We start from the raw sequence: 144,179 nt of genomic DNA, 5'->3' as shown, positions 1-144,179 counted from the left end.
CACTGAAGTATCACGCATTCTTTAATCAGCTCGGTTGAAACGAACGCATTTTGAAAGGTATTTTTTTTATGATCAGAACAATTAGAACTTATCTAATATCAAAAAGGGGATTCGTGCATTTATTTTTGACCTATGCTTTTCTTTTTTTTTAGATTTATAGTAGTGATACAATTAAAATGCAATGAAAAAATAAAAATAAATGTTAAAAAACTTTAAATGATGTTTTGGTTACTAGGGGAGGCCTGCCCAATGAGTTTTCATACTACATAAGCAGTGAAAAGGCTTTGTAGCTCTGACATCAGCCATGTACTGCATCAATCAATCACATTTTATTTGTTAGAGCACATTTTCACAACTGAGCTGTGACACTGAGCATAGAGGCAACATGGTGCGTTTTCCAGAGGGAATCAAAAAACAGAAAACCAGAGCTAATTTGGGAAAACTGGAAATTATTCCCTGGAAGGGTGATGGAGACACTCCTGAAAAAAGCTAGAATGTTAACAAAAATTGGAATAGCACTGCAACAGCATGACCATTGCATCTGTCCAGAGACAGGTAAGTGTTAGGTGTCTGTAGGGGTGACATGGTGGACTTTGAATGCCAGCGCAGGGACAACATGGGTTTTCCAGTGCAGTTATGGCCCAATTGTCCCGTCCATTGAGGCACACTAAATGCTAATCAGCAGGGGGTGGGGGCAAAAGGAGCACTTGCTGCTCAAATGGTGTGAGAGAAAAAGCAGTAGTTAGCTTGGGATGGCCAGGCAGTATTGATGCAGTGTGAAATGTGGCAGTGTGATACCTTGTGGCCTCAGCAGAGGCAAATTGTCAGGGCAGCAGAGCAGTAAGAAGCAAGGCTTGTAACTGAAAAGCCTCTGGTTAGATTCTCAGCTGGGGCACTGCTACTGTATCCCTGGGCCAGGCACTTAACCTACAACTGCCTCAGCAAATATCCAGCTGTATAAATGATGACATGTAAAAATCATCTCCATTTTCTGGCATGTTTGTGCTGAAAATGTTTACAATCGCTTGGTTGTGAGCTGACATCACATACAGTAACACTTAGGGCTATTTTATACCCATTAGGTATAATTACTTGCATCTTCTGTTAGCACACCAGGGGTGGATGAGTTATGAACCCTGGGACACTGAGACAGAGAGGCAGCAGGTGGGGCTTGGATGGACAGTTTGATTTTGGCGAAAATTTGCATGGTAGGTTCGCTCAGCAAAGTCTTTACTGTTACTTCGGGCTCAAAAATTGATCAAATCTGGATTCAGTACAGGGCACCATGGCAGCAACAGAGGTCCACTTCCAGAGTAAAAGCCAGTTCCCACCAGGCAGCGCTGAAGCACTCCACATAGGCACTGTCTTTGGGAAGAGTCTCGCCGGATAGGCACTATGGTACTAGCGAGTGTCTTCTCCCTTTGCTCTAGTGCTGCTGTCAGTACTTCAGCCCACTAGCTGTTTTGTGTTCTCCCTGTCTGTCTATGTGGTCCATGTGCTTTTGTTTGTGTTCTAGCCCTGCCCCACTCTCCGCCCTGTCCCCGCCCACCTGATTTCCTGATCGCCTCCAGCTGCCTGCCTGCTCACCTGCATCCCATCGCCTCATCAGCCCAGCCCTATATCTTCCCTGCTTGTCTGTCTTGTTGCTAATTCGTTGCAGTATTTTTTTTTTTTGTTTTTTGGGTTTTTTTTGCCTGCGTTGTTCCCACCGGTATATTCTGCTTTGGAGTTTCCTGTGCTGACCTTGCCTGTTCCTCGACTGTCTCTGCCTGCCATTTTGCCCTGTTTGCCTGATCTGCCTACCTGCCTGATCCTGACCCTCGCCTGCCTTGTTTACGGCCCCGGCCCCTCGTCTGCCCCACTTCGGACTGCTTCCTTGGTTTTGACCCTGCCTGTTCTGACATTCTGTACCTGCCCTGCAACTTCAAATAAACCACTTACAACCCAGGTACATCTGGTCTGCATTTGAGTCAGTTCCTGTGCCCTGACAGCTGCAGTCTTTAAATGCAGCAGCTCGTTATGTGATTAGAAACACCTGCACATATAGGGAATCAGTGGCAGGTGTTTCTGTAGTTCAGCATTGGACAACTCCCGTCTGGTGAAACGAGGCGGCATGGGTCTGCATATGACATAGCTTGGGGGAGGGGGCTGTCCTCCCTGCCACACCTTCATTTAACACCTATTCAGCTTTTACCTCGTTAGTCGTTGAAGACAATCACACTGAGTCGCACTGTCTGGTGTGGTTTCTCTTTCTGTTGTATCAAATGCTCTGGATCACACTTGAATGTCATTTTGTATGCTTTAGGGAAAGGAGTAAATTCTATTACTTTCTAATGACCTCTCCTCTGTTCTCTCCATCAACAATTGTGTGACAGTCCCATTTGATCATCAGCAAGATCACAATTTACTCTTTTATTCCAAAAGCTAAGTTCTGTGCACACTTGTGTTGTTGTGTGAAACTGACCAACAGAAGCCTCCATTCTGGGTAATGCGAGGGTCGAGAGCGATCTGTTCTGAAACAGCAGCTGGGTTTCAGACGTAGTACTGAGGCAAGAGTTTAGTTTTAAAACACAATCTGTGCTTTCGATGCATTACAGCCCACAAGTGAGCGTTTTCTTTTAAAATAGCAACTGTCTTTCAGGCCTGTTATGGTAGGATGTAAAATCTACCACCCGCAATTCAGAGAAACGTTTCCATGAGAGAGGCCTGGCAATATGAACCGTTCTGTGTGTGGTTGAGGTCAGATATTTGCATTGAACCTATGTGTAGAAGAGGGGAAATGACATTCCAGCACTGGGTTACCGATACCCTGCTCTCGATCGCATATGTTTAGTTTCCCAGTTGTGATACAGCATGCAATTCAACAGAACAGCTCTTCCTTCGTCCTTTCCTTGATGAACAGCCCCAACATAGGAGAGTATTATAATTAACCAGGCCACTGCGGTAGAGTATCACTAAAGAGTATTATCATTCGTTTTCATCAAAAGCCTAATTCTTTTCATAAAATAATGCCGCGAGGGAACTGAGTGGTCAGGAGAACGAAAAAGTGATGAATGAATTCGTCCTGTAACCTGAAGCCATAGCACATATAGGTCTGTCATTAATGCAGGGTCAGGTTTTAATGGAGAATAGCTGGATACCTTAATTTTAAAAAGGACAGTGTTTTCAGAATATATATATATATATATATATATATATATATATATATATATATACATACTCTGAAAACACTGTCCTTTTTAAAATATATATAATGATGTCATTAATATGAACTTTACCCCTCCTAAATATTTCACTTCATAGATATTGTGCACCTACCATATATCCTTCTGGAGCACATTAATTAGTCAACTCCCTGTGATAATTTAATAATTTAGTTTTTAGTCTTTGTCCACCACACTCAGACAGGATGAATTACTGTGGCATGAGGTGAAGGTAGTGTTTAATGAGACAAACTGTCCGCTGATGACACCATTTTGCAATCAAATGGGGACTACATGGTCACGTCGGCCTCCTAATTATTTTCTCTCAGGTTTCAAAGCTCATTCTCCCATTGGGTAGTCAGTTTGAACCGAAACTTTGAATGCTTAAAATCTGTACAAGATCCATTGTTTTGCTAGTAGCTTCCATCTAAAAGCTTCCAAACGGCATTTGTCTTCAGGTTAACAGAGAGACTAGATACAGGGCATCTGAATAATTTAAACTCCCACAACACATGCTCTTCTGCTTTTCAAGCATGACTTATAATTTAATTAGAAACTTCTGCTGCATAGCTGCTGTTAAAATATTAAAATCTTCCGCTGATCACTTTCGATTAGCCACCCCTGTGAAATTCCTTAGGATGTCAGTGTTCTTTTTTTTCATTACTTGTTCCCAAACTCACGCTCAGAACTGTTTGTGGATGCAGCGGGGGCCCCGGTAATTACGCTCATCCATTAGAATCAACAGAGGACAGGGACATGAGGGAGGCTTAATGGGACATCTCTGTGACAGCCAGCGGAGGGCGGCCGGTACGATTAGTGCCTGGATCGGAGGCAGGGTGGGAACGCTCCCTCGTTAAGGAGAGAGGCTGTGAGCGGGACTGAGAACGCGGGAGTGTAGGACTGCAGTTTTCCGCAGCCTCCAGGGGCAATCACTGCGGGCCACTCTGCTGTCTAGCCCAGTTTGTCACGCCCTGCTGGCCTCTTCAATGTGACCTGTTGGCATGTCTGTCCCAACATGCACTTAATCAGACTCTCTCTCTCTCTCTCTCTCTCTCTCTGTCTCTTTATCTCTATGTCTTTATGGACCTCTCTCTCCTTCTTGCCTATCTGTTCCTGCGTACACGAGTATGTGTGTGATCATGTGCACATGCGTGTGTGTGTGTGTGTGTGTGTGTGTGTGTGTGAATAATCTGCCCCTATCTGGGGTGGCAGGTTGCTCAGCCCTTCCTGGTCACTCGCTTGACATCTCTAGTTCATCACCAGTGGCATAGATTTAATAGTGATTCCTCGCTAAAGGCGTTATGCTAATTATATACCAGGATCACTTTAATCTTGTCCAGAATGATATTTATTCCTTTGCATATAAAGTAGTGGGTTAGTTTTAAGATACTGCCTTAATTCCCTGGCATTTAAAGGATTTTGTATCAGGCAAATCAAGAGAGGATCACAAGCAGATACCTCCCTTAGCAGGCTGTGTTTCGTACCCCACATCCTTCCAAGCCCCAGACAGTTAGAGCTTTGAGCACAAGTAACAATTATGTATTCCCAATTTTCCATTAAGGCACTGACACAGAGATGGAGCACAAGCCAGGTGAGAGATCAACATGACTAAAATACCGCTTCCCTTCAGAGGAGTTTCAAATGAACTAATATTTGGCTTTCTTATTTGTGACTTTTAATGTTGAGTAAGATAATCCAACACTTTATACCTCCAGTAGAACATACCTGTGACATAAATTTTACTGTTCATGGGACCATAATCCACAAATCCTACGAGATGCAACAAAGACTTTAATGTTAAGGTGATCTCAACCCTGTCTGTCAGTTTTACATAAGATTTTCTGGATGAAATCTTTCTTTTGAAGACCCTCAGTCTGTAGATAAGTGAACTATTATTATTAATTTATTGTGAGTATGTGTGTATGTACAATAGCTGTTGTTTTTATGGAACATGTGTCTTTGAGTTTGTGTGTGTATGTGCGTATATGTGCTTGTGTGCGTGCATGTATGTCTGTGAAGTAACTGTTTTTCTGGAGCATGTATATTTACATATTAGTGTGTGCGCATGTTTGCATGCATGTGTGCAGGTATGTGTATATATGTGTGTGTGATTGTGTAAGAGCTGTTTAGCTGTAGTGTATTTTCATGTGTTTAAATGTAAATCAGCCTCAGAGACCCTTCTTCTTGGCAGTACAGGCATTATCCCTCCCATACAGCCCGCATACACATAAATACACATACATGCAAACTGTAAACACCTGTAAACATGCAAACTGCAAACATGTAATAAGCTGGAGACTTAAAACAAGTGAGCAAGAATGACTGAGCAACTTGCTACCCTCGGTAGGTGCAGATTATTCGCACACACATACACGCAGACACACACAGACACACAGACACACACGCACACAATTAGGAGCTCCATAAGCAGGATGCACCTACCGGAACGCTCGGCCTGGAAAGTGTGGTGAAGAGGATGATGTAGAAGGTCATAAACACACACACTCACACAGAGTCTGTTTCATCACTCTTGCTCTCTGTTACTTCCTCTCTGACTCTGTCTCCCTCTCCTTCCTCACTCACTCTCCTTCCTTTGCTCTCTCCCTGTTTCTGCGTCTCTCCCCATCTCTCTGCCTCTCTGCTCAGCAGCGCTTGATTTTCACTCTCCACATTTTACACAGTGAAGACCTAAGTGTATGAAAGAAGGGAGACTTTGTCAATTAATTCAACCTTTTAAAAAATACCTACGTTTTAGTGTGCAGCACAGTATGCACAACCAAAACTGCTCTGATTTCTCTCAGATTGCACAGCTGTTTTATTTCACTATTTATTGCCCGATATTTAAAATATTTCACAAATGTAACATGAGAAAACTGTTCTGATAATATATCAACAAACACTCATGGTCCCTCTTTGTGTAATCTTGCTGACACATAGGCAAATAGAGGTCAGGATGGGTCCCAGGGTATTGACACTGTTCACCAGCAGGCCCATGATGGCAGTACCCAGAGAGCAGACCCTGAATTCACTCAGTGACTCAGGTGCTGGTGAAGGACAGGATAGGACAACCGTCTCAGGAAATGTATTCTCTGAACAGAACGGCCCAAAGAAACAGCCCAATTTGCCTTTGAAACTTGGCTCTTCAGTAGCGGCATTCACACAAATTTCAGGCTGTCTTGACAGAGTTTTTTTTTCTTCAGGAGCACAAGAAAACTTTCTTCTGAGCTGGTCTGTCTCTCTGTTACTGTGGCCTTCCCAAGACAGACTGTTCTGGTGCATGTGTGCATTGTGCGTGTGTGTGTGTGTGTGTGTGCGCGTGTGTTCGTGTGTGTGTGTGTGTGTGCGTGTGTGTTCGTGTCTGTCACATTGTTCTCCATCCAGCTAAGCCTCCTCCTTTTAACACTGCTTTCCTCCACTGGGTAAGTACTGCTGTTAGCTGTGAGCATATTGTATTCTGCCACACTGTGCTGAAACCAGGCTCGCACAGAACTGTCATGTTGTTCACTCAGAGGGCCAGATTTAAATTCCTCTCTCTGTATCGATGGCTTGTTTTCTCACTTGCAGAAAGAAGCCAGGATCTTCACCTGCTATTTTCTGCACTATACATTAGCTCCTTACTGCTGCTATGTGAAACATTTCCTATTCTTAGGCCATTTCAGACATCGCTAATTATGGACCGCTAATGGTCTTTAAATAAATCGAATTCTCATTCGCAGCTCCGTCTGATGTCCAATATGAACTGACTCAAACATTTATTCATGGTCGAGCATGGCGGTGGTTCTGAGCGCTGCGTTTTTTTTGTCCAAATCACGTGTCTTCGCTGATGTAGCTCTCCACTTTAGATGAAACGTGAACCATGGGTCCAACCCAGAGCGGTCAATCATATATAAGGGCCAAATGTTGGCAGGAGCACTTCTTTTTACATGACCCTCAGACTGGCTGATGACGAATATGGTGGTCAGAGAGCCTGTAAATTATTAAATGCATGTTACATTTGAAGAATGCCCCCCCTCAGATTTAAAGAAGATAATGTGTCACCACGCGGCCATTTCATTTGGTTCCATAACATATGCACAGAGTGGAATTAGCCTCGCAGTTTGAGATGAAAATGGGATTTCTGCCGCTGTCAGTGGGAGCCATGGCAGATCCTCTGACCGCCCATTGGATTTAAGTGGCTGCTGCATTTTACATGTGATCATTGTACACAAGTACGCTGGTGTGGTGTGAAGTGTGTTGAAGTGTGCGCTGAAATATTGATGTGTACGGCAACACACCATGCTGAGGGTAATTAAGGGGGTGTGTGCAACAAGGAATGAAGAGGTGTTTCCAACAGCCCACCACTAAATGTGTCAGAGGAGAAAGTAGTGTGTCATGTTTAGCTTGGGTAGGAAACCAAAGGTCATTTTTCAAAGGATTTTAGATTTTGTACAGCTATGTATACATGCATAATTTTCCCTCATCAAAATAAAAAAATCATCATATTGATACCAAACTAGCGGAAATACTCTCTGTATTTTGAGTAGAAGTTCAAATTGTCCTCGTAGTTCGGAGTTGGATGGATAACAGGTACCTGATATATATGTAGGTCTCTCCTATTTATATGCCAAACTCAGCACGTGATTTAATTTCAGCCATTTCCATGACATTGTTCCATACACGCAAAGAGCAGTCCCGTTATGCACTAGCCCTTATCTAATGCTGATTAACCTTCTTGTTAAAATATCTGGAGCATAAAGACTTAATTAAATATTTACATATGCACTAAGTAGTGTAAAAAATTGAGAAACCCAAATTTTTCTGAACCCATAGGCTTATACCATTTTATCTTTGACAAGGAAAAATTTTCAGCACATTAAAGCATTACACATTGCATACTATTGCATTAATTTATCTCCATTTTTTAAAATATAGGCTTAGTTAAGGTGAGATACAATATAGACAGTAAAATAAAATTTACTCAAGAAATAACATTAGTATAATATGAGTACAATACATAGACACATATTGTTTGGTGATACAAAAGGGGTGTAATGTACATCCATATACAGTATTTCATATTATACATGAAGATACCCATAAATTAGTTCAAAGTAGAATTATTATGACATTCAAAATTCTGAGCATAGAGCATATGCAAACTTATAGTAGAATGTACTATTTAAAACTGTTCTGTTGATTCTGTTTGCAGCCCATAGCTGTGACAGGATATGATTAATAATGCCTAAATCATTAAAACTTGATTTCCTCTATGTTTTTTTAAGACGCTCGTTTGAATGAGCCGAAGCACTTAGATAGTATTTATGTGCTTCCCTACAGTACCATCTGTGAGCCTTGATCAGATTTAGTATGTATATGCCACATGCTTTAAACTGCCCAGGAGTTTAAAACAATAGACGGCACTGAAATTCACCCCTCTGGCATTGTGGCTGATGGACTGCCTTATATCATTCCAACAATATAAAAATCAAAATCATACATACAAAGTAACTGTATATTGTTATATGTGTATTTTTATTTACATGTATGTTTTGTTATGTCTGTTTGTTGCATATTTCATGTTACATTCCACCACACATCACCACAGTCTGAACCCAAATCCTGGTCCTTGTCCAAATAATACCTAACTAGGATATAGAGTACTTTAATGTAATATGAAGCGTGCTTATTAGGTGATGATGCACAGAAAATGAAACGAAGACGAGGCAATGTTTGGGGACAGCCCCATCCATCACAGGGAGCGAAAGCAGGAATCGCTAAACAGGACTGCTCTCTAGATTTATGCATATGCTGCCAGTGAACACATGACTCCCACCGATTCTTCCTCTTTCTCTTCAGGGCGACTGCAGTGCAGTTGAGTGCATGCTGCTACCAAAACACCTTGTCAGCATCATCTGTGGCAGTGTTGGCCAATGCACTACACATAAAATGCAAGTATGAGCAAATATTTAAAAAAAAAAGACAGTTCAAGATCCTTAAAAACAAATGTTTAGCAGTTATACACATTTAACAACTTACAATACAATAAATGAGCAAATCAAATGCTTGTTTGGGTAAAGGCTGTCTTTCACGCACTCACTCAGATCAGCATGGGTCCCACCTGTGGGGAAGCTGCTGTGTGTGCGCTAACATGGGCCCTCTCGGTCCTAACACATGCCATAGTGCTTCAATAGATATGGCCTGTAACTTCATACAGTCTCTCAAACTAGCATTTATTCCTGTAACTTCCTCTTGGCCATTTCCCCCTGGGTCAGTTTACAGCTGACCTCTTTGAGGTGTTTCTACCAAATTTTATTGCTGATTCCATCACTCAAACAGGAATTGCTAATTTGGTAGAATATATCTGCATGTGTGTTGTTCTGCTCCATGTAAATGTTTAGTTACGTTTATATTCCTTGCACTTTCAGAAATTACTGCATGTTTCAGGCAAAAGACAAAAGGTTCTTTACAATGAACAATTATGATCGTCTACGCATTTCTGGAAAAATGTTTTGCCACTGTTGATTTTGAAGTTCATTGAATTGCTCCATTTTGGAAAGACTACATTAACCTGAGGGAAACCTCAGGTTAAAACAAAGCAGCCTTATTTTCTCAGATCATGCCCTAACATAATCATATAAAAATCCAAAAGCACACAGAGCAACATCCAGACCTTGATAATGAGTCTTTCCTCATGAGGAACAAAAAAAAAAATCCTGCCCTCTGTACAGAGCTAATGATGGCGCTAATATGTTCTTAAGATAAGTGTGATTCATAGCTTTCATTAGAATGACTGCCAGGGTGTCCTTCTCCTGGCCCCCATATTTTAATGACGGCCTAGAGAGGAGGTGTCACCGGTGACCCCTAATCACAAGGTGGGCCGCGGGTGTCGACGCTGAGCTGCTGAATGGGGCAGGGGCGCGGAGAGGGGGAGGGCGGCACGGTCCAGCTGCTAACTGGTCATAATCCCGCTCCCAGGAGTTTGGTAAGGAAGAGAGCCTTCGCCCCAGGGAGAGGGGGTCTGCATGGGGGCTAATTTAATAAAACCCCTCCGGCCTCTCCACGCCCCCCTCCCTCATTAATATCCCCTCTTCACAACAATAGCAGTTGAACTGAAGCAGCTGGGGAGGGGGGGGGGCTCCCTCTAACCTTCTGAGATCATCTCATCTGTGTAATGGCTTCATGTTTGCAGATAAATAAATTACAGGCTCCTTTCAAGGGGGGGAAGGTGTTCCCGGCGAGTGAAAGGGCACCGGATCATGAACAGGGTCAAGGCTGCAGGTGGAATGAGGTGCTACGTCTCCGGCTTGTCTTAGGATGGGATAATTTGAATAATTCACATCGGGCAGTCTGATTGTGGGAGACGCCGGTGGCGTCCCTGTTTAAAAATGCAGCGGCGCGCTCGCCACGGCCTCGCGGTGCTCCGCGCCGGTTTACAAGCCCGGCGATAAGCGGCAGATGTTTGCCCGTCCGGAGGGCTGGCCTGGCGCTGTCGTGCTTGGGCCCCTGTCCAAACCTCAGGCCTCCGAGTCGAGACGGATTTGGCGGTAATCCCCGGCAATTTTCAGCGGCAGCCTCTCTCCCGCGCAGGCTGTGGCCAGACGGCTCCCGCGCCGGGGCTTCCATTTGTCAGAGATCAAAAGGTTAGGCTAACGCCGTGATTGGACAGATCGGGCCGGGGGATTGTTGTGGAAAATAATGACATGTCCTTCAATATACACTGAGTCAGACAGAGTTGCCACATTTAGCGGTCTGTCACTCAGCACCCAGGGAAACTTTTTTTGCTAAGCAGGCTCACTGCAGCCCCCCACTAGACAAGCCCCCATGTCAGCACTCTCCTGGATCGGCCTTAAGTCACCTGCATCCCACAGTTCCCAGTATAGAGCATGTCTCATGCCCCCAATGTACAGAAAGTCTCACACTGCCTGTACAACTGACCTCAGTACAGATGGTGTCTTACATTGTCAGTGCATAGAAGTTCTAACACTGCCTATACCACAGATCCCAGTACAGAAGAAGTCTGTTAGGGTCAACAAATCCCATGTACACAAACAAGGCACTAATAGATCACATTGGTGTGAACGCAGTATTAATGAACCACCTCTGCACATAGAGAAGCTTATGTAAATGCAACTCCAGATGTTGCTGTTGAAAGATGCACCTCTCATAGCCTAAGCAGTCCTGTTTAAATTGCTGTTTAAGTAAACATTTTGTACCTTTTTATCCAACAGGGGCATCAGCCTGTAAAAAACAGGTAGTATAGAACCCAACATAGGACACAGCATCTCTAATCCTTATGTGCTTTAGTTCAGCTTCCTATCAAACTTCAGTGAAACTTTCCAGGACTTACAGGTTTTGAAATAGAATAGGAGCAGAGGAAAGCAATGTTTATCAGCATGATAGCTGTGGTCCATATTGCAGCTGCGGGGTGATGATTGAATATACATAGAATGTAGTTTCCTTGTTTATCTGTTTTTCTTTTCTTTTCTTTTTTTTTGTTAACAGTAAAACAGGTCGACTAGCTCTTGTGAAAACACGATTTAGGTAAATGATACCTGTTTTAGCACAGGCTTTGATCTCTTCCCGTGTAATTGTCTTGCAGGGGAATTTTCCAGGTAGAGAATGGGAGGCTTAGTTTTGAGCAAACACGTTTGATTTACTGTGGGTTTTTTTTTTTTCCTGTGTTATGTTTTCTGCACTTTTTGCTTTTTGCGCTTACCTCTGGGAAGATGTATTAATTTATTATTATTATTTCTTTTTTTTTTTTTGTAAAATAAAATGTTATTACAGACATTCCCTGTAGGCCTATGTCAGATCGTAAACCGCGATGTAACAGACAAGCACTCTAAAGAGTTTAGGGCCACTCAACAACTCGTGTGACGTCAGTTGGTTGGCTGGCTATGAGCGTTTTATATAAGATCATAGTATGATATAATTATTATAATTTATATGTAATAATTTATAATTAACATATATAAATTTAGCCCATAGTTACACATATCGTCACACACAATGCAGCACAATAAACACGCTTTAAAAAAGGCATTTGATTTGACCCTTCAAGGTACTACGCTAAGGCTATTAAAATATAAACTACAATTTCTCCATGTGATTACAAGTGAGTGTGTGTGTATTAGTGTATTTGTGTGTGTGTAGGATGGGAATACGGAGCGATCAGCGCAGGAATTCCCGGTCCCTCGCTCACAATGGCAGCTGCAGGAGGACGGCCGCCTCGCCTCCAGCAATGCTAAAGTGCGCATCTGAGAAAAACAGTTGTTTACTTTGTTTGAACTACAGAATCTCGCCCTAGGGGAGACGGCTTACTTGAAGTTTTGCATCTTTCGTTCTTCGCTCATGACAGAGAAACGGGTGAATTACAATGTCGTTTTCTTTTCTTTTTTTCCTCCTTCTCCTCGGAAATTATTTATTTGGTCCGTTTGTGTCAGCTAGCAGTAAATTGGACGCGACACACAAGCTGCATTATGTTTTTATCAGCCGCCAGCACATGCCTTTAATTGCGGAGCAATCCGGGACGGGGCACACTGGAGGAGTGCATTGTGTAACCAGGTTAAAATAAGGAAACGGTGATCTGAATTTCTCTGTCGGGGTGAAGTGTCCTTTCTCTTCCATGCTCCTCTGTGTGTGTGTGTACCTCAGATTATTCTCCAGACACCTGACATTGGATTGACGCCCATTTGCTTACTCTAGATCACTGATTCTCAATCCTGCTCCTGGGGCCCCCCTGCTCTGCATGTTTTCCATCTTTCCCTGCTCTACCTACCTGACTGAACTCATCAGTGGCACTTTTGATGAGCTGGGCACACCTGATTTAATCAAGAGCTCACATTAATTTCGATCAGGTGTGTTTGGAGCAAGAATAGATAGAAGATATGCAGGACAGGTGGGCTCCAGGAGTAGGATTGAGAAACACTGCTCTAGATAAAGGCCATTTGTATAGTAGCAGAAAAAAATTCTTCATTTGTCACAGGAAAGATCAGATTCATTTACTCATTCATGAACTAATTTTCATGTCACAAAGTATCGTGTAAAAATGTATATCCTTCAGCAGAACACATATACTTTATTAAGTAGAGGCATAAGCAACAAAGTAAAAACAATTTTGAGGAAAGAAGTCTTTCCACTCCATTTTAGTTTATTGGGTTGTCTGTCTCATAGTTTGTAGCTTTCATTCAGTGAATAGTCTGAGTGCTGTATTTCATATGTGTAAGTATATTTAAATATTAACATTTATGCAGCTTTAATATTTTAGCTGTATTTGACTTATCTCTGTATTTATCTCAGCTGTTTCAGAAAGATTACATTTCCAACCCATTTTGTGGGACCTAAACCCTGATTATAATATTTAGCAGTACATTGTGCTGGAAGCGGGGACTTCCTGTGCTGTGTCCACTTCAGGCCTACCACAGACTATAAAGGATGTAGAGGCTCTAGACGAAAGTGTAAAGAAGGCCAACAAGGTTGGTCTCAAATAGCAAACGTTTAAAATATGAAGACAGGTAAATCCCTAATTTCTAGTCTTAGCAAAAGGAGAGCAAGGGGGCATTTGATTGTGATAGTTTGAATGACTTCAAATATGAAAAACTGCACATACACTAGTCTGTACAGTGTTAGGTTTGAAAGTGTGAATGTAAATATAAATATGAGATGCTATATAGAGGTATACAAGCTGTTTTTGACATATTGGGAATTATGTTCCACAGAGACTACTTACAGAGGCTATGTCTTCTCTCCCGCTTAACTCTGTCAACTGGAGGAGAGAGCGGTGTGGTCATGTGACCTGTCAGGTGACGTCTCGATTTAATCACCAAGAATCAGTCAGCAGCCCTGTGGGCCTGGTGTGAAAACATGTGAAGGTACAGACCAAACACCCCCGAGAAAGCGCTAACCGTGTCCACTAAGCACATCTGTGCATTGACACTGTGTGCCACGTGATGCTTCGTGGTAAGAGGGAGAGGGAGCACGTGGGGAAGCCGGAGATCTCCAAAGTGAACCGTCTTCCTCTCCTTTCATGAGGAGCTGGATGAAACATGTCAGAGTCAATCACTGCAAGCGAGAGTGACTTGTTTACTCCTCTCTCTCCCCAAACTCCCCGATTTCCTGTGATAAAAACAAAATTGTAAAAGCTTATGACTGAAAGACAAACAGCCGCGAGATCAAAGGGAAACAAAAAGTCTGAACGTGATGGGATAGGCCCCTCTCACCTTCCTGTCACTTCCAGTGCTTTCATCACCGGGGCATTCGCTAAAGAAAATGAATAAGTAATAATAATACCATTAGATAAAATAAAATGTCTAAAGTGCTTGAGGTGCAGATGAAGTGCGGTGTTGCAGTTCGGCGGGGTTCCCTCTCCGAGGGCGCGCTGCCGGAACTGAAACAGACAGAGCAGCCGCGAAAGGCCCCCCCTGAACCCCACATCCCGGCCAGAGCAACCCCTCCTGACTCTTATGCCTGTGTAAGAAGTAGAAGCCGCTGCTGACCTTGGAGAGCAAAATGTGAGCGGCCCTCGTCCTCAGCCCTGTACCCCTCCCGCCCGCGGAGGAGGGGAGGCTGGGACTTGGACATCTCCGACGGTCGCCGCTTGAAAGCATTCCGCCGCACAGAGATGTCAGGTTCTGTTGGGTAATTTCTGACAGCCGTGTCCTGCCCGAGAGGGGAAAATGTGGCCGGCCGTACATTAGGGATGTCCCCAGTGCTCGGAGCGGGGGTCGTAATGGACCCGGAGAGTGCGCCTCATCTGCTCACACCATTTACGCGCGCGGTGTCGGAGGGAGAGGGATGGCTCACCCAAATGACTTCGGTCAGAGGAATCCATTTGCGGCGGGGTGGGGGGTGGGGGTGGGGTGGTGTTCGTCACTCCATGCAGACAATGCGCCGCAGATTAGAGCCGTTTCTGATTAATCTTTCATGGCCGCGCTGAGTGCCGCGGCGTGGAAGTCGGACCCAGTGCATGCGCCCGCGCCTGTTCGAGATGTCACATCTGAGCAGCCGAGAGCACCGCACTGAGAGCGGGACATGGAGACGGCGGAGTGGAGCATTAAAATTGATCTGCCAGTCACAACGCTGCCATGATAGCTCCATGAAACTTCCCTTTGAAATGAGCGTCACTTGTCCTGGGTTATTTCTGTCTCTTGTGGAGGATCTCTCTTCGATCCTCGTGGAGTCCTCGTTGAAATTTGACACGCCTTTGATTCATTTGCATAACCCCTTCTTTTTCTGAGCTGGCAGTGTAGTTTTCCTTCCTTTTAAAATGCTGTTTAAAATTAATGGGAGCAATAAATATATGAGCACATCCAAAGCTGGTATGATGTTGTTGCATGTCATTCCCTTTGAAATATGATTCTGTTCCTCCCTCAGAACATCAGATATCAGGGCACAGCCACTTGGGCAGGTTAGCATGCATAGGCAGGTTAACAAACACACACTGTCATCTATTGCATTGCTAGATGGGCTGGCCCCAGTCACTCTGCGCTTTGGTAAAGCCATTTCCAACATGGCACACACCAAATTCTGTCCATCCTTCCATTGAGGTGATTGTAGCAGGAGCTGTGAAAAAATAAGTAACATACAGGAATGCATAACAAAGTGGTACAGTACAGAAGCAGTTTGTCTTCCATTTGCTCAAAGTAAGAAGACTCCATGCTAAATGAAATCAATGCTTTTTTAAATTTCTTGAAGTCTAGTTTTAAAAGCAGCTGCTAACTACCTGTATCCTGTTTGACTCAAAACTTTTTTTTATTGAGTCGAATCAACAATCAAATGTCTTGTTGTATAGAAATCTCCTGGAGCCAAAAATGTTATTGTATAATTGCATCTGTGCTTTTCAGTACAAACTCGTTAAAGAGAGACTGTTGTGATTTATTCATATGCACCCCAGTTTCCCTGTGTTTACGAAACTGGCTGAATTTGGTTCTCCGGATTTCTGATTGTCCATTTTAAGAGAAAAGAATCTGAAGGGAGTGAATGCAAATGAAGCATAAAAAATTAAAAATTGATCCTGTTCCATTTAAATTCAAGGTACGCATCACTTTCCATAAGCTCTGCTGTCTCTTCAGATGATAAGAACTGTCAGTTTTGTGGCTGCATATTTACAAAATATGTCTCTGCAAATGAGACCTGGTCCCAGCGGAGACCCCTTGTATAAATATAAATAATAAATAAATAAATAATAAATGAATTATTTCGCTCCGTAAATTATTCACTCGCTTTAGAATTTGCTTGTACTAAGACAGAAAATGTAATCCGAGGCAGGAGGCTTTTACAGGTTTGCTGCTTGTGAGAGGGATTCTGTGGACAGGGGCGGTATTGAGGCCTGGCCTGACTGGAGAGTATCGCGACTTCCGTTTGACAGCAGGGAGGCCCAGCAGAAGGGGGTGGCGACGGGAGGGGCAGTCGCTTTATCCAAAGCCCTCTGTGCATGGGGTTCAGGCTTTAAAAAGGCCCGGGCTCAACAGGGGACAAATGCAGTCTGAATAGAGGAGATGTGGAGGAAGGTAGACCGCAGGAAGCGCTGTCAGAGGCAAAAGCTACATGCGCTGCTGAGGGACATTAAATACACTGATCATCAGGGAGACAACACCGACGCTAAAGTCTCAGTTCGGTTATTCAGAGAGTGTTATCCCACTGGAATGACACCGTGGTGAAGTGTTTGCCACTGAGTGTATTTATTTCAGTCATGTAGGCCACTCTCCAGCTGAGTGGATCAATACAGTCTTGGAATAATGGGCTGCCGTATTGAACTGTAGGTGTGTTCCAAGTGCACTGTACATTACAGCTGATCAGTTAAAATCATAAAATAATGATGTTGTAGGGAGTTGCCTAAACAATCCCATAGCCTCTCTCACCCCTCCACTGCAGGCCAGTAATGTCTGACTCCTCACCCAGAGGGCAGGGCCCTCTCTGGCCCCTCCCCAAAGGGCAGGACCCTCTCTGGCTCCTCCCCTATGTGATGATGGACTCTCTGATCCCCCACCTACAAGCTGATGGTCTCTCTGAGTCAGAGGTGAAAAAACCCTGGCTTCAGAAAGTAAAAGTCCTACTATGTATTTGTTCTAGCCATTCACTAAACAAGGTGATTTCACTAATTAGCTCCTCTACCTGGATGAAGAGTTGTGCTAATTAAATTCAGCTGGTGTAGTGCATGGGTGGAACGAATACGTGGCAGGACTTTTACTTTCTGAAGCCAGGGTTTTCCACCTCTGCTCTGAGTCCTTCTCAACAGGGCAGTGGTTTGTGTGTGTGTCTCTCTCTCTCTCTCTCCACACTGGGTGGTGATGTCTTTGCTCATCAGCTGTGGTCTTTCTGACTCCCCCACCTCCTGACATATCATTACCTGTAACAGATGATAACTGTGAATAAGTGTAATGTTTTTGTTATTAATGATGGTTTGTGATGGAGAGCCTTATCCCGTTCACCAAAAGCTGTTTAAATGATTGTTTGCGGGTGTGTGAAAGGATTCCTGTCTTTCTAATTGCTGCTTTGTCATTGACTGAGCTCCTTTCATTCAGTTGCATCAAAACTGGCTAATTTTTCATTGTTAATTGTCTAACTGTAGTCTGTGTGTCTAAGCCAGCCATTGGTTAACAAGCAACACCTGTCTAATGAGAGGCTTACAACTACAGGTGTGTAGCTGTTGCTGGGGAGCTCTTTTTTTCCGGTTTGGCTGTGTGCTTTGTGTTCAAGGCTGGTGCCTTTGTTTGCGGGGTTTTAAATAAATTATTATTTTGTAGTTTTGTTCCTTCCGCTTCAGCTCCCTCTGCTTTAGCTAGCCATTGCAGTAGGTGCTGGTTACAGACAGATTTCCTGAGACCCTGGCAGTAGCTTTTGTACAATTTTTGAATAGACAGAAAAATGTTTTATTATTTCCCTTAGATTAGGATTATGACGGCTCTCTTGGATGCATCAGTAGAGACATTGCATCAGCCGTAGATTGACAATCAAAAATATGAGACGGGTACCTGCAAATCAAATTGGACTAATTGCTGAAAGTTAAAACAATAGAAAACAGTGGTTTGTGGACTGCTATTTTTCTTGATCAACATCACATAGATGGAGAATGAGAATGCAAATAAATAAATAAAAAGATCAAGCTGTCAGTGACTCCAATTTTAATTAGTCATAGTGTTTTTTGGTATAGAGAGCACAGTCTTTCATAGGTTAAAGCAGTGTTTCCCAAACCTCTCCTGGAGGACCACTTGTCCTGCAAGTTTTAGAGTGCTCCCTGCTCCAACACAGCTGATTCAAATGATCAACTTGTTATGAACTCCTGAAGCTGCCTAATAACAAACTGATCATTTAAATCAGAATGTTGTGGAAAGCCTTCCCAGAAGAGTAGAGGCTGTTTATAGCTGCAAAAAAGGGGAGGGGGTTGGGACTCCATATTAATGCCCATATTAATATATACACACATACGTAGACTCTGTGTATGTGTGCGTGTGTGTCTGTCCCTATATATGTGTGACTTCTTGGCTGGTTAAAAATGTTTTTCCAGCACAGCTAATTTACTGTACATCACTCCGTCTCAGATCTGCCGAATTTTACCAGTGAAACTGAAACAATTTACCCCCCGGGCCTCTCTCCTGTTCTAATACGACATAACAGTTTATGAGACGTTTCCATAGCAGGGAAAAGGAAATGTGGCTAGACTGTCTCTAATAACGTCATTTACAATTCACTGCATCAGAATAGGTTAATGTGTTCTCGCCTAGAGGCTTCCAAACACCATAACAGGAAACTTATTTTAGCGGAGGTTCCATTAAGCAAGAGCACCGCGGAGTATTAGTGGGTAATGCAATGATGCATTCTGGGGAATGGAGCCGGCAATGGGAGACCGGGCCAGGGTTTGTCCTGTTACCTGGAATGACTTTACTCTTGTTTTTGTATTTGTACACTCCAGAGATGTGATGTCATTGTTCTGACAAGCTGGTGAGAAGGCCATGCGCTGTTGCTGACCATAGTTCTCTCTAACGACATGGTTGTGTGAACCAGCAGGTCACAGTGCTCTCCCCTGATGTTGTTATGTATCTACCAGGTCACACTTCCCTTGTCTTTGGTGATCATGTAGCCATCAGATCACACTTATTTCTCCTGATATGATCATTTATGTATCAGTATGTGTACTGAAGTGATGTGAAAAGTGACGTGATTCTGTCAAAGGGTAGCATCAGCACCTTATGGGTGTCTCTCTCACACATGCCCACACACACACATTCACTCCCTCAATATCACTGAGGTTTGAACAATGTCGGCAGGAAGAGGGAATTTTAAACTTTCATTAATCAGACTTCCTGTGCCCCTCCCACCGCTGCTGTCATTTTGGGTTTGCAGTTTGATGACAGACAATCATCTCAGCTGCTTGGAACTCAGCAACTGTTGTTTTATAAGTTCAGTTTAGTTTAGCATGATTATTTTGTATATAAATTCTCACATCAGACTGAATAAGATGTATTTTCATCCATGATGGAGGTAAGTACCGACCATGCAGAGGTGTGAGTGCTTGTACTGCAAAAACAATATTTCATTGTTCATTTAATAAAACTGAGTGCAGAGTGTTAGTACTTTGGTGAAAGTTCTTACTGTGAGAAGCCAGTCAGTTCTTTCTTTGAAATTCCAATCTTATGTAAACTTCCCTTTTGCGTGTGCATGTTTGTCCTGCATTTCATCATTTCTCATTCCAGCTTTACGCCATTAATGATAAAATGATAGTTTAAAGCTCTAAATGGATCTTACCGATAAACGTGTCAATTAGTATTGATTACACATTGATTTATATTTTATGTTGGAGAATATACCATCCAAGGTAAAACACTCCAGTTTATTTTGTTTGCCATGTGAGCAGTAGACACTGTTATTTTTTATTATTTAATTTATGTGTCCAGTGTGTGTGTTCATGTGAGTGTGCCTGTGATGGTTTTCTATAATGGGTCACAAAGCAGGGTCAATTTAGGCAGATATAGCCCTTTGCCAAGAAACAAAAGAATGGCAGAGAACTGATAGTTTCTTACAGAGAAAAAAACTCTACTGTAAGAATTAGTGTGTGAATTATAACAAAAATGGATTTTCTTGATTTTGTTTTATCATATTTGATACATTGATAGTGAGAAGAATGAAATAAACTTGTTTTTTATTTGGTGTATGTGTTCAATATAATGTTAACATCCTGGTTGTTTTGATATCTGGAGTGTCAAATCCCCCTTTTTTCCTTTTCATTTATAACGTGCTTCATTTGGTCTTAACATTTATAATTCACTTCTCTACAAGGAGAGGCTTCACAGGGCTGAAACCCTCATTTTTCATTCTGGAACTCATAAACCAAAAATATATTTTAAGAAAAATTTGGATGATAGATTTTGACAGTGTAGTGCAAATTAAGACTGTTCATAGCACAAGATATATAGAAAGTAGCCTTGAGGTTTTTTGCATTTGAGATATAAGGAAGGTTGCCTTGACTGTACTGTGCTGTGTAAGCCTGACCCCTAGTGGTCAGAAGTAGGAACTGCGAGAGTGTGCGTTTTCTCATCCTTTCCTTAGGAAGATCTTTAAAAAAGAGCTTTTAAAAATATATCATTAATTAGTCTATCAGTAATAATATAATTTTTGACTGTATATATTGGCTTCCATTTTATTGGATATAAATTATTTTAAGTGTTTCCTCATAATATTTTGGCTTTCAAATTTAACTAAAACAGCACAATATCTGCAGGGGTTATTTATCTGTGTAAACTCCTGAATACAGTAGAGGGAAAATGCTTCTTAGGTATTTTATTTTTATTTACAACATTGACTCTGGAATGAATCCTGGTAATAATGAAAGTAGTCATATACTTATGCTTTGTTCCCTATAGAGGAAGTTCAATAACCATCATACACCCCTGCAACTCTGATGGCATTTTTTCAGAATAAAAATTAAACTGGCTTCAACCATTGTTTCTTCCACTGGCAAGCATTGCTCACCCAACAAATGAGCTTTACTTTTGGACAGCCACAGGAGTTCCTGTCTGACAGAAGAAGCCACATTTTCAAGTGTAGAATATATTTGACTCAAAGGAGAGAGCAGTGCTGCCAAATGGATAAAGCTATATAGGCTCTTCGTTTATGTAAATTAATACCAGAGCCCTAATGGTCCTTCCATATAAAATATAGATTCTTTCCATCTAGAATATAGAGATTCAGGGCCCTCACAACCACCACCACCCACACATTTGGAACATCATCATTGGCCTCTTTGTGTGCATGTGTGCAAGTGTAAGAGTGGGAGAACTGAGTGAGTGCTTGTGTGTGTCAGGGTGAGTATTTCTGAAAGAAGGAGAGATTGTTATTGCAAAAGAGTGTGCATTGGAATGTGTGCATAAGAGAGAAAAACAGAAAGAGAGTGTTATTGTGTGTGTGTGTGTGTGTGTGTGTGTGAGAGAGAGAGAGAGAGAGAGATGACCCTTTGTTCTTTCTTCTCGCAACATGGTCTGAGGATGGCCAAGAAAAAGTACAGGCTTTATCTGAAAATGACAGTTAAATCTTAACAGAAACAAAGCCACCAACTGTGGTAAAATTAAAATTTTCTGAAAGAAAAGAAACAGACAGACCACATGCTGCTGAGCCAATGTGCCAAACTGGTACAGCTCAGCTGAATGAACATGCAGTGCAACAGATGACCAGTAGACGGCGCCCTAGGAAACACATATATCTCAAAAGGAAATGGCACCGCTGCCAAATGGCCTAGCTTTGACTATGCACTGAGAGATTTATTTTTGGAGCCTGAACTACATGGCAGCTGGAATACAAACTTAAGCCAACTCCAGTGACACAAAAAGCATTGTCCTGATTTAATGGCTGCAAAGTTTCACTTTAAATTCAGAAAGTAAATTCTTTTTGGTGTGCTTCTTTGCAAACAGGGATGATTTGCATGCACAAAGCCAGAGATATGAATATTGAAGCTTGCTTCTTTCATTGTAAAATTGACATTCCATTGTGTTTTCTTCAGTTTATTGGCATTAAACCTGCCACATTAACACTACCAGGAGTCTAGAGGTTTCAGTGTGACAGTCTCACCCTGTGAGTTTCCTGACCACATGACCTTCAAGGCTTTTAACATGTACTTCAGTTGTTATTCCCTGTGCATCACTGTAGACACTCTAATCTCAGCTAACATTAGGTAATCAGTGCAGGAGCATGGCCAATTACACAATTAAGGACTAATTATGAGGAGCCTGTTGGTGCAAGTTAATAATATGATGCAGTTTAAAGGAAGTGTAAACAAATCAACACGTGGTGGGACAAACTGCATCAAGAAGAATAGCTCTAACTATAACTAAGAGTTTAGCGCCCCAGAGATTCTCCTTGTTGTGGCAGAAGATCTGTGTAAGGATGGTCACTGTCATGGTAAAGACTCAGTGCTGGGGTGATGGAAAGAGAGAGAGAGTCATGGTTGTGGTAGAGGCCCATTTCTGAGTTGGTCCCGGTCTCTGGAAGAGGTTCAGAGCTGGCATGGGCACACAGAAACAGACACACATGCTGTGGACAGGTATGCTGTATTGCTGTGGCTGTTGGGTCCATGTGCTGTGGCAGTCTAAGCACATGCTCTCCATGGTCCTGCTGTTTCAGTGTCATTTTTATCCTCCATGTTCTGCACAAGGTGAATAAACCAGTCCCAGAGAATAATCCACTGTGTTCACGCAATCAGAAGCTTAATGTACCAGAATACGCCTATACACAGATACATGGAAAAAATGTCTCTCCATTATCGCTTAAATTTGCATCAAATTCAATTTATATTCTGCTATTATCTTCCCTAACTGCATATTCTTAAAATAATGATTTATTTAGAAGCATCGGATCACCCAGGTCTTTTAAATTTTTAATTTCAATTCGGCTTCAAACACTCCATTGTGTACAGGACCCAGTTTTGGGTGTGGGAATTACTGTCGGGCTGAGCTGACAGGGCTCGGCGTCTCCAGACGGCTGGTGTTTTCCTCATTACAGTACAGAAGCTGAACAGATCCAGGTCAGTTACGCTGAATGCGGGAGGGGGCCAGGTGGAATCCCAGCAGTCTCTGCCAGCAATACCAGGTACAGCCAATAGAGGGCATGCTGGAGACTCACAGCTGTGACAGTATATTTGTCATCCCTACCTGCAAAAATGATGTTAAGTAGTACATTGCCAATCATTCGCCTTTTATTAAAAGTGGAAACAATAGCGAAAACATCTTTCCAGCACTGTATACTTCTTTCTGGTTATTTTGTAGCCAAAATACATGTGGTTACAAAAATAACCACTGAATAAGGAAGTGAAAATGTTGAAGATTATTAAAACAAAAAGATTTTCTATAGCCTAATCTTAAACATTAGTGAGAGGGTAGAAATTGATGCCTTTAGTATTTGGACTGGGTATTTTCTGGTAAGACTGCACACTGATGCTGTGACACTAAAATTTAAGATGAACATACAGTATTAACAGCATTAACACTAAGTATCACCCACACCTTTGTGGTGGCATTATACACACAGTGGATGGTCTGCTGTGAGTTTCCATGCGAATGTTTAAAAGCTTCTCCTTTCTTTGTATGTAGTGAAGAGCTTCAGCTGGTCTTGGTCTATGAATCATTTCATATGAAAATCATGTCCATGCCATATTCCCATAGACAGCATAGTTATCATGCTTTTGGCTGGGCTCAGAGCATTCTGTTATTGATTCATGTAACTGTGACAACTGTGTAACCTAATGTCATCCCCACAGAAAGAATGGCACAGCTGAAAGCAAGCACAACAACTTTAAACAGCTAGATAAATCACAGAAGCAATTCCATAATTAAACTGAAAAGTTCCCCCAGCAGTGGAGCATTCTGCTGCTCTGGCCACACTCTGAAAGAATTCAAAAATCTGGATACCTGAGGTGTTCTGTGACCCTTGGGTGTGCCTGTCTGGGCCCTGCTGTAACCTCCTTTAATCTCTGCAACACTATGCCGCATTGAGATTTAAGCAATTGCCGAGATGTCCGCTTGATAATGAGAGATTGGATAGGCCTGTGGCCTTTGGCAGGCCCAGACCTTACCAGTCTTGCCGGGAAACTGTCCCAGCCTTTATCCCAGTAGGTGTCAGGTCACTACATTCAACAGTTCTTCACAATGGAGTACTCAAAGCCAAACGTAATCATGTAATCTGAGTCAACAGTACAAATGTAATACTACCGTAGAGAAAAGGTCAGTTATCCCCCTCTAGTCGGAGATGGTCTGCCAGTCGACTGATAAGTTCCCAGTTCTGTCCACCACCAAAATATAACATTCAGTTAGATTGGTGGGCATATTCCCAGGAAACAAAGAGAAAAGACCCCGGGACTGACCCGGCAGCAGGTATGCCAATTCTTCATCAGCACAGAGGCTAAAATATTCTTTCAATTCTCTCCAAATGGAAAAAAGCACCTTTTATGCTGTATGCACTTCTTTCCTCACTAGCTCTTAACTCCATTCATTTTTGCCAGGGGTATCTGCACGTCCAATACCATTATGCATGTGTACTGACCTGCAGCAAGATGCCCCTTTGGAAAGGTGAGCACACGGTAACAGCATGCACAAGCACTCCCTGAACAGCAGGGAGACACCAAACGGCCAAAATAACGTGAAAAATACAAGTGCTTAGATTACGCAAACTGAAACATTTGGAACTGCAAATTTTTCAGCAGTCAATATGCAGTGAATTATGACAACATTTTTAAGTTTTGACTTTAAAACTGCCAAAAAGTTATGCACACATGTAATACCAAATTTCCATTAGCAGCGCTGTCATGGACAGACTGCAGTTCCACATTATGACAGCAGGGTGTGCAGTAAGACATTTTTTAGGGAGGGGGACACTGGTCTCTCACGCACAGCGGTCAATTCACCTCAACGCCTATATCTAAACCTGAAATATCCTAAATAAAACACATCAAAGCGCCTCAATGTGTCAGTGCTGTGGTGGTTATGAAGACACTGCAAGCAATCAGGGGAAAGGATTTTAGTTCTCCAACCTCCAGCATCTCCTTGATGGAATTAAAGGTCAACACGTAACGTTTCCACTTCCTGGTCTTAGAATACGAAAGGGCGGGAAATTACAGGGCACGCTGAGGTGGAATTAAAAGGTGCAGCATTCCGACAGAGAGATAATCTTTAATGGAGGTTTGCTGGCAGGTAATCGCTGTGAACGGAACTAATGTGCCTCCTGTACGGTCACAGAGCCACAATGCCAGCAGGGCTGGCTCTGATAACCCGGCCAGAGCCTCAATGGCAGCTCCACGTATTACACAGTGAGCAGAGAACGTGCCATGACAGTCCAGTGTTGTAAGTGATTAATACAGTGATACTCATGATGGCTCTGTGCGTGATACAGCTTACGCAATGGCTGCCAAGACGGCTCTTCAAGATAGATAGTAGAAAGGCTGACATCAGGGTCTGTGCTGTGGAGAATAGAGCAAGCCTTCAGCTCAGCTCTGGGGGATGATCAAATTACTCATTTCTCATCCACAGGTCCAGCCTCACTATACAGCCCCAGTCTGCTTTCTGTGCATTATATCATTATACACTTACACTTTACATATCACATACATCATATAAACATATACCACAAAAGGTTGATTATATTTTTGCATTATATTTAAAAGGGATGACACATTGCCTCTATACTGAACTCATTGTTTTACAAATATCTCCACACAAAAAGCTAATTCAGTACACATTTATGCCAAAATGAATACACTTCATGAAGTACAAATTCATGAGCTCCAAAATGAGAGTGCAACTTGGATGCCATTATACAGCTTCCTCTTCATCTGAAACAGCCTAGGTAAAACCTGTAAAGAGGTGGAGTATTTCCAGGACAAGGGCTACGGCACTTCTGCCAAACACAGGGATGCAATTCAGCAGATGACTGGCTGCTGAACATGACCACCTGGAAATGGTGATATTTACCACCACCTGAAGCTCTGGTCATTGGACAAGCCCCATCACCCAAGTACACAGGCTCCACCTACATCCATTTAGTGAAATTTATGCTCCTCAAGGGTTTTATGTCAGTGCCTAGTACCCCATTACCAACTAAGGAAGAGTTAACATTCTTGATGACGAAAACATTTTTCTGCCTATCGAGTTCTAAAGCTATAAATGTGTTCCTTACAAAACAGATGCTTCCATGTGGCCTTGTTATGTACAGTTCTGTTCCTTTGCTTTGAAAGTCACTTGAGACAAGTGTCTGCGAAGTACCTAACTGTAAACCGCAATCAGATAAGCCATTAACCTCGTGCTGTTCTGAAGTCATTGGAAAATTCCAAAATGAATTTCCACACCAGTTACAATTTCAGGGCTGGTGTATAGGTTCTTCCATGAGGCTACTCAGACTTCACTGGTGACATTCCTAGGCCATGCAACTGAAACTAAACCATGCTGGGGAAACTACAAAGCAAGGACGCATATGCATGCTGACTACATGAGTGGTCTGGAGAACACTACTGACATGGGTCTTTAACGCAGTGAAAATTACCCATTGATGTAGAAACACTTACATATCGCATGCCCAGTAAAAACAGATTTTTCCAGGGAATGAAACAAAAACACATTTATTCAAATCACTCCGCCCATACAAAAATGTCCTGTCCAGAAAAGATAACAGGCATTACAAACACAAACACATCTACTTAAACAAAGGTTCTTCAAAAAATAACAAAACTAAAAATGGGGTTTATTCATCACATCTTCCTCTTCTGGGTGCTGATGTATAACACTAGAAAGGGGAAAAAAAAAAGTCTGACATAAGTCAACAATATCAAAGCTCACCTCAACAGTCTAGGTAGTAAAGTGTGTATGCTGAACCAGTGACAAGCTGACAATATTAAAGTTTGGGACTTTACAGCATCTGAAATGTTTTCAGAAATGCTCAACGGGTGTATGTCTCATAAGAGAGCGCTCTGCAACAATGTTTACAAAGGGGCATTTTTCAGCTCTATAAAGAAACGTTACATGCAATACGCATAGAATGAAGCATTTGAATATTGTCACTTGGGTTCTGTACTGCAATTCCTTATATCAGCGTTTCCCAAACCTCTCTTGGAGGACCCCTTGTCCTGCATGGTTTAGATCTCTCCCTGCTCCAACACAGCTGATTTAAATGATCAGTTTGTTATTAAGCAGCCTCAGGAGTTCATAACAAGTTGATCATTTGAATCAGCCGTGTTGGAGCAGGGAGAGATTTAAAACATGCAGGACAAGGGGTCCTCCAGGAGAGGTTTGGGAAACACTGCCTTATATCATGATGTACTTGGCAACATGCCCTCTCCTGTTCTACTGTAGTTCTGACGCTCTCACCATTGTTTCCCCTCAGAAACGCATCCCCATATTTGTTCTTCAGTTGTCCATTGACATACTCCTCCGTCTGCTCCACAGCGATGTTCATGTAGCCATCCAGACATGCCAGAACACCTGGGGGAGGCAGACAAGAGCATCAATTCCATTTACCACTGCAGCCTCCATCGGGGCTGGACTTTCCATAATCATTCAATCCAGAGCACTAACTGCACATTTGCACTAGTTTGGTGGTGTAACCCAGTGAACAAAATGTGGTCAGAAGATGTCTTTGTACAACATTAAATTTAAGCTTCCTCTGACTTACCTATTGCCATTTATTCTTTTGGCACAATGACTACATTCAAACAGACTTCGGTCTACCATTACACCAACGATCACACGTCTTTCTTCTACTGTACATCCGCTAGTATTGAAAAGCCCCCATAGAATAACCCTGCCTAACTTTACGACCCACGTGTGAAATTCTATTTGCACACTATCTGCCAATTCTCAATGTCACTTAACACTTCTTGCATTGTTTTGATATCTTCCAAATTACATTCATTGATCAGGGACCCTTATCAACAGCGACTGCACCGGAGAGCGACATCAGAAAATGACTGAGGCCCTTGATACGACAGAAAGGGTGTTACCTCTGTAATCCACACCAGAGTTCAGTTTGACGACTACCGGTCTACCGATGATCTGCTTGAGGAAGTCACTGGGGGTCTGCTTTCGGAGACTCATCTTGTCTACAGGAGATGAAAGAATGCATAGTTACATTATCAAGTAATGTTTACATTTGTGCTTCAATCATTACTTGCCACCAACTAGCTACCAAGCTACACTAGCCGTCTACAGTTAAGGCGAACACATCGATCATGTGTGTCGCTCAGAAAATACCGACCCACGGTAATGCAATGATAGTGAAAAGTAGATCTAGCGATCTCGCAAATCCAGATGAAAACGATGTCACTAGATGGCTAGCTAGCTAACTTTAAGAACTGGGCAACTGATCTAGTGAGATAGTTAATGCGAACAAATGCATACACTTAGATTCTCTCATACTTTTGTACTGTTTTATTTTCTTCAGAAACTGTAACATTCTTTAACTTCCTCACTAGTTAATATTGCATTTACTTATACACTGTAATACATAGATCGCTAGCTCACGAGCTAAATTAGGCCTATCCATCCTTACTCGATCTGTTGAACCATTTGCATCTATGTCGACGTACAGAAATTCTTTTCAGTACATGGTTAGTCCCTTAATGTGTATGATTTTTTAAAAAAATAATATATCGGAGAGAGGTTCCCACATGTTTCAGATTTGCTTATCGAAAAAGACCAGCTGCAATGAATACTCACGTTTGCGTTCAGTAAACGATTGCTCTTGTTTCTAGTGTGAACGCAAGGAAAGTGGCCAATCACCAGCTTATACCCACATTTCCTACGGTTGCTATAGAGGGACAAAATAACTTCACGTTTTAAACAAGGCGAAGTTCACACTCTCATGAGAAACCATTTCGACCTGGAAAACCTCGTGAGAATTTAGAATGTACGTAGTACGAAGGGAATTAGCATTAAGGCTGAATTCGGTTTACTAGATCACGATAAGATTTTTTTTTCTAATATGCTTATCTAGTAATCATTTTAAGATTAGTATTTCCAGGTGTCGCAATTTTGGTGTGCATTTACATTACATTACATTCATTTAGGTGTGCATTTAACATAGAACCCTCTGTACAGAAGATCCTATAACAGCTACTGGTGAATGTTAAGACACGCCGTCGCTTGCGACGTTTTATTTAATCTATCTGGTCTCTTCATATAGATAATTTGTATGTGCCGTATTGTATATATACAAAATAATCAGTGCTTTTTATGTTTTTATGGGCATGTGTATTTAAAATGTAAATTCATTTTTAAGATTAATAATCTTAGTAAAAACAAAAATTGATACCAGTTTGGGAGCTCAATACTTACTTCAGTAATTGCTGTTTATATCTAATCTATTGTGAGTGATTGATTCTTGCTCTTAAAGGGCAACGATAAAGCCATTTAGTTCTCCTGTGTGAACATTGCTGCAGTTGTGAGAGTATTATTACAGACCATTACACACACACGATTGACTGCACAAACAGTCCTGTTTATGTTGTTGCTGATGCAAATATCATTGCTTTGCAAATGTTTATCATCATCCTTTGATTAGTGACCTACAGAAAACAACGTTGATGACTGGTTACGATGCTGCCCCCTAGTGTTCGACAAACAGTAATATCTTTGACAGGTAATTATGTCTTTTGCGGGCTTCCTCTGAGAATCTCACTGGCCTGATGGTGATGTAATGGGGTCTTAAATTCTCAGGGCTCTCTTTGATTGGTATCAAAGGACACTCTTTTTCACAAGCTGTCCACACAAAAACAAACCGCCGCACAACGTGACAGGACTGACATAATGGTTTGGAAAATGCAGAGCAAAAGTAATGTGACTTTATGAGTGTATAGATGATGTGATGTGATCACCAAAATGTGAATGTCTTTTTTAATTTATTTGCCCTCAGTGCTTAAAAAAATACAAATATAAAGTCTACTTCTGTTGTATACACGTACTCCACTTGTGTAGATAACTGAGTGTATTTTTAAGGCGACTTATACCGTTCAGTACATTTTTAACTGTATTTGACATTAAGGTGTCTATGCAGTAGTAGATGACTCGAGGGTGCTCTTACCTGGAATCTCATTTTCTGTAATATACCACGGCATCTGATGGTTGAACCGGTCCATCTTGCATGTTAAATTATGCTGCTTGAAAGATTAGACCCAAAAGTGGTTCTAGGTATGAATGTACAGTATGGCTAATGCTTTTACATTTGATTATATGGATAAACTGGCATTTACACTTTTAAATGGTAATATTTTTATGGACACTGTAAAAAATGCCTATGGCAAAAGCATACTAAGACTCATGGATTTTTGTTTTTGATCATTTTTAAAAATAATTCTTTCTTCATTATTGTCAAAGGTAATGAAAGACAAATGTAACAACATTAGTTCCTCATGACACAATAGAAATCTCCCTCAAGAAAGTATTCACACATCATGTGTCCATTATCTAGTCTGCTTTAGCTTCCAAGATTTCGCCTGAGGGGACAATAAAACTAAATTCCATATTCAGAATTCCATTTTAGGAGCAAAAAGGGCCTCTTGACAGGGCTACACCCATGTCACCATTTTTGCAAATTACAAACTGTTTTTTTTTTTTTTAAGTGTGAGTCTTAATGCAGTCAGCACAGTAGGCTACACAGTGTTCATGGCTTCATGGCTCTGAAGACACGTGATGCTTCCCCACAGACGGGGGCTGCAGACTGCCTCCTCAGTGCTGGGAGGCACAGACTTCTCCTCAGGGAACAACCTGGCCTTCACACAGTCACAGCAGAGTCCCTGTTTTTGAGAAAGGGACTCTGAGTCACACCTGCACTTCCTTGCAGTTTCCACAGAGCAACAACTCATCAGGGGATATGTGTTTACAACGGGTTTCATGCGCTGCATGTTCTTAATATTTTATAAGGAACGGTTTGTATCGACCAGGACCCACTGCTTCTGTGACTGGGGTAGGTCCACTGTGGGTTTCAAACTGCGGTCCTCACTGTCTACAAGGCACAACAAGAGACGTTATTAGCTCAATGAACTAAAGACCAGGGTCCCCAGTTAAGGGAACTAATTGCTTGTTCTGGCTCTAGGGGGTGTGATGTCACCTTCTGCAGTGGGCATTCACATGCACACCCATGCTCCACTTGGATATCTATAATCATAAGGTGTGAATGTAATATCATCGAAAAAGTCCTTCTATTCATTATTGATAAGGGTTACCCTTAAAAATTTATAAATTTGCAAATATGGTTAAAACATCTCTAATGTCTATGCAGACATTTACATTCACTTTGTAATGTATACAGAGAGTTCACATAGGTGTACAGAATTACTGTAAACTTCTGAGCTGCAGAACAAATATACAGTATATGAGCTGGATTTCTGGCTTGCCCTGAAAAAAAGTTTTAAATAACAATGCAGAATGAAGCAGCAAATCAGAAAGCAGCAGAGGGAGGGGAGGGCATTTAGCGAGCAGCTCAAAGAGGTTACGGCATTAACCCCCGAGATAGAATTATAAAGTACCTCTTGCCATCCAGACAGTCAGCTTGTTAGTAGGGCTCGGCCAGTGCAGCTGAGGGCACAGGTTAATTTGTTATCTGCAGCAGTGTTAAACTCAGGTCAGTGCTACATGTCCTTAAGTCATAAACAGGAGAGTTTGTGAGGCAGGAACACCCAGACTCTGATACATATTCATTGGGTGTTTTTTTTTGTGTTGTTGCTGTAGTTTGTGTTCCTGAAGTTCAGCTGGGAAAACAATAATAAAAAAAAACATTGATTCCAGATCATTTTCTCTACAGGGAGCATCAATCAAAGCAACACATGCACTTACTTTGACTATTTTAACACATTTTATCAGGTATTTACCATATCTAAAAAAATATATCAGCACTAATAATATTGTGAGTGATGTGTTTATCAAACACAAAGAAATACTTTGACCATTTAATATCACAGCAGTTACATTGTTAAAATGTTGCTAATGATTTTTAAATGGATTGTTTGTGCAATCACTGCAATTTTCAATGCTCAAATATTCCTTTGTGTTAGATATATTATGCACACAATTTTATGAAAGTTTATTCAGATGACCAAATGCACATACGCATGAAGTACTACAATGTTACACCAATTACTACTCCATGACCTAGTGATCTTGTATTAGCTGGGACTTCCTGATCTCAGTGTGCTGTGTTACAGACAGTGAGAAGCATAGGGCCTTGGCAAATGTAACAGAGATGAGCAGTTTCTCTGACTGTGGTCAATCAGACCAGTGGTGCTGGCCATCCGTCAGCACAACCCGAGTATAACCTCTGACCCCTGAGCTCGGGGGAGGGCTGGTGAAATGGAGAGAATGTGGCCGGGGTGACACAGGTGCAAGGGCAGCTTCGGAGCCACCAGGATGACTCTTTTGTGCGCAGGCCTGGCTACAGCAAGTGGAAAAACGAGGATTGTCTAGACGGGGCTGACCTTGAGAGGCAAGGCTTTCTCTCGAGGGTCAGACTCGATATGGAGGGAATAATGGAAATCCTCCAGGGAGAGTTAAAATGAAAAACAGATTGCTTGCTGGTCTGCACCTTCTTTCAAATCCCCGACTGTATAGAGGTAATAGCTTGGAAATGATAGTGCCTATTGCCCTGATCAAAACACCACAGAACCTTAGGTCCTTCCTCTCTACCAGGTCTATGTTTTGTGGGCCTACACCTCAAACTCACCCTTCTGAACAAATCAAGAACTAGGTTTTGGGCCCAAACTAATCAGTACCTCCAGGCCTTGATCAAATCCTTTCTCCCAGCCCTAAATCTGATTTTTACCATGGATAATTGTCAGCCCTAGAACAAATTTGTGGATTGCTCATCTTCCTTGAGAAGTTTTTCCATCTTGTCTAAACTCAGGGTATGTACTAACTAACTGTAAGAGTTTTCTATTTGTAACTGTATGGCTACTCTGATATTGTGATCACCTATTATTAAGGCACAAAGCTTGTGCTGTCTCACTGGAGCCAATAGCCTTGCAGGCCCATTGGGGTTCACTCTGACTCTCTGTTGTCTCAATGGAGCTCAGATTGTGTCTCTGTTGTTTTCAGTGGCATAACATTAGAGCCTTCCCCAAAAAAAAGCAGCAAGTTGGCACTCCCTACAGCAAGTGAGTTACATTTAAGATTATCCGCTAAGTGCGTTGGAAAAAAAAAGACACAGGCGCTTGAGAAACACATATTCAGAGTTTCACTTTATCTGACCATTTCCACCTGCAAAGTGTTGTGTCCAAAACAATATAGAAAAATAAGCATTTTATGCTATTCTATGATCAATAAAAATACTACGGAATCTGTAATCACCCACGGCTACAGTTCCCAAATGTTTAGCATTTTGTTGCGTTTTGTAGCATTATGCGTTTGTAGCACAACCTAGTAGCATCACCCTGGCCCACACACATGAAAACGAGCATACGCAAGGGATGAGTTGGCTACAATTCCTGTTTTTTGGCACCCTTATTAAAAAAGAATTCTGGCTTCAATGGGCTAATCATTGTGGGAAAAACACAGTTCTGAGTAGTGTTTGATACAGAAACTACAGCATCCATGCTGAAGGCAGCAACAGATAGCCTTTAAACAATGTAAAACATTTTTTTACATCTGTTGCATCTCTTTTCACACCCAAGCATAACATCAGAGAGATGAAATGTAAGAATGCTGTCTACTTTTCTTATTATCATAATTATTAGTAGTAGTAGTAGCAGTAGTAGGAGAAGGAGGAGGAGGAGGAGGCAGAAGAGGAGTAATTTTAGTCAAAGAGGTACCACTAACATTATTGATATTATTTGATTTAATATTATTTGTTATAATCTGAGGCTTTCTGCATTTGGTATTTTACAGACTGTACTTTCAAAAGGATTCTAATTTAAAATGACCTGCCTGCAGTAAAAGGTTGTATCATGTTTTTCAGGTTCATCCTATTTGGTATGCAAGCACTTGTACCACCAGAAGTATGGAGAGACAGGCTGGGCTTTGTTAGATGAATGGTGCTTATACTGGAAGAACTCTTCTCGACCCATAAATATGCATTGTGACATTTTGAACAAAGCCGGTCTTCTTGCTTTGATGAGTTCTACCAGGTTCCTATAACATATCGGCGTGCTGTCACACCTCGTGTTTCAAAGACAATGACGCTCTTCATCAGTTGCAGGTTTGCTGTGATGCAGGAGAGACAGAAGGCTGAATTCAGTCCTCCGTTTGCTGCGAGGGGACCGTCATCAGTGAAGGACCATGCTGGTACCATGACCTTCAGCCAGAACATTCACACTTGTTAGCAGTAGGCATACCAGCCCTGATTCCAATGTTCTGATGAGCATGTCTATGTGTGACATTTCTACACATACATTAGAAGCAACAAGACCGTCTTCTGTGCTGGTGAACACATTATGGAAACTGCCATGCTGTATGTTCTACAGCCAGAAGCACAGAGACCAGATTTGTCAAACTGGTATTTTCCTGCATTGTAGCATTCATTACCGCTCCAAAAAAGCTGATGAGCATTTGGAAATGGCCTTTATTTTAAGCACTGTCCTCAGTGCACCACTTTAGGCCATAATCCCTCACAATGCGGCTGAGATAAAAATATTTTTGGAATTTCATAGTGAATCTGAAAATAACCTGTCATATTTACTCTACCTTCATTGATTAAATATCATCAATCATCTTGATAAACAATATGAATTATTGTTAATATGAATAAGTAATTAATATGAATGCTTTAAATTCAGGAATGATCATTGATAGCAATGCCTTTTTTTGTTAATGCCATGTTTCCCTGAATTTTACTACATGACAGCAAATGTATTTAAAATGTCATAAAACTGTGTTTCAAAAATGTTGCCATAGCAAATGTATGAATAATTCACATTCACAAATAGTCATTCAGTCATTCACAAATAAATGTTTTCCATCTTTTTTTTGTAAATTTTTTATATGATTTGATTTTCTGAGCACATATATGTCTTGATGTAAACATGTCATAGACCTGTACAGGGGGGCGATCCTACTTAAAACACATAACGTGGAAGAGAATTAACATTTGTGTGAAGATAATAAACTATTTAAAGCGATCACCACCATCCTCCTGGCTTGTCCTATTTAAAGGTCTTAAGTAATCAGAAACATTTGTCTCTGAATGAGTCATAAATGAGTCACGTATATGTGCTGTATTTGAGACACACATTCATCCTGTTCTGGGAGGTTGGGATCATTGCATTCCATGCTACCAGTGAGGCAAAAATTACATGAATGACGATTCATTTATGTGGATAACACTGCACTTCAAGACAACCACACACTGAAAGCTGTTACTGGAAAGAGCCTCCCTGCAATGGATAGAGAGCTGTTTGACGCATTTCAATGGATGATGCTGTGAACAAACTACTTGTTTATTTGAAACAGATGGTTCCGATTAGACAGACAGCTGAACCTCTGAACCTCTGGGCATGGTGTTTATACATGACAGTTGGCATAATTATAAAATGATCTTGGGTTGGCAGGTGTAATGTTTTAATGTGTTTCAATTTATCCGGACTATACAGTGACTGTTTCTGACATCCGACGAATTATCTACAGTTAAATGAGATTGCACAGGAGAGAATCCCTGGGTAACAGAATGACTAGTGAAGGTGACAGTTTTCTTATAGTGCGTTTGTAGCTGACAGAGGTCTTACCTGGCATTGGCCATCACCTGAAGCGCAGAGTTCAAACACAAAAACACTCAGGACCCCCAGCTCAGTCCTCCCTGATTGCTCCCCCTCACACTGCTGTCCTTCATTTGGCAGACACTTTTATCCAAAGCTTCTTACAAGTGAGGCAGAGTACAGCACAAGCAAATAGCCACATAAGGAGTCAACAATATCAGAAGGGCTGTATGACCAAGTTTCAATAGTTGGCCAGACAAGGTACAAGCTAGCTAGCAGAGATACAAGTGCATGAAACCATAGATTTGAATTTTTTTTCAAGGAAAACAAAGATTAAGACATAGGAAAGTGCTTTCGGTGGTGGTGATTCAGGGGATTGTGGAAGAGCTGTGTCTTCAGATGTGTCTTGATGATAAACATGTCCTCCGTAATCCACTCCTTCCACTGTGTTCCTCTTTCAGCCCCTCTCACCCCACTGCACCACGACCCCACTCCTCACCTCTGTCCCCCTCATACATTTTAGTAAATGATGTTGAAGTGCCAACTGATACCCCTGTTACCACAGCTTACTGATGGGCAGAAAGCAGCGCTGTTACCTTAAAAAAAAATGTGAAAAGGAAGGGACAAAGAAGTGTTCAATATTTTAAAGTAATCAAATAATTAAAGCAATTAAAGCACTTGATGACCGAATGCTTGAAGAGGTGGAACAAATGACCATGAACAAAACCTCCCACAGTGAATTGAGTCTGACCCTCTTGATTTAAATGGTGAATCAGGCTGGCAAGGACAACAAGTGAGACATCAGGGGGAAAGAAATCTAAAGGAAAAATGTCAACAACCTTTTACAAATGTCTGCGTGCTTATTAATTTTTTGACAGATGGCATTGGACGCATAGTGTCCGTGTGTGTGAATACACACACACATACATACGTACACAGCGAGACACATTGCTGGAATTTTAATTTAATTAAGTTGCCTAGCGGATTTAATTCATTTCCTTATGGCCTCATACACAACTCTGCTTCATGTTACAATGTAAATCTCATGTCAACGTTTAATTCAAAGGATGATCAGGATTCAGGGCATGCGTCTCTCCTCTTTTTCAGACAGCACTTTCCTGATAGCCACTTTAATGATGTACACAGTTGTTGGCTCTTGGTGAATTGATGTTCTCGCAAGCTAACTAATAAACTGTTACACAAAGAACTTCAGTCTGGAGCGTGGTCGAAGATGAGGTAGAAACAGGTTTTATTGATGGTCTTCAATACAGCAAGACTTCATACATGAAGGTCGGCTTCAGGTACTACACGCACTAAGTCTCACTTAGAGTCTTAAGCCTTGCACACTCGTCCTCACGCTTCAGTCTGTCTCTAGTGCGGCTAGGTAATTCTCGCACCCACACCTAGATATATGTACACGACTCTGGTCCGTGCCACGTTGTTGTTGCGTTGCTTCTGTACTAAACAAAGAACAAAGAACATCTTATACCATCCCTGAGCTGTCCAGAGTGGTTAATTATAACTGTCCTTGCATCGCCTAGAGTCTGGCGCCTAATTGGAAAAACATTGCTTCTGAAGGTATCTCTAGATTGATAAGGAGTACACTCTGACCCAACTCCTCTTTGTCACAGACACTGACAAGGGAGGCAGAGTGGGAGAAAGTTCAGCCGGGTAGAGAACCCCTATATCACCTAAGAACAAAACCTTTATTATAAAAGAAGCTTCTAGGAACTGAGGTACCTTGGTTGTGCTGATCATCCCAAATGGTTAAACATGTCATGACTAACCTAATACTGAACTACAGCTACATGAGTGATTTCTACAGCTATATGAGTGCTCGAAATCATAGGCCTCACCGTTGGGACGGCCTTGTGCCACGTACACACTTTCAGTGTGCCTTGTGTGCATGATTAGTTCAACATAGCAGCATCTCTTGGAAAGTAGGCCACAGGTCACAACTCCGTGAGCGGCCTAAAAACTACACAGTCACATTATACACTGTGCATACTAATTCTACCAAACTAATCAGTCTACCAATATAATGAGCACTAAATAATCACCACTATTCTTCAGTCCCCCGTCTGATCATTCCCAAACTCATCAATGATCACAAAAAAGGAAAGTGATTATATGTGATAGATAAAGTGATTATATATATATAAGCGAAGCGAATCTTATACTCTCAAGAGCATAGGCATCTTGCGTTTCTAGCATTAATAAAAGGAAAGGAAAGCTAATAGAAAAACGAAGTCTCAGTCAAGTTCAACGTCGTTGTCATCTGGGCCACACGTGCAGGTGTCATAGCTCTGCTGACCAAGCAGGTTACACCCTTAAAAAACAAACATATGCCCAAAATCAAAACAATAAAAGGTGTCACAATCTGAATGATCTGGGGTAACAATTCTCCCGCCCAAGATCCTAACCATGTCTCCCAGCTCCACTTCTGAGATGCTTTTAAGTGGGCCACTTGCTCGTAAATGTCTTGTACATATGTGGTGACATTAACAAACGCATCTGGTACATACGTGCAACATTCTTGTTTCAAAACTGCACATGTTCCGCCTTTATCTGCCAGAATAATGTCTAAGGCTATGCGGTTTTGCAACGTCATTTGACGCACTGAATGTAGCTCCTGATTTATCAGTGTCAATGCTCCTGCTGTATCATTAGCAATTTTGTCTAAGGCAAAAGCCATCTGCCTAATCTCATCTAATGCGACAGTAATACCATAAGTTGGAACTAATGAAGCAAAGAAACGTTGAGTTGGGGTAGCAACAGTTTCTGTGCTGTGGAACACGTCCCTCTTACCTCTATGCTTGATGTTAACCATACGCATAGCTGGTACTACATATGCCGTATAGCACGATCCTGACCATTCAGCAGGCAAATATGAATAAGCATGCTTCCCACAAACATACATTGTCCCATTTGGAGCGGCTTTGTCTTCAGCTCCTAAATTTGGCATTAAAACGAACAAGGATATTACAGCAAAATGTCCATGCCAATGCATCGCTTCCCATGGTCTTAAAGTAGAAAGACTATAGTTACATGAACTTCGTCCCAAAAACATACCCGTACCATTGTTTTCCCAACATAACATACCCTCAGGCGCATAACTCAATTTCACTCGCTCTGGGGGGCTTGATGGAATTGGTCGTGTATAGAAGGTCACGTTTCCCTCAAAGAAGGGGCTTTGTGTGTCATTATATGCTGTAGCATAGTCGGCTAATGTGAATGGAACTGATACGTATGGATATGTGTTAGAAGATGTTGGCAATAACCCACACACCCAACATGAATCTTGTCCCTTTGCCCTAGCATAGCTGTGTGCCATGGCTAGAAATGTGTTATCCCTGTGCGTATCATGATGACTGTCATAATGTGCTTGAACTTTCAAAAACAACACAAACACCACAACAAACCACATATTCATCATAGATGTTATCACACAGAATGTCAATATATCAGTTCATAGATGATCTTGAACGATGTTCCCAAAGATTCTGTCGTCGTCCCTCAGGCACTCTCGATGACAAACGAGGCGATGTCGCAGCTCAGGAGGAGGGTCACTCGATCCACAGGTTGATCCAGGCCAGCTCCTGTAACCTCTGACTGCCCAGGACTCAGAACCCTGAAAGATACACAAACACACAAACACACAGGAAAACGACCAACACATCATAGCCGTAATGACATTTTAAGCGTCCTAACTAACTGTCAATTCCAGTAATTCCACTACTTTCCCCCGTCTGGCCCTCCAGCAGGGTCGTAACACAATGAGAAGTATTAACATGAAACAGCATGAAACATGTCATTTCATGTTTTCTTCGTCTTTAGGTAACCCCTGGAACATACTGCCTCCAGTTCTACCCTCCGACTCTTCCCATAGCGCTGCTGTTGTACTCTCCCTATTCTTTTGGGGGCTCAGCTAATTTACAATGACTTGCATGAATCCATTTCTGCTTCCCCTGCACCTTGACTGCAGCGTCTGTCACCAATAACACCTGATAGGGTCCCTCCCATTTCGCTTCCAATGGTAACCTTTGGGGCTTGTGAACCATGACCCATTGACCAGGTACTAAAGAATGTCCCCCGTCAGGTGGCTGTTTCCACGCCTCCACCACCTGCTGGGCAGCTGTTCGAACTGCTTCAGTCAATTCAGTGCAATAAGAAATCAAGGCATCTGATGTCAAGTGTATGTCAGCCTTGCGCATGTCAATTGTTCCTGGTAAAGACATAGGCCTTCCAGTGATGATCTCAAAGGGGCTCAGTCCCGTTTCCTTGTTGTGTGTCGCTCTCATGCTACACAGAACCGCAGGTAGGGCCTCGAGCCATGAAATTCCATCCTGATGTTTTTTCGCCAGCCTCTCTTTCAGCGTCCTGTTCATTCGCTCCACTTGTCCAGAGGATTGTGGATGATGCGGACAATGAAGAGACCACTGGATCTCCAGCATTCGACAAACCTCCGCACAAACAGCTCCTGTAAAGTGCGTTCCTTGGTCTGAATCGATCTGATCCGGCAATCCCCATCGAGGGATTATGTCTTTCACCAATGTTTTCGCCGTGTGTGTTGCAGTGCCTCTCCTAGTGGGGTACGCTTCCACCCACCTGGAAAATTTATCCACAATCACCAGTACATCTCGATAGCCCTTGCAAGGTGGTAGTGAAATATAATCCACCTGTAGATGTCGAAACGGTCCCGGTGGTGCCAATGTCCTTTTGGCAGGCACTTTGATTCTCCTGTCGTCGTTGTTCTTCTGACAGGTGACACACCCTAGCACCGTTTGTCTCGCAACACTTGCAAAGTTTGAATTCCACCATGTTTGTGAAAATCGATATCTCATCTTATCTACTCCCACATGTCCTAGGGAGTGAATCTGAGTCGCCAGATATGGTAAGAGACTGGATGGAGCCACTATCTTCGTGCCATGTCGCCACAGGCAGTCATCATGGAGTTTCGCTCCGTGCTCAATCCATCCCCATTTTTCTTCCCTACTGGCATTCTGTTGCATTTCCTTGACATCCGTCAATCGTTCACTGTTCTGACACACTGCCAGGTGTGATCTAGGAGTGTCAGCTTCAGTGTCTTCATCTTGGTCTTCACTTTGTTCTCCCCCCTCCATCCATGCAGCCCTTTTCGCAGCTTCGTCAGCTAAGGCATTGCCTTTCGCTTCCATGGTACTCTGTCTCGTGTGCGCTTTGACCTTCAACACTGCCACTTCTTTTGGCAGCTGGATTGCATCCATGAGCTCCTTAACCAATTGACCATTTTTGACAGGTGTTCCTTTAGCTGTCATGTATCCTCTTTGTCTCCACAACAGGCCAAAGTCATGTGCAATCCCAAAAGCATATCTTGAATCAGTGTATATGTTTGCTGTTTTGTCCTTTGCTATTTTGCACGCTTCTATCAAGGCCTTCAATTCTGCTTGTTGTGCTGACGTTCCAGGTGCCATTGAGCCTCTCTTCAGAATGTCATGCTCAGTCGTCACTGCCCATCCTGCATGCCTTACTCCATCCTCCACTGTCGAAGATCCATCAGTGAACAGCACCAACTCCGGATTGTGGAGAGGTGTCTCCCTGAGGTGTTGATCTTGCTCCAAGGTGACGACAATGTCTTCACAGACGTGGTCATCTTCCTCAATTTCAACAGCGCTCATCATTGTAGATGGGTTGGAGACTGTTGCCTTCTGAATGACAATGTTCGGGGCTTCCAATACTGCTTGCCAATTGCCCCACCGGCTCGCTGAGACCTGTGTCGCACGTCTCATTGTCAGCAGAGTGTGAACAGCGTGGGGGCACTTCACAAACAGCTTCTGATCTAGGACCAGACTGGCCACTGATTGAATTGCCAGGAAGACTGCTTGAACAGCCCTCAAGCATGGTCCAAAACCCAGAGCCACGTTGTCCAGCTTCGCAGAGTAGTACCCTACTGGCCTTTGCAGTCCGCCATGCTCTTGCGTCAAAACAGCAGACATATATCCATCCCTCTCATTCACATGTAGAGTGAATGGCATTTCCGTATTCGGGATGCCCAGCGCAGGTGATTCGCATAATGCTTTCTTCAAAGTTTCAAATGCTTCCTTTTGGTTCTCATCCAATTGTATGAGCTCTTTTGATTCCCGTCGACCTTTCAGCATTTCAGTCAACGGTTGGGCAATTTCAGTGTAGGACTCCACCCAGGCCCTGTTGAAATTGCAGAGGCCCAGGAAGGACCGAAGTTCCTTCACTGTTGTTGGTTCAGGAGTGTTCCGAATTGCGACTGTTCGATCTTGTGTGATTTCCCTCTTCCCTTGTGAGATCTTTTGTCCAAGATACACCACTGCTTGCTGTGCAATCTGTGCTTTTTCCAAACTTGCTTTGTGTCCTTTCCCATACAGGTAATCCAAGAGGGCCGCCACATCTTTGTCGTGTTCTTCTTCCGTCACTGACGCAATCAAGATGTCGTCCACATACTGAATCACTTCAGACGTGATTGACGGCACGTCCTCTGAGGTCAAATGTCTTCGTAGAGCTTGGTGGTACAAAGTGGGGCTGTTGTGCAGGCCCTGAGGCAGCCGTTCCCACTTGTATTGTTGCCCATCTACTGTGAAGGCCAGCCAGTCTTGCGATTCAGGAGACAATTTCACTGTCCAATACGCATTCACCATGTCAATCACAGTGAACCATTGATGTTCCGGCTTCAGCGTATTGAAGATCATGGACGGATCTGCCACAAGCGGTGTCAGCTTGTCAATGGTCTCATTCGCCTTCCGATAATCGACAGTCAGTCTCCACGTGCCGTTGGCTTTCTTCACAGGCCATACAGGGCTGTTGGATGCACTTTGAGTCTTCTTCAAGATGCCCTGTTTTTCAAGCTCATTGACGATTGGCCTTATCCCTGCTATTGCTTCTCTGCTGATGGGGTATTGTCGTGTGCATGGAGGCGGTTTCCCAGTAAGTGTGACAGGTTCCATATCCAGGAGGCCACAGTCGTTCTTGCCCTGTGCCCAGATTGGATGCTGTGCCAATTCTGGCTTCTGCAGTTTTCTCAAATTCCATGTCACTTTTCCTTCCGAGAAGGTCAGACTGGAGTTCAGTTGCAGCAATACATCCATTCCCAGTAATGGTTGCGTCACCTTTCCAACCCACAGACTGACGATGATCTCTGCCGGTCCCACTGTCACTGACAGGGGTTGTGTCTGTCTTAATAGGAACCTTTCTCCTCCAGCACCACAAGCTATTTGTGTCTTGTTTGTCACAGGTAATGCACATCCATTCAAATGTGAAGCGGGTATCACAGTCAATTCAGCTCCCGTGTCCAAAAGAAAATCAATTTCAATTATCCGATTAATTGTTGCACACACATGAAGTCCGTCGTTCCGTTGTTCAATTGCCGCTGCGAGGGGTTGCATGGAGGGGGCTACTCGTTTCCCGAAATCAGGTCCAGGAGTTCTTTCTTTTTGTCTCCACTCAAGTTCTTGAATCTCTGCATCAAGTTGTCTTCAGCATCCTTATGCTGTGGACCGTTGCCTTTTCGGTTTCCCGTGCGGCATTCTCTAGCCCAATGTCCGTACTTCCCACACTTCCTGCAGGCTCCTGTCTTGCCCTTCTGATTCTTCTGCTTCTGTGCAGCCACATTGCGGATCTTGCATTCAAGATCTGTTTCCACTCTTCTTGCTGCTGTCACCAGGTCTTCAAATGTTGTGCGGTTATCTTCCCATCCAGGCGTGCTCAACTTGACCGCCTTCCGCACTTCAGGTAACAGGCCTTGCATGAATGTTGCCTTCAGTGGGCCATTCGCATTCCCTCCGATGTTCCGTTCATTGAGGCCTTCTATTCCAGAATGTCTCAGGAACAGCTTGGAAAACCGGTCTGAGTAGTCATCAATTGCTTCTCCGGCTTTCTGGATGCAGGCAGCAATTTTTCCCCAATCTGTTGTTGCTCTTGTAGCTCGTTGGATCCACAGACGAATTGCTTCCCAGGCATTACCCAAATTCTGTCTATCATCTCCCAATGCTGTTTCAACTTCATGAGTCACTCTAGCGATTTCAGCAGTGTTAAGCACTGTACACAGTAACTGAAGGCCATCACTGGGATGCAGGCGATAGATGTGACGCAAACGCTCAATTGTTGTCCAAGTCTCCATCCCTGCCTTGCGTGGATGCTGCAGGCCTTTGGACCACTTATCAATTTCTTCTGGCTTGCATGCTTTGTGAGCGTAGATCATCTGATCCCCGTGCCTTTTCACCACTAGGGGCCTTAAGCGCCTTTCACTGTTGGGCTCAGAATCATCTGCAACAACCGTGCTTTCCTCGTCATCATCACTAGAGGCGCCCATTGCCATTGCTCTGAATGCATATCGTCTTTCAAACTGAACTGCTTCCTCCATTTCCGCATACGGGTAGACACTGTAGGGAGGAGCAGTGGGGCAGGCGTGAGCTCCCCTTTCAACTGTAGCTCCGCCCCTGCAGTAGGGCTCCTGCTCCTTCCCATTTTCTCTCAGTCTGCCTCTGAGCTCCGACAGCTCCTCTTCTAGCCTCTTGCATTTCACATTCTTTTCTCTTATCTCCTCAGCCAACGCCCTGACATTTTCTTTCTCGTGACTCAATTGCCTCTCAGACTCCGAAATTACTTGCTTTTCGTATCTTTTCCGCAATTGACCCAACACCACCAAAGTTAATGGCACTCTTTCTTTTTCAGGCACACGTTGCGACTTTCCCCAAGCTTTCTTAACATCATCAATTGGCCACACACCACCAGATTCAAGCTCAATCCCATACTTTTGCTCAATCTCTTTTTCAACTTGTTCCAATTTAAAAGTGGACCGCAAATACGCCGTACTCATTGCCACCATTGTCTCAAAATCAACATCGGGCGCAGCTCTCCCACCCTTCTCAGTAGTAGGAATCTGCTCCGTTTTGTCAGCACCAGGTTCAGAGTTTCCCTGAGCACCCGCCATTATCATTAATCTCAGGCTGTTGTCACACCAGTGCTAGTTCTCTCACTAGGAAAACTCAGATGTCTTTTACACACTACTCTCCTCCTCCCGGAGAGTTTCACTCCGTCGGTTGTTTGAATAGAGCTCTTTATCCAAACACCGTAAACCACAAGATATATACACACACACTCACTCGCTCACTGTCGACAGTACAAAAACACATAAAACAAATAAAACACATCAACGTCTAGACAGCTCTTCCGTTCCCTGACGGGCTTCTACAGATCTATTTCAAACTGTAGGAATATCGCGATCTTCCGTGACAAGGCACGTGCATCCACGAATTCAAGCGTACACATACAAATGCCAATTTTCCACCAGTGTACCCTTACTCGTAGGATATCCGCTATAGCGCTCTCCCAAAGGAGCTATGCATTTAACCGGTCACTACAGACTCTTTTTCTCTGCAGTCAAGGTGCACCACACACTTTGCAGTTTGCAAATTTTCTTTCACCCTCGTGTACACATCAAACATACAATGATTACAGCTCTCTCATTGTAGGCACGTATCTTCACAGTTCTTTGTCTAACTGTTAGCCTTTACTTATAGTGTTACATGTACTCTGTAAATGTCTCGGTTCTTTCTGGAACCCAGCAAGGTAAGGAAAGGGGCTCACCAATTGTTAGAGAAGATCAACAGATGTTGAAAGCGCGCAAGTGTCTTCTCTTCACTTTCTGGCAGGATCTCTCCTTTTCCTCGTGGATCCGGGTCACGGCACCAAGTTGTTGGCTCTTGGTGAATTGATGTTCTCGCAAGCTAACTAATAAACTGTTACACAAAGAACTTCAGTCTGGAGCGTGGTCGAAGATGAGGTAGAAACAGGTTTTATTGATGGTCTTCAATACAGCAAGACTTCATACATGAAGGTCGGCTTCAGGTACTACACGCACTAAGTCTCACTTAGAGTCTTAAGCCTTGCACACTCGTCCTCACGCTTCAGTCTGTCTCTAGTGCGGCTAGGTAATTCTCGCACCCACACCTAGATATATGTACACGACTCTGGTCCGTGCCACGTTGTTGTTGCGTTGCTTCTGTACTAAACAAAGAACAAAGAACATCTTATACCATCCCTGAGCTGTCCAGAGTGGTTAATTATAACTGTCCTTGCATCGCCTAGAGTCTGGCGCCTAATTGGAAAAACATTGCTTCTGAAGGTATCTCTAGATTGATAAGGAGTACACTCTGACCCAACTCCTCTTTGTCACAGACACTGACAAGGGAGGCAGAGTGGGAGAAAGTTCAGCCGGGTAGAGAACCCCTATATCACCTAAGAACAAAACCTTTATTATAAAAGAAGCTTCTAGGAACTGAGGTACCTTGGTTGTGCTGATCATCCCAAATGGTTAAACATGTCATGACTAACCTAATACTGAACTACAGCTACATGAGTGATTTCTACAGCTATATGAGTGCTCGAAATCATAGGCCTCACCGTTGGGACGGCCTTGTGCCACGTACACACTTTCAGTGTGCCTTGTGTGCATGATTAGTTCAACATAGCAGCATCTCTTGGAAAGTAGGCCACAGGTCACAACTCCGTGAGCGGCCTAAAAACTACACAGTCACATTATACACTGTGCATACTAATTCTACCAAACTAATCAGTCTACCAATATAATGAGCACTAAATAATCACCACTATTCTTCACAGTACTGCAGAGAGGATGGGGCTGCCAGGGTCTGTTCGGTTGTGCTATTAGACTAAGAGCTCTGTCTTAAGGTGACTCTGCTGGCAAGACATCAACAAACAAGGCCACAGATTTTTTTTTTTTTCATAATGATTTGTTCAAAAGACAGAGTGATGCAGAATTACAAGATAGAGAACAAATAAGATGTAAATATGTGAAATAATTAGGTACGATGGTATATGTAAAGCTAAATTAGAGTTTTCTAGTGAAATGGAGGCCTGATAGTAATAATATTATCATTCTTATGACCAAACTGGCATAGATGTAGATTATTCTTGAAAAATGTCATGTGTGTACTGAAATAGTACATTGGTGTAACAGTGGAGATCTTGCAGTATGTCACATGCTTACGAGCGAAGATGACTGCTCTTTCAAGTGCCTGCGTGCTGCCAGTCAATAGCTAACAAGTTAGAAATTTTTGCCAGCATCGCCTTGAGTGTTGGGTTTCATGAGCCGAGCTGACAAGAACGACTGCCAGCAGCCAATTGAACCAAATGGCATGTGTGCATTCCACAATGTAATATTCCAGCAGGGAGCAGCAAGAGAGTTGTGGAAGAAGGGAAAAAAACTGGCAACAAGATGCAAACACCACAGTACACACAACCTGGACAGAAGGAGAATATGTAGCAAGCTCTTTGAGCTCTAATGAGAATATGGGTGTTTATTTGACTAAGCCACAGTGACCTACCATGACAAACAATATAAGCATGATAAGTGCAAAGAAATAGCTATTGAGTGGCTTGGGACAATTGGTAACTAGGTAATCTTCATACGCCCCAGAGCTTTGTTCTTTGTTTTAAAATCTCTAAGCAAATTAACCAGAAATAGCAAGCTCACTCTACTTATAGTAATATAACAGCTGATAGTGTAAACAGGACCATGCTACTTAGCTGCGAATAAGCATTCTGGCCGGATCTGCATTCCAGAATTAGGTTTCTGGCTAAGGTAGCGTATTTTAAACAGGATAAATAAATCTACACCCACCTCTCATCTGGGCTACGCAAAGTCAGCCCAGGTCAATGTGCTGCGAACGTGTTCCAGCTCACCTCAGGTATCGCTGTGCTACAGCCAAGGCTGTGGAAGCAGGGTTATGGTGCCACTTTCACCTACAGACTAGTAGCAGCAAACTGGCATAAGCTGATGCAGGCCAGGAGGTTTTATTTTAATGAGTCTGAATGGACCTGAAGAGGTACCTGCTTCAGTCTTACTGACAGACACCCACCTCTGTAACACTGACAGGCACCTACTGTAGTCTTACTAACAGAGGCACCTGGCTCAGTCCCACTGCCATTGGGGGGGAGAGGGGGCTGGTGGCCGCTACACACTCACACAGTCGATCGCTGATCCACTGGCCAGGCACACAGAGAGAGGGACAGATGTTCTTGTTGACTCGAAAGCCATTGACTTTAAACCACAGAGCAATAATAACACCACTCAAGACCTGGAGGAGTCACACAGAGTAAAGGAGGATGGATAATCCTCTTTATCCGTCTGCTTTATCCTCTACTGAAACACCTCAGATCCTCAGATCCAGGCAAGCCATAGTTTCACTGCTGCAGACACACTGCCCAAAGGTAAAACCACAACTATCAACTGGCTGAGACAAAAGGGGAACTATCGATAAGATTAAGGTCACATTACATTATCAAGACATGGAATTTTAAGACTTTTGAGAGAGTGAAGTTGGCGTTACAAAAATTCACTTGAATTGTGTGTGCTGTTGAAACAAATTCCCACAGATGTATGGTAAGCTGATACTGCACAACATTCATTTTCTGAACACAAATACTTAATATGTAATACATAAAAAAGTACTGAGTAACAACTTTTTATTTTGAATGTCCTCATATTGCGATTTACTCCAATTCAGTCACTTCTGACAGCATTTAAGTATTAGTGATCACAATTCAAGCTGTACCCACGACCGGCTCAGATGGTTAATCAGTTAATGCAAGATGACAGTAATCATTCGGTGATTGGGCATGTAGATTCATGTATCTTGTGCTTGTTTTTGATAGCAGCAACATTCTTCCTAAGCTTTCTATGTACAACTTTGTGGAGGGCCTGCAATCTGACCAAATACCTGATTTCCTTAAATCTGAGCAAAAGCCACTACTGCATTTCTTTCACAATATTTTTCATGAATACTAGTGACTGCCAAGCTGGTGAGGATGATAATAAAAAAAAAAAGCACTCTAACACTTGCTCTTACAATTCTTACCTAAAGTTAAGGACAAATCGGCATAGAGGTTAGATTGAATGCCCCCCAGTGTGAGGTCATGCTCTCGTTGCCATGGCAACTATCAGTTAATTGTCCAGCTGTAAACATTACCTAGGCCGCCTGGCATGCAAGGGGCCACAGCAGAGAGCGTAGCCTTCTCACGGTGTCCGAAACACTGAACCATAACAACAACATCACACATCCCTGAGCCAACAGCACGCCTCCCCAAAGGTCAGCGCAGCCAACCTACCAGCCACACAAAACATACTTATTCATGTGATCAAAAGAAGTCTTTCCAGCTTTCTCACACGACCAGGAAAGGTCACCACCATGCTTATTGGGTTTTCCCTCATTTCACAGAACACGCTGCAGAGCACAGACTTCTGAAATACATTATGTAAAGGGAATACGAGAAGGCTGTGCAATGCAGTCTGTTTCAGTTTCCGTCGCATTTGTCTTGTGCAGGAGAAAGTGGTGCCACAGAGTCCCATGAGTTCCTGCTCTTTTCAAAAAGAGAGACTTCAAACCGAGACACGATCCATTTCACACTGCAGCCTTCTACTGCTGAGGGTGTGGAATTCTACTGTACAAACCTCAGTTATCAATTAGCTGCATACACAAATTAACAAACTAATTGGAAAAACTTCTACTCTTTCACAGGGTCTCTGCCAAATACCTCACAGAGTGGTGTCAAATCCAGATCAATATTCAGTTAAAGGCTCAACCAAGCCTAATTACTTGAGCTTGGTTTGAGAGACAACCAGCACATAAGGAGGTCCCCCAGGATGTCACAGAACATACTGTTCTTTTCATTAAATTGTTTTATATACTCCAGGGCAGGTAGCATATTCAATCATGTCTTTTATCACTTGAAAACATCCTTAAATTTGCATAGAACAGGATTATCCAGGTAAACTGGGAATAAGGGAACAGTATACATCACTCCACATGCACCAGTTTCCTAGTTAACTTGCAAGCCTGTTATGAATGTAGGTTTCTTTCTGGAGACCTTTTGCTTGACCATTAATGTGTCCAACCTCTCTTAGGACCTTATGAAATGGAAGGGATTCTAATCAGCTTGTGCTGTATTCTAATTAGGAAAATACAAAGTTTTGTGTCAGTCACCTGAGGTCAGTTGAGAGGAGTAATTAGGACATTCACTAATTGCCATCATAAAAGCCAGCATGGGTCTGAGCTAATGCGGCAACAGCACCCAGTCCACCAGACTCTAACAGCACCAGCAGCACCCAGCCCAATGAATGTCAATGGCTGCAACAGAATCAATAGCGCCCAGACCATCACTCCACTACAGCAGCAACATTGATCACTGGTGCTTACATGTGGGGGCAAGGAGAAATGAGGTGGCATTACACTGGAGGCTCAAATTAACATGAGGCACATCCTCATTACAAACATACAACAAAGTAAATATTTGCTTAGCACATTTCTAAGCCACTATGTAAATCCACTGAAAAGTTTCATCTTTCCAGGCACTGTTCAGACACCTCAGTGTTCCAGAACTGTCACCTTCCCATGACTGCACTGGTGTCACCTAAGCATGGTGACCACAAAGGGCACGACTGAGCCCGGACATTTTCACTGCTGTTTGCATTTATTATAACACAACAGAAAACGTACTAGTAGCTGCAGTGCCAACAGTACTAATAATTTCACATACAACGATAATCTAAATGTAATTTAATCATTTGTAATAGTCATCTAAATCAAACAAAAGTGGCCACAAAGTTAAAAATGATAAAAAAATTTTCATCCATTGATATTATGGAGAACTAATGTATATTGTCTGAGCAAATAATAACAATACATGCATATTTGCAAGTTTGTAACATAACATAAACTGTCACATGTAAATAAAGCAATATCACAGACATATAATAGCGACATCATCTAATAATATTAATGTCTTGCCAATAAAGCTAGATAATAGGAAAATAATTCATTATATAAATATGGATTCATATGCATCGAGCTGAAAATGGAACGTTTTCCAACCAATTAGCACAAATGTATTAAATATGAAAACATGGCATACAAAAGGTCCGTAAAGTCAATCGACGGGTTCTAAACTGAAAGCTTACGGGGGACCTCATCTATCTATCTGTGAGCTGTACCGTGGTTCTGCCGCTTTGAGGCGAGCTCCGGTGTGTGTGTGTGCGCGAGCGAGCGAGTGTGTGTGTGTGTGTGTCTGCTCCGCTGCTGGTGCCCTTTGATCCCTGCATTAGTGTTAGTTAGGGGCTCGGAGACACACACTTAGCTTCAGAGAGAGCAGCCATAGACAAGACACGGCAACAACAACACCCCCCTTCTCCCGTGCTCCCGTTCCCAACAATACACTCTAAACCGACGACAGCCAGGTGCACGACAAGTCCTTGCCATCCGCGGCTCCCTCACAATTTCAATGGAAAAAATCCTTTTTTATACTTATCCCTAAATACGGAGGAGAATGTGAAAAAGGGCGACAATGCCCCGCAGGAAGCAGGAGCAACCCAAGCGCCTGCCTTCACGTAAGTCCATTTCTGGGTTTGTGAGATTTTTTTATGGCTCTTCGTGTGTTTTGCGCAGTAGTTTAGGGTTAAAGAGGTGAAACAGACAAAGACACGGAGTAGGTTAATTCTCATTTTTTAGGTCTGTTCAAGGCAGCCATGTTGGCGATGAGCAGCTCGCCAGTGAGTATATAAGCGGTGTCTTTACTATTAAATGATCGCTAAAGGTCCCGTTCTCCCTAAAGGTTGTGGTCAGTTAGCTTGTGTGTCGGTCGTAAATGGCATTATGGCAGAGCGTTTTTCCTTTATCTATCCGCGGAACTGTGCCTCTCCTGGAAGCAAAGGGGGAGGATCTGAGAATCTGGCCGCAGTAAAATGAAGGGTCAGTCGGATCAGACAAGCCAGGCTAGACTCAGGCTTCCGTGCCCCAGCATTAGTACCGCAACTTATTTTCTCTCTTCGTGTAAAACATCTAGCTAACTTTCTTACGATCAGCCCCACGAAACGCTTTACTTGCCGTCGGATCCCTTTTTTATAAATCGGGGATGTTTAGGAGTCGGAAGATATTTTTTAAGCTGCGCTATTTTCTTCCTCCCCTCCCAGTTCAGAGGGGTTCATGTCTGCATGCTGCCGGAGTCAAAGCCATGGTCGGTCACCTGAAGTTCACGGTTTTCCTTCGCTTTGCAGCCATTCATTGCAGACAGGCTGCGATCAATAACACAGACGAGAACGCAAGATGGAGGTTTATTCGTGTTGCCTAGTTATCACGCGACCGTACTAATGAAATTAGCAGCGCGTTGAATTGACAACGAAGCTACTATCAGTCGGTATTTTTGTTCATTTGACCCGACGTAGCCAGGATGTTTAGATTGTGCTTTTATCGGGCAAATAATAAAGTGCAGTTGCGCAGTTCATCCGCTAGAGGATCCACGAGGTAGAATATTGAAACATTTATCGAAAGTGTCGCAATTTTTTCTGTGCAAAAAAGCAAATTGAAAAGGGATCAACGAGAACGTATAATTAGCCGCTAATTTCAGGGTGTTGTGGAAATGATTGAAATCTGATGCGGTGGGTAGCTGAATTGACCACAGCGCTGGCTAAACGTTGCGGTGGTCTGAAGTGCAGGGTTCAAAAGCTGCAGCTGTTGGGTTTACAGTGTCAGCTATTCAGCAGAAACACTGTGATATTTTACACAGCTCATAACAGTCTCTGAAGAGCATTAATAGGTGCTGGCTTCCATTATCCCCAGTGTATGGCTCTTTTCAGATCCCAGCATACTGATTTTGCATTCATATTCATATTTGACCAGTCATTTGATTGACCAGTCAGTCGATATACCACTCAGGCATTCTTGCCTTAGGATGAAATCCTAATTATGAAATTAGATCAAATTTGTAGTATGTTCTAAGAGTAGGCAACACATTAGAATGCATTATGATAAGATACAGTGTGCCTGTGTTACCAGTTATCACATCTTCAGAGCAGTAAGCTTTGATTCCCACGCCCCCCCCCCCCCCCCCCCACACACACACACACACACACACACACACACACACACACACACTCTTTAGTGTGTCACTTGCTTAGGTGTACGGTTTTCCACTTTGACATTTGAAATCCTCAGAAAGAGTGAGGATGAGATCTTACTGGGTGTCTCTGTGAAACAGTGAGTGCTACAGAATATCTTACTATAGCAGTACAAGGCACAGCATAACACGACACATCTAACAGCAAATGTGAATGTATGCTTCTCTGTAACAGCGAGTGTCACTGGCCATCTCAGTGTGTCAGTGTGTGTAATTGTGTCAGTGTAACTCGGTGTGAATTGTGTTCCTTTGTAACAAGTGCTACGGTGTCTCACTGTGATGGTCAGTGTGATCATGTCCCGGCTCCTCTGCGTATCAGTGAGTCACTGGTCCTTTACCCTGAGGGTAATTATAACAATCTTGGCTGGTCCAGGGCCTGGAAATATTGGATTGAGGATAAAGGGCAAACAGGGAGGTTTTTTGGCATTCCCCCGTTCGCTCGGACATTGTGCCAAGACCCGATTTGCCCTTCTCACTCAGTGCCTAGCAAATGGAGCCGGAGTGGCTAACGATAATCAAGCCTTTACTTAAAAATGAATCAAAGGGCAGCGGGAAGGCACCGGCCGTGGACACGGCCGTGCACATCTACTGAAGCACCGCGGGAACCGGCAGGCTGGAACATTCAGAGGGGAGAGCAGCATCCGCAGCCCTCAGCGCCAGGTGTAACAGCATGCAGACATGTTAAAGGTTGTGAAGTGTCACGCGATCAAATCAGAAAGCCAGCGGGTTCAATATCAGAACTCTGGTAAAGAGGCCAGGCGTGCTGTGTAATTCCATCCTCCATTGAAATGTATAGTTTAACATGCAACCAATCCTTCTGAGCAGTGCGCTGATCTGAGAGATATTCTCTTGCGATGCCATGAGTTATTTCCCCCGTCACTCCACAGTGACATTTGATGTGACTGTTATCCCCTGTCTGTGGACAATGTTTGACAGTGCTTGTATAAAAATAAAACATCTTAGACTTGATATTTCCCAGTGCTCTCTTATTTCCAGACATCTACTAGATCCTTGGAATATTTGATCTGTAATAAGTATCTATACATATGTAATCTGTAATTACTGTTTATCTAAATATCCAAGATGGTTTTTCAGTTTTCCAGAAGCTTGGACTGTCATGCCTTGTGTCCATTTTTGTTTGACAAAATTATTTCAGTTTATGAGAGACCATACTGTATATGGTGCAAAGCTTCTTCCTCCTTCCTTATATGACGTGATTCATAAACATGTGTGCAAGTCCTGGGTAGAGAACTGTAGCTGGAGCCACCCACTTACAGATATCCACAGAAACGGCATCAAAAGCCACATACGTGTGTGCCTGCACTGTCGCTCTCTCTGTTGTTGTGCCACAAATTAATGCAGTTGGGGTCTTAGTCTTCACATTGCGTGAGGACTGGAGCTTGGGATTCTGGGAAACAGGAGCCCTCTGGCTTCTAGCCAGTAGCCCTGAGTGGTTGTGTTTCTGTCTTAGAGAAGGGGGTGTAACTGCTAATTATTAAGAGACCCCAATAATTTTCAACAACTTAAACATTTGTGTATGTAAAAAAAAAAAAAAAAAAAACACATTACCACATTCACAATAAAACTATTCAAAAGGTTTTTGCTTTGGCGTGTGTCTGTGCATCACACAGTCAACTCAAGTCTTCTGTCCAACCAAAATATTAACCATGACTTTGAATGTAGGCTAATGGATTTGTTCGGCAGTTGTATAACATCTTCTGAATGGTGCAAGAGTGTTGTCACACACTGTGGCCAGACTGGCAGTTTGTCTGCGGGGTGCAGTAGTGATGCAGTCACCGCACTTCCTGGATAGAGGAGGTCAGCAGTCCTGCAGCCTGCCTGCCTCAGGCGTCTCCCATCTTGCCATGAGTGCAGGAAAGCGTCTGACTGCACCGGGCCGATGGCGAGGCCTGCTAATGCCTTTAACAGAAAGGGACTCCAGCGTCCGTGCGATCTGAGTGCAAAAACTCCTGGAATGAGGGCACGGCCTGTATCCAGGTGACAGCAGAGAGCTGTGTGCTGTAGCCGTCCTCAAAGTTTAAGTGGTCGTCGGTGGGCTCTAGGAGACAGACGAGACCATGACATTGTTCTAACATGTAAAACGTCCTGTGCTTTGCATAGGGGATGTCCTTTGTTTTGTTGAGAGAGTGAAACCTTGGAAGCATATTTCCTTTTTAAAATTGTGTGGTCCTTCGTGTTTAAATGTAGGCATGGCCTCCTTGGTTCGCATTTGATTGGCTCTCAAGGCCATAGACCGTAATGTAAAAAGACTCTTACTCTGAAAGCCTTATGGAGAAATGCTGTACGATACAGACATGTAGCATATTATTCCCATGAAAATCAAAGAAAGGCCATTGGATAAGGCCAGTGGCATTAGTGGTCTGAACACGCTGAGTGGCTGAGTGGCTGAGGGCGGAGTTGACCGAAATGATTCAGAGATGGTATTTTCAGATGACCGGGTACACTTAGGTTGCGGCATCATTAATCCCGCAGACGCTTTGGGGAAAGGACGGTAGCAGATGTGTTTACTGTTCCTTCAGAAGGTTCTCTAGATTAGCGCAAATCCTCCCTGAACCCCATTAAAAAGCTCGTTTGGCACGCTCAGCAGACCGGGTTGATCAGGCTGGTCCACCCCCCGCCGGCTATGGGTCACAGGTCGTTTTGCCACCTTGAGAGTGGCTTGCTTATGTGTTGCGCCTCCTAATGTGGTGGTCCTTGGTGGAGCAGGTGAAACTCAAGACAAAGGCCATCGAAACGCAGTGCCCGACAAGCAGACTTCCTCACAAACAGAGATGTACATGTGAGATAAACCACTCTGCCCTTACAGAACTGACAGTGTGGTGCGATGTTCAGCGGCCACTTTGAATCTGACACCTGATTATGATCTGGCTGTAACAGAGCTGACAGAAAAGGTGCAGGACAACCTGAATGTGACAGAACTGACAGACAGTTAGTCTGAGGTTATGCATTTCTCTTGTCTATTTTTGAGAAGATACAGAACTCAAATTGAACACGAGATAGCATAAGTTTGCTTGCCTGTCTTGCTCGCTTGTTCAAAACACTAAAAAGATGGGATGTCAAGGCAGCAGAGACTAATGTGGTAGCACAATGCTGCTGTTATGATTGCGCAGCCTTAGCTATCAATGTGTATAGTGATGTGGAACAAAATAAAGTTGCAGTTTTTCTAGACCTGTATTCCAAGGGTTGGGGTTAGGTTTTAGTGGCCACAGACTGTTTCCCAATTTTGGGCATGAATGCAGGTGCCTCAGTCCTGACTGGATTCTCAGTCACATTACATTACATTACATTGCATTATTGTCACTTAGAACTTTTTTTACATTGTAACATTTCTAAGTTGTTGTTACATATGAATATATATAAATTGTTATCCATTTATACAGCTGGATATTTACTGAGGCACTTGCGGGTTACGTACCTTGCCCAAGGGTATGGCAGCAGTGCCCCAGCAGGGAATCAAACCAGCAACCTTTTGGTTACAAGCCGTGCTCCTTACCACTGTGCTGCACTGCCGCCCCCAGCCAGGAGCAACAAGTGCCAGACAGGCTTTCTGCCATGTTTCTGCTATCGCAGTTCTGTATGAAGTCTTCTTTTTCAGGTGACTGGATCTTCAGCCAGGCATGGCTGTCATTTCTGTGGTGAAGCTAGGGTATTACAGTATTAGACAGGCCCCCTGCCTTGCGAGTGACACTTTCCTCCACTCTGTAGGGTATTCTGTGTCAAATTAGTCCCATTTTGTCATGGCCATTTCACACTTTGCTCAGCCACTGAGGAAGAAGTTTCAGATTTGTTTAACAAAAAATTGACTTTGGTTTTGTGTAAGTCAAATGTAATTCACTGAAGTGGTTATCTTTTCATAATTTTGCCACATCCTTGGCATATATACAGACATCTTAACACTTTGACTGCATAATAGCTGTTGAAATATGTTTTCAAAATGCTTCAAAGGAAAAATGAATATCTATTTATGATGATTTATTTATTTAACAGTTCAGCTTTCAAGTGGGGCCTCAACACGAATGTACCAAGACACTTATAGATGTGTTTTAGGAAATTCAGGACAGATAATGAATGCACTGATATGTTAAAAGGGCCATTTTTAAACCTGCCGCTGAGATGGTCACGACCTCACTCCCTGTCTCAAGTACTTATTCAATGCCTCTGAGTGAATGCAGGTTTACAGTCTGTAGTGACAAGTCCTTGGTCCCACTCATACTGTACCAATAGTATGTCTCATTGGCTTTTTAAACATTTGGCACATACACTTTTAAATGTAGATATACATTCATGTACATATTGAAATCTTATGTCAATTTATTGTTTAAAACTAATGTTTCCATTAATGAGACCAGTAAGTGTTAATTTAACTTAAGATAAAAGGTGCTCATGGACTACAGTTATGATACCTTGTATATTTTCATAAGACGGAATGTATTTTCGCTAGCAGTGCGAGGTTTATGCCAGCCCTAGGGAGGCTTTGGTGACATATCCGAGGTGAGGGCCATATTTTTATTTGAAAACGTTAGGTGAAATAAAAGAGAGGCACAAACGGCAGGGCATGTGTGAAGAGGAATGCGAGCGGCTCATTCTCCTCCAGAAACACTTCCTCCTGTTTCAGCCCTGGCTGTCTGCCTGAGGAGCCCACAAATGGCCCTGGCCAGGCTCAAAATACCCAGATGGTAACGTGTAATACATTTCAATACCACATAGCTCCCCATTATATATAGCACTGTCCTTACCGAGTGTGAGGTCTCACTTGTGTTTGTGTGTATGTGTGTGTGCGCACGCTCCCTCGTCGCGCACCAACCCCAGCAGGCGCACTTTGTCGGCCCACGTCGTCGGATTTGGAGGAGAAGGTGCGAAGCATTTCTCGGGAGAATGCTGCCGTGACAAAACTTCCTGAACCAGCCACAGAGAGAAGCAGCAGTTCTGGTACAGACGTGGCCAGGCTGCTGTTGTCATTGAGTCCACTGGCACTGCGATTCTGAGCGCTTCTGAGCTCTGATTTTACATGCACTTTCTCAGCTAGTAGTGTTACGGAGATGAAGTGGACATGAACCATGTTAGGCCGTGAGCCAACATCTATATAAAGGCCACCAACAGTCAACCATCAACCGTTTTGACAATTCCACCTTACAAAATTACGCTTGACATGTCTCACTTTTGCACCCTCTGATGTTACTTTCATCCAGAATCAAATTCATATAATAACTCACATAATTTAGATTAAGGGAAGGTGTGCAAGAGCAGTTAGATATGGTTGTTGAATAGAGGGAACTGCAGTATGCATGTTCAGAGTGATGGGTCAAATGGACAGTTATATTTGCAATACAAAGATGCAGTATTAGGAAAACTGTAGTCAAAACCATTTTCCTTTTTTTTTTCGAGCGCTTCTCTAATCCCAGTCCAGACAGCAACATGCAGTGCAGCAAAGCACATCTGTAGTTGATGGCAATTACACTGTGCCATAGCACCAGCAGGAAGAGAAACTATTACAAGTCACCTGTGGTTCCGAGTGTTCTGTGCCACAGTTACCTGTGGTTTCGAGTGTTGCAGCCTGAATGACAGCAGTTGTTTTGGTCTTTCAGTTCAGGCAACTTCTTACGTGATGTAGCCTCTCAACCTCTCTTCCCATAAATCAAAACATCATATCCACACGGGTCCTAAAGCCGACTTTGTTAATAAAACGGCCCCCAAGATGGTGCGAGGTAGATTGATGAAATCAAATTTTGGGGTTGTAGCACTGAAATAGATGTCAGTTTGAAAGCACTGCCTTCACGGCCTTTGATTGGATAAGGAGATGTGTTGGGAGACAAGAAGGAAACAATGTTTTGTCAAAGATTTTTGGAAAAAATCTGAACGTATCGAATCGGTTTAGATGTCACCAGTTTAGAACTGATAAACACTGATGTGAACAGCATATCTGACTGATTCATATTGTTTGGTGGGAGATGTCCAATCAGTGGGTAAGGGTCTGAAAAAGGGCCATCCGCGTCCTGTTCGGCTGCTGTTAAGAATTAATGGTGTGAAACCAGAACTCATACTGAAACTGCGGAAGAGTGTTGCTGAGAGATATGGCACTGACTGCTATTAGAAATAAGACCAAATATCCAGTGATTCAAATATTCAGCTGTGAAATCACCAATTGATTACTTGAGTCAGTGTTGGAAAGCTTGTTAATGAACACAAAATGAAGAAAAATCCACATTTTCATTATTGTGGATATTCAAAGAGGGTAGCCCCAGAACCCTCCATAAAAGGGCAGATAATTCATTCATATTAATTTTTCCTGCCTGAAAGTGTGAGCCATGCAGATCTCTTCACTGAGTCATTATTTACACTGAAATAACTGCAGTTTCATACAGTGCTTGGGGAAGAAAGACAGCATTTGATTATTCAAATATTTAATCTCGGAAGCCATAGAATATCCCAATATCAAATTAATCTAGCTGCACATCCCTGGGTATTATTAACAGCCTATGACTTTGGATTAATATTTTATTTGTAGGGTTAATGTGGGAGCCAGAGTAAGCGAAAGGCAGCAGAATGTGTTAGGGGGGAAAAAAAAAAACTGGAATAAAAGATGAAACTTGAATGAATTCCATACTGAGATGGCCACTGGCTTTATAGTGCGTTATGACTGCAGATCGCAGATGTATAACTATTGTCTTTGTGGTTATGCCGATTTACACAATAGAATAAGGTGAAGTGCAACAGCTTTACCATAGCGGAATGGCTGAAATGGCTGGATTTTCTGTTTGGAGGTGTGAAAGTGAGAATGCACTGCAAGGGTTACTCTTAGCGGCAGTAGTAACGCTTCTCTTTGATGGGGCGCTCTGGGACGTGTTGTCCTGTTCTCTGTGCGCCGCAGACTGCAAAAGACTTCAAAATATAATTACCTGCAAAGATTCTGTACTGAATTTCCAAAAAAAAAAAAAAAAAAAAATGACAAAGACCATCCTGATGTCATTAAGCCCTGTACACATCAGCCTGCAGGCCCTAGACCAGCCAGGACCAGCTGTTTTCCATAGTGCAGAGGGCATTGGGGCAGACTGGATGGGCAGTTCTTCCCTGAATCTGCTCTGCATCTGCAGAGGGAGAAGCAGAGAAACGCTTGTGCAGGCAGCGAGGCAGTTTTTATTTGCCCTCATTGTCGTAACCCAAGCTAAATAAAAAAAGATAAGGTCAGACGTCGTCTGTGCTTCGCTCTCAAGCAAGCAACAGATGTAATTTAGATATTATGGGAAAGGAAAGTGGTGCTAGAGGTCTTTTTGATTTTAGCTGGAATCTGTTCAATGGTGCGATTTTTGTATAAAATAGTGTTATAATTTAAAATGGCAGCTTAACCGCCTGCTCCAGTTTGTATTTTACGATCTGTGTGTAAGCCCTGCTCATTTGCTCTGATTGATTTTATGATACTTCATGGATGGTTCTCTTAATTTCTGGAAAGTGACTGCTGAAAGCCCTGTGTATCTTTTCTGTTTGCTTCTTTGCTATTTACTTGACAGGGAAGCTAAAATGGTAACCAGAATCGTATCCTCCTGCTTTTTGACCGGCTCAGTATTAAAGGGCTGGTTGCTGACAGAATATTCTGCATGTAGAAGCGAGGGAGAAAGTATTTACACTGCATCCACTCAGGACCAATAGCCACGGCAGACTGGATCGATTTTTCAAGCCGACCATGAAAGTCTCCATAGTAGGCTCAGTCTGTAGTGGCCTTTAGACATTACAAAATGGTAGACATGTTGAACCTGTCTGAAATGGCCCTCCGAAGGACAGAGGACACACTCCGGTGTATTCACGAGCTGAACTTGAAGTGTCGCAAACAGCCAGACCAGTCCGCGCCTGTAAAATGGATGTGCGATGACAGATTAACTACCTCACAGAATAAAAAGGCGGGAAGGAATTGCCGCTTAACAGGTTGGGGATCCCTGCTAACTTGTGAGGCAGGCAGAATTTGTAGCCCTTGGACTGATACCGCTGGATAGTAACTTCGGTTTTGTTTTTCAGGAACGGACAAGGTCCTCAGAGAATCCCAATTAAAGGAATTACCTCGCTGATCTGTTAGTGGTCTGTAAAGAGGTGCCCGGTGGACGCGTCTCTCTCTCTCCCACCATATTGTCCACCGCACGTTAATAAGGATGTGTGACCGCAGGCGAGCTCATTAGCATTGCCCGGAGCCGTGTCACCTGGCCGGGGCCAAGCTGGACACTTAATTAACGCTATCGCTCACGCTCCGCCCACCCCCTCAACATCACCGCTAACAGTGCCCAGAGAGGCTTCTGGGATGCGCAGGTGGTCTGTCAGTGACGCCACGACAGTGCAGTACAGCTCTCTGTGGGTGTATTAAAACCTCTCTCCAGGCTCCATTGTTTGGCCGCTTTGTGCTGTGGAACGCGGGGAGTGTGAAACCAGTCCCCATCCCCACGCATCTGAGGTTGCTCTGCATGTCCCCCTGGCCTCCGGGCACGAGGGCCTGGTTTTATGCCTGAATAAGTACACAGATAGCAGCTGTGCCGCCGGGAGGAACCCTCGCTAGTCATGTGACGAGTGACCTGCGGAGGAACCCCTGCCCTCTCGGCTGAGGTCACCGCGTCTGATGGGCTTATTCAAATCTGTTTGACTGTGCGGCTGTCTGGCCAACATTAGCCAGAACCTCAGCACAAAGGACCTGTGTGACTGTCAGTAAATCCAGCCGTGCTCATTCCAGCACTCTGAGCCTGTTACACTTTTATTGTAAATACTCTGGGACTCGCAGTGCCTAAAATTGATGTGGATTATTTTTAACCGGGGCTTAGAAGGCTTGTTGTTTACAGTTAAAGTAAAAGGGAGCGCACAATAGGAATTGTCACACATTAGGCAGATGGTCACGTTCACTGCAGGGTGTGGCACTTGAAAGTGGGGGTCAATTCCTTAATTCTTAGAATGGGCGGTGTGTGTTTGTTTCTATTTTTTTTTTTTTTTTATCTCAACCCCTGATCTTCATTTCCTAATTGGTTAATTACTCAGTTATTTACTCAGATGGGCATTTTTTGCCAAAATTTTACACAGTGGGTTTCCATGTAGCTCAGTGGTTATGGTGCTCACTTTAAGTGCAAGATCAGCTGTACAGTCCAGGTTTGATCCCAGCCATGTCATCAGCTAGTGGTGACCGGGAGCCCACAGTGCTGAACCAATCGGATCCATTCTGCTGGAGATACGGGGCGGATATGTCAGCAAGAGCTGCTCGTCTCATCTCTCTCAGGCACCCTTATGGGATTGGTCAGGCACCTGTGACATGCTAGGGTGACATCAGTGGAGCAGTGCCTATCCTCCAATCAGTGCTCACCCTACAGTAGTGTGCTTCGTGACTTGTGGTGTAAAAATAGCTGTTAGCTTTGACTGAATGTATTGAAGGGTTGCATTTGTCTCACCTATCCACTACTGCATGAGTGCGGGGCTGTTCCGGTAAGATGAGTCTATGATGTTGCAGTAGCAGTTCGCATGTGTAAAAATAATTAACTAATTTGACCAATTAAGATAACGTACTAAAACCAGCAGTTAAAACCAACAGGCCTCCAGCAGTTGAGTTTCAATCCCCAGAATTATAAAACAATTATTACAATTATTATTATTTTACAGACAATTATAAAATGGTGTGCAAAAAAAAAAAAAAAAACAGGCATTTGTCTGTATGTGTTTTTTTTAATCCGCTTGCAAATAAAATGTGTATTTTATGTGTTATGTATTATGTGTATTTATGTGCTTGTATTTCCTTAACAGATAAGGACAGGGTTTCTTTTCCATTTCACATTTTCAGTTTAAATTTCTCACTCTGGCAATCTCACAGTTACATTGCTAATTTTATATCTGATGCCAGCTGAGCTGTTAGAAATTGTCGCGCCACTCAGATATAACGCTTGACGCGTCTAGATCTGCGTTTCTCTGAAACAGTCGTGCGCAGCCAATGGCTATTTTGTGACAATGAAGTGGGTGCCAACTGGAGGATGGACCCTTCCCTACTGGTGTTGCAGGTGTCTGACTGCTGGAAGGGTGTGTGAAACCAGAACGATGAGGACCCCCTTGGTCACATGAGGACCCCCCAGTTTTATTTGATGGCAGTGGGCTCCTGGTCATTGTCATCAGATGACACGGCCCATTAAGCCCATAGGGCTTCGCCCGCACACAAGTTGCACGTCTTACTGACTGGGCCACTTGGGAGCCCCGCAGAAAGAACCGTTTTAACTCTATAGCTCTTTAGCTTTCAAAATGACCCACATATTTGTTGATTTCCTCCTCATTACAGTTCCTATAGTGTCGGGATTTGGGTGATTTTTACTCACACTTAAGGATGACTGTGGGGCATGACCAGGGACACATAACAGTGACACAAAGCAGGACATAGGGTGGTGCTCGGGCTATGCGGGTGACATGGGCATCATGCCGTCAGTCCTGATCTTCTCTTAGTGGCACTGTGACATACCGCACGGATCAGACATGCCACACATTTGTGGTCAGCTTGAGGAAATTAAATATTTGAGCAGAATGCCTGCTTCCTCTTGAAACACCATGTATGTGCTTTAGGAACTCTAATAACGTGAGAGGAAGTTTACAGAGTGAGAAGTCCACACGGATGCATCTGGTTGTCTCTTGTTGTGTGTGGTTATGCTTCGGAGGCCGCGCACATGAGATTGCAGTCATACACGTGCCATTAGGTAACAGTGTCACGACCGTGCGGTTTTTTGCGCCACGCGGTCAGAGCGCGGTCAGGCCGTCGTGACCGGGCGGGGGGGGAGTGCGGACGGCCAGATGTGCGGTGACCGCGCCGATCCCTGCGGGTCGCCGGGGTTCCGTTGCCCGGCAACCCGTTGTTCTTTCGGTGTAAACAGAGCGCAGCCCACGGGGGTCGCGTTGGGGTCGGCGAGGCACGGACAGCTGTCGTGTGCGAGAGGGAGGGAGGAGAGAGCCCAGATGCAGCTCTCTGATTCATATCTCGCCTGTCACGGCTTCACTGCCATGTCGGCTTTCTTGTTTGATTTCTGTGTTTGCTGTAGGAAAGCGGTCGCACCAGGAAAGGCGAGCACAGATGTCTTAGCCGTGTCTAAACAGGCATGTCTTGGCGACGCGTTTTTACTGAGCTTTGTTAATACTTATCAGGACTGTTCACTTTCTTTGTTCGCCCTTGTCTGGCAAGCTGTAATGTTTTGCTTATGAATATTGAAACATGAAGTGTGTATTAATGATCCTTGCTGACCTTAACCCTCTCCTCATTGGCTCCCTGGTGGTATCTGCTGGCTCATGAATATTAATGTGCTTCTGTAACCTCCATTACCCTAATCTTTGCTGCCTATCCTCCCAGGAGAGCCCGTCACCATGGTAACCCCTTTACTAATCTCCTTTAGGCTCTGGGAATAATATGGTTAAAGTGAAGGCTGAAACCAAGTTGTTCTTCTGTAGACTTGCCATGCCAGGGATAAAAAGCACATTTTCCCCAAAGAAGGCCGGAATGTGTGTATGTATTTCTCATTCAGGTGGCAGTGCCACACCTGTTGAGTCTTAGCCAGCAGATTTGCTCAGTGCAAGGTCTTGTTCATTTTAACAGTCTGATTGCGTTTAGTTGTGTTTTCCGTTAAATATGACTGCGGGCCTCCTGCGGGGCACTGCCCGGGGATTTGGGTAAAGGGAAACGTGCCTGCGATTCGTCTGTTCCCTTGCTGGAGGTGCGGTCACGTGGCGATCAGGGCTGTGGTTGTGACGTACTCTTAGCAATACCCTGTGGTCACGTTGCGTGGTGCTGCAGAGAGAATTCACTTCCAGATTTCAGTGTTCCAGTGAGCCTCTGCGCTTATCTGTTGGGCTCTGTGGGTTGTTGCATCTGCGCTCATTTAGAGGTGCTGGATCCGTTCCCTCTTTGCCTCACTGTGAAGTCTCCGCTGTGCTGTGTTGCAGATGTGGACAGTGGTGTTGAGGAGGGCGGGGTCAAGGCGGAGCCCGCAGAGGATGACGGCTGGTTTGGGAACGCCTCGGACACCCCCTCCGAGTCGTCCTACGGGGACGACGCCCCGCTCGAGCAGGACGCCTCGGCCGAGAGCTCGGCGGGCTGCCCCACGCCCGTGCCACGGGCCTCTCTGGAGCTGCTGGGGCTGGACCGGGACTCCTTCCGGGCGGGGGCGCTGCCGGCCCAGGACGCGCTGTCTGCTGTGGTGTCCTCGCTGTACGGGGACACCTCCCAGGCGCTGGGGGCACCGCTGAGCAGCAACCTGCGCCGCCTCCTGGAGGTGAGGGAGCTGGCCGCGCAAGCGAAGGGAGGGACGTCGCCCCCAGTGCATCTGTCCCCCTCCCCGTCCTCGTCCAATCACCACGCCCAGCAGCTCAGCGCTCTCGCCCGCAAGCTGGCTGCTGGCACCCGCTCAGCCACACCCTCGCCCGCATCTGGGACTCCCACTGCCACCATCAAGCAGGAGGCGTGCGACCTCTTCGGCGGGGCGGCGAGCAACGGGGCCGTCGGCGGCCTGGTGTGGGCGGGCGGGGCGGAGGCGTGGCCTCCTGGCTCCTGCCCCGCCCCCAGCAGCCTATCGCCGGACTCTGCCATCCTGAAGCTGAAGGCCGCGGCCAATGCCGCACTGCAGGATAAGGGCAGCGCGGCTGCCTCTTCCTCCTCCTCCTCTTCCTCCTCCTTGTCGTCCTCCTCCTTGGCGACGGTCACGGAGGGGGCGGGGGAGGAGGGGGCAGTGCGCTTCGACACCTTCACCTCCCCCTTCAGCACGCAGTCGGCCAGCTCCACGCTGGCGGCCCTGTCCAAGAAGGTGAGCGAGCGCAGCCTGTCCCCCCCCGCCGGGGCCTTCCTCTCGCTGGGCTCCGTGGCCTCCTCCGCTGCCCTGCTGAAGGAGGTGGCCGCGCGTGCCGCCGGGAGCCTCCTGGTTGATAAGAAGGAACCACCACCGGTGCTCACCCCCACCGAGGACATCAAACCCCTGCTGGACAAGAGCCACAACCAGGCCCTAGACCTGCAGCCGGCCACCACTACCACCAAGGCCAAGGCCAACACCTGCAGCCAAGGAGGTACTGTTCACCCGGAGCCCGCAGTGCGCTCTGAGCTATCCCTCATCTCTCTTTACTGTGCACTACAAAATCATCCCCAGAAACCAGTAAATCGGTGCTTCATGTTCACCTAAAAAAGATATCACGCTGCAAAGTACTCCTGTACGCTGTAATTCTGCAGTGCTCTCTCTAATTCCAGGTCTTGAGCTTTCACACAGTCCTGCACAGAAAGCTTGTCACAGCTTGTAAGAAGGCAGATTTATGACCATTGTTCAGATTTACTAACTGCTGGAGTATTTTCATTACACACATGAACCAAAGGAGGTCAAGAGTGGAGCCGTTTGTATTACTGTTCAAAAAATTTCACACAATATTAGGCCTTCTAGCTCTGTATACATACCAAAGTCACACATACCAAGTGGAGTTTTAAGTGGAGTTTGTGCAGAAAAATATCATACTGTGCCTTCTGAATGGAAACAAGATAACCCTCTTCATAAAATGTCTTAAGACCCGGAGCTCAAAACGTACAGACAGCTTATCATGGTGGCGTATCGTATGGATGGATTTGAAATCTAAACAGGGTTTGGTGCGTGTGGAGCATTAGTAACCCGACATGCGTGTTTCCTGTAATTTGGTACGGTTGTTGCGGATTCTTACCTCAGCAGATGTAGCCTGTAGCAAACACAGTATGGCTGACAGAGGGCCTGTTGGCAGTGCCGGCCTGTCGGAGGCGTAGCTGCTCGTCCGCAGGCTCGGGCCTGAGAGTGTCCTCAGCGGGGGGGCGCCCGGCCGAGGCGTTCCAGTCTGGACGAGGTCGAGGTGGGGGGCAGCGGGGGCGCAGAGACGGCCGCGTCTCCGCAGAAATGCTCAATCCGCCGGGACCGGCCCTGCACCACGCCGGGGTCGCATGCAGGGAGCGTCACACCGCACCGGCGGGGGGCGGGGGTGAGAGCGCTTCTCTGGGCGACCCACGCCTGGGCAGATTCTTCGCCTCGCTCCAGGGGGGAGTGCGACGCGCTGACCCGGTTTCCACTTCTCAAACATGAGGACTAATTAGCGTTAGCGTTAGCGCTAACGCTAGCGAGCGTCATGTTTTCAGGAAAATAGCAGCACGCTTCTGAATTATATTGATCAAGAGTGTATAATTATCATCTGTCTGACAGACACTCTTATCTCAAAGCCCAGTTCAGAGCTGTTATGGCTGCGTCATGCTGCGTGTCTCATGTGGAGTGTGTCACTCTCTCACAGAGACCGAGCCGCCGTGTGGCAGCCCTTCTCTCTCCACTATCTCAGACTCCTCTCTCACAGTGTTCCCTCACAGAGACGAGGCGTCGGGCTGAGAGTGCTTTCCTCTGCCCACTCGCTCGGCTCTCTCTCTCCCAGAGATGGGGGCCGCAGATGGTGGTTTATTGCTGCAAATAGGCCGTCTTCAGGTTTAACACCCGGGTCAATGAGTGGCTTAACACAGTAATTTCACCAAACACTCATTACCAGATGTTTTCCAACGAACATGGCTGGAATACTTATTAAGCCATTCAGGTACTCTGTGCAGAATTGGTACATGGTGCTGAGTCCCCAGCTGAGCAGTAATGGAGACAGCAGGTGATGGTGATGAAGAATTGTGAAACCATGATTCATAGCATTAGCCTTGTTTCCATGAGTCAGAAGGTACTGGTCTCGGGCAGAGGACCAGTCCGGTGTACCCCTACATATACACAGAGTGGTACATCACTTTTCTGCAGTGAGAGAGGTATCATCATCATCATCGTCATTATCATAATCACCTTTATTTGTCAGACTCAAGGTCCATACAAACACAAGACAGACATAACATACAACATACAGGTCTCTTTGCAGTGAGAGGGGTACGGGAGAGAGGCACACAGGTCTCTCTTCAGTGAGAGAGGTATGACAGATGCACTGTCTCTCCCAGTGTCTCCGGAGGAGGGAGGGAAGCCGTTCCAGTGCCCTGTGTGCGGCTTGGTGATTAAGAGGAAGAGCTACTGGAAGAGACACATGGTGATCCACACCGGCGTCAAGAGCCACAAGTGTCCCCTCTGCCCCTTCCGCTGTGCCCGCAAAGACAATCTGAAATCCCACATGAAGGTAAGCAGCTGTACTGCCCCCTAGTGGCTGAGCGGTGTCTGAGCCGGTGGGAGCCTGACCCTGCTGTTACCCCTCCTCTGCAGGTGCACCAGCACCAGGACCGCGGGGAGACCTTCCAGTGCGAGCTGTGCCCCTTCACCTCGTCCCGCCACTTCAGCCTCAAGCTGCACATGCGCTGCCACCAGCACTGCCCCCACGCCGACGTCCCGGTGAAGGACGAGGCTGCCAGCGACAGCGAGGACGAGGGCGGCGCGCCGCAGGGGCTGGAGGAGGCGGCCGGGGGGCGGGGCTCCCCCGGCGAGGCGGCCAATCGCATCTGCGTGAAGGAGGAGCCCTTGGAGCGGGAGCTGTCGGCCCTGTCCCCCTTCAGCCTGTGCAGGGAGCGGCCCGCCAGCGATGGGGGCTCCCCCGCGCCCCCCGCTGCCGCCATCTTCAGCCCCGGCATGAACGCCAAGACAGCCACCGACCTGCTCATCAAACTCTCAGGTAGAGATGCTGCCACGCCCTCACACCTCACCTTATTACCATGTGTTACAGAGCCACTGCCCCGCCCACACACCTCATCCAATTACCATGAACTATAGAGCCACTGCCCCGTCCACACACCTCATCCAATTACCATGAACTATAGAGCCACTGCCCCGTCCACACACCTCATCCAATTACCATGAACTATAGAGCCACTGCCCCACCCACAGACCTCATCCAATTACCATGAGCTACAGAGCCACTGCCTCGCCCACACACCTCATCCAATTACCATGAACTATAGAGCCACTGCCCCGTCCACACACCTCATCCAATTACCATGAGCTATAGAGCCACTACCCCGCCCACACCTCACCTCATTACCAATAGCTACAGAGCCACTGCCCCGCCCTCAAACCTCACCTTATTAATATGAGGTGCAGAACCACTTTGCTCCACATAATCAACACGAGTCGTCCCTCAAAACCAGAACTGCAAACCAAGCACTTTAGAACACTTCCCTGGGTTGAAGTGGACAGGACTGTCCTTTTAAAGAGCCAATACCTATGAGGTAACCAGAGTAAATAGAGTTCAGTGGAAGGGCAGGGGTTGGGCCGGCTCTCCTTCACTCGGTACTTTGTAATTAGATTGAGATCTCAGTGGGGAAAAAACTTCAATTAATTAAAAACGCATGCATAATTCATAATTAAAAAATGAATTCTTAATTAGAAATGATTAGCGAGCTCCCGTGACCCTCCTAGGATGCACAGATACAAGGTTGGCGCGGTAACCTCTCGTCACTCCTAAGCTGACGCCCCCTGGTGGCCACTCTGCCTCAATAACAGGCATGCAGTCAGGTGGGACGGTGTCCCGGGACAGCGAGGTGTCCTCTGCTCTCAGAGCGCCGCGGTGCGCCTTTGCGCTGACTGTCAGGGGTGTGAATTGCACTGCGTTGCACCAGTAAGACGGGCAGATACGAGATGAGGATGACGGAGAGTGCTCAGAGTTTGAGTGATGAGCGCTGATGAATTGTCAGGGCCCTGGGGAGTGTGAGGTGATTGCTGACCCAGCCCTGTCCCCCCTGGGGTGTGTGTGTGTGGGGGGGGGGGGGGGGGGTTGGAGGGTGTGTGGCCCGTGGGGTGATGGACTCAGCATTTGAAGGAGGAAAGGGCTACATTTGGAGGGTGGGGTCGTGGGGAAGGCGATTCCTCAGTGCTGTGGGGCTGTCGTCCGCTGTGCTTGGAGTCTCTTCATGCTGTGCATCAGCTTTTACAGTGGGGAGGGAGAGAGGGAGAGGGAGAGAGGGAGAGAGAGAGAGAGAGAGATACCAGGGGTTCAGTGAGAGATGCTGGTGAGAGAGCGAGAAAGAGAGCGTGACACCACAGAGTGGCTGGTTTGAGGAAGAGTAGGTGAGAAGAGAGGTGGGAGTTCTCTTTCTGATTTGTGAGTCAGTAGGAGGACCATTTTTGGATTTCCCCTCCCTCCTCAGTGGGTGAAGCTACTCGACTTTGATCCCCTGGTAGCTGCCTCTCCCACTGGCATGAGCATCCCTGTCTGGAGAGATCCTCGGGTTTGATTCTCACGTGAAAGCTCTGTGTACGCTTTAGTTTCCCATTTCGAGTTTGTGTGGCGATGAAGTGGGGGGGTGCGTGTAGGAGTGTGTAGGTTCTGAAGCCTCAGTGTAGCCAGTACCAGCGCTGCTTTATCACTTGAAGAATAGTGGTGATTATTTAGTGCTCATTATATTGGTAGACTGATTAGTTTGGTAGAATTAGTATGCACAGTGTATAATGTGACTGTGTAGTTTTTAGGCCGCTCACGGAGTTGTGACCTGTGGCCTACTTTCCAAGAGATGCTGCTATGTTGAACTAATCATGCACACAAGGCACACTGAAAGTGTGTACGTGGCACAAGGCCGTCCCAACGGTGAGGCCTATGATTTCGAGCACTCATATAGCTGTAGAAATCACTCATGTAGCTGTAGTTCAGTATTAGGTTAGTCATGACATGTTTAACCATTTGGGATGATCAGCACAACCAAGGTACCTCAGTTCCTAGAAGCTTCTTTTATAATAAAGGTTTTGTTCTTAGGTGATATAGGGGTTCTCTACCCGGCTGAACTTTCTCCCACTCTGCCTCCCTTGTCAGTGTCTGTGACAAAGAGGAGTTGGGTCAGAGTGTACTCCTTATCAATCTAGAGATACCTTCAGAAGCAATGTTTTTCCAATTAGGCGCCAGACTCTAGGCGATGCAAGGACAGTTATAATTAACCACTCTGGACAGCTCAGGGATGGTATAAGATGTTCTTTGTTCTTTGTTTAGTACAGAAGCAACGCAACAACAACGTGGCACGGACCAGAGTCGTGTACATATATCTAGGTGTGGGTGCGAGAATTGCCTAGCCGCACTAGAGACAGACTGAGCGTGAGGACGAGTGTGCAAGGCTTAAGACTCTAAGTGAGACTTAGTGCGTGTAGTACCTGAAGCCGACCTTCATGTATGAAGTCTTGCTGTATTGAAGACCATCAATAAAACCTGTTTCTACCTCATCTTCGACCACGCTCCAGACTGAAGTTCTTTGTGTAACAGTTTATTAGTTAGCTTGCGAGAACATCAATTCACCAAGAGCCAACAACTTGGTGCCGTGACCCGGATCCACGAGGAAAAGGAGAGATCCTGCCAGAAAGTGAAGAGAAGACACTTGCGCGCTTTCAACATCTGTTGATCTTCTCTAACAATTGGTGAGCCCCTTTCCTTACCTTGCTGGGTTCCAGAAAGAACCGAGACATTTACAGAGTACATGTAACACTATAAGTAAAGGCTAACAGTTAGACAAAGAACTGTGAAGATACGTGCCTACAATGAGGGAGCTGTAATCATTGTATGTTTGATGTGTACACGAGGGTGAAAGAAAATTTGCAAACTGCAAAGTGTGTGGTGCACCTTGACTGCAGAGAAAAAGAGTCTGTAGTGACCGGTTAAATGCATAGCTCCTTTGGGAGAGCGCTATAGCGGATATCCTACGAGTAAGGGTACACTGGTGGAAAATTGGCATTTGTATGTGTACGCTTGAATTCGTGGATGCACGTGCCTTGTCACGGAAGATCGCGATATTCCTACAGTTTGAAATAGATCTGTAGAAGCCCGTCAGGGAACGGAAGAGCTGTCTAGACGTTGATGTGTTTTATTTGTTTTATGTGTTTTTGTACTGTCGACAGTGAGCGAGTGAGTGTGTGTGTATATATCTTGTGGTTTACGGTGTTTGGATAAAGAGCTCTATTCAAACAACCGACGGAGTGAAACTCTCCGGGAGGAGGAGAGTAGTGTGTAAAAGACATCTGAGTTTTCCTAGTGAGAGAACTAGCACTGGTGTGACAACAGCCTGAGATTAATGATAATGGCGGGTGCTCAGGGAAACTCTGAACCTGGTGCTGACAAAACGGAGCAGATTCCTACTACTGAGAAGGGTGGGAGAGCTGCGCCCGATGTTGATTTTGAGACAATGGTGGCAATGAGTACGGCGTATTTGCGGTCCACTTTTAAATTGGAACAAGTTGAAAAAGAGATTGAGCAAAAGTATGGGATTGAGCTTGAATCTGGTGGTGTGTGGCCAATTGATGATGTTAAGAAAGCTTGGGGAAAGTCGCAACGTGTGCCTGAAAAAGAAAGAGTGCCATTAACTTTGGTGGTGTTGGGTCAATTGCGGAAAAGATACGAAAAGCAAGTAATTTCGGAGTCTGAGAGGCAATTGAGTCACGAGAAAGAAAATGTCAGGGCGTTGGCTGAGGAGATAAGAGAAAAGAATGTGAAATGCAAGAGGCTAGAAGAGGAGCTGTCGGAGCTCAGAGGCAGACTGAGAGAAAATGGGAAGGAGCAGGAGCCCTACTGCAGGGGCGGAGCTACAGTTGAAAGGGGAGCTCACGCCTGCCCCACTGCTCCTCCCTACAGTGTCTACCCGTATGCGGAAATGGAGGAAGCAGTTCAGTTTGAAAGACGATATGCATTCAGAGCAATGGCAATGGGCGCCTCTAGTGATGATGACGAGGAAAGCACGGTTGTTGCAGATGATTCTGAGCCCAACAGTGAAAGGCGCTTAAGGCCCCTAGTGGTGAAAAGGCACGGGGATCAGATGATCTACGCTCACAAAGCATGCAAGCCAGAAGAAATTGATAAGTGGTCCAAAGGCCTGCAGCATCCACGCAAGGCAGGGATGGAGACTTGGACAACAATTGAGCGTTTGCGTCACATCTATCGCCTGCATCCCAGTGATGGCCTTCAGTTACTGTGTACAGTGCTTAACACTGCTGAAATCGCTAGAGTGACTCATGAAGTTGAAACAGCATTGGGAGATGATAGACAGAATTTGGGTAATGCCTGGGAAGCAATTCGTCTGTGGATCCAACGAGCTACAAGAGCAACAACAGATTGGGGAAAAATTGCTGCCTGCATCCAGAAAGCCGGAGAAGCAATTGATGACTACTCAGACCGGTTTTCCAAGCTGTTCCTGAGACATTCTGGAATAGAAGGCCTCAATGAACGGAACATCGGAGGGAATGCGAATGGCCCACTGAAGGCAACATTCATGCAAGGCCTGTTACCTGAAGTGCGGAAGGCGGTCAAGTTGAGCACGCCTGGATGGGAAGATAACCGCACAACATTTGAAGACCTGGTGACAGCAGCAAGAAGAGTGGAAACAGATCTTGAATGCAAGATCCGCAATGTGGCTGCACAGAAGCAGAAGAATCAGAAGGGCAAGACAGGAGCCTGCAGGAAGTGTGGGAAGTACGGACATTGGGCTAGAGAATGCCGCACGGGAAACCGAAAAGGCAACGGTCCACAGCATAAGGATGCTGAAGACAACTTGATGCAGAGATTCAAGAACTTGAGTGGAGACAAAAAGAAGGAACTCCTGGACCTGATTTCGGGAAACGAGTAGCCCCCTCCATGCAACCCCTCGCAGCGGCAATTGAACAACGGAACGACGGACTTCATGTGTGTGCAACAATTAATCGGATAATTGAAATTGATTTCCTTTTGGACACGGGAGCTGAATTGACTGTGATACCCGCTTCACATTTGAATGGATGTGCATTACCTGTGACAAACAAGACACAAATAGCTTGTGGTGCTGGAGGAGAAAGGTTCCTATTAAGACAGACACAACCCCTATCAGTGACAGTGGGACCGGCAGAGATCATCGTCAGTCTGTGGGTTGGAAAGGTGACGTAACCATTACTGGGAATGGATGTATTGCTGCAACTGAACTCCAGTCTGACCTTCTCGGAAGGAAAAGTGACATGGAATTTGAGAAAACTGCAGAAGCCAGAATTGGCACAGCATCCAATCTGGGCACAGGGCAAGAACGACTGTGGCCTCCTGGATATGGAACCTGTCACACTTACTGGGAAACCGCCTCCATGCACACGACAATACCCCATCAGCAGAGAAGCAATAGCAGGGATAAGGCCAATCGTCAATGAGCTTGAAAAACAGGGCATCTTGAAGAAGACTCAAAGTGCATCCAACAGCCCTGTATGGCCTGTGAAGAAAGCCAATGGCACGTGGAGACTGACTGTCGATTATCGGAAGGCGAATGAGACCATTGACAAGCTGACACCGCTTGTGGCAGATCCGTCCATGATCTTCAATACGCTGAAGCCGGAACATCAATGGTTCACTGTGATTGACATGGTGAATGCGTATTGGACAGTGAAATTGTCTCCTGAATCGCAAGACTGGCTGGCCTTCACAGTAGATGGGCAACAATACAAGTGGGAACGGCTGCCTCAGGGCCTGCACAACAGCCCCACTTTGTACCACCAAGCTCTACGAAGACATTTGACCTCAGAGGACGTGCCGTCAATCACGTCTGAAGTGATTCAGTATGTGGACGACATCTTGATTGCGTCAGTGACGGAAGAAGAACACGACAAAGATGTGGCGGCCCTCTTGGATTACCTGTATGGAAAAGGACACAAAGCAAGTTTGGAAAAAGCACAGATTGCACAACAAGCAGTGGTGTATCTTGGACAAAAGATCTCACAAGGGAAGAGGGAAAATCACACAAGATCGAACAGTCGCAATTCGGAACACTCCTGAACCAACAACAGTGAAGGAACTTCGGTCCTTCCTGGGCCTCTGCAATTTCAACAGGGCCTGGGTGGAGTCCTACACTGAAATTGCCCAACCGTTGACTGAAATGCTGAAAGGTCGACGGGAATCAAAAGAGCTCATACAATTGGATGAGAACCAAAAGGAAGCATTTGAAACTTTGAAGAAAGCATTATGCGAATCACCTGCGCTGGGCATCCCGAATACGGAAATGCCATTCACTCTACATGTGAATGAGAGGGATGGATATATGTCTGCTGTTTTGACGCAAGAGCATGGCGGACTGCAAAGGCCAGTAGGGTACTACTCTGCGAAGCTGGACAACGTGGCTCTGGGTTTTGGACCATGCTTGAGGGCTGTTCAAGCAGTCTTCCTGGCAATTCAATCAGTGGCCAGTCTGGTCCTAGATCAGAAGCTGTTTGTGAAGTGCCCCCACGCTGTTCACACTCTGCTGACAATGAGACGTGCGACACAGGTCTCAGCGAGCCGGTGGGGCAATTGGCAAGCAGTATTGGAAGCCCCGAACATTGTCATTCAGAAGGCAACAGTCTCCAACCCATCTACAATGATGAGCGCTGTTGAAGTTGAGGAAGATGACCACGTCTGTGAAGACATTGTCGTCACCTTGGAGCAAGATCAACACCTCAGGGAGACACCTCTCCACAATCCGGAGTTGGTGCTGTTCACTGATGGATCTTCGACAGTGGAGGATGGAGTAAGGCATGCAGGATGGGCAGTGACGACTGAGCATGACATTCTGAAGAGAGGCTCAATGGCACCTGGAACGTCAGCACAACAAGCAGAATTGAAGGCCTTGATAGAAGCGTGCAAAATAGCAAAGGACAAAACAGCAAACATATACACTGATTCAAGATATGCTTTTGGGATTGCACATGACTTTGGCCTGTTGTGGAGACAAAGAGGATACATGACAGCTAAAGGAACACCTGTCAAAAATGGTCAATTGGTTAAGGAGCTCATGGATGCAATCCAGCTGCCAAAAGAAGTGGCAGTGTTGAAGGTCAAAGCGCACACGAGACAGAGTACCATGGAAGCGAAAGGCAATGCCTTAGCTGACGAAGCTGCGAAAAGGGCTGCATGGATGGAGGGGGGAGAACAAAGTGAAGACCAAGATGAAGACACTGAAGCTGACACTCCTAGATCACACCTGGCAGTGTGTCAAAACAGTGAACGATTGACGGATGTCAAGGAAATGCAACAGAATGCCAGTAGGGAAGAAAAATGGGGATGGATTGAGCACGGAGCGAAACTCCATGATGACTGCCTGTGGCGACATGGCACGAAGATAGTGGCTCCATCCAGTCTCTTACCATATCTGGCGACTCAGATTCACTCCCTAGGACATGTGGGAGTAGATAAGATGAGATATCGATTTTCACAAACATGGTGGAATTCAAACTTTGCAAGTGTTGCGAGACAAACGGTGCTAGGGTGTGTCACCTGTCAGAAGAACAACGACGACAGGAGAATCAAAGTGCCTGCCAAAAGGACATTGGCACCACCGGGACCGTTTCGACATCTACAGGTGGATTACATTTCACTACCACCTTGCAAGGGCTATCGAGATGTACTGGTGATTGTGGATAAATTTTCCAGGTGGGTGGAAGCGTATCCCACTAGGAGAGGCACTGCAACACACACGGCGAAAACATTGGTGAAAGACATAATCCCTCGATGGGGATTGCCGGATCAGATCGATTCAGACCAAGGAACGCACTTTACAGGAGCTGTTTGTGCGGAGGTTTGTCGAATGCTGGAGATCCAGTGGTCTCTTCATTGTCCGCATCATCCACAATCCTCTGGACAAGTGGAGCGAATGAACAGGACGCTGAAAGAGAGGCTGGCGAAAAAACATCAGGATGGAATTTCATGGCTCGAGGCCCTGCCTGCGGTTCTGTGTAGCATGAGAGCGACACACAACAAGGAAACGGGACTGAGCCCCTTTGAGATCATCACTGGAAGGCCTATGTCTTTACCAGGAACAATTGACATGCGCAAGGCTGACATACACTTGACATCAGATGCCTTGATTTCTTATTGCACTGAATTGACTGAAGCAGTTCGAACAGCTGCCCAGCAGGTGGTGGAGGCGTGGAAACAGCCACCTGACGGGGGACATTCTTTAGTACCTGGTCAATGGGTCATGGTTCACAAGCCCCAAAGGTTACCATTGGAAGCGAAATGGGAGGGACCCTATCAGGTGTTATTGGTGACAGACGCTGCAGTCAAGGTGCAGGGGAAGCAGAAATGGATTCATGCAAGTCATTGTAAATTAGCTGAGCCCCCAAAAGAATAGGGAGAGTACAACAGCAGCGCTATGGGAAGAGTCGGAGGGTAGAACTGGAGGCAGTATGTTCCAGGGGTTACCTAAAGACGAAGAAAACATGAAATGACATGTTTCATGCTGTTTCATGTTAATACTTCTCATTGTGTTACGACCCTGCTGGAGGGCCAGACGGGGGAAAGTAGTGGAATTACTGGAATTGACAGTTAGTTAGGACGCTTAAAATGTCATTACGGCTATGATGTGTTGGTCGTTTTCCTGTGTGTTTGTGTGTTTGTGTATCTTTCAGGGTTCTGAGTCCTGGGCAGTCAGAGGTTACAGGAGCTGGCCTGGATCAACCTGTGGATCGAGTGACCCTCCTCCTGAGCTGCGACATCGCCTCGTTTGTCATCGAGAGTGCCTGAGGGACGACGACAGAATCTTTGGGAACATCGTTCAAGATCATCTATGAACTGATATATTGACATTCTGTGTGATAACATCTATGATGAATATGTGGTTTGTTGTGGTGTTTGTGTTGTTTTTGAAAGTTCAAGCACATTCATCATGATACGCACAGGGATAACACATTTCTAGCCATGGCACACAGCTATGCTAGGGCAAAGGGACAAGATTCATGTTGGGTGTGTGGGTTATTGCCAACATCTTCTAACACATATCCATACGTATCAGTTCCATTCACATTAGCCGACTATGCTACAGCATATAATGACACACAAAGCCCCTTCTTTGAGGGAAACGTGACCTTCTATACACGACCAATTCCATCAAGCCCCCCAGAGCGAGTGAAATTGAGTTATGCGCCTGAGGGTATGTTATGTTGGGAAAACAATGGTACGGGTATGTTTTTGGGACGAAGTTCATGTAACTATAGTCTTTCTACTTTAAGACCATGGGAAGCGATGCATTGGCATGGACATTTTGCTGTAATATCCTTGTTCGTTTTAATGCCAAATTTAGGAGCTGAAGACAAAGCCGCTCCAAATGGGACAATGTATGTTTGTGGGAAGCATGCTTATTCATATTTGCCTGCTGAATGGTCAGGATCGTGCTATACGGCATATGTAGTACCAGCTATGCGTATGGTTAACATCAAGCATAGAGGTAAGAGGGACGTGTTCCACAGCACAGAAACTGTTGCTACCCCAACTCAACGTTTCTTTGCTTCATTAGTTCCAACTTATGGTATTACTGTCGCATTAGATGAGATTAGGCAGATGGCTTTTGCCTTAGACAAAATTGCTAATGATACAGCAGGAGCATTGACACTGATAAATCAGGAGCTACATTCAGTGCGTCAAATGACGTTGCAAAACCGCATAGCCTTAGACATTATTCTGGCAGATAAAGGCGGAACATGTGCAGTTTTGAAACAAGAATGTTGCACGTATGTACCAGATGCGTTTGTTAATGTCACCACATATGTACAAGACATTTACGAGCAAGTGGCCCACTTAAAAGCATCTCAGAAGTGGAGCTGGGAGACATGGTTAGGATCTTGGGCGGGAGAATTGTTACCCCAGATCATTCAGATTGTGACACCTTTTATTGTTTTGATTTTGGGCATATGTTTGTTTTTTAAGGGTGTAACCTGCTTGGTCAGCAGAGCTATGACACCTGCACGTGTGGCCCAGATGACAACGACGTTGAACTTGACTGAGACTTTGTTTTTCTATTAGCTTTCCTTTCCTTTTATTAATGCTAGAAACGCAAGATGCCTATGCTCTTGAGAGTATAAGATTCGCTTCGCTTATATATATAATCACTTTATCTATCACATATAATCACTTTCCTTTTTTGTGATCATTGATGAGTTTGGGAATGATCAGACGGGGGACTGAAGAATAGTGGTGATTATTTAGTGCTCATTATATTGGTAGACTGATTAGTTTGGTAGAATTAGTATGCACAGTGTATAATGTGACTGTGTAGTTTTTAGGCCGCTCACGGAGTTGTGACCTGTGGCCTACTTTCCAAGAGATGCTGCTATGTTGAACTAATCATGCACACAAGGCACACTGAAAGTGTGTACGTGGCACAAGGCCGTCCCAACGGTGAGGCCTATGATTTCGAGCACTCATATAGCTGTAGAAATCACTCATGTAGCTGTAGTTCAGTATTAGGTTAGTCATGACATGTTTAACCATTTGGGATGATCAGCACAACCAAGGTACCTCAGTTCCTAGAAGCTTCTTTTATAATAAAGGTTTTGTTCTTAGGTGATATAGGGGTTCTCTACCCGGCTGAACTTTCTCCCACTCTGCCTCCCTTGTCAGTGTCTGTGACAAAGAGGAGTTGGGTCAGAGTGTACTCCTTATCAATCTAGAGATACCTTCAGAAGCAATGTTTTTCCAATTAGGCGCCAGACTCTAGGCGATGCAAGGACAGTTATAATTAACCACTCTGGACAGCTCAGGGATGGTATAAGATGTTCTTTGTTCTTTGTTTAGTACAGAAGCAACGCAACAACAACGTGGCACGGACCAGAGTCGTGTACATATATCTAGGTGTGGGTGCGAGAATTGCCTAGCCGCACTAGAGACAGACTGAGCGTGAGGACGAGTGTGCAAGGCTTAAGACTCTAAGTGAGACTTAGTGCGTGTAGTACCTGAAGCCGACCTTCATGTATGAAGTCTTGCTGTATTGAAGACCATCAATAAAACCTGTTTCTACCTCATCTTCGACCACGCTCCAGACTGAAGTTCTTTGTGTAACAGTTTATTAGTTAGCTTGCGAGAACATCAATTCACCAAGAGCCAACACACTGCATTTGAGTTATGTTTGTGCTGCCTTTCTGTTCACTGCAGTTGTGTAAATCTTGGGAGTCAGAATGTTGGTAGCTCTTAAACACACATTTCGGGGCTCACCCCTCCTCCCGATATTCGTGACTGTGCAGTCGTATGAGCAGACCCCCCCCCCACCCCCCCACCATAATCAGAGCCTGTGAGTGAGGTAGATAGGTAAAGTCCGTTTGGCTTGGGCGAGGGTGCAGTGAGAGAGTGGTGGACGCAAAGCCAACGACAGGGAGAGAGAGGCTCCCGGGCATCACTCAGCATAAGCACAGCCATAAACAGAGCCTTTGCATGGCTGCCAAGTCACCCTGAGCTCACAGATCACCCATGCCAGCCGGGGTTATAGGCGGGCTTTTGCACATTCTGTACTCTATATAGACATAATGTAAATAACAAATATGGCAAATCCTCCATTTACCAACTGCTGCTAGTTATTGGATGTGTATTTGTTGGGAAAGTTGTGACCTCGTGATGAAACCCTCAGCAGACACACCGGCCTGATGAATAATTCAGCTCTGTAGCGTGGATGCAGGTAGGAACAGGCCGTGCTTCTGGTGACAGCCCGGAGGTCGGAGGAGAGGGGTGACCCTGCCGCTCCGTGGGTCTGGGGGCTGTTATGTTGGTTGAGCGGTCGGCGGGCAGACGCGTGGCTCGCTCCACCGGGCGTGCCGCTCGGCGTCTGATCCGACACGGCGGAAACACGCTGTTAATTAGAGGACGTCCTTCCAGGTGCTGACCGGGTCGCGGCTGCCGCGCCCGGCCCGGTCTGACAGCGTGACATTTCCAGCTGGCGCAGCGGCCGCCCCTCGCACCGCCGCCTCTAATGTGAAGGTCGCCGCTGTCCGCGCGCCCCGTGCCTCCCCCCCCCCAACTGGCAGGCCCAGCGCTGCCCATCTCCGCGCCCTCTGCCGGAGGCTCGTCATCGTTAATCAGCAGCAGCAGCAGCAGCAGCAGCAGCAGCAACCAGTGCGGGCTCTGTGGTGCAGGCGGATGAAAAGGGCGCTCTTATGGGCCCTCGCAGGGATTTGGGGTGCAGGTTGATGACACGAGTGCTCTCACGGGGCTCTCACTAGGATGTGGGGTGCAGGCTTATGACAGGGGTGACCTCACAGGCTGTGGGGTGCAGGCTGATGACACGGGTCCCCTCGTGGGGCTCTGGGGTGCAGGCTGATGACATAAGTGTGCTAGGGCACAGACTGATGACACGGGCTCTCTACAGCATTGACTGATCGCAGGGGTGCTCTGGGGTGCAGAACCATGACACGGGCTCTCTGCTCTGCAGATGTCACGGGCGCTGTGCAGAGTCTGCTGGAGGCGGCAGAGCAGGCAGGGGTGGGGAGGGGGGGGGGGGGGTGGCATAAATGGAGGCTGTGGCCTGGATACCAGTCAGTGGCGGCTAGATAACCTCTGTTACATGCAGAAAGGCACTTTCAGAGGAGAGAGGGAGGCAGAGAGAGGAGAGCTGGGGGGGGGGGGGAGGAAGAGCGGCACCGGTGACGGCTCTCTCTTCTTGGCAGCGATTGGAAGTTTCTCCGTGCTGAATTATTAATCCTTCATCCGAAGCCGATGAAACGTGACCCATTTTCTCACAGATCGCCGTGCGAGAGAGGGCCAGGGCCGTTCAGGGTTCAGTGTGCGCTTTTAACCGAACACAGAGGGGGCTGTGTGCTGATCTGCTAAACCCCGCACATCCAGATTATTTACAGTTGTGCAGCATTGCGGTTTAGTATCCTTTTCAGCCTGCGTAGCAGCCTGTATGATGTCATCAGGTCGACCCCGCAGAGTTCGAGTTTGGTCCCTGACCTCTCTGTGATATGGACGTCTCCAGTCTTTTCCTCTCCATTCTGTGTGCTGTATACGTGTGGGTATGCAATATAGACACAGTTTCTGTATATATTTATTAAAAGAACAATAAAGTGATGCATTCAGAAGGACACATATGGAGGATGGGGGTGGGGGGTGGTGGGGGGGGGGCTCTTGGTGGCAGACATGCTAAATGGCAATTTTTGGCATGACTTCTGATAGTGCCATGTGCTAAAAATCTATTCATCAGTTCTCTGTGGTTTCAAGACATCAAGACATTCAAGACATCTTCACCTCCATGATATCCATGATATGCATGATTTATGGAAGTCGTGTAAAATGCGTGTAATGTAATGTAATGGTGAATGATTGAACACTCATTAAAAAAAGTGTGTAAAACTCACCTCTGTGTCTGTGGACAATCGCGCTAACTGTAGAACAGTGTAGCTGTGTGGAAACCGGGCAGCTGGTTGCCTCCTGCTTCCCTCTCTCTCTCTCTGTTCCACTCTCTGTCTCTCTCTCTGCACGGTTGCCTCTCTAACTGGCAGATTGATACAATGACATGAGATTGCTATTATTAACCGCTACAGCTCTGGGGGGGAAAAAGCACACCATTGTGAACATGTTATTTTACCGCTCATAAGATGTGCTGATGGACGTGCCGTCCAGCCACGTACGTGGAACAAAAGCTCTTTTCATCCGTCCGCGTTCCCCGGGAAAGAGCCAGAGTGAGGTGACGGCAGGAGAGAGGGCTACAGCACAAAGCTACGGGGCCCCGCCTCCCTTATTTTAGGCCGGGGCCCTCAGAGCCCCCCGGACGGCAGCTTCGCCGTAGGTCCGCGGCTCCGGCTCGGTCTCTCCGTGTAATTAAGCCCTGCCATTTCCGAGCGGACGGGATTAAAAGCAGGGTGCTTATCTCGCCCGCCGGACACAGAAAGGCACGAGACGCTCCCAAATGCTGCCCCTGCTCACACTTATCTCAGCACGATAGAAAGCGGAGAGCAGCAGTTAATGTCTGTACACGTTCAACGTTAAATTAGACTCTCTATTCAGCATGTACTCTTACAATATGAGATAAAAATCGCAGGCGAGGTGTATGTGTGTGCACACAAACACACACACACACACACACATTTTTAGCCCGCTTTGTGTGGGCTTACTTGGCTTCCTAGCATGCTGTCTACATTTTATGGTTATTTATAAGCGATCCTATGTAGCTTGCCAGAATCCAGGTGGAAGAGTTTTTCTCTTCTTCGAGAAGCTGGCTTGGACGTTCACACACAATTTACACAGCGACAGAGATGCAGATGGGCTCGGTCTAATGGAAACGGTGTGAAGAGGCCCCGCAGACCTGGACACACACACTCAGTCAGGAGGTCTAACCATCTGCGCCGGCCTCGAATTCAGTGTGACACCCCCCCCCACTCTCACCCCCACCCCCACTCTCACCCCCTGTAGCGGCAAACCAGAAGGAGGCCCTGAAGGGCCCGGTTTGTGTGAAAGAGGAGCCCCAGGCGGAGGGGCCGGCGGCGGGCCAGCCGGGGTATGTCCTGTGCCAGGAGGGAGCGGAGGGCCGGGCCCGGCACACGCAGAGAGGGCTGCTGAACAGCGCCATGCTGAGCCAGGATATCAGCAACAAGGTGGCCTCGGAGCTGCTCATGAAGCTGTCAGGTAGGGAGCCCAGACCGCTATGCGCCGTCTATAAGCGCATAGTGAGCGTGCGCACGTGTGAATATGAGCTGTGTGTGTGTGTGTGTGTGTGTGCGCGCGCACGTGCATCCATGTATGTGTCCATGAATGAGGCTTTAATTAGTCTTCACTTTCATATATCTGGCACCAGAACCAACTTAACATTAATTTGGTGTCATTACAACCCTTGATCTTTAGAGAAACAATATTAAACCAGTAAAATGTAGTCCATCCAAGTCACAAACACTAAATCTGTGATTTTATTTTTTTAAATGACTGAAATCAGTCTAAATAAGAAACACATAAATATTGCCTGTGACTGTGGCATGATGTGAGAAAAAGGCTAAAGATAGGGTTGTGAGTTGCTGTTGCCCACACTGTGACTGGGCGGTGAGACAGTCACTCTGTCCTCTCTGTTCCGCCAGCACCTCAGCCTCTGCTCCCAGCGCATCGTTTGCACGTTTATTTTCGAGCGGGGGGCCTTTTTCACACGACAGAGTGTCGCGGAGGCCTCTCGTGGCCGCGCACGCCTGCCCCGAAAGGACTGCTCCTCGGTGCGATCGCCATGGAAACGCGCAGTTTTTAAAAAGGACAGCCCGACGCGCACGGGCCTGTTTCTGATGCGCTCGCGAGCCCCCGGCCGGCCTTGGGGCAGCTTCTGCACGCACGCCACAACCCCCCCCACCCCCCCCACCCTGCGAGCCTGCGAGCGTGGCACGTCTGCACCGTCATGGCAACCGAGAGAACGAGGCCGCGTTTGGTAGAGCCACATCGACAGACGTGCGGACTGGATTCGTTCTCCAAGCTTCCCCTGTTCAATTCCAGGCACCCCCAGTATCTGTGTGTAACATCCAAAGGGTCCGTCCCTACCTCACTGCGTATTCTACACAGCTCCTAGTTCAGACCCTAATTTAGGGTAATGCTCACACTCACTGGTCTAGGAGTGTTTTCAACCTGGTCTGACACTGTCGCTCATTTAACTTCAGTGAATACACTTCTGATCTTTTGCGCTGGCAGTTGCTCTGGGTAACAGCGTCTGCTAAATGAATGTAATTTAATATAATGTAATGTGCTGATTACAAGGACACTTCCTCAAACTGGCCATGCAGACGTGTTGCATCACACTATCATCTAGGCCACTTTTTAACGAACGCTCTCCCAGCGTGCCGAGCTCCGCACATCTGCTAAACCCACGCTGCTGCCGTCCTGGGGCTAATTAAAGCGGTGCGATCAGTCCCTCTGTTAGGGGGCAGCGTGTGTCAGCAGATGGGCGGTGTGTGTCCGCCCGGGCTGCAGCCGCGCGCAGGTGGCCGTCCCGTCCTGCAGCCGCGCGCACCTCACTCTCCTGGGAGCGGCCGTCCCGGCGTCCCCCCCTGCCCCCAGCACACGATTAAGCCGAACCAATTAAAGGCGTCTCCGCGCCTGACGCCCTGCGGACGGCGGATTACAGCACTGGCTCTGCAGGGAAAGCCCGCTGCAACCTCTGCCCTTCTCATCTTAATCAACGTTTCCTCAACGTTCCACTGCGTTCTCCTCTGACAGAATTAATAACAGTGGCGGCTGTAAGCGAAAACTCTGGAGCAAGATTACCATAGAGGTGTTCAAAGATAACCCCTTTGGGGCACCCCTCCCCCATCCTAAGACTTTCAGACCCTCTTCTCTGACTGGATTATATCAGCAGCTTTGGTTTTAGAGTGCTTATGAAGTGGTCTACCATATAATGGGAAGTTTGCAGGGTCTTACCTTAGTTGTTCAGAACTTGCTGTCTGAGATATTGATTATTTTCACAATCTCTATGTCTCTGAGACTCCTTCCTGTGTATTCTGTATAAATGATTTAGTTTGTTCTTTGTGCCATTGGCTGGGACACAAAGAAGAGTGCTGTGAATACTGCAGTTACTGGTTCTTCATGTTGTGCCTCTAAACCTCAGAGCCTTTCCCCTTTGACTGACATGTCGCCCTGCTGTCCAAGTCAGAGGAGACATGACTGAAAACGACAACCTCGCATTTCTGGTTTCAGCCCTCCCCCTCAGTTTCTCTCCCTCTCTTTCTCTTTCTGTCCCTCTCCCTCTCTCTTTCTGTTCCTTTCTCGCTCTGCCCCTCTCTCTCTCTCTCTCTCACACACACACACACACACACACACACACACACACACACTCACACTCCCTCCCACTCTCTTTCTGTCTCTCTCCCTCTCTCCTCTATCCCTCTTTCTGCCTCTCTCTTTCTGTTTTTCTCTGTCTCTCTCTGTCTCTGTCTGTCTCTCTCTCTCTCTCTCTCTCTCTTTCTGCCTCTCTTTCTGTTTTTCTCTGTCTCTCTCTGTCTCTGTCTCTCTCTCTCTCTCTCTCTCTCTCTCTCTCTCTCTCTCTCTCTCTCCCTCTCCCTCTCCCTCTTTCTAACATGCACTCCCACACTTTGCAAGGTCAGGTTAATGTGCACCTGAGGCAGTGATTTTGCACTAATAGACGAGCTGTCCTGCTGACCAGTTGTGGTGTGATGATCGCAGAGGCAGGCCCTCGTGGCGGGAGACCTGACACTCCCGTGTTTATGGGCCGCGCAGAGCGGCGCGTGTGCGCTCGTCTCTCGCCGCGGCCGGGTGAGCGTGGTGCCGTGTCCCCTCGCTGACCCTGCCCCGCGGTGACCCCGGCCCCGGGCTGGCTGTAGGCGTCTTATTAAAGGATTAGCGAGCTGCTAGCTGTCAGTGTCCCCGGTGCGGACAGTCTGCGGACCCGGGCCCCGCGGTGCGCAGGCACGATGTAGGTCAGGCCCAGACAGGCCCCCACGCAAAGCCGGCCCTGCCTGGGGACCCGGAGCCCGGGCTGTGCTACCCTCGCCTGGCAGCTCTCCTCCGTCACTAATCTCCCCCTGTCACGTCAGCGGGCGCACAAATCCCACTGCGCTTTCCAGCTGTTTGGGGGGAGAGGGATTTCATCCAGACTTTCTTACATTTAAAAACCAGATGCCGTCGACAATGGGGATATATTTAGCTCTCCATTTGTCTAACCTCTTGAACCGATCTGATAAGGGGGTTGGTGTTAAGGTCTTGTTATCTTGAAAGAATTCAAGACTTTTTTTTCCCTCTCCCCCTCGGAAAGATTCCAAAGAGATTAGCCGATCTTTTTAAAAGGAAGCTACTCTCAAACGGCTCAATGGGACGCTGTGTTTACAGCACCTTGACTACAAGGACACCTTTTAGCCTGTAATGAGTGCGGTGCACGCCACCATTTTTCGTAATTAATTTAATAACCCGCCCATCCTCTGTGTGGCTCAGCCAGCCGCGTTCTGCCTGCTCCCTGATCTCCCCGACGAGCTGGAGAGCACCAGCTGAACATACCGTCCTCCTTCCTGTATTTACATTCCTCAGAAATTCAGAAGCACATGCCGTTAGCGTTCGGCGTTGCTCCGCTGTCCGCAGCTTCCACTCTGACTGGAGCGGAGAGAGCTTTGCAGTGTGCGCTCCCCGCAGCTCAGGGAGAAGCACCAGGATTCTGTTTTCTGAACTTATAGCTGGAGGAAAAGTTTGTATTTTGTTTTCTTACCAGTCCTAAAGGATTTTTGGTATAGCAGGTGGATAGTGAACTGTATTGGCTGGATTTTTTGAATTGCAGTAGTCTGAATATCTGACTGTTGATTCTGTGGATGTGTGGGGCAGTAGTCTGACTGTTGATTCTGTGGATGTATGGTGCAGTAGTCTGACTGTTGATTCTGTGAATGTGTGGGGCAGTAGGCTGAATGTAGATTATGTGGATGTATGGTGCAGTAGTCTGACTGTTGATTCTGTGGATGTGTGGGGCAGTAGTCTGACTGTTGATTCTGTGGATGTGTGGGGCAGTAGTCTGACTGTTGATTCTGTGGATGTGTGGGGCAGTTGGCTGAATGTAGATGATGTGCATGTGTGGTGCAGCAGTCTGACTGTTGATTCTCTGGATGTGTGGTGCAGTAGTTTGGCTGTACACTGTTTATGAATCTGAGTCCGTTTCTGACCCTTCCGTTTCAGCAGAGAAGAAAGAGGCCAGTTTCCAGCAGGCGACGGTCAAGGCCGAGCCCATGGAGGTGGACCCGCCCGAGGAGCCCCCGCCGACCCCCTCTCACCTGCTGGGCTTCAGCACCTTACCCGCGAGCGCCTGCGAGAGCGACCCGCTGGCCCGCTTCCCCGAGGCCGTGGGCTGCCCACAGAAGGCCCTCTTCTGCCAGGACATCTCGGTCAAGATGGCCTCCGAGCTCCTCTTCAAACTCTCAGGTACGGAAGAGCAGCGGGAGGGGGGGGGCGGATATCTCTCCTCTGATGGAGCGTAATTAGCCGTTATCCTCAGATGTCACTCTGTGAGCATGCGCAGATAACGATCCGTCGGCTTTACCCAAAGTTCATTTTCATCACAAAAAAATTGCATCGAACAAAACCTTTAATAACGATTTATCACAATTTCCCCCGCTATGTTCTTTTCTCTTTCAGAGAGAGTAAGCAAAGCTAACAGCCTCAAAGACGTCGGTCTGCTGGGCGCTAACAGGTACATTGTAAAATACGATTAGGGCCTTTCATCGTTATTGGTTTAGCGGCACCTCTGCTGTGATTTCCCCACGCGGTATGCATTGGCTGCTTGTGAATAAATAAGTGTGTAATGTGAGCGGTAATGCAGCTGTCCTGCGCAGCTCCTGCCGTGACGAGCGAATGGGACAGAGCCCGTGCAACTCCAGCTCAAAGGCCTGCTGTTCCTCCAGAGGAGCTCCGAACGGTAAAGCCGCCCGGCTGTACACACACGCAGCTCGGCTCTCCCCCCCTGCTCTCAGCGCTGCCCTGCTCCGCGGGTTAATTAGTGTGTGCCAGCCCACCGGTCCTCGGCTTAATGAAAAAATGATTGCGTTTTACGTGTCAAGGGGTATCCCGGAAAATGCTTCCCCTCTCTGCGAGCGGGGTGCTGGCCCGCGGTGTCTCGCACCCCGAGACGCCTGGCGGATGCGCTGAGCTGCGTGTGTTTGTTTGTGAGCGTGTGTGTATCCGCGTGTCAGTGTGTGTGTCTGTGTCTGTCTGTGCATGTGTGTTTGTTTTTTGTCCTTACATTTCTGTGTGTGTGTGTGTGTGTATGTTTGTTTTTCCGTGTGTGTGTGTGAGATTGTGAGATTGTGTGTGTATATGGGTGTGTGTATGTGTGTGTGTGTCTTTGTGTGTCAGTGTCTGTGGGCTTGTGTGTGCGCATGACTGTGTTTTTGTCGCTGCATGTCTGTGTGTGTGTGTGTGTGTGTGTGTGTGTGTGTGAGAGAGAGAGAGAGGGAGACTCGGCGTGGTCCTCTGTCCTCTCCTCATAGCCCTGGGTCATTCTCAGCCAGCACTGCGGAGGCTGTGTCTCTCCAGCTTTAATAAGACCAATTAAACCATTAACTACTTCAAGGCCTGCATCAGCCCTTAAGTGCTTCAATTAAATATCAGTCATTGTTGGAGCCAAGACCTCAGGCCTCTGTGACCTGCTGCTAAACCTGTCCCCCACGTCTGACTCCTGCATGTTAATGATGTTAATGCCTCAGCCTGCTGAACAGGGACTTCAGGAGCTGGATGGTCTGCTATAGCTGATAGCTGTAGACATGGGGAAAGGTTACGGACGCAAGGAGGACTTCAGCACAGACACAGCCATAAGGGTGGAATACTGACACATCAGAGGCCGTCCTGTACAGAACAGGGTAGAACTACAGGTATAGAGATTGGTACTACAGACAAAGATGCATTTAGCTACAGACACAAAGGAGGGCTACAGACACAGAGAGGGACTGCAGAAAGAAAAACAAGGGAGGCATACAGCACTGACTCAGTCACAGGGCAGTGGCACAGGACAATCACAGACACAGGGGAGGCCCATAGGAAGACACAGAAAGACAGAGGCCCTCACCCTTGAATCCCCGCTAGCTTTCAAGGGTCGTCAGTTATGAAAAGGCATTCCCTAGGGGCCTCAGGGGAGGTTTAGGCCAAAGTGTTTTTTCATTTAATCTCTCTAGCTTTAGCAGACTTCATGTGGAAATGCTGCATTCTGCATTCATTTTCTCCATTTTCTACTGATGAAGAGCTGGAAAGACAGAAGACAGCTCTAAATGCGGTTAGAGCTCTTTTCCCTGCCTGGACAGATGAGGAAACCAGCTCTCGCACAGACAAGGAGACCCTGTGGCTCGAAACTCCTCCTCCTTACTTTTTTGTTGCGACTCTGAGCCAGTTTTCAGAGACCCAGATACACTCTGCAGATCCTGCGCACCAGCTGAGAGGCCAGGGAGCTGCCGGCGAGCGGTGCCAGGACCAGAGGCCCAGAGCAGCGTCCTTCAGGGCCCCTTCTCAAGGCCCGGGCGTATCCGCTCTTTAAACGACCCCCCATAAAACCCGCTCAGACACGGCAGAAAGCGCCGCTGCACCCACTTCCTCTGCTCTTCTTAAAATACCCCCCCCCCCCCATCTTTTTTTGCCAAATCTTATCGGTGTGAAGAATGCTCTCTTTATTAACAAACCTGGCCTCAAAGGAGCAATCGCAGTTCCTGCTGAGTCGCCAAAAGCCGTTCGATCATCTCTTTCGTAGCGCATAAAGCCAAGAAACACATGGGCAGACAGCTTTACATTTCCCCGGTGTTCAACACAAGTCAGGAATGTCGGTTTGCATTGGAGTGTTTTATTTTATATTTGTAGCAATGCGAATTTTGACTTTATTTCACAGGGTAGCCGTTACTTTTGATACCAATGAACAAATCTGCTAGAGTAAACCCAGTGTAGGTTTTTATTCCTTCTAATGGTGCTCATTGCCTTCTGATAATGAGGGTAAGAGTCCTGGCTTGGGGGGGGGGGGCTTCTATATCTTCTGTAGAGATAGGCTGAGTCTGGTCTGACGGGGGGGGGGGGGGGGTATAGAGAGAAAGGGTGGAGGTTGTGGGGGTTGTAGAGGGAGGGAGAAGAGGTGGGGGTGAGAGGTGGGGTCTCTGTAGAGAGAGGAGAGGTCAAAGTGATTGGGGGTAGAGAGAGGAGAGCTGGGGGTGATGGTGGGATATAAGAGAGGAAGGGTGGAGGTGATGGGGAGTATAGAGGGGTGGAGGTGATGGAGGGGTGTCGAGGGAGGGGGAAGAGGTGAGGGTAATGAGGGAGGCTCTGTAGAGAGTCTTTAATGACGGCTTAGGCTGTGGATCTGTTCCAGATTCAGGGTCGGCCGGATCGGACGCGGGGGACCAGGCGGCCCGCCGCACGCTGGAGGAGCAGCTGTACCCCTGCAGCGTTTGCGGGAAGGTGTTCGGCACACAGCAGACCCTCAGGCGTCACCTGTCTCTGCACACAGGTGAGAACCCACACCCCGCCTTCCCTGAGGACCCTCTGTCCCGCCCCTGGCCCAGGTACGGCCCCGCCCAGCTTTCCAAGCCTGACGAAAACCTAATGTCACACCCTGGCCCTGTATTCTATCAGGCGGTGGCCTGCTTCTATGTAGGGACTCACTCCATTTGCAAATTCACAGACTTTGTGAAATATCATCAGCCTTCGTGAAACAAATGTATGTTGGCTTGCTGGCACCACCCCAAATACATATATGAATTGAATATGCAGGGAGTGATAATTAAATGCAAATGGGACACAGCATAGTGGGTGTGCAGGGTGAAGCTCCAGGTCTCAGTTCATTATAAGGAAAATAATCATGTGATTTCACCAGCTGAATCCCATATCAGCAACCTGAATTTACAGTAATAAGTGCATTTTATTATTTACACTGAAGGGCACGTGTTTGCTTTTCATTGTAATTATAAGTATTCCATTTGCATGTGCATGTTTGAATTTGAATACCTCTGAATCCCTCATGTTTGACAGCAGTCCCAGTGTTGGCATTTGAGGAAATGGAGACCGGTTTAGATTCCATTGTATGTGAATGTTTTCTGAAACACACTAAATGCATACCTTTTTAATGTAGATGTTATTATCGAGATGTGTTGTATTCCATAGACTGCTCCAAAGTCTTAGGGCTCTTAGTGGAAAGGTTTTACTAATTTTGTTTTTGCTTCTTCTTGGAATACCCAGATAGCCAGCCTTTATTTATTAGGATTAGGATTAGGAGATCTCATAAATAAGCATACTTAAAGCCTTGTACATTATATACTACACCAGCCTGAAATCGGTAGCCAGTCATGTACACTTTCCACAGTGCGCATGTGTATCTCTCTTTAAATTCACATGCTGCCTGGGTCCTGAAATGGAAAAGCAGGCATGCCCTGGCTAGCCCAGCTCGGCTCAGCATGGTTCTGCCAGTGGGAAAGTGGTGACAGACACCCACACGGGGCTAGCGGTCTGTCCCCACGTAGCTGAGCCAGTTGGCTTGGCTACTGCCTCAGAACGCACAGAGTTCTGCCTGAAGGCTGTGCAAATCCTCTGTTTGTTTATTACTTTGAGGAAGTAAACAGGGGTCACTAGACTGGATTACCGCAACGTTAAAGAGATTACTCTGCTAAATCACCTCGGTTGGCAAAGCGCCTCCCTCCTTCGGATGCAAGATCGGCACCTGGTCTTCGAGCAAACCATCGGACAGTCACAGCCTCAGATCACACAGAATCAGTCTCAGAACACAGTCACAGCCTCAGATCACACAGAATCATTCTCAGAACACAGTCACAGTGTCAGATCACACAGACTTAGTCTCAAAATGCACAATCGCAGTGTCAGATCACACAGACTCAGTCTCAGAACACACAGGTGGAGTCTCAGGTTGTACAGACTCAATCTGAAATTACACAGGTGCAGTCTGAAACCAGACTGAATCTCAGTCTCAATCTCAAATCACACAGATTTAGTCTCAGATCACACAGGTGTAGTCTTACATCACAGAGACGTAGTCTGAAACCACACAGTCTCAGTCTCAAATCACACAGAGACTAGCCTGGACCCACAATAGAGATCAGCATTGGTCCGTGTCATTTCCTTGTTTTTCAGGGCTAAATGGAGGGCACTGTTCCCCAAGCCTTGTAATACTGTTCTATTTAACAGACCTGAACAAAACGTCCAAACAGCACCCTCTCCTGTTGTGAGGAGAGTGTTCTCTCTTGGAAGGACAGCGTTTCTTTGTTTGTGGTTGTAGAGGAGAAGAAATACAGGTGTCACCTGTGTCCGTACACCGCTAAATGCCGAGCCAACCTCAACCAGCACATCACAATCCACTCAGCTGGGCCAGCCAGCGCTGATACTGAGGAGGACGTCACCACAGCAACCACTGAGAGGAGCCAGCGCAACAACTGCCTGTATTACTACAAGTATGTACGATAAATTGTGCGCCCATACACACCCACACATATACACATACATTACATTACATGCATTTAGCAGACACTCTTATCCAGAGCGACTTCCGGCACACTAGAACATAAGTGTATCCATTCAAATTTAAAGGAGCAACAGTGTCAGACCAGGCTAACAACACTCCCAGAGTTAAGTTAAAGTTAACTTGTGCAGTCAATCAGGTATATTATGATACAGCAGTCCCTAAATCAGACAAGGGATCGTGTCTGAGAAGAGCGACCCAGTCGGGTTGGGACAGTCAGTTGCCCTGTAGATGCAGAGTGCAGCCATCTTGAGGGAACATAGGGTTTGAAGAGGGGTCGTAGGTAAGAGGGGGCTGTCCCATTCACTGTCCCATATGCCAGCACCAAGGTTTTGAGCTTGATGCGAGCGATGACAGGAAGCCAGTGAAATGAGGTGAGGAGAGGAATAACTTTGCTACGTTTAGGGAGATTTTAGACAAGTCATGCAGCTGCATTCTGGCTTAGTTGTAGAGATTTGATTGCACAGACAGGAAGGCAGTGAACATGCAGGACAGAAATACACACATGCGCACATACATGAACATACAGGAACAGTGAAACACACACATATACACGCATGCATACACAGACCCTCCCTAACCTCTCTTTGTTCTGACATGGTCGCACTAAACTCTGACATGCTCATCTTCCTAAGTCTGCCTCCCAGCTCCAGACAGACAGCTTGTCATGTTGACATCAAAGCAGCGTGACACAGTGAAATCAGTTTAGACTGGGTTTTCTCAGCTCAGTTACCCATAAGCAGTGTAAAACACTCACTCCCCCTGCAGGCGTCCACAGAGCAGAGCTCAGAATAGCCTGTGTTTACAGTTAGATGTTTGCTTAATCTTCTCTCTGCCAGGTATTATAGAGTCCTGTTCTCCTCTGTCCCGACCAACAGCAGAGCTTTGTGCCCGAGTCTGTTTTTGTTTGTCTGTGTGAGTGTGTGTTTACATGTCTGTGTTTGTGTCTGTCATCTATGTGCGTGTGTCTGTGTGTCTGTGTGTGGATCTCTGTGGATTTGTATGTACATTACCATGCGTGTATGTTTGTGTACGTGCATATCTGTGTCTATGTGTGTGTGTGTGTATGATTGAGCGTGCTTGTGTGTATATATGTGTGTACATGCCTATCATCTGTGTCTATGACTGTGAGGGCTTTTCAGTGCATGTGTGCCTGCCTAAGTGTATGTCTATCATTTGTGTGTGTGAGTGTGATTATGTGTGCATGTTTGTGTTTATGTGTCTCTCCCCTGTGTGTGAGTGTTTATCATCTGCGTGTGTGTGCAAGTGTAACCCGATTTCCTCTCCCCAGCTGCCTGGTGTGCGGGTTCCAGACGGAGTTAAGCGCGCAGTTCGTCAGCCACATGTCCCTGCACAGGGACAGGGAGCAGTGGCTGATCTCCCTGTGCTGCACCGCCTGCGATTTCGTCTGCAGCGAGGAGGGCGAGATGAAGACGCATGTGAGCGCGGGCCACGCGGGTGAGACTCGCCAGAGACGCCCTGTCACACTCCCGTTACTGTCCTGTCCAGCTTCCTTTGGTCCAGCGCTGCTCTCTGTGACAGACCAGTGTAGTGATATTCAGTGAGCTGATCTTTTGTGATTTACAGTAACGGTAATTGTTTATTGTGACTGTGCTGGGTGTGTAACTCTGTGCTCGTTTGATCAGGCCTGCACCCCCGGAGTCCCCTGAGTGAGACCAAGAGCACGTCCTCCTCCCTGTCCACCCTCAGCGACTCGGTCAACAGCTCTGAAGGCAGCGAGCTTCTAGCCCCGCCCTCCTCCACAAGCAGCCAATCAAGCTCCTGCAGCCAGTTGGGATCCGGCGCGGAGGAGAAGGTGGAGAAAGGGGCTGGAGGTATGGCCCGGGCCTGCGGCAGTGAGCCCTGCTCAACTGGGACATCCCGTCCTGCCGTCGTCCTCACCTCTGCCCTCTCTCCCCCCCTCTCCCCGCAGGGTTCGAGTGCGTCTTCTGCGCCTTTGCCTGCAAGACCCGGTCCGCATACGAGCGGCACCTGCAGATCCACCTGATCGCGCGGATGTTCGAGTGCGACGTCTGCCACAAGTTCCTCAAGACCCCCGAGGAGCTGCTGGAGCACAAGAAGTGCCACGCTGCCCCCTCTGGAGGACTCAAGTAAGTACAACCTGCCCTGCCCCGCCCTGCTCATCCCTGCATCACACTGCCACTCTCCCCCAGTCCCACGCCACATGGCCATCCTCGCCCAGTGCGTAGCCTCTCTTAAGCTGTGTTCTTAAGTGGGTGAACTGTGTTTAAGGCCTCCCCCTCCTCCCCCTCCCCCTCCCTAGCAGTTCTTAAGATAGAATTCAGTACATACAGTCCTCTTTCTCTCTGCCCCTCATACAGCCATTTTTACAACTGCTTAACCATAGTGAAGTAGTATGGCTGAAATATCACTGGCTGTTCAAGTGCTGTATGTAACAATATGAAAGAATTTTTACACTGTGTGTGTGTGTTTGTGTGTGTGTGTGTGTGTGTGTGTGTGTGTGTGTGTGTGTGTGTGTGTGTGTGTGTTGGGGGGGGGGGTTCATCTACTCATTTTATTTAAAAAAATCTTCTCATTCATTAAAATTGCCAAACAGTAGCATTTTCTCCATTTACAGTAATTAAATATCACTTGGTGTTATTTATTTATATTTATATCACTGGTGTTACCCTGGAGCGGTATTATCACTTGCAGTAGTTACTAAGAGTAGATGCTAATGTAGGCTATGCTTGTTATAACCACACAAATGTCAATTTGTCCAGTAGAGCAGCAGACAGACAGGTGTCACATTTCTCCCACCTGGAGGGAATTGCAGTCACCACCACATAGAGGTTTTTTTTTTTCTCCGCTCGGCACACATGACTGTGTGACCTGGCTGTGACCCTGGAGTGGGAGGAGGCGGCGGTGTTGGAGGCTTTCGCCAATCAGTGCACTGTGTTCAGAGGGGCCTGACAGAGGGCACTGGTGTTTAAGTCCCAAAGCAGAAGCATCTGAGCTGATGAGAAAACTCTGAGCTATGCAGCTACGAACTATGGATCACCACGGCCCACATACTACCATTCTCAGAGGGCTGCAGTGCTCTCTGCCTTTCAGCCTTCACCAACAGGCCTGACCTTTGCCATAGTGACAAATTCTTTTTTTTAAGTTTTAATTTTAGTAAAATATTAGTCACAGAACTGTGTAAAAGAAAATGGAGATCTTTTTCTCAGATGGATGGTGCACAGTCCTTCAGGGCTCCACTTAACAGTGAGAAAGTGTTTAAGAGAAGGGGTTTGACATCATAGTGGAAAGGAGAGAGCCAGTATTTGGTGATCCAAAGGTGATTGGTAATGATGGGCAGTGTTGTCCAATGAGGAAGGGGCACTGTATGGTGCTCTCATAGTTACCACAGTGGTCACTCGCTACATTCATCTAATTTTAACTTTAAAGAGGCCTAAGATGAAAGTAAAATATTAGTCAGTGAACTTTGCAAAGGAAAATGGAAATATTTTCCTCAAAGACATTGGATGGTACTCATTCCTTCAGGACCTCCATTAAACACTGAAAAGATGTTACTCAACAGGAGGGGTGGGATGTCATAGGGGGAAATTCATTGTGATATCACAAAGGAAGCCAGACAGTGATTGAGGATGATGGAAAGTGTTTTCCAAAGGGAAGGGGAAGAGCCACAATGTGATGTTGTCTTAGAGTATTACCACTGTGTTCACTTATTATATCCATCTAATTTAAATGTTAAAGAGGCCCCAGTTGAAAGAAAAATATCATTCAATGAACTTTGTGAAAGGAAACAGAAATATTTTAAAGTCTTTTCCTCAGACATTGATTGGTACATAATCGTTCAAGGTCTCCACTAAACACAGAAAACATGTTGCCCAAGGGAAGGGGTGTGCTGTCATAGTGGGAAAGGGGGAATCAGTTGATGGTGATATCACATAGGCACAGAGTGTCCACAGTGATACTCGATATTCACCTGTAATGTGGTCTAATGTGGTCAGTGCAGTGATTGCACAGGAGAAGAAAGCCTCCTCTTTCTTTGTGTAGGTGGTACAAGGAGACAGGGCTTTCTCTCTCTGTCTGTGTGGATGTGGAATTTGGAGGTGTAGTAGGAGGCATTCCCTTGTCTCTGCATGGTAGAGGTAGACCAGGAGAAAGAGTTTCTCTGAAAGTGTGGAGGTGGGACAAGGAGGCAGGGCCTTCACCATTGGTTTCTGAGGTGATTCTGTTCTGCAGGGTTTGTGAGGCGCTTTGGGGTCCTGAGCAGATGAAAGCTGCTATTTAAATGTAAGTGCCATTCATTTATTCATTTACCTTCATGATTCCTTTTCCAACCAGTCTGCAGCAAATTCAGCACTTTCACACCAACAACATGACCCAGTCTGAGTCTTGGCTCTCTCCCCCCTCTCTGTGTGTTTTGGCGAATGTCTCTCTCCCCTCCCTGACCTGTCCCCGCCGGCTCTCTGTGTCCCCCTTTCAGGTGTCCCCTCTGTATGTACTCCACCAGCCGCCCGGCCGCCCTGGACAGTCACCTGAAGACGCACTGCAAGGCGCAGTTCCACTGCCGGATCCGCCAGGCAGTCAAGCCCAGCCAGCTGGAGCTGGACCGGCACGTCGGCGAGCGCCGGCCAGCGGGCGGCCGCTACAGGTGCGAGCAGTGCGGCCACCTGTCCAAGACCGCCAACAAGCTGGCGGAGCACACGCGCGTGCACACGGGCGAGCGGCCCTTCCACTGCGACCGCTGCGGCTACAGCTGCAGGCGCAAGGACAACCTCAACGTGCACAAGAAGCTGAAGCACGGGCTGCGGCAGCCCCTCAGCTGCCCGCAGTGCACCTTCTCCACCGCCCACCCCTGCGCCTTCAGCCGGCACGCCCGCAAGCATCGCGAGGAGGGGGAGGGCGGGCTGCCGGGGGGCGGGGAAGGCCGCAGGGGGGGAGGGCTCCCGGGCGGGGCCAGTGGGGCCAGGGGGGGGCGGAGCAGTGGGGCCAGCAGCCCCCTCCTTGGCATGTCGGCCTCCCTCGCCCTGCGGTCGGTGGCGCTCTCCGTCACCAGCAGGCAGCGGAAATCCTCCCCCGCGCGCTGTTACCTCCCGGCCAATGGCTGCTCCCCCCCTCCCTCGCCCTCACCCTCGCCCTGCGAGAGGTACCGGAACTGCCACCTGGCCAGCCTCGTCCCCCTCACCACCCTCTTCGGCTCCGCCCGCTTCGGGTGGAACGGCACATTCCACTCCCACTCCCCGCCCTTCTCCGGACTCCACCCCGCCTCGCACTCCCCGCCCTCGCCCTCCCTGTCACCCACCTCGCTCAAGCACTCCTTTCTGGCCTACCTGGGCCTGACAGAGAAAGCAGAGACCGTGTGACGGTAACAAGAGTGACGGGACCTTTCTCACTTCAGCATAATGGGCTAAGGGATATGTATCACAATGGGGAAAATGTATACAAAAGGCTGTATGTGCTTAATGCATTTATATCAGTGCTGCTTTTCCTCTCTCTTACCAGTTAATTGATTTTGTTTTTGCTTTTTTTGGATCAGATTTTGAATGAGTACCCTTCTGCATTATCTAAAAACATGTCTTTTCATAAGTAAGAGAGACTTTCTTATGCTTAATTTTTGTGGAAATTTGTCTTTTGCAGGGCGCTAGGAAGCATGCTCGCATATGTGTTCTAATAGTTTTGAAGTCATTACGGGATGAAGATAAATACCCGGGGTAATTATAATGCTCCCCAGAGTAAACTGATGAAGCAGAGATGTTTTAAAGACTGTTTGAAGAGCAGCACCTCACAGCAGTTACCCATTCCTTGTACTCTACACAGCTCCAACACTTTTCCCTCAGCTCGTTTTAGAGAAGAGTAAGACCTTCCACAGAGCCCTTGGCACAGGCACACAGGAGGGAAGGTGTCCCCTCTGATTGGCTCACACAGGGTAGGCGTGGTTCAGTACTGAGTGCAGCTCCAGAGGCCACAGAGCCCAGAATATTGTCACAATCGGTGCCACAGTGGAAGTAGATCATGGGGCATTTAAGCACTTATGCCCATGTCTTACAGGATGTCTACGCTGTGGAGGTGATGGGTTTTACTGACACAAGATCCAGCAGTGGTCCAACAGTGCTTTTCTTTGGGAGCTTTGTCATTTTGGGAGACATTTTCTTTCCCCCAGAATAACCTGAATGAATGTACTGGCTTTTAACTTAGAAGCGAACGTGCTGTAGATATCGGCACGCAAAGAGCTCAGTTCAGCTTTGAAAGTCACGCTTCGATGGCCTTCTATGTCTCTTTTTTTTCAGTTTGTTCCTTTACAAGCGTTCCCAATTCAGAATGAACACACAGTAACAAACTTCTGTGAGGACGCTCAGAAAAGGGTCTGAGACTCTGAGTTCTCAGTGCGTCTTTGCACAGCGGAAGTGGAAGGCTTTCCTGCATTCCTCACATCCAATCAGGATCGCACTTTACAGGAATTTCGGATAATTCAGTGAGTACACACCACATAAGCACCGTTCACTCCAGTGAGAAGTGAGTTGTTTTATGAAAGGCCACACAGTGAGGTGCCGTTTTCTTATCAGAAAGAAAATGTTGAATGAGATGTGTGATCAGCCGGGTTTAGGTAGTGGGGTGGCTCCCTGTGCTCTAGCCTCTGTGAAATGGGGGCAACGCCGTGTACAAAAGGCCCTCTTAATCGTTGGATAAATAGATAGTTCAGGTCTAGCTCACCCTGGGCACAAATGCCCAGGCTAAATTTTAAAAAAGCCAATTTTGCACAGTGCTTTTGTTTTTTTTGCACTTTTTCCTACGTGTCCTCACCAGCGTGCAAATCTCGCAGAGAAAACTTACTTGATACTTGGCATCACCCATATGTCCGTGTATACAAATGAAGGCAACACATAGCCTGAGACAGAGACAAGAACATGTGGTAGTGAAATGGTTCTGGGGTTCCCAAGTGGTCACTGAGCCAAAGTGGTTTGTTATTTGTGAAGGGATTATTTGCTCCCACCTGGTTACTTGTTTATTCTCATCGATTTATAATGATGGCAATCCGATTTGTCTGAAAGACCAAATGCACACGAGCAGGGTCGTTACGATGAAATCTCATTGGCCCTGAGCCGGAGGAGGGGCCAGCGAATAGCCGAGGCGGCGTTCTGTAAATGCACAGAACCACCCAGGCGCACGTTCACGCGGCTGGTTTTATCTTTTATACTCTAGTGCCACCTGGTGGAAGAGAGCAGCTTTTGCATCCCGGAGAGCGGGTCAGACTCGCTCGACCGTCCCTCGGACGCCTGTTGTTTTTGCCTTTGAATGCTGTTAAATCACATCGCACGGAGAAAGGCCGCAGCCTCGCTCGGAGTCGGACGCGTGAAGGGGATGCTGGGATTTCTGCAGCCTTTTTCACGCCCGAGTTTTGTAAGCACTTAACTTCTCATTCTCATTCGTCTGCATTGTGACTAGCACAGTGATTTAACACCATTGCGTGACTACCTTTAGCACTTCAGAAGATGCATGATATTGCAAACTACGACTCTCAGCACTTCCATTTTTAAGCTCACGTTTTCCCCTGCTTTGATTTCCTCATGCAGTCACCACTGCATTGGTTCCAGTCCTTCTACTGCAGGTTACGCAGTATTTTATTACTTGGTTTGGCTCCCCTGTCTTTTTTTGTAATATGTTTTTGGCACTCTGTAAAATTGGTCTGTGCTGTATAGAGCTTTTTTATGACTTCGTTAAGGCTGTACAGGGTTGATTGTGACAGTTAACTGGTAATTAGATCATTTGTACTTATTTTGTTTTGTATTTGGCATTGTTTTATGTTTATGATTGCCAGTTTCCAATGTAACATTTGAAAGTAAAGCTTACGAGATATAGCGGTTGTTCTCTTGCCTTCTTTACAGTTGATATTTTCACATAAATTCCAGGTTTACCGCTTCCATTTTTAACGCTGATTTTAATGTGTTCATTTAAGGGGTCAAGAGGGGGCATTTTTAAATTGGCAACTTTTCTCAAAGGCATAAATTTAGAAGCCCTTGTCCAGCAGATTATGGGGAAACCTTACTCTGATAGATCCATCTGTAGGGTGTAGAACAAACTGGTAATAAAGTGTATAGCATAAAAAGTAGACCACAGGTATAGAAGCCCAGGAAAAAACTGGACGCACCTGGTACCAGTGGTCAGCAAGCCTGGGAATTTCTGATCTGAGGTCAGTGTAGCAGCCACGAGGGTCGGTCCCCGCTAATGGAAACAGATGAAGCAGAGAGAACATGTTTGCAGGCATAAAGACAGCCATTTATCACCGGGGTTTGGATTTTTCCCTCTAAGCGGCCACATCCCGGGACCCGCTCTGGTCCCCTCTCCGAGGAGAGCACAGCTGACCGTGCACACCTCTGTTCACCTGTGCATTCCATCACCGCTGTGACGCCTCTGTCACTGCTCAGATGTGCTCACAGGCATGTCCGCTGCAGTTGCCTGCTTTCTGTGAGTCCCCTTTTCTGTCCCGAGTTGTCCTCTGCAGCAGCTACTAACACAGAGTATGTTTGTGTGTGGTGAGTTTAAATGTGTGTGTGTGTGTGTACACATACATCTTTGACCTGCACATAACTGGGTCACTGAGGGACATTTGTAGTAAGGCCTGACTACACAGGGAGGCTCCTCCAGATGCAGGGCCATTGCTGTCTCTCCTCTCTGCATATCTAATGCATCTCTGGAAGGTTACCAATCATTTGTTAACATTGATTCAGTTGTCCTGGGAAATTTACATTGTTCATGTATCCATTTGAACAGCTGAATATTTACTGAAGTATTTTAGGTTAAGTACTTTGCTTCTGGGTAAAGCGGTACTGAGACTCCTAACCTTGTGCTTATATAAGCAGTTTTTTAACCACTGGTCTGTGCTCCTGTCACATATTTTTCTAGCTCTGTTGTTGAAGTTCCTCACTGTTTCCTCTGTAAATAACCAGGCATATAAACAAATAACATTGTAAACAGTAAAAAACAGTAACCAATGTAAGTCATTCTGGATGAGAGTGTCTGCTAAATGCCAGTAATGTTATGCAATGGAAGCAAGGCAATCTTCAGCTGGTGTGCAAACTGCATACTGCTTATGCCATGGTCCTGAGTCTGATCTAGTGAATTTACAGAGCTCTGCTGAAATGGAAGGCAACCACAGCACTCACCTCAGCTGAGAAACATCAACCCCTATCAGGCAGCTGTGATGAAGACAGAAGGCTGGGAATGATCCAAAAATTAAATAGTACTTTGCAAGTGAATCCAGAAAATCACTCCAATTTATTAATTTTGATTGATGGAAAAAATTAATCTTTTTGTGATGGAATAGTTGGAGGGAATAATAATAATTCTCAAATCCTGATGGAAATGATCGGGTGGCAAACGAGGAGATCAGGGGATCCATCACCCAGAAAGCATTGCGCATAAAATTTTTACATTCATAAGCCAGAAAACAATGGCACTGAACAAGGCAGGGAGAGGGAAGAAAAAAATCAGTTTAAATGAGGCTCTGAGCTCCTGTTTCAGGAACAACGTCTGATCACACCCTACCATCTTCACAAAAGTGTCACATGCATAGGACGTGCATGAGATAATGCATATTTATGGCCTGCAGGAATGGCACGAACACCAAAGTGTCCCACGGCACATATCAGCAAGGCGGGAAACTGATGTCAGAGATGTAGGCAGGAGGGGGCCTTATCCCTTGACATCACCCCCATCAGGCAACATCAGTGAGACTGGGAAGAGCAGCTAACTACTGAAAACATAAGCTTCTCTGTTCCCACTTTCTATAGAGGACAAAGTTGGTACGACTGAGTAGAGAATAATACTAAAAAGTGAAAATGAGGAGAAGTTCAATTCAGTAGCTGAATGTTCATTTACCATAGGGATGACTGTCTGATCGTGCATGGAACAGTAAAGTCTATAAATATTCATTTCATATTAAGCCAGAACCTCACAATCAGAGTGCCATGATTGATGAGTTTATATTCACTTTTCACACATAAATGTGTGTCTGTGTAACCCTGAGCCTTACAAACCTCAGATTCTCGTTTTTTGGAATGATGGAAAGTTTTTTAGTCCATGTCTGACCGTGCAGTGATTTTACCAGAAATGGCAGTGAAGTGAATGTCACTTTTTTACAGCTCCGGAGTGCTCTGTATATTGGAGTACAGCTGTGTAAATCATTGATGTTCATGTTAACCACCACAAAGTGTCATTAAATATAAAAAAAGACAAACTGCGGCTGCCTGAGGGGAACAGGCGTGCCACAACTCTATGGTGACAGCTGGAACAGTGGCTGAGGTTCAGGCTGGTCAGTCAGTGAAAGCTGTGGTGTAGTGAGGGGGTCCCTAGAGTCATCTGGATCCAGCACACAGTTGTGTGGAATGCTCCACCTCCAACACACCAATACTGTGCACAAACACAGCACATACAGCCTGCACTGCACAGACAGAGCATACACAGTCTGCACGGCAACACAGACATGGCATGCACAATCTGAACTGTGCGCAGACACACAGCACACAATATACACAGGCACAGCACAGACAGGGTTAACAAGGGTTGTGACAGCTGTCCACATCTACAGCAGCACTGAGCAGTGATCAGGGAACTGCTGGAGGACTTCAGTCTTAATCAGTGTGACGCTGCTGTTGTACACATGAAGTCCATTTAAGCTGAGACATGAATCGCTTCATTAAGCACCCAGCTGTGTGAATGGGTAATATTTATGCTGCCTGTGTTACCCTGGACGAGGGACATCTGCCAAGCAAAACAAAAACAAAGAAAAAACTTGTCTCCAATTGCTACTGAATAATGGTCCAGCCAACGCAGTGACTGTTGCACTTGTGTGCAACCGGCCAAACACAGGTGTGAGCATTATTAACGATGTTGATAAGAAGATTATAGTAGCCATCATAATCACTGGCAAGCTGTTCTATGGAGAGCAGATTACAAGGTGCCCTGCAGGTGCACTGTGTGACCTGGCATGACCTGGGATAATTCACCTGTGGAGCCTGAGGTTTTCCTGGCATTACACTGCCGTTCCAGACATGTGTAAACCCAGTAGGAACAATGTCACTCAGAGGACAAGACTTCCCTAAACCACAGACAGGTTGCTGCACACCTGTGCAATACAGTAATTAGACTCCAGGTGTCACTTTTTTGGAAGCTCCGCTCTCATTGCGCTCTAGGCGTATGATCATGCCGGAACAAGACGTGCCTACATGAATGGTGGCAGTAGAAAAAAATTCTTATGCTAATGCAGTTTGGGGATTGAGGAAATTGTCGGTGTCATTCATCAGTACTGGTATACACTGTGCTTGCGTTAACTGACAGCCATACATATTTAAAATAAGCCACTTCACACATCAGAGGCAGCTTTTGCTGACCTTATCAGGACTAGTTTTGATAAAGATGTCCGCTTTTCAGTCTCGGAGGCATAGGAATCTCATGCCCTCACTCTCCCCGTCAAGTAACAACACTGAAGTACAGTACAGTTACTGACATCAGTTACTGACATTGCCGAAGATGGTGATGAGGCTTGGGCAACGCGCTGTGCCTGAACTGCATCACAATCTTAAGCCTATTTTAGCTGATTCGGAAATTCACCAAAACTAACCCGAGCAGGCTGCACAGTAGGCTGACGATAACTTTGCAAAACAAGTAGATGCACAAAGTTCGACAAGTTGTCATGCATAAAATGGGCACAGCAAACCCGAGTGGAAGGGTTACCCGTCTTGCCATTTTCTTTTCTAAAAAATAACCTGCATCCTTTCCTGAGGAAGCTGGCAAATTATGGAAATAGATTCAGTTTTCCCGGTAACAACCATGCCACAACCGGCGCTAATGATCATTTTTATTGGAATTGACAGAATGTCATCAGATTGGCCTAGCCAAGTGAGACATCACAATAACAGCTTGGTTTTAAAGTCACCCAAAGAGGAACTCATTACTGTATTCTGGCAATGGAATGGTCTACCCTCCCTTACGGGTGAGATTTATTGAAATATGACACTGTTTACATTATTGCTTATATGCTTACATTGTGGTATGAACTCAATCTCAGGCCAGACAGCGATTTTTTTCATTTTTGTCCACTTTAGTTTGACGATATAGTTCTCACAGTGTTATTTTTGTATCTTGTGCCGGTATGATGACAAAACATCCGCAAAAAAGGTAACATGAGAAAGTATGTTTTTGACCCCCATGGGTCTTTAAAATGCACATGACTTAAAAAGCACATATTGCATTTGAAGCAACATATAAAACCAGGACTTGTGCAAACAAGCTTTTCATGCTTTTCAAAGTATTCAGTAGTTTATTTCTGTACTGCACATGGACATGATTAAATAAATGTCAACAATGGAATGCTCAAACGTAAGGAGAGGGAATGTTTTCCACACACTGCAAGTATACTATGGGTTTGGAAACTTGAAAAATCATTAATGTGCACATAGCGTGACAGAAGAGAACTTTTATGCCAGTTTTCAACATAGTGCTATCGGTACCAGTATGAAAACATTGCCATCGTGGATTGTACAAAACGAAATCATTTTAAGGCTGTGTTTTTTTTTTTTTTTTTTTTTTACAGACAGAACTTAGTGCTTGACATTCAAGATGATTGCAACGTATCACACGCACACACACACGCACACACTGTATTAAACTCACTTTGCAGACATTTTAAGGAAACATTGACAGCACAGTCAAATTACTATGACACAAAGGTTAAGTCTCTGTACAGAAAGGTCCAACATTAGCCTATAATTGCATTTGAAATGAATACAGGAAAACAGCAGGAATAATCAAACCAAACAAATCTCCTATGGGCACTTTTTCCATTTGGCCTCAGAGATAAAAACATGGAAAAGAAAAAATAAATTGCTTCAAGGAAAAAAAATATATATAATAATGAATATTTGCACCCACTGTACAGTAACTAATTTTTAAGGACCACTGCATGTCATTTTCTGTGAAAAGCAAACAGTCCCTTATAACCTTCACATAACCATATATACACATAGCAGGCTGTAGAATGTCCTAGTATCTTTTGGTTTTTTAGGCTGACAACTAACATTGTCATGATTATATTTATTGAATGATATTAACCATAAGATATCATTCATTCATAAGTATATCTATGCCATTAACTATTCCGAAGTGCCTCGGGTATACAGTGCCTTTGCCCGACAACAGTTTTGGAATGACAAAATGTAAGTACTGACAGCTTCAGTAACTACAAGGAGGGGCAACTAGTAACTACAGGGACTTTGGTGAGACTGCTTCCATTTCTTCTTCATAGTGTAATTTTTGAATGATTCAAGCATACTGTGCAGTACAGCTGTTGTTCTAATGGGCTCACAGCACCTATGAAAGAAAAAAAAAAAAAAAAAAAAAACTTGTATCCACCTCTTCTACAACTTCTCAACAAGCATTAAATGAACTGGTTACCAGCTAGACTTCCAGCATGTAGAGAGTAAAGGAAGCGCATATTGCAGCAGAATGTTGTTTTCTATTACCAGTTCTACTAAATGAGCTGAAACATAATGATGAAAAAGTTCCAGGTTGCAATGGGTGTTTTTTTTTGAAAACACTGAATACCCTTTGTGTTCAGAAACAAAATCACTTGCTACTGTATTAAGAAAAGGTAAAAAAAAACACAAAACAAACACAGGGACACACATATTAACAGGGATCTAACTGTATATGGAGCAATAAGAACTTGGTTATAAATATTCTGTGCGTAGAAGATGCGGTCATGAGTGCAGCAGATGTCCAGGTTTACAGATAAGCATTAACAGAGAAGAGCACTATTGAGAACACAGAAGGCTTCACTTCAGCTAACAGCAGACAGAACTCACAAACCAGTTTACGGTCGAAAGAACGAGAGGTTGTGTAGACATCACGCACTCTGTACCACAGAATCAAGTGAATGTTTTTCCCCACAGGTGTTTTTTGCAACAGCATTGCATGCAAGTCAACAGAAAGGTTATAGTTAAGAATATTGTGAGATCATGCTTGGAAAGTACCCTGTCATGTTTGAGGCCCTGTGAAGAATGAACTCTGAACTCTGAACTCCATACCAGCAAAATAGTCCTAATGAAACTGCAAAGTAAGTTGTAAGATGGCAACCATATGCCTAGTTTAGAAATGCTGTTCCTTCGTGGCATCGTCACTCTTTAAAGGAAATGTATATGACACTGATTTCATGGCCAAAATACAGAGTAATATCTTCTTTGAGTCACTGACATGTTGAACATAAAAGCTGCCATACCTATTTTCCAGGCTCGTGTTTGTAACCAGTGGTATTGTAACCATGTATCTTCATTTGCAGTTTCACATAAAGTTCTCCTCACTTTGAACAGTCAGGGCATTCAGTTGCAAATACAAGGAATGGTGCAATCAAATAATCAGAATTATAGTGATAACAACAATCAGGCATTATCTTTTCCTCCTAAGAAGAATCATTAAATAAAAACGCCACACTGCACCACATGAGCCTGTCAACACTCAGAAGCTCCAGGGCCGGGGCTGTGAGATGGCCTAAGAACGTTCCTGTATGCAAGAGGAACTAAACCGCAGTGCCACTCTCCCACCACACAAGACCAGGGTCCAGTTCTTGGCACACTGCACACGCTTGTCTGACGCTGCAAAGTGGAACGGATGCATGCTGAGGATGGGGGGGTGGGGGGGTGGTGGTGGTCACAGGCGAGGGCAAGACGATGAAGAGCGGGAGGGTGGAGGACCCTGTATGGCACGAGGAAGGCAGTCCCGATAGGTAAGTGCACAGTGAACCATTGATCCGGGAAGGGGACAGGGACATTGGGTGGGGGGTGGGGATTGGTTGGGGAGGGGGGGGGTCACTGAAGGTAGCGGTACACTTTAAAACAGTGGTTCCCGGAATCGGCGACCACAACATGGCCGTCCGACGTGAGAGCCAGGCCCTGCGGTCCGTACAGGGGGTCTGCCGATGTGTTGATGTAGGACAGGAAGGAGCCACTGCCATCAAACACCTGCACAGTAAATGAGAATATGCAAATTTCAGCCATTTTCCAATAGTGTATTGAAGATGCTTGTGATTGTTCATTTTTGCTATTCTTGAGTGATATCTACCCCACTGCTTGTAGAGGAAAACTGATTGTAATTGATGTTTAAAATAATCTTTCACAGCTGTATGAAAAAGATGGGAATGATTAAGACAACTGGTACTTTAAAGATGGTGATTTGGATAAATAAAAAGTTTTCCCAAGTATATGACTTCTGTATAAATTCAACAGTACCACTTTACACGTATTGCTATAATTATTTTTTCTCCTTGTGCCCTTTTGAGAACCTACAACTAACTACATCTTCTTTATTCCCTGTATCTGACCTCACCTGTATCCGGCTATTTCCCCAGTCTGCCACAATGATATTGCCATTAGTGTCGACTGCCACCCCCGTTGGGGCATTGAACTGCCCGTTCCCTTCACCGTTGGACCCAAATTTCAGCAGGAACTCCCCCTCTGAGTTAAATACCTACAGTTGCCAATTACAGAAAAAAGGCACAAAGCATGTTATTGTGAGCTCCTTAGCATATCAAAGGTGGCTATATTTGGAGTTCCAAATGTAATATTGCACTTTCTCATTCGGAAACAGCCACCTACTCTACACTGAAGGCACTGTGTCACCCTTACCTTCACAGAGTGGTTATGGAAGTCTGTAATGATGATTTCATTATTACTGTTCACAGCAGCAAAGTGAGGTCCTATACACAGAGAAGATACATAAGGTTGGTCATACTTTGTAACAGCTTTGTGTATTAACAAAATAATAAATAATATTAAAGTAACATATCCAAAAGCAATGTTCGTTACATTGTCACATTGTATTCCCAGCATTGTATTCCCATAAAAGAGCTGCGTAGTGCAAAAGATTCTGGGGTGGGCTCATTGGAGTGGAAGGCATGTTATCCTTTGAGGCCTCACCAGCTTTTCTTCCAAAGTTCAGATAATTCGTCTTCACACTGTGAGAAAGAGGCTGTCACTCCCTGATATTTACCATAGCCGCATAGGTTAAATTCCAGTCACCATGAACAATGCTCCTTGCTGATGGTCATGTGGCTGTAATCTCAGCCGATTTGCCGCAGCCCCGGCCTGCGGTGTGTGTGGAGGAGCACGTGGGAGATCCCCTCAGGGCTAGAAGTGTGACTCACGGTTCCAGAGACAACGTGACTGGGCCACCTACCACTTTCTCAGATCTGTATGTGTGAGTGAGCGAACTGGGGGGGGTTACAGGAAACAGAGTGCTATGCAGTGTAGCATAGTGGTTAAGGAGCAGGACTCGTAACCAAAAGGTTGCCGGTTTGATCCCCGCTGGGACGCTGCTGCTGTACCCTTGGGCAAGGTACTTAACCCACAATTGCCTCAGTAAATATCCAGCTGTATAAATGGATAACATTGTAAAGAACGGTAACCTGTGTAAGTCGCTTTGGATAAAAGTGTCTGCCAAATGAATAAATGTAAATGTATGCAGCACCATCCCGTACCTGCAAACTGCCTGTCACCGTTCCCGCGGCTGCCGAACTTGGTGACGATCTTGCCGTTGGGCTGGAAGATGAAGACGCAGCAGGCCTTGTTGTCCACCACGATGATGTGGCCGTTCCGGTCGACAGACACGCCCTTTGGCCCCATCAGCTTCCCCGAGCCAATCTTTGCCTGTTGGGAGAACGATGCTGAGACTTTCCCTGCTGCATGTCTACTGTGCACATGAAGCTTTTGCAACCGTTTTCATATACACAATGTCATTTCATTAAGTTATTCAGCAGAAACCCATTTGCATGGCAATATAATACATAAAGGCATAAGCCACAGCAATATAAACTATAAAATAACATCATAAACATTAATATGAGCGCATTTTCCAAAACAACGGATTTGCATCCCCAAAGAGAGACCCACTGATTCTCTTAATCAGAGAATTAATATCAGAGCACTTTGCTAATACTGCCTGGATAGCAAAAACATTTCCAGACATACAAGCAAAGTCTCTAATTCACATAAGACAGAAGACAAAAATAAGACAAAGACACAGAATCCTTATAACCATTATGACCTCATCAGTCTGCAGACAAGCTCACCTTGAACTTGCCATCACCGGAGAAGATGCTGACCCACTTGTTGTCATAGTCGGCGATGATGATGTCACCGTTGGGGTGGACAGCCACACCCGTTGGACGCTGCAGTTGCCCGGGAGAACGACCCCGCACCCCAAACCGACTTTTAAACTGTCCATCATTGGAAAAGATCTACCAACACACAAACATGGGTGATGGACATTACACCCTAATATCAGCACAGTATGACTGCAAAACCTGACAAATCGTACGCCCACTGCCTTGCCCGTATTTTGAGTATTTCGACTGAACTAAGGTCAGAACTTGATGTATTTTAAGGAAACAGTAAGCCAGGAGAATTCAATTTTATTTCATGTTTACAACACTTTTTCTGTTCAAAAATCCCCTCAGAGAATGCAAAGAAAGACTACACAACATACAACAGAATGATCCTTCTGTCGGCCTTCTTTAGGAGTCCTGGGGGCATCTTACATGGTAGGATGAATGTTTCTACACAAAAACAGACTTCAGATACGGACACTATGCTCTCCACAATCTCATTACTTTGACCTTTTGCATTTCAGTCTAAACTGTGTTTAAAATGGCAATCACAACCAGCATCAGCTTTGATGAACTGTGACCCAAAGAATGACATCATTTAAAGAAAGAAAACAGTATCATGCCTGGTGAACTAATACTCTGCATAACCTCCATCACTGGTTTCATGTGGGTGTGTTTCATTTGAAAGAAATGAATCAAATGGATGCAAGGATGGACACAGAGGATTGTGAGTCATCTCCATGGAGACCAGTCGCTCTCATCAAAGGGGCTGGGAGTTATGAGAAAGCTTGTGATTGGCTCTGCTGATCTGTGCGGAGTCATGATGCACGAAGCACTGGCTTCCCGCAATCACTGCAGTCTATTAATACCAGAGCTGCAGTTCCAGCACGGACACTCCCGGTACTGTCTGCCCTGTAACACTGATCTCAGGTCAGCTCACCTAACTATCATTATAAGATTAAACATTATGGAAAAAAGCTTACAGTAATATTGGATCAGACTAAAACAGTCGGTTTGCACCCCCATGAAGAGACCCAGAGATGCCCTTAATCTGTTTATCTGACTGCTCTGCTAGGGACTGATGGATAACAAAAACATTTCCAAACAAGAAACTGAGGTATGTAATTCAGATGGCAGACATTTCCTATATGTATTCAGTGTTAGCTGAAATCAAGACCATCATTATTAACTGAAAGCAAATATAAATAGTTACACTTTATAGAAATGATTCTCACTGTGGTGAACAGACTGGTAATACCATCTTAAATGATCTTACCTGAACACACTGATTGTTACTGTCTGCTATCAAAATTTTGCCAACTGAAGATGCTGCTACACCCTGAAGATTGGTGAATTCCCCTTTATTTCGTCCCTTTGTCCCTGGAAAACATTCAGCACACGAACCACAAGTCAGTCTAAGGATTTAATCTTCCACAGAGCGGGTCATAATGCTAACATAGCCTCAATCTAATCTTCTGCTTTCCCACACTGTAAATCTACGTATCTATGTCTATATATTATCATATATCGAATAATGTTATGCTCACACTCACTGGTCTGGGAGTGTTGTTAGCCTGATCTGACACCGTTGTTCATTCAGCTTGAATGGATACATTTATGTTTTACTGTGCTGGAGTGTCTGCTAAATGAAGGTAATGTGATGTAATGTTATATATAAAAGTACATCGACATCCAAATTGATGAGTACAGCTGCACTACTAATGACCATTCTGCTGTGTGTCAGAGCACTGAACTTGCGAACCTCCTGTGTCTCTATAAATAGGGCTGGGCCCTCAGTATCACACCATGCAGAGAGCCACATGACTGTGCTGGAGCTGTGGTAGCACAGCAGCAGTGGGGTCAGCAGCCGTCCTCTCACCGATTCTGAAGATCAGGTCGTCCTCGATGGGGTTCTCTTTCCTCTTGCCCGTGCTGTACATGCTGGCCGGCCGCTTGATGGCCTTCTGCTTGACGTGGCCGCTGCCCGGAGACTTGAGCCGCTTCTTGGCGCCGTCGGTGGTGGGCGAGACGTCGGCGGACTTGGTGACCTTCACCTTGAAGGGGCTGCCCTTGATGTGCTGGTCGTAGAGGCGCAGTGAGAGGGTGAAGTTGCCCTCCTTCAGCACGGTGTACAGGTACTCGTAGGTGCCGTTCTTGTTGTCCAGGATCTCGCCGTCGGCCACGCTGCCGTCGGGCGTGCAGATCTCGGCCGTCAGGCAGGCGTTGCCCGTCTTGCACAGCTCGCCGTCCTTGTCCTTGGTGGTGATGGTGACGGAGGTGGGGTGGCCCACCACACACTGCCGCAGGCCCTCGCCGCTGGCCACCGTCTCGTAGGCCACGGCGTTGGTGGTGACGATGGTGCCCAGGTTATGGATGGACTTCTTCAGGCCCTCGGTCTCGATGAGGAAGTCCAGCTGGTCGTTCTCCTCGGGCTGCAGCGGGTAGTCCTGGCTGGCCAGCTCGCTCAGCCGCTCGCTCATCTGTTTCTTCACCAGCAGGACCTCGGCCTCCGAGCCGTGGCTCAGGGCCTGCTCCGTGAAGTTGCAGCTGCTGTGGATGCCCTCCTGGCCCTCCAGCAGGGTGTCCAGCTGGGCCTGGAGCACCTGAAACACACACACACACACAGGCACAGACAGATGGTCACCAGACGCACACATATGCGCACACACACACACAGAAGGAAGGGGAAATCTCTGTATTCCCCTCTGACTGCCATGGACTCAACATTTCTCAGCTGATCCCAGGTCAGATACAGTATGGTGACTTTGTGGAAAAAATGCTTACTCAAGCCGATTTAGTAAGAAGTGCGACACCGAACTGATGTAGCATTAACCGAGGGCCTCACTACAGCTAGTCAGAAGGGAAAAAAGCCAAACAGTTACGGCTAAGCTGACTCCAAAAGTGGCTCTGAGCTGGTGTAGTAAGTCGCTTCTTTGTATGAGCTATGAATGGAATGTGCCAGTAATGTTGCCCTTAACATGCACGCTGTCATCAAACGCATAAAAACAAAGAGTCATCACAGGCACACAGAGCAACCCGTTCAGATTTAAATACATAGTATCAGGATAAAAAGAGAACTCTATACTCATTTCTCTGTCTTTCTCATCCTGCTGCAGCACCAGAGGTGGTTTAAATCCTGGCAATATCTATATATATTCTATAAGGTGTGTCTCTGCTCACAAGTCAAACAAAAAAAAGGTCTTACCTGAATCAGGCTTTCACCAATTCAGCAAAGTTGCTAATAGATTTAAGCGCCTCAAAACAGGTTAATCTTTGATGTGGGGTTTGAATAAAACTCCTGTATAATTGCTTCAGGTTTACCCCCCTTGTTAGCCTTTAGGCTGAAGCCTCTGCACAGAGAGGACTCTCTCAGACAGACAGGCGTGTAAGCCTTCTGCAGTGCATTACCACCATGTGATCATGTGGCTCTGTCAGCCAGAGGCCAGGCGGGGCGATTGGCTCTCCTACTGGGCGGGACGCCACACTCTGCTCCCTGATCCACCTCTCATTTAATCATTAATCAGAGGAAGGCCGGGGCAGAGGCATGCACGGGGGGGCGGTTCCCTGATGCGGGCAGGGGCGGAGACTCTGAGGGCAGCGGGCAGTTCTCTGATCTGTATCTGCCTCTCCTTCCACAGAGTCAGCAGGAACGCCGCTACACACGGACAAACATATGCCTCACATTAAGTGCTCAGATCTAATCAGACACATGCGAGGCACTTCAATAAATCAGAGAGAGAGAGACAGATCAAATACGTAAAAATCTAATTTAGTATTCTAATAGTTTGCAAATGTTAATTCCAATTCAGCAGAAGCTATGAAAGTAATTTCACTCTCACTGTTAAAGCAAGCTGTAGATACGGTGTACTCCATATGCAGTCATGCTTCTGAGTGTTACATCAGTGCAGCCTGTTAATGTTTAAAGCCTGGTTCTTACCCTTTGTTTTACTACACTTTGTTGAATGTGTTTCAGCAACACCATTGCTTTCTGTGCTGCCCAAGTGCAGCCCAAAGTGGACCGTAGACGTTCAAGCACGGTCCTCACCTTCTGTTTGAGACCGTAGTTCACCTCCAGCTCCATCAGCAGCACGCTCTTCCGCACGTTCAGCGTCTTCTGCAGCTCGTCGAAGGTGGCGTGGATGTCCTCCTCGATGGACGACTTCTGATTGGTCAGCTGCTGCAGGATCTCCGACAGGACCTGCAGGGCCGAGTCGATCTCCGGCAGCCTGTGAGTGTGGGGCAGGGGTAGGGGGGAGATTTGGTTTACTCCATCAAAGGCCCGTCCTGCCCTTTTCCTTCAAGCTGTCCTATCACCTAGAGTACAGCTATACACCAGCTTGATTTTACTGTCTGACCACATTACTGCTTGAACTTGACAGGCTGTTCCATCAGTACATGCATTTGAGGGACACAAGCTTTTTTGAGTGAAGTATAATCAGTATTTTCACACCAAAGACATCACTACTTACATGACTACAAGAGGTTACATCACTACATCTAGCAGGAGTATACTGAATTTAAATACCACATTGTCGCATCATTCTCAGTGTTCTGACTGCCCAAACTTATAACCTTGAATGAGAGGGACTACATTTCCCAGCAGTGCTTGAACAGTGAAGAGCTGCATTTCTGGCTTGAAGCAGTCTGTTTACTGGGCTCTGAACTGAGCATTTCCCAGCAAATACTGACGGTTTCCTCAGGTTAGTTTGTGCTTTCTAAATAACAGGTGTCCATGTCCTCTGGGCGACTCATGCTCCTGTTGCACAGGACGCACCTGCGTTTGACGGCATCGAGCTGTTCCTGCAGGGAGGCTTTGTGCTGCTCCACCACGTCCTTCAGCGGGACGGTGTCGTGCTCCGCGTGCTCCCCGCCCGTGCACTCCTGACACATGGCTGTCTCACACGGGGGGCAGTAGAACTCCATCACCTGGCAACAGCAGGGAGCAAGCCCCATCAGCCCTGCTCACATAGGAAGTTATAGAGCGCACGCACACACACACACACACACACACACACACACACACACACACACATACACACACATACACACACATACACACACACAAACATTTCAAACACACTGCCACAACACTCAGCTGCAACACACACACACACACACACACACACTCAGAAATGTGCCCTTCCTGTTCACCATCATAGTAGATTAGCTGTGTGTCACCTTCTCACAGTGGGATTAGGTTGCCATGGCAAAACAGGGAGGGAATTTGAATCATTAGCATCCCAAAGGACATGGCCCAACCCTGCCACCCGCTCTGTCCTGTTTAAGGACTCAATTTATTCTACTCATTATTAAAAATGCTAATCCTGCAGGCCTGGAACCCGTAATCATCTACCTGCTGTAATTATTGCATAAAGATGTCTGCCAGCTCTTCCTGTGTCACCATCTGCCCCTGAAATGGGTACAGGCCTCAATCGGGACACCGTGGATACGATCCACACCGGCTCTGACGCAAGGACGCAAGTTTAAAAACGAACGCGAGTGGCAAATCCCACTGGATCGTAAAAATAAAACTGTTGCTATGGAGACCTGAAGGGGCGGGTGCACTGAGCCCGCGCTGAGCTCCCGAGTCCCGAGAGGACAGCCCCAGACGCGGGTTCAGGTTCCCCGAAACGCACGTGTACAGACATGGCAGGCACCACAGCGAGGGGCGACAGGCCTCAGCTGCAACGGGGCACACTGAACCATAAGATCTCTTGCACACAGTGTTCCCAGAGTTCAGACTCGTATTTTGTTTGGCTTTACGATGACTTTTTAATACGAGTTGTAAGCTCCGCAAGGTTTAATTTTATTGCCGCAATAGTGAATTTTTTTCCAAGATGTGTCTAAGACTTTCCAGGATGAAAATAGTTTCAGGGATTTTCGAAGATTTACAGGGAGCCTCGTACATATCAAACAACCGAAATGCAGCGGGAGAGTGGTCTGAGGACAAAATGAGGCCTTCAGCAATCTGTATAAGCAAAGTGGATTGCGAGTGTTTTAGGAGGGCTGCGGTGGAGAGAGGGGCGGGGCTTACATTGCCTCCGTGATTGGGGCAGGACAGGGGCTGCCCGGTGGCCACGGCCGTGACCGTCTCCAGCACGGCGCAGTCCTCGCTGCTGCCGCCGGGCGACCTCTGCAGCACGTCCATCAGGTTGGTGATGAAGAAGTTGTTCTGCAGGGCGGACACGCCCTTCTCGGGCAGGATGGACGTCTGGCGGCAGACGGGGCAGGACAGGGTCAGGCTGTGGGCCGGGATGTAGTTCTGCAGGCACCTAAGGGCGGAGGAGGAGGAGGAAGCATCAACCGCTGCAGCACATCTCTGAACACCACAGTAACACAGACAGGACTGCAAATCAAACCTCACTTAGCAAATCATCTGCCTCCCTCTGCAGGACAGAGCATGCTCAGACAGAAGGGACAGGCTTAAACAGACACAGTAGGCAACAGTGTGGTATAGTGATAAGGAACAGGGCTTGTTACCCAGCTGTTGCCAATTTGAGTACTTGGTGGGGCACTGCTGTTGGACCCTTGGGCAAGGTGCTTAACCTAAATTGCCTCAGCAAACACCCAGCTGTATGAATGGATAACATGTAAATATTTAAAACTATGTCAATCGCTCTGGATAAGAGTGTCTGTTAAGTAAACAAATGCACAAAGGAAGCTGTCATTTTGGGTGCTGGCCTAGTTTCGTAATTCATACCTGACAGCTGTATTTTGTTTATGGGGAAATGTAGACCTGTTATTAAGCACTGTACAGATAGAGCACTGTGAACAGCCACCGGTGAGAATGGCGAGTGAATGAGATTACAGTGGAATCCAGGATCTCGTCCGCGCTGCCCGACCTCACCTTTCACAGAAGGTATGCAGACACGGGAGGACTTTGGGGTTGTCGTAGCGATCCAGGCAGATGCTGCAGATCAGGAACTGCTTGTCAATCTGGCGCACCACAGGACTGGGGATACTGGAGCCGTCACTGGCCATCCTAAAACTCTGACATAGGGGTCCCGCGTCCTCTCACCCAGCGCCCTGCCGAGGGACGAGAGAAGGGGGTCAGAGTGAAACACATGCGCGCACACGCACACACACACGCACGCACACACACATAAAAACCATGAATTTGCTGTTACTCGCTCCCCCACAGGTCATACTTAGAATTGACTGTACACTCTATCACTCCTGTGATATTTACGAGGAGAAAAGTAAATCTGCCCAGTGACTCACGGGCATCAATTTAATTAACTGAACCAGCTTGTTCCATTTTATCAGCATCTTTTCAATTTTCATAGCAACGGTTGCCAGTTCAAAGCGAGCATATTTCTTCCCTACACCACTAAGCACATAGCGTCACCAGTCAACATCTTGCGAGATCAAGCGCAAGCTATGACAATGGCCGACTGAAAGCTCCAGCACAGAGCTGAACAGCAGTGACGGCCTGGCTGTTCCTTTGGAACGTCTCCAGAGAAACAAGCCAGCTTCGCTCCCCTGTTGCTCCCTGAGCTTTTCACATCCACTGCAGCTGAGACATCCAGAAAAAAAAGCACAGCTGTCCTCCGTACGGCCATCTGGTCCCCTCCGCGCCCAGACACAGTGACAATGTAGGACTCGCTCTTACAGAGATCCCTCCACCAATCACTGCCTCAGCTTCACCTCCACAAAGTAGGTCTGGAGAAGTCATTCCATCATACAGTCCTACTTCCAAGTGAGTGGTGTTTCCAAGTTAAGTATTTCAGAAACAAGTATTTCATTACACAGCACAGGCAAACCCCGACAGTGGAGTCACTTTGTTCTCCTGCATCCCAGAAGCCATAACTAAGCCACAGGTGACAAAACAGACATCTGTCACACAGGACAGAATCATGTCATGGGTCACTGTTACAGGCGACAAAACAGCTCTGAAACAATACACGACAAACCACTGTATTCAGTCCTTCTGATTGTGAACAAAACATGACCTTCCTGTACCCTTGTATCACTATGTAAATCTCTAGCAAATCTATTTACTGCAACAGATACCAAACAAAGTGGAGCCAAAGTAACAGAGGTTTTGTTTGTTTAAGTGAAACAAAGCCATTTATTGAGTAATAAATATGGACATTATGAGGAATGGACCACCGCAGCATATCTCTACGTGCTAAAAAGAAGTCTAAACTCTGCAGCTGTTCTTATTAGATACAGCCATGAGCCCACAAAAATAAGGAATTGAGACCAGCTGAAAGAGGGATTTGATTCACACTGCTGTTTTCCACCTTACTTAAAAGGGAGAGAAACAGGTCACCTTGTACTAAAGCAATACCCTTTGGGATATTTTCGGCAACTAAAATATACTCTGGTCCGGAAAATATCTCAATAAAACAAGGGATCACATTGCCATAGCAACGATGGAGAAAAGGTTACACATACACAAATCGCATTCATCAAGTCAATTGTAGATCCAGTTTAAGCGGCATAAAATAGAGTTCCTTTCTGGCATAAAGCCAACAGAAATACACCCAGCATAAAACAGCTCATTTCCATCAATTGGTGAACAGTGATGGAGGAAGCAGCTTACTAGGACACAGCTCTCAATTGATTATAAAACAAAAGGAATGTCAATTACTCTGCACCGTCGCCCAAAAAACAAAAACAAAAAAGCACTCCTCCTATGTGACGACCCCCCCCCCCCCCAAAAAAAAAGCACACTAGCCAAACGCTCATTTCCAAGTAACTCATATTCTGCAGCCTACGGTCTGAAAGGAGTAAGTTCACAATCAACATCCGGCAGAGACTCCTACAACCTTTTAGACAGCTATGTTTATGTAACTTGAGCTGCCACACCCAGACAGCAGAGCACTGTGAGTTTCTGAGAGACGGTGTGTGGCTCAGTCCTGTTGAGATTAAATGTGGGTGAGAATTAAATCCCGATCAGGTCTGTGAACGCTCTATGTGGACAGGGGTTCACTTTCTGTGTCAGGTCGTGGCATCACATCACTCAAGAGGACCTCACCAAAGGAGAAGACACACCGGACAGACTGTGGGACACACAGCCACACAATTCATCAGTATAACCACCCAGAGCAGGAGGAGGGACATGGTTGGCTAAAGAGGGGTCAGGGAACTCTTTCTGATATAACAGCAAATGGACATTACTCTTTCACCCATCAAGACTCTTTCATGCAGGGGAGAAGATTAAAGGAAGAATACCATACAAAGTGGATCAGAAAAATTATATAACCGCTCATCAAACATTTAAAGGCTTATTTCCCATGGCCATGCCAAGTGCAAGAACATAGCATGATGCACTTAAATATTTCATCCAGATTATGGTGATGTAATATAATCATTTATGTAAGACTACATGGCCTTATCTACGCATAACTTGCAGTGAAGATGTGTAATTATCATACAAGAGAAAAAGAAAATCGGTTTGTGTTAAGGGTTTATTATTTTTTAAGCAAGCGAGGTTTACGAAGGACTTGGAGAAAATGAATCTTTATTAAGTGCAATCCCTCACAGTACATCTCTCTCTCTGTTCGAAACTGTGCAAGGGATTGTGGGACAGAGATGCATCAGTAAGCGGAGAGCAGATCTGCAGCAGTCTTGTCCGTCAGCGAATGAGTTAGTAGCAGCCTTGTGCGAGTCAGGGATGCAGCCAATGGGAACGTAGGCTAACGGGGCTGCACAGAAGGGGAGGCCTCTGCCCCTTCTCTCTTCCTGCTGACTCACTGCACAGAGCGCGCCCCAGCCCCCCTCAGCATGCTGGCTGTCAGCACGGCTCAGAGCTGCAGCTCGTCTCTATACGCACACACGGGCACACATGCACACAAGAGCACGCACAAATGCAAACACACACAGACACGCACAAATGCAAACACATGCATCCTTTCTGCAGGCCTCAATTTAGTTTAATTTCATTTAATTTATACACACATGCACACGCACAGTCTCAAACACACACACACACACACACACACACACACACACACACACACACACACACACGCACGCACGCACACTAGCACATTAGCACAAGCATACATATACACACCAACGTTTTGTGCCCACCACACATTCGTTCCCTGTCTATATTTTTGCCCAGATTTCACTTTTTTGTTATGGCACCACAACAAAACTTTTCTGGTTTTGGAAAAGAACATTTACCATGCAAACAATCATTCTGAAATGAAGCAACAAAGAAAGTTGCATCCAAAGCAAACAAAATAGGGTCATTTTATGTCCTTACACATAACCTCGCTGTTACACTGATCACACAGAACAGATGTTTTTTTTTTTTTTTTTTTTTACCAAGTGCATTAAAACCACACATGTTAGGGGACTGAAATCTCCTTTGATCTCTGGCCCTGTTGTGAAAACACTAATAGTACTTGATACTTGTGTGAAGAAATCCTAGGTTTAATCACAGTCCATGAGTCATCACTACAATAAGGTGTGTCTGTGAACCAGTCTCGTGATATTCAGTTAGCAGTGTTAATAAGTGTAAGAGATACTCTCCTGCTCTGCAGAATGAAGGACAGAAATCACTCCCAGCACCACAAACTGCTAATGAACTACGAGCTGTGCAGTTCCATCCAACAGATGTCATACAACCGAAGCTCAAGAATTAGCCTGCACATGGAAATGTCAACCAAGCAGTGTTTCCCATGGATTATTACAAGTCTTAGCTGTGCCTTCACATATAAAGACAATGGTACTAGTAAAAAATTCATGGGCTTCTATGGCAGATGTGTTTTCTAGCTACAGTATTGGTAAGACTTAAATAAAAACATTAACATTAACTCATAAAGGAAAATTTGTATATAACTGGTCAGAGTTTATATTAAATTTGCTGCTTGTGGCTCCTCTACAAGGAAGATCATTGTAATGACAGTGGCAAGTCCTATTGACCAATAATGATGATGTCACTGTTCTGATGTCATACGTTTTCAGTATGGATCAGCTCGTCTCTCATTCTGATGTATTCCTTAAAAGGGTCATTACAGGTAGTAGTCAACACGCAAACATGTCATTCTTAAATGTACGACTTAAACAAAACACTTCTGAATTTGAAATCACCCCTAAATGTGAATCAGAATGACGAAGGATGAGAAAAATCACAGTTCAGATTACAGTATATACAAAACACACACTGTTTTTGTGTGTGAGACACACAGGCATTCAGAAAACATGATTCGGAGAACAGAGGCGCTGGAGCAAATTCACATCTTGTTGCTACAGGCTATTCTCAGGGCCCAGAGAACAGGAGAGTTTATAGCTGTTTTTATTGCTAGATGGATGGATTCACTTTCAGTTTATGTGTGCATGCACCGGGAAACAGGCCGTATTTCATGCCTGTCAGACTCCTCGATCTGAGGCAAGGGCCGCTCCGTTTTCATGGTAGAGCGAGATCCTGAATTCATCTCGCCCCGGCTTTTAAGATTAACAGCGCGTCCGATAGCAGCAATACGTTTCCTCTGGCACATCTAGGCAGCCCTCTGTACCTAAGGATAAATCATACCTTCAGCGAGGTTCTCCCCCCCTATAGCTTTGTACATATTCAGCTAGCATGTGTTAATGGGACTTATTTCTCGGTTACATAATAATATGGGCATCACTCCCATACGTGAGAGCTACACAAATTAAATCATCTGTTCTCAGCCCAACACAGATGTACTGCGCAAAGTCCAGCTAGTGCGGTCCCACAGCGACTGCCGGGAGCAGAAGAGGGGGCCGAACGAGAGGTAGAGGAGAAGGGACTTGCCACTCTGTCTGAGAGGGTCCAACAGGCCAGAGGAGAAGTCACTGGAGCGCAGTGAGACAGGGCAGTCACCCAGCTGGCCTCCAGCGCTCTCCTACACTCCATTATACAGCTGTTGGGAAAGCAGCACAAAGACAGTAACTGTCCCTCCCTGCCAAATATAATCATAACCTGCTCGTTGCCAGCAGCCAGCTCCAGCATTACATCACACAGCTCTGACAGACGTCCACAAAAACAGACCTTATTGTATCAGCGCACACAGGCATGGTGAGCTAGACAGAGTACCCACTTAGCTAACTATACTCTGCTCCACACAGTGCATCTGCAGAATCAAAACCTGCCTTTCCATTACGAACTGCTGCCACTGTAGCGACATCAATCTCAGCAAGTAAACAGTGATGGTCATTTGCTCCATATTCACAGAAATCAACAGCTAAGCCATAAAGCCACTGACACGAATGCTTGGATAAACACTTTTATAATTACCAGTTGTGCAGTTGGAGTCAGTTAGCCTCCTCAGGGCCTGTCGCAGCGGGAGAGGAGAGCTGGTCAATGTCCGTCCAGCGGCTCTCTCAGGGTACTGAGGTCAGCCCTTTTCCTAAACGAGCTCAGTCAGGAAATCGGCCCGTGACACACAGAGCCCCTGATGATGATGACGCCAGCGCTAACAGCTGTCACTTTCAAAAAGTAAACAAGGGGACCGGCGGGGGGGGTTTTTGGGTGGGAACCACGTGACAGTGGCATGCAGGGCCGGCGGGGCTGCTCTCGGTGGCACAATGCCACGCAGTCCAGCCACATTGCTCACACGTAACCATTGACCCCCCCCAGCATCAACAGGGCTGCATATTTCCAGCATACTCTGTGCGTTTAGGGAGGCCCTCGTGCCCCAGAGGGATTCCACATGGCCCTATAAATCCTGACTTTAGTCAAGGTGCCAAACACCTCACCTGTGATGCTATAATCACTGTATCGGAGATTCAGAATGCCTTCACTCTTCCGCTTATACAGTATATATTTGCACACACACACACACACACACATGCCAGCCACATTAACACCTGTCACTTTGATGTCTTTCAGTTAATGTGGAATGACAAAACTCCTCTTCTAGCCTCAGTCTGACACAGTCCCTTCTCACATCACCTGTGTCCTATTAAGACGTAGCAGCACTGCTAGTAAAGATGCTGTTGACCAGACTCCACCTACATTACAAAGACAGTCAATTCTATCATATATTTGCAGAGTTAAGTAAAGGTTTTGAAAAGGAAAAACTCCATCAGTCCACAGCCCTAAAGGTCTATGCCAGGATTATACCTGTGCAACCACATCTGAGATGTTTCCTCATAATGAGGTAAGCGACCTCAAGAACAAGTTTAAAAGAAACATATGTTCAATTATTTTGTTCAGGAGCAAAGTTCAAATTTAGAAAAGTACAGCACCCACTCAATGCTCTGATTTCAAGCTCTATGTGCATGACCCCATATATATACACACACATATATATATATATATATATATATATATATATATATATATATATATATATATATACACATATATATGTGCATACTATGTATGTACTGTATATATATATATATATATATATATATATACACAGTACATACATATATAAATGAGGAAACATGACAAGTACTGCAGACTTACTGAAACATTATGAACTTGTTTAATTGTATCATGAAGTCAGCTTTAAATTGCAGGTGTAATTGATTCAATTAAAGACAAGTCTATCAGCTATCTCCTTAAAACTGCAAAGGGGCACTCAGAGCTGTTGAGGGATGGCGAAGGTTGCCACAGCAACACCACAGGACTGTCACCGGCACATTTCAGCCTGCTGTTCTGAACCCCTCCCCCTTAGGACTGCATTATTATGACATCACACAAGTCCACCCATAGCCTGGTTAAAGGACTGCAATGACATTACAAATGGAAAGACACAAGGGTTCCCAGATGAGAACAAATCATTCAGTCTATGTGTTTGATAGAGACTACAGTGTCAACCTGGTTGTGTCTACCGACAGTCCGCATGAAGCATGAGCTCACTACGGCCATCCACAGGTACCGATCAGAGGGTGGTAAGGGTATTAACATACAAGATGAGTCTCTTCTGTCCTGATCTTAAAACACTGCCTTGCTTGTGTCCTTGTGTAAACTCCCTACAACACATACAGAGACAATGAAACATAGCAGACTAATCAGTGTTTATTTATATATTTACTACAGCACTAGAGGGCTTGAGCAAAATGGTTTTGCATTAATGGAAATATCACAATAATCAACTTATCACTTTCAACAGTTAAGGAAAAAAAAAAAGAAGGTTACTGCTGGAGGGTAAAAATAACCGAGAGTAAAAGGTACCATTTGCTATGCATTGTGTTACTGGGCAACAGCAGGGGTTCCAATCCGGTAATGGTGCTTCAGAATTACCGTCATTATGAAAGCCATTAAGCTGTAATGACTGACATCAAAATCCTCCCACAGTACTGCAGGAAGGGTATGCACTGAAGCCATCAGTCCAACGGAGCATGAAAAATGCCTGAGCGCCAAAAATTCACCATAATATCCATCAACACAAGCCCATCTTTGGTCTTCCGTCTTGCTCAAGAATCACAGAATGTCAAAACAACATGACTGACTGTCTCTAATTAAACAATATGACAGCTTTTCACACAGAAAGCTTAAGATAGCACTTGGAATTTAAACCGTCTATTCCAAAACCAATAATCTTGGACTCTAATTTTACAGCCTATTATGGTAACATACAAAGTTGGTTAAAATGATAACACATTGAGATGAGCTTGGAAACATCCCTTTTTCATCTGTTCTGAGCTATTGAAGAGGGGTTACCATGCAAGATGTGAGACAAGGAGCATGCATTTCAGTTAACAGTGAAATTGAGCGATATTCAATAATTTCTCAATCAAGGCCTTTAACCGTCTCAGACTATGGCCCATGAAGCAACACTGTTGTAAATCAACTGGCTCCCAAGTACTTTGGGTTTATATAAACCTACAATGATGGGACACAATTCAAACCCAGTTTCTCATTATAGCAATAAGACTTCCCCTCGAACGAGGTTGTATTTCAACCCTGCAGTTATGCTTAAAGTGGAGTGAGATCCTGTCTCAGGGTCTAGGGAGAGCTTGATGGCTGCAATGTTCCTGTCATATTGGTCTAGTGGTCGGGAAAATATGCTTTTGACCAGTATGTTGAAAGTTCAGATCCTGGGAGGGGAAGTGCTATTGTATGCGTTAGTAAATATCTAGCAGTTTTAACATGACAAATGTAATTTACCCTGGTTAAATGTGTCTGGAAAGAAAGTAAATAATGTGATAGAATAATCTCAAAATCTCTTTCAATGGTTAGTAGTAATGCTAATTACAGCCAAATGTGCATCTCAAAGCATCAGTAAATCCTAAGAATTTGGCTTTTGTGCATTAAAAATATTCACTGGGTGGGGACAAGAGTTGTGAAGAATGTAAAGTATACATCATAAAATACTGCTAAGCAAGCATCTTTAAGTATAAGCAAATCTCAGAATATAACTTCCTGAGCATTATGAACAGTGGAGCCCTGGATTTTACAACCACAAAGGAGACCTTCATCCACTATCATGTGAGGATTTTAATCGGAACGCTCTTCTGTACTTTCCACTCCCAGCTCCATGTGAATGAACACCCAACAGCGACAAGACGTTGCACAGAGATGAATGCTTATCAGACGCTGCTTTAATAATCCCTGATCTCCTGCTTCTTCATATTCCTGTTTAATCTCCCGAGTTTCCATTTTCATCTCTCCCTTGTATGGGACTCATCAGCTTACCTCATGTTTGTTATCACACAGGGCGTGCTAAACCCGCAGCATGCTAAATCTCCATCCGTCAGGGTGCGCGTGGCCGGGGGGGTCGCCCCATTTGATGAGGGATTATTGAGAGAGGAGGGCACTCTTCCATAACACCCCCCCCCCCCCCCCCCTCCCCGACACACACACACACTCTCCCTGCAGGGCAGGACACCCCTTCCCCCCTCCCTGTGAACCGTTTAAACACCTACCCCCCTTTGGGCAAAGGCAACTATGCATGGATGTCAAATACAGCACACAGAACAGCATTAGAAAATGTTAACACAGGAAATAAGGTAGTCATGCATTATAGGTTGGAGGGGGGAAGAGAACAAAGACCCTGATTCTTACTTTCAGATAGAATGAACGACTCAAATTAAGAGCCAGATTTGGCAACAACAGAGGAGCAGAAGGATAAGGCCTTCTTGGATGGATGAAGGACGAAGGATGACAGTAACCTCTGAGGGTCATGACCCCAGGGCATCAGATTAAAGAGCGGCTGATATTCCAGGGTTGGGGCTGCTGGGACCATGCACTGCTGTCAATAACAATGAAAGCGGATTCTGATTCTCGCTTCATCCATTACTGAACAGCCATTAAGGGAAATGCAGTGGCACTGCAACAGTGAAGAGCCCTACCTGCCTCTCCACTGTGTTTCAGCTTTAACACATCACTCCTCTACTGCCGCATTCGGTATTCCAAATGAAAGACACACACTCTTCAGGCAAGTGCTCGTATACACGGAATATACTGCAAAATGAGACTGTTACATTGCACCGGCTCTGCGTATGACGATTTCGGGAGTTGTCAGATTTATTTAGCAACAGACCCAAATGGTGATAAAACCCGGGCAGAAACGAAAGTGGTAGTAATCCGTTTGTCTAGGATGTGGCTCAGAAGGGATTTAAACACAGGCTCCCATGGAAGTTTAGTGGGCCACTGAAGCAAGTCACCTGATTAAGGTGACTCATTAAGTTAATCATCATAACCAGTCCCATTAACTTCTGCCAGTTCAGAGTGTTTACACCACAGTCAAAATGAAACTACAATGGCTCTCAGCTGAATGTGGGCCCAAGGATTTGAGCTGATTATAGCCGATCTACAGACACTGTTAATACATTAATACGATCAAAAATATTGTCAATTCATGTTCAGCAATTTTTAAATAAGGCTTCTTACACGACACAAAAATGCTTCAGTTCCTTTCCTTAGGTTCCGTGTTTTTGCTTTCCTTCATAGCAGTAATAACACTGCAAGAGGACACACACATAGCCTACAGAACGTTTCACTGATTCGCATGGGCCTACCTACCATAACCAGCAGGTTACAAATGTGCTTACGCACAAAGACGTTATCACATGTTTATCCATGATAGGAGCTAACACCACCGGGTCTCTGCATCTCACTTCCTTCTCGTGTGCGTATACCACACGGTTCAGCACTCCATTTCCTGACAACCTGCCAGTGAACACCACGCAGACACTACAGATTTGGCAGACATAATGAGCACAACGCTCAGAAAGCTTGGTTTTAAGCATGGACTTAAGAGAGGATTCTGTTTCATACAACAACCATGCAAATGAGGAAACCCAGCCAAACAGGTTTTTCTATCTGTGAACATCCCAGGGACCTGCACTCTCATGTCATCTCTTTCTCCACCTCTCCCCACGCCCACTTCCTGCTCTGGAAGGATGCCTCAAGGCAACCTCATCCATATATATATATACTGAATAGCTTGGATGTCACTCTCTTCTGTAACTGGATATAGTGTATTAGTTAGTCATGTTGATACCCATCCTTAAAGCAAAATAAATCCACATTTAGGCATGACACTTTGCCTGCACCACAATCACAAAAATAAGTGTGAGCTGTTACATGAAGACATAAACCACAGTATCTCATAAACCTGAATTTTGATCAGTGCTGACCATTAAATAGGTCCTTCAGTCATACACATGCACCCCACCCATGTAGAATTTGAAGGCACGTTGACCCAATAATCATTCAGGACAGTATCCTCAGTGCAATCCGAACTGTCTGATTAACACAAGTCCATGCTACTCTCAGATATCGCGTTTCACTGAGACTTTAATCGATTTGCCGAGCACCGCTCCTCATATCGGTAGGGTCTGTCTCAGACACGGGCACCAGCCTGCAGTCTGCCCACAGAGATAATCATTCAACAGCTCAAAAAACGAGACAACGTGACACAATTACAGCATGTGCCGGTTTGCAAAAAAATGTTCTCTAGGAAGGCACAGGAAGCTGTCAGAACCGAGCTAAATCTGAGTCGAGCTAAGGGGCCAGCGCAGATGTGGCACACCGCTGAAGGACAGCCATGACGTGTCGTCTGCAGATTTCGCGAGGCACCTGGGCGCACAAAAGAGACGGAGAGCACTCTGCTACAGAAACGCTAAGTGCCGGGAACATGACCCCAAACACTTTCCCTGAGACAAACGAGAAGGGTCTGTTGTTCATCAGCTGCCTCGCCTGCACAGATCCGGAGTGAAGACATCCATTAGCTCACTGTTAGTCTGACTGGCAATTTATTGTCATAAATTGTAATCAGCACTTTCTGTGTGTGAAGACAGGCACAGTAATTCGAACTAATTCAAGACTTCCAATCAGAGGGGAAACAGACATTCGCCTAAACCCTGGTGGAGCAAAACCCTTGCGGAGGTCTGATCAAACAGTACAACCGCAAGCTGAAAGCAAAACTGAAAACAACTACAGATCAGAGGTCAACACAGAAAGAAATTCACCCTGCATGTCACAACATGCTGCCCACATTCAAAAAACCATGACGCTTCTGTGCTGTGCAATTCATTTGCATAAAATATTCTTGTATAAGCGGTGCATCATGCATGACCATCTGGGCTTGGAGTTGCCAGCTGAGTGAAGTGGCAGTAGGCTGCTACATTTCTACATCTTCCAAGCACTGAGTCTTTCATGTCATCAATTCAAAAGATCACTCAGAAGTAAATTAAATAAAGCCACTGCAACCCTCTGATGCAAAATAACACTCTGAGCTCTCATAATATCGTACAAAGTACAACATTTCTAGGCAGTTATAATCAGAGACATGCACCAGACTGGGTGGGGAAGACAACAATAATATCACTTTTATGTTTCTTCTTCTAAACAATCAGGGACATTACTTGGTTAGCAACGACACATTTTTACCTAGACTTCCAGTTTTGGTCCCCTAACATTCATATGTATAAACTGGGACAAGGAGAGACTGCCTGCCACGTACATAGTGTACCTGTTTCTTTCTGAGTAATTCTTAGTGCTTCTCACACCTGCTAGCATAACAAAAACACATGAGATGATGAGTGTACTGAAAGACAGAGGCATCAGGGGATGCTTTACAGAGATGCCAGGACCGAGACAAATCTGCACCTGTGAGACTCACTGAGGCAGACTTCCTCTGAACATCATACATGCAGTACGGCGCCGGACATGTACACAGGCCTGCCATCAGTCTGCCTGCATGCACTCGGAGAGGCAGATTACAGGGTGTGAACGCAGTGTCAAAGCTTTCCTGTTGCCTGGACCAGCAGAGCAAGGAGGCTTTCTCTAACCACCCCCCCAGAGACAGCGAGAGAACGAGAGAGAGAGATGTCACACAGATGCTGGCTTTCTCTCTCTCTTTCTCTTTCCCTCTCTCCATGAGAAAGCAAAAAAAGGACTTACTTCATCTCCATGGCTGTTCCCGTTTGCTTTCAGGTAGCGACTGAAGGGAGAAATGATCGGGCTGCCCCCTGTCAGAACGTCGGTCCCATTTCTCGAACGTTAAGTACGCGTGCGAGGCTTGAGTGTCGGGTTACAGCAACACAGACTCTCGGCACAGCGAGCACCAGCCCTGGTAGGGGGAGGGGCTCTGCTGTCAGGGCAGGGTAGCGACCAATCAGAGGGCTGCTCCAGGCTTGTGGGCAGCACTGTGAGTCCCTGTGCTTCAGAGCAGGGCTTGGGGCCGGAGGCGTGTGCAGAAGCAACAGCCCCTCTAGATAAAGGGGGTGGGGCTGGGTTTGGGGGGGGGGGGGGGTGATATGTACGCAGGGACATGAGGAGGGAGCTGGTGTGTTGTCTAAGGACAGGGAGTAGCTGTCACAGGGAAGAGGACTTGCGTACATTTAAATTCATATCACTGACACTCTGCAGCAAGTCTGTGCAAGGCAGCCAAATGAAGAATTCATAACTCTTATATTCTACTTTTTCGAGTAACCTTTATTGTTATTTTCTGTGCATTACAGATGTTTGTAGCCTTTTTAAACTTGATTATTGTCCTCATCTGCTCCAGATGCACACTTTAAACCACTGCCTGAATTCTTAAAAAAATATATAATTTCAAATTATACTAAGTCACATTTTCTGAGGCTCCCCTTCCAATGTATTAATAAATGAAAGTTACTGCCGACAAAGATCACTAAAAGACACTGGGGCATTTTATTGCTATGGGAACTGCATGACAACTGTATATACTGTAGGTCTCACTTCTCAAAGAGATCCTCTTTCAAGTCATATTCCCTGTCTTCAAGGAAATATTACTGGTCTGAAACAATTTCAACAATGAAATAAGCTGGAAAAGAAACAAATCAGCAGATGTGTAATGCATTACCTGAAGGTAGTAAACAATGCACCAATTCACACTAAAGACCAAACACAGGGAAGGTATGTCAAGCTTGGAGAAAAGCAATGTGAATTTCAGCTGCTACAAAAGTGCTCACGAAAGCATGGTTTCAGTGTGTGGGTGGAGTTTATCAAGGGTTCCTCTCAATGAGCAGTCTGCTGCAGGGGAGGTCTCACAGATGAACACTCTCCCTACAGCAAAGTCACACTGACACTAGCCGACTTCTCAAACCCCGCTACTTCTCACCGCACATCACAGATCCTGCCGTGAACACAGCTATCGACCAGGAAACAGACCGCAACCAGACACCGACCAGGAAACAGACCGCAACCAGATATCAACCAGGAAACAGGCCGCTACCAGCTACTGACCAGGGCAAACACCCAGACCGGTAGGATTCTGCACAAACACAACTATTCAATCCTCTTGTTTCACACTTAGTCCTAGACTCTTCAGCCACTATTTTTTTGTCACCAAAACATTTTTCATTAAACAAGCTCATAATGATAGACGAAAAACAAAATGTGATCATAAAAAGCACATAAACGTTAAAGTGCAAGTCAATGACTGAGTCCCTCTCAGCTGCGAATCCTCCACTGCAAGTTTTTTTTTGTGTGTCCATTATCAGTTCAGAAATTTGGGTAACCCTTCTGAGCTCTGTCTCCAGCATACTTCAGAATTAGTCACCAACAATTTTGAACCAGGACTTCTTTGCCTGTGTCAAGGTTCAAGTATTGCGAGCACAACAAAAATCATATTATTGAATATGTACGCTCCCACAGATGTAATTTAAATCATAAAGGGTGTGTACTGGTTGGAAGCTTTATTCTTTTTATCTTTCATACATGAGAGGTCACTCAGCTGGTTGTTTTGTTGCAAGTGACCCCAGGGACAGTAAACACGCAGATATGATACCATGTGACCTGGTCAACCATAATTTCTGAGAGAAACAGGAAATGGCAAGACACAGGAGACAAAAAAGCCTTTCCGGTCCAGTTACTTCACCCACAAATCACCAGGGACTTTGAAGACAGCTTAACCTTCTCCTTGAACCTCCGGCTCTGTGGTCACCCTGGCAGGCTAGCGGAATGACCCTGATTAACGGCAAATTCTAAAAGGGTCTTTAGAATGGGCTAAAGAACACTTTTTCAAAACCCCACTCTGTGACTGAAAGTCTGTTTTTCAAAACAGCTTTGCTTGATAGCATGACAGCTTTTTTGCAAGAGCCCTTTGCTAAAGCTAGGTAACTGCACAATTATTTGAAATAACATTCTGTCAAATGAATCCTGTATAAGAGTAGTTTTCTTGCGAGCTGTATCAAGTGACATTAACAGGAACGGATTTGTTTAGCTGACTGCACCATCAGTGATGAGCTTGTTTCTTTGCAGGATGGCATTATACATCTACAGCTTAACACAAGCACAGCAGACAAATTTTGAACACACACTATGTGGACCACACCAATGGGGAAGAGCTTCTCAATGTTCTTTTTTCCAGTAATGTACACTTAATGAACCAAACATTGCCAGTGTTTGGTAAACGCTATCATTTCCATATAATGAGCCATATTCATGAGCACTGGAACGAGACGTTATCATCACTGCTGGAGTCAGCCGCTCGCTGCGCAAATTCAACGTGACAGCGAGAGGGGGCCGCGCAGACTCTCCCACGTGGTGCAGTCGGGGGCTAAAGCGAGACTGCCACACATCACTGGCATCAGGACGGCCGTGACTGCTCCATGCAACCTGCCTCCGCGGCAGAACCGAGCAGCCCCCCCGCCGCAGTCTGAGAGGCCGCTGACGGATTCCTAACTGGTAGGGTAGGAACTGCAAAGAGAGACGACAGCAAGCGGGGCAAAGTGACAGAGGGGAGACAGCCGGCAGCGGTGGGGGGGGGGACTGCATGGAAGACACCGTTGACTGTAATGGAATGCGACTGTGTTTTTTCCCTTAAACACAGAGAACATGGCAGACTGGGGGAGAAGGCTCTGGGCAGACAGTCACCTCTCACTGCCAAAGACAGAGGGCACATCAGTGACACTGTGATTGGGCCCAGTTCCCCCTTCGCTGTGCAGTCTCCTCTCATACAGCAGATGTGAGTCCATTCAACACAAGAGTGATTCCTGCACACAGCCACTGACTCCACTGACACACGCTAGATAATAAAATGGGAACTGTGCCTTTAAAAAAATATTCATAAATAATTAATAGTTATGAATGAACTTTTATTATATGAACTTTTTGCCCCCTTTTATTGAAATTATATCCCAGAAGAAATAAGCCTGGGTGTCTTCCCTACGGGTCTTTCCAGGTCATGTGCAAAAACCGCAGGGCCTCTGTGCATTGTGTGCACCCATACAATGGGCAGGTCTGATTCACGCACTGGGGCTGAGGCAAACAGTGTTGTGTCTTGCTGAGCACTTGCAGGCACTTCCAGACAGCACAGCAAGGCTGGCTGAGCTCAGACCTCAGATAGCACAAGACTACTGTGTGCACAGACCGATAATGAGAATGGTTTCCAAGCCTGGTTTTCTCCTGCGTCACTTATCTGTCTGCTCACCCGAAGACCTGGCCTGGACTGCCCCCCCCCCCCCCCCAGAGTGACAGTGCAATTCTGCTGTTCCCTTTGCCTGACCTTTGCAGGACAGCTATTATTGTATGAGCCACTGCTCATACCACCCGCCCCCCTATGCCACCAATCAGTCACTCAGGTCTCTACCATAATGATGAAAATCTGAGATAAAATAACTCCAGCATCAATGCTAAACAGAAAATAATTTCTATCCTGGTTATAAATGGAGTATTTTCTCCTGGAAATAGAAACATCTGTTCAGTGGTTCTCAAAACACAGACCAATCAGCATAGCCCACATGATGTGACATGCTGTAAGCAAACCGTCTGCATGACATCCCAGCACCGTTAAGTGGACAAATTATTTCCATGCCACACAGAATGAAATGACATCTAAACCTATGTCATGTGATAGTATTCAACTTGAGAGACAGAAAAATACTTTCGTTCTTGAGTTGTGAGACATGAGGTGACATCATCTTTGCGGCACATGAGGTCAAATTTGAGAAGCAGGTTGAGTTCATGGAAACAGGATGGGTTTATTGTTTCAGGTGCCTGCCAACTTGGCAATTGATATCTTATGTCTGTTTTTTTTTTTTCTTTTTCATTGGTGAAATATCTAACCTCGTTGTTGAAAATAAACCAGTAACTGCAGAAAGCCCTTAAAAAGAGGTAAAGCAGTAAGAGTAATTTGACCCTTTCTGGGAACGGAGTGATCACCTCCACTTCACATCAGGTAGAAGATTAGGTGACAAACTACACAGTATGAACGGTGGAAGGCAGTGCAGTCAAACAGCTGGTGGAAGCTGTTCAGCTAAAGTGCATCAATCCTGTTGGCAGGCCCAACAGACTTTTCCCCCCCGCAATCAAACAAATGCCAGTTTATCCATTCCCCCAGTAATCTCTTCTGGCATCCCTTAAAATGATTAAGGGAGTCTAAGAGACGGTTCTTTGGAAAAGACACACATCATAGCTGATTAGTGAGAACCTCCTGGCACATAAACAGTGAAGTCCTGTACTTCAAAACAGAGAAGCCACATACATAACACAGTACAAACAACTTCCACTTTACCCCTTTAAAGTACAACAAGGTTTGCTTAAAGATCAAATCAAAGATACACAATGTTGATATAATGGAGGCTAGGAAACAGCCCTCAGCTCTGAGTCTACATGCATGACTTCCACGACAGGGCTGGCTCTTCTGATAACTGTTTAATGGAGTGCTTACAGTGATCCAGCACAACAATTTTCACAATAGTCACAAATCGCTCTGCCAACAGACTCGGGCTTGGGCTTCAGCAATAATCTCTGACAGAAAGACATTTTCCTAACATGACAGACAGCTGCACCGGGGCTGAGAGGTCATTCGCGTTTATAATGCGGTCCATGGTTTTTGGCATGGGCACAAGTGCAGTGCCACTAAATTATGCTTTTCGAAACCACTGTCAAAACTAAGCCCTCATTATGCTAATTCGGGCCACGGAGGGGGAAGAGGCATACATGGTCGCTAAATCTGCTTGGAAACAGAGAGTGTTATCAGGCTGTGTTAGCAGTGAAGCCGAAAGGGATGAGGGGCAGAGTGCTTATATGTCTTTTCACGCCTGGCTTGGTCCTTATTCCTCCTCTCCACCACAGGCTGTGCACACACACTGACACTATCATCACTGCGGGCCAATCGTGAGTTCTCCTTGGCCCCAGCTTGTCAGCGACATTGTCATTCCATCAGAAACCTCAGTGAGATGAACTTTGACCACCCATACAAATTATTAACTTGAAGCCCATATTCCAGCAGCAATCATCTGTGGAAACATGACAATTCTTCAGAACAGCACAGCTGGGTTTTACTCACTCTCAGCACTCACAGTACTGTGGGAAAGCTGCAGCATGTACTATGGTATGGCTTTTAACCCTGGTTTAAAAAATATATTACAGAATGTCAGAATGACAAACTTAAGCAAGTGTTTCTTTTTATCTGAAATATCATTTCTTTGTTCATTTCAGCTACCATTGACACCATAATGTGGCTTAAGTAAGCTAGAAAAAAAACACTACCTCAATGGTGTTATTTAAGGCCGCACTGCAAAGCAGCAGAATTAACCCGCCTCATATTTCTACTGTACAATCAACATCTGTGCTGACTCAACTTTCCCAAGATTGTAATGTTGCTACTTTTAATATCGTGGGAACAATATTTATTACACTAACAATGTCGACTCATGGAATTCACCTGGATTATTGTGAACTGCAGTCATTTTACAAAATGCAGCAATCTTGGACATTTCATGCTGTATGCTCAGATGGACGTATTTGTGCAGACACATACCTTTATTGATCAATATAGAAACGACATTATGAAATATAATGAGTAGCTGTTCAAAGGCAGTATCAAGGTGAAAATACACAAAGTGTTCATTGTTCCTCACTGAGAGCCCTGAACAGGCATTATTCCTCACATTTGAAACATTTTGATGATTCATGGAATGACAGTACAAAGAACTCATTTTACACCAAGGTCAACTGAGGCATTATTAAAAGAATTACACAAAGCATAATTTACCACACTGCTCCAGTTGCCATGGATACATGGCTCCTGAGTTGCTGGGAGGTGGGCACAGGTTACAGGTAACACTTTATATGTTGCCATACATGCACCATACCACTGAATCAGTCACTTGGAAGTATCATAATATCACAAGTGGACCACTGATAATGATTAGCATTTCCTGTTAGGAATGTGAACATGAGTGCTTTCTGAAGGCCATTGTTACTGGAAAGAAGAAGATTTGAAAATAAATCTAAATATTTCCCATTTTAGTCTACAATGCCACATCATACTGGACCAATTGCAGATATTGTTTTAATCAAAGTTTCCAAAAAAACTGGGATCTATTTATATTTCTAAAATATCATTTTATTTTAAAAAGCATTAAATATATGTTTTTCAACTGTGTTAAATCAATACTCAATTCACGTGTGTGTGTTTCTGTGTACATACGGCCCCATTGTGAAGACTTGAACGGATTACAGCTGTAAATCACGAGAAAATTTTATCACAAAAAAAAAAAAAAACAATTCATGAGACCTTGATATCCCCTGCTGGAAGGACCAGGAAACAACACTCCCAGAGTAAAACTGACATTCAGTGAAACTGAAAGCTTTTCTAACTCAGGAAAGCATGAAGATTCAAAAAACTACAAAACACCAATATATTTAAATAGTACATGAAAGCTTAGGCTGCATGTTGTGCACTGAAAGCACATCAAGGAAGTCATGCATGAAACATGCAGTCCATCTCCTGACTCATAAGAACTGCTCTGAGGAGAGAAACTAAGTGGGTGCAAACATGCACAAATGTGTGTGTGTGTGTGTGTGTGTGTGTGTGTGTGTGTGTGTGTGTGTGTGTGTGTGTGTGTGTGTGCGCATGCTATATTGCATATATACTCTGGATATGACTGCAAGCTGCAGCCAAGTCAAATCTGCATAAACAGTCAAATACCATGTCAGCAACTCTGGTTATGCAACTCTAACAGTGTCACTCACCATCAATCCAGAACTCACAGTACACAGGAGAGCAATATTTCAAGGCTTGATGCGGTATAGGACACAATGAGTCCAGACTGTATATAGTTTCTGACCCGGAAAGTCTCCATAATTGATCATAATAGTTTATGAAATGCAGTCAATGAATGCTATGATTCTTGATCACACCCTATTCCTGATGAGCACACAAGCCACAATTTTTGACCACAGCCAAACTACCCTGTCACTTTCTGTCCCAAAAGCTAAAGCTAAGTGGTGTTGGGCTTTTTTTAATACTTGGATGGGACACCCTCAGGGGAAACCAAGTTGCTGCTGGATGTGATGCTAGAGGGCCAGTAGGGGGCAGCCTTCCCCATGGAGCAAACAGACAACCAATACCTCATTGTTGTGACAGAAACACTGAGCGCTAAGAGCCTCTGGCTTTCAGACGAGATATTAAAGGTCATGACACACTGTAGTCATAAAAATTCCTGTCCACAAAGGGGCGGCCAGTCTCAGTGCCCTGGCCAAATTACCAATCTGCTTCTCTCAGTTTGGCCAATTAATCATTCCCGTTTAACTGGCTAAATAAACCACCCCGATGCCCACCCCTTAACGTGGATGGTGACCAGTAATGGCAAAAAATGGTCTCCTTCCACCAGTCAGGTGGGGGTTGCTTGAAGTTACAGGTGTTGTCAGTTGTCAGATGAGAGATAATGACCACTTTCCCAAGCATTATTTCACTACAGACATAGGGAAGTGTGTTATCCAGAGGTCAGGCGCTATCTGTCTGTGCCCTTGCTGTATTTGAGAGCTTTACTGCCCTGACATTGATGACCCATCCAACCCCCGAGGCTGAGCTGCACTGCAGCACTGACTGTCTCGCTGCCAACGATGGGGCTTCACAGGAAAGACTGGCACTGTCACTGAATATAATCACAAAATAATTTTTGAAAAATGTTTCGAAAATGCAGGACTCTGGGCACCATTCCAGGAACATCTTGTTAGCAATGCAGAGAATAATACACTTCTGCACATTGGTTTGTGCAATAATATTTCATGGTACACTGACTCAGGAGGCTCAGAGGAACTGATTCCGATAATTGAGATTCGTCAGCTTGACTTACTTGATATAAATTATTTTCACCCAACAGACACAAGCTAAACAATGCATTCATCTATGGTAAATCTTGCAACATAATACAACTGAGAAAGGTAAGTAACTTGGCAGGATTTTAAGACCCAGGTAAGCTGAAAAAGGAGACACTAAGCCAGTAAAAAGACATAAAAATCCTTGTGGAAAATGTGAGCCCAGAACCCAAGGATTTCAGGAGCGAATAGGGCCAAGGACACGTTTACCAGTTCTTTCAGCAGCAGCCTATTAACTCTTATTTCTGATACGCTTCATCCATCTCGCACGTCATGCTCAAGACATTTTCCCATTAAAACATAACAGCCCCGTGGTAGACCCTGCAACCTTTAACTACATAATGAGCGCAAGCCCGTGGGACACGTCTGTAATGATGTGCGACTGTCTCAGAGAACGGAGCACACAGCTACGCGTTCTGATGTTCATATCCGAAGAGGAGGGGTACTCTGTTGAATGATGTTACACGTTGTAATCACTCGTTGTAATCACTCAACCTCAGTGCACAGGGAAAAAAGCGTGGTGGAATGCGTCATTTTACTGCAGATTGCGCGGTTGAGTTTGAATCAAAACGGGAATGTTCAAGTGTCTGGACACGGGTTAATTTCCGTTACAAAATACAAAGAACAATTATTGCATTCAGCTTCCGCTTCAATGAAGCTGGCATTACATTCACCTCTACTAATCAAAGTCACGCCACCCACAACATAAGCGGCAGCCAGGGGACGCGCAGCCGCGGTGGATCAGTGGAACTGTCTGTCAGGTCGCGTCAGTGACAGCGGGGAAATCTTCTGCTGACGCATGCGCTGCCGTCACAGATGATCACCCTCCGCTTTACTGTATATCTGTCGATCCAGATCGACTCTGCCTGACAAGCCATGGAAGCGTTGCAAATCAGACAACAATGTCTGTGGGTACCATTAATGCATTGTTCTGAGGTGTGGCAGCTGTACGAATCCGTTCAGTACAGAATATCAAAGGCCTATTGTTTAACTAACACTAAAAATATTACAACCAATCATTCATATGGCTATGAATGGTTGCAATCATTATAAATGACCGAAAACAAGATAGTTGCTTTACATAGGTTATATCTGGCAACTACATGTAACAGTTGTATCAATATACAACACACAAGAATTCGCTGCATTACTGCTTTTTAACAGTATGAATCAGAAATGTATTGAACATATCACTTTTAAACAGCTGTGATCTGCATTTATTGATGAGTCCCATCATACCTCACACAATATGAAGTTGTGATGCTCCATCCATTTAATAGGAGACTTATCATAAACTAATATTTAAACTCAATTCGCATCGTATTTCCTGAATGTACTTCTAGTTTGCAGTACAGTCCAGTAGCTATTATCTTACAAAAGGTTACCTCCAAAATCTCCGTTAGCGACATACAATATTTACTACACCAATTAGGAACGACTTATGCGATTTCCAATGAAGACCGACGACAGCTAAAGGTAGTCAATTCGGAAATCAATTCTGCGGGGTACAGCTTGAAAACAGTAAAATTGCTGAACTGGAGTGGCCTTTGCCACTTCCGATTATATTGCAGTCCCTGCTTGAATTCAAACCGAGTTTTCAGTGAACCGGCGTCGCTACTTACCATTTGGAAATGATCCAAGCTGCATATCCCATACACGGATGTTGTTTACTACGTGAATTTCAGTATGTTTTATCCAGCTGTAGTCTAGTAAACACGCATCGAATGTGGCAACAGCCCACTGGAGGACAAGATTCCGCGACTAAAAGCGATTATCCCATACATTCAATTAACTTATTTACAGAAAATGCCAAATATAGATTATAGAACATATACAAAAGCAAACAAGCAAACCAAAACAATGCAAAGCGCTAGACTATGTTCTTACAGCTGACCAAACGCAAAAGAGAGGAAGACAACACATACTATCATGTGATATAAAATGAATGTACTCGCAGGAGTAGCCGAAGTTTGAGTGGAGACATGCACAAAATCAACACTGTGGTGCCTATTAACACGTTTCAACGTAGGAGTAAAACTTTGGGAAATTAAAATCTAGTTGCCAGTTCGCGGCAATGATATTTCCTTAATATGCTTAAATATTAAAATCACATTCAATCAAATTCGCGAATCGTCCTACCTTTGAATGAGGTGTGTGACAGACATTTTGTAAATTCAAAGGCACACCAGATTTTTTCTATTCCCTCTTGATAAGTGGCGAAAAAAAAACGAAAATACGGATGCACACAAACCTGTCAGAAAATGTTCCCATGCGCACACAAACCACCGAATCACTGCACTCGTTATATTGTCAGTGCCACCTCTCTTATGTGGAAACAACGCATGACGCACTCGGACGGAAACAATCAGAAGCCTTGATAAAAAAAGCTACATGAATCGCGAATTTATAAAGGACACGGCATAAGCATACTCACGTTCCGGAACATCTACGAATCGTGTCCACTCCCTTCCAGCAAAATATGCGGATCACGGAGTCGAAGAGACGAGACGCTCTCTGAGCCGCAGTACATACGAAGTAATTCCTGACTGAACTGGCGGTCCGTCCTCTACCAAATTCAGTATGCATGCGATGCAGCTTTAGGATTCACTGCAGTTAGTGCAGGAATTATAATCTACCCAGGGAGGGAGGGGTGGTGCAGGCGGGATACATATAATGTAGTCTAACCGTAGCATACCGTACTGTGGATGCACAACTAAATAAATCAGAAGCATTATTTCCCTACAGATTAGTTTGGGGAAATTAAAAATAAATAAATAAAAATAAACACTTGCAGATGTTACAGCAAGCATATAGTATTTGTTAACCGTTGTAGCCAGTTTAGTTAACTGTACTACTTTTATAGTTTTCCTATTTTCTTAGTGGTCTAACCAATTCATTAGATTAAACACAAAAGTAGCACTGCATATGCATTAAAACCTGAAATCAATACCATATGTGCACGGTGTGCTCTGTTGAATTACTCCACAAAGATCTACCTCACGCATAGGTCTGAAACATATAGTCTGACATATGAAAGTGTCTTTACTTATGAAGCGTAACACTGACTTCTTTTTCACCCACAAACTGCAGTGCCATCATGACCTACATTATTATTCTCAGAGGGCCTGTCCCACTTTAAGCAATTAACAGTGTTACCGCTTTTCTCAAAAATGAAGTTGTGAACTGAGGACTGGCAAGAATCTGTAAAAGGTGAGCAGACATTCATTCTGTTGTTAATGGCTGTTATTTTCTAGGTGAAACGGCCCTATCAAATTAGGCCTAGGTAAATCATTGCTTTTAAAGCAATTTAAAAAGATATATTATTAATCGATATATTATAAATTAACAAACAACAATTCATCTAGATTTTCTTGTCTACAAGCTTTGAGCGGTCATGATTTTTTCATCAACTTACAGTAGCCTAAATTTAGATGCAGCTATAATTTTGAGAACAAATTCCCTTGTGGAGCCCTGTTGAAACTCACTCTCAATGCCATGTTAACCCTCTAAAACCTCTCAGTGGCTCTCAAAGTTATTTTGGTCTGCTTTAGAGGAATGGGGAGGACGCCCTTATTTTAACCGTTCACTCTGGCACTATCTTATGCATGAGCTGTGAGCGTTTAAAGGCACAGCAACTCCCTCATTTCTATTCCCTCCAGCTCCTCCTGAGGCATCCGAATCTCAGCATGGCACCCGTTTCCAGGGGAACCCTCCACACTCATTTCTGTCCCGTGGGAGGCTGTTGCCACAGCAACTATACATTATGCATCAGCGGGATGAAAGCCCTTTCAAACCCAAAAAGTTATTTGCATTCTTTTTTATTTTAAATGGCAGAATTCTTTGATACTGACGGAGTGTGCGAGAGAGGGAGAGTTTTGCAGAGGTTCAGCAGTCTCATCTGTTCCTCACTGGACTCTCTCTTAGTTCCCTAAATGCAATGTGTGTATAAAGAATGCTGGGATATTCAACTAAAGAATTAATAGGCATGCAGAGTACACAGAAAGGGGGGGGGGGGGGGGGGGGGGCTGCTCCAGACTACATTGAATACCCCCCCCTCCCAAAACAACAAAAGAAAATCAAGAAAAAAGATAATGAAAAAGCCTTCAGAGCAAATTACTGAACCAGAAGGAGAACTAATACAAAGCTGAAAAGCTCACAATAAGTGAAGCAGGACAACAGAACTTGAGCCATTCATTATACAGAACAGTCCAAGACAAATATTCGCTCGGTCTCCAAAGCCCTTCGAGGTTGTGGTGTACAGGCCCTCACACACATGGGTGATTACTCCTCTGTTAGCCAATGCACCTGCCACCATCCACTCAGGCCTTTTGAGTGCTGGACAGTGAATAATTGATGGCCCTTTATTGTACTGTGCATGTGGTCTGCATCATAAATGTGGCAGTTTAACAATTTGGCTGTCAACAATATTTTTGTCTCCAAAACATTTTAAAATGTTGATGCCTCTATAAGAACTCAGATATTATTAATTATGTAATGAGCTAATTATCATTATTCATTTTTCTTTACTGTGCAGGGGACACACTCCACTGCTTGGCACATCTATGCGCTCTTAAATGTAGTCTTTGCTTTGTGTGCGGTTTGGCACCATGTTGGTGTCGACACTCAGGACAGCTATGGTTTACTATAAAATTTCTTACTTTCAGATTGATTTAAACAGCAAGAAGTGAACTCTTATTTCATGTAAGTGTGTGTGTGTGTGTGTGCGTGTGTGTGTGTGTGTGTGTGTGTGTGTGTGCGTACGCGTGTGTGTGAGAGAGGGAGAGAGAAAAAGTAAGAGAATCAGAAACACAGGGAGAAACACAAAGATTAGAAATTACAGACAGAGGGATAATACTACACACAATGGAGTGGTAAACAAGCACACAGGGACATAAGGCTACAGGGTAGCTGCAAATAGGTGGCTACTAGCAGTTTTCATTCATAGCTCTGCTTATCAATAGGTTTTTTGTGTACAGTCTGCTTCTCAGTGCTGTCTTTCTCACGCTGCATCTGGGTGTATTGCCTGGAGTGATTAAAACAGTATTTTCCTGTGAACTGTTACTACATTTTAACCTAAGTCAGAACTACTGGTATGCACAGCTAGGGATGCTGTAGATTACCATATAACCATTATAACCATAGCTAATACCATTACAAGCTAGCATCAGCAGTGAAGTCCATATTTTGTGTCCTGGTGAGAAGGGATTAACATCTTCACCTAAACACTTTCACTTTCTTGACCAGAACTGTCAGCCATTTCACATTGTCTTGATTCAGTTTAATTCAGACCCAGGCAAACAATAAACGTAATGACGTACAAGAATCGATTGCTCTTGACCCCAGAGGGAACAGTTCCTCAGGGTCATTTAGACATGATAAACATGGCACCATAACCTCTGAAGGCCAATACAGAAAGAAAAGGCTACAGGGGAGCTAAATTCAGAAAGTATTCTAGTATATAAATTGATACAATCCCTGCAATTGTCACTGTTGTTTGTTCTGTTGTCTCTACAGTGACTGGATAAAGCCTGTGTTTGTAGAGTGACTAGATAAAGCTTGTGTTTGTAGTGGGAATGGGCAGAGCTCGTCCATCATGAGTTGTCAGTGACTCACCAATTTGAATTAATCACAGTTTTTTTGCCATGCATAAAGACTATTGATTGGTTCAGACTGATTGGTACAAGTCACTGGTTGGTACATGGTACCATGAGCCTAGTAAATAGGTTCATGAAGCCTCAAAAGAACTCTCAGAAAGTACTATTTACTATGATGAGACTGCAATGCAGCAGCCATTCTCCAGTTTCTATTTAATTAGGAGGTACAAATCAAAGCCTACAACTGTTTGTCTGGATTTATATAAGTTATTTATGGTTATTTTAATCCCATTTCATGAGAAACAGCCCAGAAGAAAACGCCGCAGTGTCTGATGAGCTGTTGCTCAATGGCCTCCTTGTCCCTGAAAAGTCAGCCAAATGCCTGCAGAGAGAGGGCCGCGGTGTGCCTAACCTCATTTTCCACTAAAGCGAGATTAAATCCCCCTCTGGCTGGAGCGGCACAGGAAATTTCACATGAAAACAATCCTGAGATTTTTACAACGATAAGGTGCAGACTAATTAGCGTTTTCTCCCAGACAGTTTGCGACGATAATCCCCCATCACAAGGTTTAGTGGTAGAGAGAGTCCTGCTCTCGGTGTGATAAGGGTCGATTTTTCGTGGCAACTAGGCTCTTCTGTGCCGGTGAGGAGATAATGTTTGCGTTGCCGACTGTACACAATTCCACAGTCCAATCTCATGCCTTTCATCTGACGAGCGGAGAGATTTTTGGGAAGGAATAATCCTTCTTTTAGGTTTCTGGCTTGCTCCCACCCCCACTACTTTTTTTTCCCCAGCAGGAGTGAATTGCAAATTACTGTACCGTGTTTGGTGAGATCAAAGGAACTCCTAATTGACAGATCATTTGCATTTCTGCTCAGTGGCTGGAGGCAAAAATATTGCAGAGCATCTTCCTTTACCCAAAATATTGTCATTTTCTTCAGCTGAACATTTAATTTTTCAAAAAATGGTGAACACTGTACTTGATTAAAATTGCTTAATTATCATCATTGGTACAAATGTTGTAGTGTTGTGTGTATTTCTCAGTAAAACCATGAAAGAACCACTGTGTTCAAAATGTTTATGCTGATAGAGGTTAAGTAACCTTCAGATGATGGCAAACATTAATTTTTACATAACAAGAACCAGTTTTAGACCAAGAAGACAGAGATACATCAGAAATATTGCTATGCTATATAACTTCAGGTATTCATGTAAAGCCTCCTTACCCCATCATGGTATTCTCTTCTCTCTGCTCACAGGCTTTGTTCTTTGGATTATCTGCTGTACAGGGCCCTGTTTGCAACCTTATCACATCTCCCATGGATCTGCAAATACAAAGAGTGGCAACCATTATTGTGGATACAAAATGTGGCATACTGTTGTCATGAGAGATAAGAATGTCCCATCCTGAAAAACACTCTCTAAAGCTGTGTCGTGACAGGGACATTTTTACATGGTCAGTACAGTGAAAATTGGTGCACTGAATGCAGTCACAGCATTGTCACAACATGTTCAAGCCATTTTGAATGTCTGTGGAAAAAAATGTCAGTAAGTTTGACATCTGCACCTTT

General features: G+C 45.4%; 3 protein-coding genes across 10 annotated transcripts; 1 reads left to right on the top strand and 2 right to left on the bottom strand.

The window, feature by feature from the left end:
- Positions 1-26,571: 26,571 nt before the first annotated feature.
- lsm6 (LSM6 homolog, U6 small nuclear RNA and mRNA degradation associated) lies at positions 26,572-28,931 on the bottom strand. Of its 2 annotated transcripts, none has more exons than XM_036517302.1 (4): positions 28,701-28,855; positions 28,153-28,251; positions 27,521-27,634; positions 26,572-26,939 (listed from the first exon to the last, which is right to left on the bottom strand). In XM_036517302.1, the coding sequence occupies exons 2-4, from the start codon at positions 28,244-28,246 to the stop codon at positions 26,905-26,907; spliced, it is 243 nt and encodes an 80-aa protein (XP_036373195.1). In that variant the 5' UTR covers positions 28,247-28,251; positions 28,701-28,855; the 3' UTR covers positions 26,572-26,904. The 2 variants fall into 2 exon arrangements, with proteins under 2 accessions (XP_036373195.1, XP_036373194.1); XM_036517301.1 differs by lacking the exon at positions 28,701-28,855 and adding an exon at positions 28,868-28,931 and having other exon boundaries at positions 26,573-26,939.
- A 21,902-nt stretch (positions 28,932-50,833) lies between these two features.
- LOC118769427 (zinc finger protein 827-like) lies at positions 50,834-97,774 on the top strand. 3 transcript variants are annotated; one of them, XM_036516511.1, is made up of 15 exons: positions 50,834-51,238; positions 64,750-65,862; positions 67,775-67,947; positions 68,031-68,433; positions 82,885-83,097; positions 87,112-87,354; positions 87,568-87,622; positions 87,765-87,847; positions 90,272-90,409; positions 92,189-92,360; positions 93,720-93,886; positions 94,075-94,263; positions 94,362-94,539; positions 96,641-96,691; positions 96,885-96,966. In XM_036516511.1, the coding sequence occupies exons 1-14, from the start codon at positions 51,196-51,198 to the stop codon at positions 96,687-96,689; spliced, it is 3,219 nt and encodes a 1,072-aa protein (XP_036372404.1). In that variant the 5' UTR covers positions 50,834-51,195; the 3' UTR covers positions 96,690-96,691; positions 96,885-96,966. The 3 variants fall into 3 exon arrangements, with proteins under 3 accessions (XP_036372404.1, XP_036372403.1, XP_036372402.1); XM_036516510.1 differs by lacking the exon at positions 96,641-96,691 and having other exon boundaries at positions 87,115-87,354; positions 96,885-97,774; XM_036516509.1 differs by lacking the exon at positions 96,641-96,691 and having other exon boundaries at positions 96,885-97,774.
- A 9,459-nt stretch (positions 97,775-107,233) lies between these two features.
- On the bottom strand, positions 107,234-139,592 carry LOC118769583 (tripartite motif-containing protein 2). 5 transcript variants are annotated; one of them, XM_036516741.1, is made up of 12 exons: positions 139,448-139,592; positions 116,401-116,579; positions 115,588-115,825; positions 114,328-114,479; positions 113,599-113,779; positions 111,433-112,156; positions 110,830-110,933; positions 109,518-109,685; positions 108,927-109,095; positions 108,076-108,146; positions 107,777-107,917; positions 107,234-107,412 (listed from the first exon to the last, which is right to left on the bottom strand). In XM_036516741.1, exons 2-12 carry the CDS (start codon positions 116,532-116,534, stop codon positions 107,260-107,262), a joined length of 2,235 nt encoding a protein of 744 aa, XP_036372634.1. In that variant the 5' UTR covers positions 116,535-116,579; positions 139,448-139,592; the 3' UTR covers positions 107,234-107,259. The 5 variants fall into 5 exon arrangements, with proteins under 5 accessions (XP_036372634.1, XP_036372635.1, XP_036372636.1 ...); XM_036516742.1 differs by lacking the exon at positions 139,448-139,592 and adding an exon at positions 139,265-139,331; XM_036516743.1 differs by lacking the exon at positions 139,448-139,592 and adding an exon at positions 139,153-139,216.
- Positions 139,593-144,179: the final 4,587 nt, after the last annotated feature.

This window comes from Megalops cyprinoides, chromosome 22 (assembly GCF_013368585.1).
Source record: "Megalops cyprinoides isolate fMegCyp1 chromosome 22, fMegCyp1.pri, whole genome shotgun sequence".
NCBI classification, from domain to species: domain Eukaryota; kingdom Metazoa; phylum Chordata; class Actinopteri; order Elopiformes; family Megalopidae; genus Megalops; species Megalops cyprinoides.
This window is presented reverse-complemented; position numbering and strand designations above follow the sequence as displayed.

Bases quoted from the DNA above. Each gene is read 5' to 3' on its own strand.
- lsm6 (XM_036517301.1), bottom strand. From the start codon at position 28,246: ATGAGTCTCCGAAAGCAGACCCCCAGTGACTTCCTCAAGCAGATCATC. The intron at 27,635-28,152 runs GTAACACCCTTT...TGCCTCCCCCAG, and splicing joins CTCTGGTGTGGATTACAGAG to GTGTTCTGGCATGTCTGGAT. The intron at 26,940-27,520 runs GTGAGAGCGTCA...TCCCCTTTCTAG, and splicing joins GTTTCTGAGGGGAAACAATG to TGTTATACATCAGCACCCAG.
- LOC118769427 (XM_036516509.1), top strand. From the start codon at position 51,196: ATGCCCCGCAGGAAGCAGGAGCAACCCAAGCGCCTGCCTTCAC. The intron at 83,098-87,111 runs GTAGGGAGCCCA...CTTCCGTTTCAG, and splicing joins GCTGCTCATGAAGCTGTCAG to CAGAGAAGAAAGAGGCCAGT. The intron at 94,264-94,361 runs GTATGGCCCGGG...CTCTCCCCGCAG, and splicing joins GGTGGAGAAAGGGGCTGGAG to GGTTCGAGTGCGTCTTCTGC.
- LOC118769583 (XM_036516741.1), bottom strand. From the start codon at position 116,534: ATGGCCAGTGACGGCTCCAGTATCCCCAGTCCTGTGGTGCGCCAGATT. The intron at 113,780-114,327 runs GTGCGTCCTGTG...CCACACTCACAG, and splicing joins CTCGATGCCGTCAAACGCAG to GCTGCCGGAGATCGACTCGG. The intron at 107,918-108,075 runs GTAAGGGTGACA...TGGCAACTGTAG, and splicing joins TCCATAACCACTCTGTGAAG to GTATTTAACTCAGAGGGGGA.